Here is a 144,179-nt window from a genome sequence, read left to right on the forward strand (position 1 = left end):
AAACTCACTTTAACAATTTTGCTTGCTACATGATAAATTCCTTTGACCTGCAAATTCAGATCTTCAGCTCAGGAAAGTATTTTCTATTGTGTCTAACTTCTATTTCAGTTTTCCTGTGCTTCTCTCCCCTTTTCATTTGTCTTTTAAATCTGGGAGAGTTGATTCAATCTTTTCCTTTACATGACTAATTCAGTTTTCTACAGTAGTAATTCTATTCTTTATTGATTATAATTTAGTTAAAAATTTTAGTTACAGTAATAGTTTCTTAATATTTTTTCACTATCTACATAGTTCTCTTTCTTTCTTAGTTTGAGACTTTCATCTAATCTTTCTTCTTTGCCTCACAGACGATGTTTTATTGTATTTTATTGTGGAGCACAAAACAAGTGTTATGTGAATTTTATATTTGCTTTGATGCCATATTTTTTTCAGATGGGTGTTCTTTTTCTATTTCTTGATTTCAACTTATCTATGTTGAATTTCCAGAATGTTTTTTTTAAATTAATTATTTTATTTATTTATTTATTTTTGGCTGTGTTGGGTCTTCATTTCCGTGCGAGGGCTTTCTCAAGTTGTGGCGAGCGGGGGCCACTCTTCATCGCGGTGCGCGGGCCTCTCATTATCGCGGCCTCTCCCGTTGTGGAGCACAGGCTCCAGACATGCAGGCTCAGTAGTTGTGGCTCACGGGCCTAGCCGCTCCGCGGCATGTGGGATCTTCCCGGCCCAGGGCACGAACCTGTGTCCCCTGCATTGGCAGGCGGATTCCTAACCACTGCGCCACCAGCGAAGCCCCAGAATGTTTTTTTATAGATTCTGTATTGTTTATCCATTCCTGAACATGAAGAGATTGATTTAGGCCTAGTATTAAGTCCAAAACAGGTGGGCAGGTTCTTTGTGGATCCTCATCATTTGCCTAAACCATGTAAGTATATTCTCTGCAATGTTTAAGTTGGAGGCCCAACTGGTGTAAGTTTCCATGATTAGTTCAGCGATTCCCCTAGCTCCTTGGGAACGCGGAAAGATTTAGGGCTGTGGGTAGATCCAAAGGAACCACTTTATCTCTGAACCATCTCTTCCCTGTTTTTGGTGAGGAAGTGGAACCAGCAGTCACCTTTCTATTTTATCACTTTGCCTAGCTTTCACTCCCTATACTTGAGGTGTCTGTTTCTGGTCTCTTTACTGCTGTTCAGTGTCTTGGAAGAGCTCTACCACATCCAGGAGATGCCAGCCACTCTGGGTTTTTCCTTTAATGGAGTCTTAATTACCCTTAACTTCCCCCAAACAGCTGCTTGGAAAGCTTTCCATCCACGGTAGCAAAGCAGTTGCTAATGGTGAGTTCCTTATTCTTCTTCTTTCTACGTTCGCCTTCAATACCCTCCTACTCTATTCGGGGGTATAGATGGGTCCTGTCTATTTATTTAATAAGCATTTGTTAAATTTAATTGTTGCTGAATTGCCTTCCTACAATTTTACGTAGAAAGACCCCTCCTACCAATAAAAAAAGACCATAGAAAATTCCTAGAAATACAGCTTTTGTAAAATGATACTTCTGATACTCAGTCTAACAACTTTAATATGACATTGCTTAGGAAAATCCGGCATTCTCATCGTGCAGCAGCAAATTTCAGGTGGAATACCATTTACAGTGGTCACTGTGGCAGGTCAGCGGGTAGCCTCCCTGCCCTTAAGGGAGAAGTTACCAATGTAAATGTTAAAAATAGAATATCAGTATCTGATTACAAAGCTTGAGCATTTTAAGAGCATTAGAAATGTTTGGAGTGGTGATGATGCTAAAATTCTAATCATTTCCTGAGAAACCTCTTCTAGTTAGGTCCTAACTGTGTACCCCTGAGATGACACAATGGTCTTCCAAAGCCTTTTCATCAAACCTATAGGTTCTACCCTTTTCCCCATCATTTATTGGTTCTCCTGAGCACCTTATGCCCAGACCAAGAAACTGCTTATGATAACTATTGCACAAATTCTTTAGATTAACCTTTGGTGCTCCAAGAAAGGCCTGAGTATATGAATCTCCATAATTAATCTGAATTAATTGTCAAGGCATGGCGGAGCTTCTAGATGCAACATATGTTTTTAGAAGAAGGATTGGTAAGCAGCCTGGGTAAGAAACTCCTACTAATCAAAAGATAAAGGCAAACAACCATACAGAATAATGGGCAGAAGATACAAGTAGAAATTTCACAGAAAAAGAAGTCCAAATGGTCAATAAGCATATGAAGAGATGCTCAATCTTACTAATATTCAGGGAATTAAAATAACCAGATGATATTTCATAATCATAAAATTGGCAGAATTTAAGAAGTTTGCTAACATCAAGTGTTAGTGGGGAAAAGGAAACTCATAATCAGTGGTAGGGGTGCCAACTGGTGTAACTACTTTGTAAGGTGACTCGGCGATATTCGATATTAAGCACAGTTGAAAATGCCCATGGCCTATTACCCTCCATTCCACTTCTGGGTTTATATCCTAGTGAAACTTTTACACATGTGCAACAGGGAGACACGCCAAAGAATGTTCTTTGCGGCAATGTTTTTAATAACAAAAAATTGGAATTGACTCAAATGTCCATCTGTAAGAGGATGGGGATTAATAAATTGTGATATATTGATAAAGATGGAATGTTGTGCAACAGCTAAAATAAATGAGGAATGTCTTCATATGTCAGCATGGACAGATCTTAAAAACACTGCTGAATGAGAAAAAAGCAAGTTACCTTTTGATGCTGTTTATTTAAATGAAAAATGGTGAGCATGGTAATGCTATACAGCATTTTTGGATATATGTAGACAGACACACAGTAAAAGTTGAAAAGGCTGGGTTAGACAAACTCCATATTTAGGATGAGAGTTGCTTCTGAGATTGGAACAAGGTAAATATGTTTGACACCTGCAGAGTAGGTGTCAGCTTTCTCTGTAATGTGTGTGTGTTTATTCCTTTCAATAAAAAAGATCTTGAAGTAACTATGGCAAAACATTGGTAACTACTCCCTTAAGGGCATTGAGTGGTGGGTGCATCAGTATTTGTTGTATTAACCTCTATAAATGTTTTTTTCATTAAAAGTATTTCAGAGTTTACCCTCCAGGTACTTGTATCCTGTCACTGAATCCCTTGAGGGGCTTTGGGTGCCACAGCACCTGGAAGATGAGCTGGGGCTTCCCTCTCCTGTCTGTACCTTGGAAGCTGTTTGGTTAGACCTTGATTCAGTCTAGACATGGCTTTTCTGGTAGCATTCTACTCAGTGGCACAGACCTTAAAAGACAGTGTCAATCCAGCTGCAGCAGGAGAAACTATTTTAAAATTGCAATCCATCTGTGGTGATTTATTACTTTTTACACTTTAGGATAAATGTTAGAATACTCTCTAAACATAAAACAACTCGAGATTATTTCTGTACTCAGACATTATTCCTATTTGTCTCACCTGCCACTCTAGCTGGAATTCTCAGGAGTGTGCAATTCTCAAAGTAGATTGTGATCTCCCTGTTTTAAAACTCAATGACATGGGAGGTAGACACCCATTTCTCTGACTTTTCACATCTAACAATCCTCCTTTTGCACATCTAAAGCAAGAGACTGAGGGTTATGAAAAATAAAAAAATCCAGGGGAAAGAATTGCACTTCTCTGGATTTCACCAGAATGATTTAGAGTGTTTTGAAATGTTTTAAAGGAAACTCTGTCTTGCCTAGGGCTAGAGTGAGGGCTGAGAGTGGAGTGGATCAATACGGGAGCCATCCCAGGTCTGCCTGAAGAGCTGTGGTAATTAGAGGAAATGGCTTATCAGGTTTTTTACAATCTGGAAAAGAAACCATTTGTAGAATCAATGGATGCCTGGCAGAGCCCATCAACTGTAGTTCAAAGATATATATCTTCATTACTCTCAGATACCTGAGTCAGATGGAACCTAAATTCCACAGCCCAGTGCATCATCCCTGGCTAAATGCATCCCACTGGTTATTCGGTATGGCTATTATATGCAGTGGGAGGCTAGACATTAATTTGTCTCATAGGGAAACAAATGCTGGTTTTACCTTTATTATCTGGACAGCTTAATAGATTCCTTATAAGAAAATTTAAATCCATCACGACTCACTTGCAAGGACCAGCAGAAAAAGTGAAAGGATACCAAATACAGTCACTCTGGCAATGATGTGCGCATTTGCTTCAGCTGCTGGAATACTTTGGGATATTCAGACAAACTCTGGCATGTGAAGTCAAGAAGGAGAGAACTTTTTCCTGATTAGTGCTGTATAGGGAGTATGGAAAAGAGAGTAGAGAAAATGCTCGTAGCCATGTGCTACTGCCTAAGCAGAGCCGACATAAGACTCCCTTTCATTCTGCAAGTTATTTCTGGGCTAGAATGTTTAAATAAGAGCAAGACGGATAGTTCCTCAGGATTTCAGAGCTGGAACAGAGAACCTTTTAGAGGCGGGTGGAACTGGAGAGGCAATCACATTCCAAGGAAAAAGTCCTCAACCAGGGAGGTTTGGCTCAGAAGACAGTGGCCAGGCAGCTGGAGTCCTAAGACATGCACCTTTTAACCAGGAAAGTCTGTATATAGGTCCTTGAAAATGTTGGATCCTTGTGGTCTGGCCTGGCTAGGGAATTGCATCGTCGTATAAATAAGGCATACTGAGCTTGAACATTTTTCTGCTAAGTAATTCAAATAGATCCCAAGATATTTATTGGGACTTTGGGGCCCACATAACTAACAGCTCACTTCCTTCTCTGGGTTCAGATCTCATTGAGAAATATATCACTGGAAATGAGATAGTTCGAGGTTAAAATGCCAGCTTTTACTGAAAGTTGAGCTGGAACAGAGCATGGATCTGCAACCACTAACACTTTTCTCTCTGAATGAAAGAACCCCTCCCACCCGGCCAGGGTGGAGGGGGACAGCTGCCGGCCTCTTGTCGGACAGTCCCCTCAGCACATGTGTGTGGAGGCGTAGCTGCTCCCTATAGAAAGAATGCTGAGCCCCAGGCCCCCACTCACTCAACTGCTCAGAGATGGGGAGGGGGAGGGTAGGAAAGGGGGAGGGAGAGGAGAAGGAGGAGGAGGAGGAGGAGGGAGCGAATGGCCCAAGTGTTTCTCCTACATTTTTCCTGCCTAGGGAAATGTTTCCCTCTATTGAAATACAAAAAGTACTATATTGTCTGTAATTTTCGACTTTTAAATTCTCCATCCTAGACAATGTGATGGATCTATTCATTTTAATCCACATCCTAGAGGTGTGGTTAGTTAATCTAAATAGAAATACACTCTTTAGCATCGCCAGGAGCTCTCAGATCTCACCTCTGGCAAGTTATAAGTTAGTAGCTGTTGAGAATCAACAATACCAGTTCAACCTACTCATTACTTACAGATGCAGAATCAGGGGCCTTGAAAGACCGACTTACTCAGGGTCAGAGTCGGCTAACTGTGAACTAGGAAGAGAATGCAGGGCTCCTTCTCAACGGGCCAGTGGCCTCTTCACTTGGACCTGTGCTTACTTTAGTGTTGGGATATTATTAGTTAACATTTTTGGGGTGCTTATTACATAACAAACACGTTTCAAAGCACAGGTGTTATCCTTACACTCACAGTGCGATTGGTCATATTATTATTCCCATTTAACAGATGAGAAAATTGATGCCTAAAGAAGCACTTATCCAATGGCACTCAGCGAGTGAAGGGTAGAGCAAGGACTCAAACCCAGACACTGGAGTCCAGAGTCCAGCCCACTTCACAGTGTCGGGAGGGGCGAGAAAAGTATTTTTAGAGAAGAACCTACCTAACCCTCCCTTTCCACCACAAGGGAAACAGGTCCAGAAAACAAAGAAAGCATGACTGAATTTACTTTATCAATGTAGCTGATCTTGCCCAAAGATTTTTTCCTGATGGTTTGTTGAGTACTTTCCAAAGAAGTGGATCAATTAGTCTCTTACTCATATTAGTATACAGAGTTGCACATAAGTATTCAATGGATAACACAATAGAGCCTGTGACTTCTCACACTGTTAATGATGACTATCAGACTATTTGGTGGGTTCAGCTAACATACTGTAGTTTCACTCATTGAGATGATTTTCATTTAAAAAATTATTAACCAAGTACTGAGGTAATAAGATAGACCAAATGCCAAAATATGGCATTCTTTAATTACCCGAAGAAGTCTTTGGAACCAAAGATTATGTAAAGTATTTTGATCTTTCTATAATCAACAACTAGTCCTATTGGATTCTACTTACTTACAGGAATGCTTGATATCTGAAACACTAGAGGTGGAAAATACATAGAATATTTTTTTGTTACATAAGATTACTGCAGCCGTAGTAGTGAGCTACAGAGGGGTCTTCCAAAATTTTTGATACGTCTATATAGAGTCAATGAAAAGGACAGTATAGTTTGTTTGATTCATGTGGCTTATCAGGATATGTTGAGCCTCATCTTCTGCCTACTCCCCTCATCCACACACACACAAAGGAGGCTTTGGGGAGTGTAACAGGATTACCTGCAAATAATTAAAGGAAACAAAGACATCCAGGGCATGGGATTCCTGCCATACCACTATCCCAGAGGACCATGGGGGAAATTCATCAATAGAGAACAAGAAAATTAGTCTAGAAAATAGGTACTTTTTACCATACTGACATTTTGGCCCCAGATCCTAACGTTGAACTTGATCAACCCAGCTAGGCTGGGTCAAAGGAAGGATTCTTTTCACTGATCCTAGATTGGTTCAAGTGGTCTAAAACTCAGCAGGCTGAAGCTTCACCTTTTTCTCCAAAACTCAAGGCCCTATTTCCTCAGTTTTACCATTTCCATGTGGAGTTGGCAGGTCTGAAGCACACCTACCAGTAAGAGAGACCTAGGGAAGCAAGGATTTGCCCATTGGAAGCCCATGGACTGTAGCTGGCTCAAAGATATGTTTTATTTAGTTTCAACAGGGTTTAAAATTTCAACTAATTTTAATATAAAGAGATTTTCACATGAAACAATTAGACTTCTAGCTCTCTTAGAAAGTTAGCAGATCTAGGCCAGAATGGCCATCATCAGAAGTCTACAAATAATAAATGCTGGAGAGGATATGGAGAAAAGGGAACCCTCCTAACTGTTGGAAGGAGTGTAAGTTGGTGCAGCCACTATGGAAAACAATATGGAGGTTCCTTAAAAAACTAAAAATAGAGTTACCATATGATCCTGCAATCCCACTCCTGGGCATATATCTGGAAAAGATGAAAGCTCTAATTGGAAAACATACATGCACCCCAGTGTTCACAGTAGTGCTATTTATAATAGCTAAGACGTGGAAATCTAAATGTCCCTCTAAATGTCCATCAAGAGATGAATGGATAAAGAAGATGTGGTATATATACATACATATATATATATATAGAGAGAGAGAGAGAGAGAGAGAGAGAGACAGAGAGAGAGAGAGAGAGAGAGAGAGAGAATGGAATACTATTCAGCCACTGAAAAGAATGAAATAGTGCCATTTGCAGCAACATGGATGGACCTAGAGATTATGAAGTATGTAAGTGAGGTAAGCCAGACAGACAAATGTATGATATCACTTAAATGTGTCATCTAAAAAATGATACAAATGAACTTATTTACAAAACAGAAACAGACTCACAGACACAGAAAACAAACTTATGGTCACCAAAGGGGAAAGGGGGTGGGGGAGGGATAAATTAGGAGTTTGGCACTAACAGATACACAATACTATACATAAAATATATAAGCAAGGTCCCACTGTATAGCACAGGGAACTATATTCAATATCTTGTAATAACCTATAATGGAAAAGAATCTGCAAAAGAATATATATATTCTTTCTCTTTCTCTCTCTCTCTATGTATATATATATAATCACTGCGCTGTACACCTGATCCTAATACAACATTGTAAATCAACTCTGCTCCAATAAAAAAATTAAGTTAGCAGATCTAGCTGACTGGGATGCCCACATGCCTCCAGGAGGCTGAAGCCACACCATGGCTGCCCCTCTGATGAATTATGGACTTTCCAGTTTACACAGAGTTCCCCAGCCCAGTCTGTCCACCTCACTACATGTATTAATTGACTAGCTCTGTAGTATTTGACTTTGTAACTCCTGTCTGATCTAGATTGCTGGAGACTCCGGGGAAGTCAAACCAAGCAAAGAGGCAGACTCCTTCCCGTCTTCACTCTGGCAGTCTGTCCTCAAATCTTGGGTTTTGAGCAGCGTTGTCTTTCCTTTGTGAAGGAAATGAAGTAAAATCTGGCAACTATCTTCATAGGAGGGGGAGGAGGAGGGAAGATTGGAAAGGAGTATTGACCCCACTGGAGGCCAACGTGGTGTCTAGAACAGGTGTGAAAGAAACTTTCTTTGTCCTTGACTACCCAACACCATACCGTCACTCAATCTTGTCAATTCTGCCCAAAATGCAGTCAGTCGAGTCGGTGAAAAGTAGATCAGCCAATCCTACTTTTTTGACCTAACTGACCACTAACCTTCATGCTCACATCTAGTTTAGTGAAAAGGACATCTTTATTTCTGGGATAATTAAGGAAAAGACCTTGCTGGTCTGGTCAATGACTGTAAAATGTAGCTTTCTTGCTACAAAATTGCATCAGGTAAGTGAGATGGGGATGCAGGAACTTCTGTGACACAGAAGAAAGCAGACCAGGGATAGCATGACCCATCATCAGTATTCAGATAGTTAAAAAGCTTGCAAGTAAGTTAACTGCAATTTATTCAGTGTTCCCAGAGTAATTCATTCCCATTTCCTTCGCTTCTGAATAATGAGCTTCATATATTTTTGAGTGGTTACTATTTCTAAAACGACCTGATAATTTATTTCACATTGTCTTCTTATAATAATTCCTTTTTTGTATTAGAGCTCTAGCTACAAGGGAATAAATAAATGGATAAAATCCTTTGCAGCAAATTTCTGTGCTGCAGGATGAGCTCATACATTAAGGAGACCTGGGTCATAGTCTCAACCTTGCCATCAACCACTGGATGATTCAGCAGTCACTTCCCGTCTCTGGGCCCCAATTTTCAGAGCAGTAAAGAGAAGATATGAACTAGATGACCCCTCATATATTTTGCCACTCTTATCTTTTGAGAGGCAAAGACTTGTGGGAAGGGTCCCTAAATTCAAGACAGGCCAGTACCACTGAGTACTAACACTTGATTAGATCTAATTATAGTATGTGGTTCCCCCTTGGTTTCTGTATACAAAGACCTCCTATTCAATTTGATCACTTAATTAAATTGAAAAAATATAGTTAAACCAAAAAATCATAATTAGTGGTATACAGTAGACCCCCTGTATCTGTGGGGGAGGAAGTTGCAGATGCGGAACCCATGGATACCAGAGGGCCGACTGTACTACGTCATTTTATGGGAGGGACTTGAGCATCTGCAGATTTTGTATCTGTGAGGGCTCCTGGAACCAATCCCCTGTGGACACTAAGGGACGACTGTATCCCTTAAGTATTTTAACTTAGCACACAAAAATGTTCATTGATTTCTCCATTTTTCATAGGGCCAAAGCCTTTTCTTTGATTTTCGGTCTGCTGATTTTATCACCCACTAGGAACTCTCTGTGATCTCCAGTTTTGATTTGCTTAAATTGGAACAAGAACTTCAAATCGCTGAGAAGCAATGCAACTTAAAAACTCCTAGAATGTTATAATTTGGTACCATTTTCTGATTGTCTTCTCACACACACCTAATTTATAACAGCATTTTTAAGTTGCTTAACTTTATCAAGGCTCCAAAGAATTCAACTCGTTTTTCACAAGAATAAACACCATTTTTGCCTTTTCATTTCATTAGTTAATGTATATTTAATTACGTTACCAAACTGTAACGATATGCATAATTGCCATGAATAGGATGATGCTTGTTAAGTACAGAACTCAAATGCAGTATGTGGATATCCTAGAGTAGGGCATATTAGATATCAGTGATCAGGGTGCTGAGACGCTAGTTAATCCATGTGGTTAATAAAAAGTCAGTTAAGTGGAGGTTGATCAGTAAGACTGCCCACTGTATGTTTTATCAATTCAGGTTATTTGCAAGTAACCAAAGGCAATTCTAACAAATTTAAGCAAAGAAAGGAGTTTATTGGAAGGATCTGAGATTGAAGGAAAAGCTAAATAGCCAGTTCTCAGAAAGACGGGAACTAGGGATGCACTGGGTATCTTGGGAGCAGGCATGGATGGACAATCTCTTCAGGGTATATCACTGGATGATTGGCTCCAACTGTTTTTTCATCTTTGTGTCATTCTGACTGAGATTCAGATTGCCATGAGAGGGACTCTGTTTGGCCTATGGATCACTTGGACTCTCCTCAACCAAGGAACATCAGACACCAGAAAGGCCCACCCCCAAGACTGCACGCACTGGGGAGGGGTCATTCTGCAAAGGCCGCCAGAAGTGCTTACTAGAGGAGGGGGAACGTGCATGGTGAACCCAGGTCCATAAGTGTGGGCAAGAAGCAACGTTAGCTCTGGGGAAATTTAGAGCCCTAGACGTGAGTCCTGATTCTGTCTAGAAGAAGGTGAAGGACAAGGAAACCTTCAGCTGCTGACTGTTGCTTTATGCCTTGACACCCACTTTCCCAGAAGCTCTGAAGGCTTCTACCTTCTGAAACTCTCACTGAAACACTCCAGTTTCCTCAGCTATCCACATTGTTCCAGCTGAAAGCAGGTGTGGTGTCTGGATCCGGGCCCCAGCTTGTCACTTATTAGCTGCATGATCTTGGGTAGCCATTGCTTCTACAGACCCCAGATTGTCCATATATAGGATAAAGGTTCCTTACAGATATAATGTTTTGTCATTTCTCTATCTGGACACATCCCCTTCCTTCATACATTTGACTATAAATCAGTAAAGCAGATATATCTCTATAATGTTTATTGAAATTATTTTGCAGGCCAGTAAAAATTAAAGTGAAAGTTTTATTTTAGGTTTGAATGGAGATATATAATATGTAAATATGGTGCTTAGAGATAAATTAAAATACCAGTTAAAAGCATTAAAACACATGCTGCCATTCATTCGCACTGTAAACTAGCTAGCTGGCTACTAGATTCCTTATCTCCAGTTGCTTTTCTATTCTTTTATTAAGATAGGTGGACAAGAGATTTCCCCTTCTGCCATGAATTTTTTAAATGGTTCCCCCACCCCTACCATGACAGTGACTTCTAATTTTCCTATTTTACTTTGTTTGCTTGTTTGTTTTTCAGTACTGCTGGGCTTGTTTTTTTTCCTTTCAAAGACTATTTTAATGAGATGCTTAAGATGGTTTCCTGGAGTATTCTAAGGATAGGAGATGCTCTTGGCTTCTTCCAGAAAACCCCTCCGAGACAACCGCTGAGGATCTTATGCCTACTTAAGGCTTTGGCATTGTGATACCCCCAAACTCTTAGGCTCTACCCCAGATAAGGGGGGGGGTATTCTGAATGAAGGTTAGGCTTCTACTACCTGGCAGGATGGGAGCTCAACACTGAAGTTAAATTCAATCATAGACAGAAATATTACTTGTATACTTGAGTTTATGGACTGAGAGATTTATCTTACAGAGATTTGAATTTTATTCAGTCGATGACAGGGAGCTAAGTAAGGCAAATGACAAGTCAAATATTTATTTTAGAGAAGTCACTCTGGCAGCATTGTAGAAGATAAATTGAAAGGGAGAGACAGAGGACGGGGAGACCAGTTAGGAAGCAGTTGGGAAGTTGAGTCAACAGGCTGGGTTGGAGGGAATGCAGGGGAGGCAAGCTAACTCACCCACTGCCTGTTCACCAGACCCATTTCCTTTCCACTGGGACATACAACTAGACTACATTTACCAGCCTCCATTGCTGGGTGGGGCACTGTTACTGAATTTGGACCAGGGGAATGTAGGCAGAACTGAAGCGCACGATGTGTAGCCTCTGATATGAACCTCCATCTGCTCTCCCTTCCTCAGTCCCCCGGCCAGATGTAGATACCAGGGTAACCTGGCAACCATATGTTGATGGCAGAACCTCCATGGGGCTGGGTCCCTGAATGGAGTACACACATGTGCACACGCACACATACACATCCCCTTAACGTGTGTGTAAGAAATACATTTCTATTCTATTAAGATGCCAAAATTTCCAAGTTCATCTGTTAGCTGTTAGGACATCTTCACTGACATAATCCCTGAACCTCTCTGGTTACAGCAGGGCTCAGTCCTTTGTATGCACTGCTGTGTGTCCACTCCGTCCCTATCTACACCCTCATTATAAGAAAAACAGAGAAGTTGAAAGAAGAAAACACATTATCTATCATTTCAACCCTACAGGGATATGCACTCTTAACAATCAGGTATATTTCCTCTCATTCTTTTTTTTTTTTTTTCTATAGCATTAAAGGTTATACTTAGTCTGTTCAGATCTTATATTCCTCACTTCGTGATTTATTTATTCATTCATATTCATTATGTGCCTGTGTGTCAGGCACTGTACTCAATGCTAGGGATAAAAGGACAGACATGACACAGTTCCTGCCCTCAAGGAAACTGCAGCTTCATGAAGGAGAGATGTCTACGCAGGTAATGACTAAGATAATGACACAGAAAATGTGTCAGCGGAGTGACAGAGAAGGGAATTAAGGCAGCAGAAAGGAAGAGTCTCTAACATATTAAAAAAATGTTTATTGAGTGCTTGCTATGTGTCTTCGACTGTTCTAAGCACCTTTCAGATATGAACTAATTTAATTCTCATGACAATCACATGAGATAAACATCACAGTATCTCAATGTTATAGGTGAGAAAACTAAACCACTGAAAGCTTAAGAACTTGCCCCTTGTCCAGGGTCTCACTGATACTTAGTGTTTCAGGATTCAGCTGGTGTGTGTGTGTGTGTGTGTGTGTGTGTGTGTGTGTGTGTGTGTGTGTATTCAGAGTTGGTTTCCTAGAAGAGTTTCAAAAAGGAGGGTAGGAAAGCACAGAGTTACAGGTGAGAAACTACAAATGGTTTCCTGGTTAAGCTGAGACAGAACATATGACTCAGACCTTTGGATCATACTCCATTCCTATTGGAGTCCTGACATGGGAACTTGATGTGAAGATGTATTTAGGCTCATTTGAGGAAGTGAGACCTTAAAGGGTGTCTGGCTCAGCTTATACATTCTGCATAGAAGAAGGAAAGCTATTCATCTGTGTATAACTTTTGAAATCATACTGACCCCACTAGCTAATAAATGTGGCCCAAGTTCTGGAATCTGGAGAGATTTGTAACCCCTCCTCCCTGGAGCCAGGGGCTGGTGGAAATTCAACAGGGAGTTAGAGAAGAGTGAAAGACCTCCTTCCTCTACAATGATGACAGCTCAGGGCTCTACCACATCCAGAGGGGACATGCATTTTTCACAGACCCAAAGCCTAAATGTTGAGTAAGGAATAAGGTGCATATTTCACTGATGAATTAGGGAAAGTGGTGATACTGGGGAGGGGGTGGATCTTCAGCACAGACCTGTGAGCAAACTTGGCCAGAATCCATCCTTAAATCAGCTGTAAGGCAGCCTCGCAACCTTGCTGTCCTCATCTAGAAATCACGGAGATAAAAGATCTTGAAAAATCGCGCTCACCAAGGCAGCCTTCTCTTCCTTTTCTTTCTCATTGCTAAGTTCCACCCCTTGTTTCTTTCACGATTTTCCTGCATAATTCAAATCTGAGCTCTCCCCATCAGAAATTCTCTCCCACTTGTCTGATATTCTTGCCCTTTTTTGTAGGACACCACAAAGGGACCCGCTTTCTGTTCCTGCCCCAAGAATCCTTCTCTAGGGTTAGAATTGCTCCTGTCCCCATACAGACAATGGTTTCCACACATACCAGTGACTCAATGACTATGGTAGAATAAAGTGCACCCCCCCCCCTCAAATATTCACCTCCTAATCCCAGGAACCTGTGAATATATTACCTTACACAGCAAAAGGGACTTTGCGTTTGTGATTAAGGATCTTGAAATGGGGACATTTTTCTGGATTAGCCGGGTGGGCCCAATGTAATCACAAAGATCCTTAAGGAGGGTGGGGGAGGGACGGATTGGGAATTGGGAATAGCGGATGCAAACTATTATATAGAGAGTGGCTAAACAACAACTATATAGCACAGTGAACTATATTCAATATCCTGTGATAAACCATAATGGAAATGAATATGAAAAAGAATGTATATATATATATATATGTATAACTGAATCACTTTGCTGTACAGCAGAAATTAACACAACATTATAAATCAACTATACTTCAATAAAATAAATTTAAGAAAATGATCCTTAAAAGTGGAAGAGGGAGACAGAAGAGAGAGGCAAAGGGAGATGTGACAACAGAAGAGAAGGTCAGAGTGATACAACATGAGGAGGACTCAAGTCACCTTTGCTGGCTTTGAAGAGAAGAGGGCTGTGAGCCAAGGAACACAGGCCATCTCTAGAAGCCAGAAAAGACACCTTCTGAAATCGAGGGCCTACCCTAGAGCCTCCAGAGGGAACACAGCCCTACTGACATCAAGATTTTAGCCTACTGAGACCCACGTTAGATTTCTAACCTTAAAAATTGTGAGATAATACATTTCTCTTGTTTTAAGCAACTAAGTTTGTGGTAAATTGTTACAGCAGTAACAGAAAACCAACACAATGACATATGAAATTTTCTCTCTTTATCAGGCAAGCATATCTCAAATAAATCTTCTGTAGTACTTGCCTCATTTTGCAGCTTCTCAACCTTGGCTAATTTCCTCATTTATGCTGACCTGTGCTATCCCAAGAGTGTTACGACTCTTGCTTTCAAGTCATCTTTTGAAGGGTGCTAGCTTTCTATGCTTGGGGAGACCACTTCCTCTTACAGCAGGAATAAATCCCACTGGCTGACATCATGATTTGATTTTGAATCCATGCACAACATATATATGTGAAGGAAGCCACAGACTGGGAGAAGATTTGGCCATTATAATTTTGTTAGAGCACTGCTCACAGTAATTGCCTTCTCTTGATTCTCTTACTCATTCTCCACTGCTCTTGGAAACTTATTTTCACATTTTACTGTAGATCTTACATTGAAGACAGGCATTTCATCCACCTTGTTTGGGGAAGACCAAAGGGCTGTTAAAATCTGCAGAATTTGGGGTTATGAAGAAACTCTAAGAAGTCATAATCACTCAGGGGCTTAATGGGAACCTGGAAGGGTATCCTGGTTCCTCACTTAAGCAGGGTTGGTCTAGAGTCATTGTTGCATCAAGAGTAAAAGCAAGTCTGTAGATTTCCAGTTTCAGTTCAAAGTTTATTAAATAAAGTCACCTGATAATAGTTTCTATACTCCTACAATGTTTTTCCTGGTCCAGTGTTTCCCAAAGCATAGGGTGGATGTTTACCACCTGCTGATATATGAGATGGTTTAAAGTGATCCATGGACACAGCATTTAATAACATTGAATGAATCACATGAGGCAAAAGTGGTTCCCTTTTGAATTCTCTTTTTTAATCATTCTTTGTGCTTCAAGGTGAAAGTATCCTCTGCTGGTGTGCCTTTAACACCACTCTAACCTGAGCTCATCTGCCTTATATTAAAGAAAGAACAGGCCTCAGGCAACAGAATATTTTTAACAGCTTTATTGAGAAATAATTGACATAAAACAAATTGTATACTTAAAGGGTATAATTTGCAAAGATTTGACAAGCATATGCACTCATGAGACCATTACCACAGTCAAGATAATAAATATTTCCCTCACCCCAAAAGTTTCCTTGTGACCAGTTGTGATCTCTTCCCTTCGAATCTTCTTGTCCACACCTGACCCCCAGGTAAGCACTGACCTTCTTTCTGTCACTAGAGATTAGTTTGCACTTTTGAGAGGTTTATATAAATGAAATAATACAGTGTGTACTGTTTTTGTTTGTTTCTGACTGCTTTCACTTAATATTTATTTTGAGATTCAGCCACATTGTTGTATGTGTCAATAGTTCATTCCTTTTTATAGCTGCATAGTATTCCATTATATGAACATATCACAGTTTGTTTATCTCTTCACCTTTGATGGACAGTTGAGCTGTTTCCAGTTTTGGGCTATTACAAATAAAGCTACTATGAACACTGATGTTCAAGTTTTTGTATAGACATATGCTTTCTTTCTCTTCAGTAAATATCCTGGTGTGGTATCGCTAATCACATGGCAGGTATGTGTTTAAGGTTACTGTCAAAACATTTTTCAAAGTGGTTGTACCATTTTACATTCATACCAGAGAGTATGAGAGTGCTGGTTTTCTCATACCCCGATTAAGACTTCTTATAGCCAGTCTTTTTAATTTTAGCCATTCTGGTAGTATGTAGTCATATCATACTGTATTTTAAATTGCATTTCTTTAATGACTAGTGATGTTGAACATATTTTAATATACTTTAGTTGCCATCTGTTATCTTCTTTGGTGAGATATCTGTTCAAATATTTTGCTAATTTAAAAAATTTGGTTGTTTGTCTTATTACTGAGTTTTCAGAGTTCTTTATCCTGGATGTGAGTACTTTATTCGATAAACGACTTGCAAATATTTTCTCCCAGTCTGTGACTTCTCTTCTCATTACCTTATAGTATTTTTTAAGAGAAAAAATTTTAACTTTGACAATGTCCAGCTTATCAACTGCTTTTTTTAAATGTAATGTAATTTTTGTGTCTTATCTAAGAAATCTTTGCCTGAGTCAAATCACAGAGATTTTCTTCCATGTCTTTTCCTAGAAGTTTTATAACTTTAGGTTTTATATTTAGGTCTATGATCCATTTTGAGTTAATTTTTGTTTATGGTGTAAGGTATGAATTTAAGTGTTTCCCTCCTTTCCTTCCTTCCTCCCGCTCACCCTCCCTCCCTTCCTTCCTTTCCTTCTTGCATATGATGTCCAATTGACCCAGTACTATTGTTGAAAAGATTATACTTTCTCTACTGAATCACCATTACACCTGTGTCGAAAATTCGTTGTCCATATATATATGGGTCTATTTCTGGACCCTGTTCTATTCCAATGATCTATATGTCTATCTTTATACCACTACCACACTCTCTTGATTACTGTAGTCTTATGTTGGTTATTCTAGAGGTTCTTTTCCTTTCCATATAAATTTTAGAATCAGCCTGTCAATTTCAATAAAAAGGCCTGCTGGGATTTTGTTTGGATGCATTGAATCCATAGATCTATTCGAGGAGAATTGACTTCTTAAAAAATATTAAGTCTTCCAACCCATGAGCAGCAGATCTTTCTCAATTTGTTTAGGTCATCATTCCAGTTCCAATGCCCTTCATTCCTTTGCACACAGTTCACCTAGTATTTCTTTTCTTCCTGAAGGACTTCCAATAATATTTCTGGAAGGGCAGGTCTGCTGGTGATAAATTCTTTCAATTTTTGCCTTTATGTTTGAAAATTATTTCCCCTTGTATAGGTTTCTAGGTTAACAATATTTTCAGTACTTTAAAGATGGTTCTCCACTGTCTTCTTGCTTGCAAGGTATCCAATGAGAAAGCTGTTGACATTTTTATTTTGGCTCTTCTCCATGTATCATGTCTTTTTTTTTCTTGGCTGCTTAGAATTTTCTTTTTTAATTATTGGTTTTTAGCAATTTGACTATGATGTCAAATTAGTATAGTTTCCATTGAGTTTTTTAGATCTGTGAATTTTTAGTTTTATCAAATTTGGAAAATTTGGGGCCATTATTTCTTTAAATATATTTTTTCTGTCCTCCCCTGTTTCCTTTATGGACTCCAAACACACAAATATTAGGCTGCTTGCAGTTGTTCCACAGCTCACAGATGCTCTTTTCATTAAAAGAAAATTCTCTTTGCTTCATTTTGTATTGTTTCTATGCTGTGTCTTTAAGTTCATGAATCTTTTTTTTATTCAAAGTCTAATCTGCCATTATGAGGTATTTTTCATCTGAAACATTGTGTTTTTCATTTCTAAAAGCTCAATTTTCAAAAAATTAGGGTATAGTCTTTTTTATATCTTCTTTGACTCCACTTACTTTTTTTGAACATATGGAATATAGTTATAGTAACTGTTTTAAAATCCTTGTTTCCTAATTCAGGGTTGGTTGTAACTGATTGTTTTTTCTCCTCATCATAGGTAGTATTTTCCTGCTTCTTTGCTTGTCTAGAAATTTTTTTTATTCATTGCAAGACATTATGAATTTTCACTTGGGTGCTGAATATTTTTGTATTCCTGTAATTATTGCTGAGTTTTGTTCTGAATCACAAATGTGGAAACAGTTTGATCCTATTGGGTTTTTGCTTTCAGGATTTGTCAGATGACATAAGAGCAGTGATCAGCCTAGAGGTTCACCATTTCTAAGGCAAGATCTTCTGAGTGCTCTACCCAATGAATGATGAATCAGGAGGTTTTCCAATCTAGCTGAAAGGAACAGGCACTATACTTGGCCCTGTGTGAGTCCCAAATACTATTCCTCTAATCCTTTTGGGTGATCCTTTCTCCATCCTCAGGTAGATTCCTCACACACATGTGCCGGCCAGTCCTGTGCTGAGTACTTCTTAAGGGGCAACCTCTGCATATCTCTGGGAAACTCCTTCCATGCAGCTCTCTCCTCTTCTGAATTCTAGCCACCTTGTTCTCCCTGGACTCTCAACAACATCTTGATTCAGGGAGACCCCTGGGCTTTATCCGGGTTCCTCTTCCTGTACTGCTGCTTGGAAGCTCTAGACAGTAAGCTGGCAGAATTATAGGACTCACTTCATGTTTCCTTCTCTCAGAGGTCACTGTCCTTTGTTGTCTGATGCTCACTGCCCACTAGCAACATGGTAACCTTCTCCATTCTCTGAGAAGCAGCTGCTGACTGAGCTAAGATCTGAAGGATGAGTAGGAATTGTCCAGGAGAAGAGTGAAGGGGCTCACCATGAATGCTCACCTCTGCCCCAGGGTTTTTTGGATTTTTACCATTTTATTCAACTATAGAGATTTCATAAAACTCAATATTGCCAAATCCAATATATTGTATGTGTAATTTTTTCTCATGTTGGAAGGGCTACCATCACTGTAGCACCAAGTCAAACAATATGTGTCTGTAACTGTTTTATTTCTATGCTAATCTGTTACATTACTCAAAAGGAAGGGTCCTTTCTCTGTCAAATTTGATAGGAAAACAAAACAAACAAAAGTTCCAGAGTCTTTTTCTTCATGAGAAAACCATCTACGAGAGTTGAGGTTCCTTCCAAAATTCAAGATGGGTGTCCTGAAGTCCTTCTACACCAGAACTACCTGTGCTTTACTCTACAGAACACCACTTATTTCTGAGAAGACCCAAGGAAATATGAAGGAGGCAGCAGTGCCTCCTTAGTGTTCAGGGGAAGTAGAAGAAGTGGATAAAGGTACACATACCTGACTGAGTTGAAACATGCAAGGCTCCACATGATTTGGTGCCTGTCTACCTTCCTGAACTCACCCCTCCCATTCTTTCTCACCCGTACCCCATGCCATCCTTATACACTTGCTAACCGCCTGGCAGCTACTTCAGCCTCCTTTCTGCTCCTCAAACAAGCCAGCACCTCCTGCTTTGGGGCACTTGCTCCATCCTCTGCCTGGCAGGCTCTTCCCCGTGTCATCACATAGCCAGCTTCTCTTCATCCTTCAGTGCAGGATCAAATACTGCCTCTTCATAGAGGCCTTCCCTGGGCATTTAAGGACATGTTCTATTTTGCTAATTTACTTCTCTGTCTTTCTCTCTAGAATGTAAGCCCTATGAGGGCAGGGGTATCACCTCTACTATACTTAGCTGTATACCGAGTGCTAGCACAGTACTTACCATATAGTAGGTGGTAAAACTCAAAAATTATTCTTAAATAAGTGAACTAATATCAGACACCATGCTAAGTAATGGTCAATCATTTATAGGTTAAATAATTCTAAAAAAATTGGGGGAGCTATCTGGTTTGCCACGACATACAAAAAGAAACAGCTGATTGATCTTTAACTTTCTAGTATGATGATAGGTCTCACTAAATAAAACCAGGACTATACACTTTCATTTAAATGGGTGATATACATCAGCTTTTGTTGGCACAAATGCTGTCACAGACATGGCAAGTAAACCCCTTAGAGACTGGTTCCTCTAATTGATGGAAACAAAAATTGCCATTCTGGTTCAATTGGGATTGAACATGTGGATAAGACCTAAATTTACTTCTAGCCTTGATATAAACTCATCTGCCATTTGCCTGGTACAATTGAAAGTAACATTCTCACAGCCAGCCTGCCCTATAATGATTTATCATACTTGCTGTTCCCGATGTTGTCAGAACTACGTCCCCAAAATAATATGCCAATACCAACTTCTGCAGAAGTCAATAATTATGCAGGTTTATCAGCCTAGAAGGTCAGCATATATTATAGAGTAGACAGTTCTGGCTGATTAGAAATCTCAAACACTGATAGCAACTTGAATATCTATTATTGTTTAAAACAAAACAAAAAACCCCAGCAGCTCTCTCTCCTGTGATTTATTCCTTGAGGATACAGTCAGAAAGATGATTGCATCAGATTGTCCAGAATCACAGGCTTGCGGCATCGAGCACTTGCCTACTTGCACTTGGATCTTTCATCAGGAAGCGTAAAGGAACACAAAGACTGTGTGGCAAGACTGGAAAGGCAGAGAAAATAAAGAAGCTTTTCCTTCGAGGTCTGAGAACTAATGGTAAGGCCAAGGCAGAGAGGGCTGTGGAGACACAGAAACTGGGTTTGAATCCGGGCCTGATTACCACTTACTGGCTATGGGACCCAAGGTGGGTTCCCTGACCCCTCCCAGCCTCAGTATTCTGTCTGTAAAATAAGAAAAAATAATATTTACCTCCCAGGTTATTCTGAGGATTAAATAGTATAATGAATGGGTAACTCTTTAAACTAAAATTTACTGTGGAAATACCAGGCATAAGTTACATTCATAGGTATGCCTTTTTAATTTTTTAAATGGACTTTTGGAAAATGGTAGAAACTTCTGGACATTAAAGGCCTTTGTGCTCTTTGAAATGCCCTGAATTGGGAAGACAATACTGTGGCAGGAGAAGTTTAGGCATCCAAACGACCTGGGTTTGAATCCTGCCTCCACTACTGCCTAATGAGGTGACATCAGTAAAAGGATTATTGCAAAATTAAATGACATAAATGAGTTAAGCTACACAGTTACTGGAATTATCTGTTCTTAGCCAGAGAAAAGTAGTTTCGTGAATAATGTTAGTCTCTCAGGCATAGAATCACTAAGGATCTGTAATCATCTGAATTTTATGGAGGAAGCTGTATGCTCACAAGTAAGGATAGTCTGATGGGATAATTTCAAGTATAATTTAATGTCTTTCTATATTAAGGAATTCTCACTGCCCACAGCCATCAAGCTTAAAACTAATTCTGTCCACCAGCCATAATCACTCAACTTATATTATCACCAAGCAAAAAACTTATTTATTGCCTTCATGGAGAAGCAGACCCTTCTGTGTCATCTGTCATCTGTGTGGTCTTTGCAGCCCACACATGTTGAACACAAGAGTAAAAACCTGGCTTGAGGTCCCTTTTCAGCAGGGATAACACAATCACCCATTTCCTAAGCTCACAACTGCTCAAATGGTTCAGCCCCTCTTTTCCTTACAACGTCAGGCAGCTATTAAATTTTCACCCTGCGATCAGCCTCCTGTCTCTTTTCCTGAGGACTGGTATGGGAAATTTTCTCCCTTCCCTGTGAATGGTGCTGGGTTCATTATTAAATTTTGTCTGGTGAATGAGGAAATCAAGGAGACATGAGGTGATTTCAAAAGTACATGTTCCCCATTCTTTTTGGCAGGGCCTAGGGGGAGAAAGAACAATGAGATCGTTTTAGGATTTCGTTTTATTAAGAGACAATTAGTGGTGTCTCTAGAAGTATACATATTTGAAAGAAATCAACTTAATTCAAGTGATTTAAGTAATTAGGAAGTCAGTTTTGTCAACAGTGAAAATATCAGCTGAGACCCTAAGGACCTGGAGTTCGTAACAGGGGGTGAAAGGAGGGAACAGGAAGTTAGGTACCAGGTAGATGGAGCTACACGTCCCTGTAATATATGGCCACTCTATGTCCAATCTTGCAGGAGCAGAAGCAGATTTTCTGCAGGGCCGTGATTCACTTTCAATCCCTCTTGCCCCTTGCAACACAGAGCACACACTGTGCTGCTCCCTTGGCTATTTTCAGATCGAGTCCAGCATGGCAGCTTCCTATCACTATGCTTCAGGCACTGAGCAGAACATTTTACATTCAAAATTCACATAAGCCTCAAAATATCCTTGTGAGGATACACGATTGTTACCCTATTTTACAGAACAAAAATGGAATAGAGGGACATAAAGTAGCATGCTCCCTGTCAACAAGTAGGGAGTGGTGGGGTTGGAATTCAAACCAGGTCTGTGCTCTTTAGCGTTACCACGTGAGGCCTCGCTAGAACCATCCTCTTCCTGCAGCCCTACCCACCCTATGAGGTTCAGCCCGAGTGCTACCTTCTGCAGGAAGTAAATATTTGTTAAACAAATCTCAGATAATTCTCCTTCTTTTAAATAATTGGTAATATGTTACCACCCAACATTCCACAGTATTCCTATTTCCACAGGATCTGTTTTGTATTTAGATCTCTAATCATCTTTTTGGCGCTTTATCTTAATCAGTTTCATACTTTACTACATAAATTTATCCATCCATACATCCTTTCATTCCTTCCACATCCCTTGCTAAATATATAGTGACCACCCATATTCTCTAGGCACTGAGTTACCTATTTGGAATAGGTAATAAACGAAACAGACGTGGTTCCTGTCCTCATCAAGCTTACAGTCTAGCAGAAGAGAAGAGACATGAATTAATCAAATAATCATGTACATATATAACTACAAATTGAGACAAGTCCTATAAATATGGAAGGGCAGGAAGTTATGAATAACAGGTGGTTCTGACATCCTCTGAGGGAACCGGAGAAGGCCTCCCTGGGGAAGTGCTCTGTGAGCTGAGAGCTGGGGATGAATAACGGCCAGTAAATAATACCCATCACTTATGGAGTGTTTAGTATGTGCCGGGCTTTGTTCTAAGACTTTTCATGTAGTAACTCATTGACTCCTCAATACAACCCTACCTATTATTTCCCAGAACCAGTATTCTTAACCACCACCCTACCACTTTCTGGGTTGGAGAAGAAGAGGGGTAAGCATTCCAGAGAGCAGGAGTAACTGTTGCACAGGAGTTGGAGGCTGACGTACAGAAAGCAGAGGAGAGCACGCTGTGATGAAACCCCAGAGGCAGGGAGAGCCGATGCTGAGGTCTTTGGCCTTACTTCTACGAGTTTTGAGAATATTTTTTTCTTAAACTAGGGAAGTGACATAATTAGATTTGAGAGCTCAGAGATCACTTTGGCTGCTGAGTGGACCTTGGAATGCAGGAGGGCAGGGTGGTGTGAGGAGACCCATTGGGAGACCACTGCTGCCCTCTAGAGGAGGGCTTGGACTAGAGTGGCAGCCCTGGAGACGGAGACAAATGGATGGATTCAAGTATATATGGGTAGCTCTGTATTCAACTCCAGTTATATGTGCAAAATTCCCACAGATTCATATGATAAAATATAATCTTTAAATGTATATTCAGCCTGAATTGCTCTGGTCTATGTCCCCAAGTCCCAGAGGTTTATGGAGTTCACTCTTAGTTATCGGTCCTCCTGGTGGGGATAGTTTGAGAGATGCTGTTTCTTATAATCAGATTCCCCAGGGGCTTCAGGGCTTAGGACATATATAATTAACCTGCAGACAGCAGTACTAAGGCCCTTGGCAAATTGGTGGATGTTACTTGACATCCTCGGAGTTGAGAAAACCTAAATTCAGCAAACCCATGACTTTTGTTGGTTCAGTGCTTTAGTTTGCAGATTAAAAACAAACTGTCATTAATTCCATAAGCTCTGAGTGAAGGTTCAAAGGGCAATTTCAAGAGATTTTTCATAACTAGAAACTAGAAGTCCTATTGTGATAACTTACCCATAAACATATGAGAACCACATAGACTTAATATTTATTAAGCTACTCCTGAGGTTTTTAAACTAAATGGAAAAGTGCTAAGGGCCAAACATTCTTGTTTGCAAGTATTCCAGAAATTCAGGATTTTAAAAAATCAGATATAGGAGAAAAATCTCCATGGTTTATACTTATAACTATAGTGTGGGTACTCAAACACATATATAAGATGAAGTAGACAATCAAGGCATTCATCTACCTAATTATTACCCTCCAAACTGTCAAATCAGATACTTGAGGTCAAACATGGTTTTGGTTTTTGGAAGTGTGTCTTGTTTTGTTTAGTTTCAGGGAGGCCATGTCTGAATATGAGTGATTGAGCAGAAGTATCTTAAATCTATTCAGAGTGACTGAATTGTTTGGGGGCTGAAAGAATATTATTAATACAACATGAAGCTGGAAATGGTGTTTCTGGATTTTTACAGTTGCAAATACAAGGCATGGGGAATTTACATAGGATTGAGTTTCTTATTCAGTTCGATCCCTAAAGCCTTGCCAGGTGTGACCACAGTTCCGAAGAGTCCTGCAGAATTGCAGCTTCCCAGGAGGGAAGAGCTTCTGTTAGGTCTACAGGAAAGAGCAAAACCCCACGTGAAACAATGTGTTCATGTGTATAAGTACCTCTGGGAACATGTCTCATTGGATCGTCATAAAGCCCTGTAAGGAGAATAGGGCCAGTAGCGTGAGCTCCATTTTGGGGCTAGAGGATAAGAAAATTCAATGAGCTTTCGAAAGTGGTGAAAGAGATGGAAAATGGTGAGACTGATCTGCAGTCATTTGGCTTGGACCTCAACTCTGGTGGGTATTTCAAGTGGGTTTGCTTACAAGGACCCACCCTCCTCTTCCCTCTCTCTCTCCCTTTATCCCTTCCTTCCTCCCTCAACCTATATTTATGAAATGCTTCTGTGAACAATACTATGGTAGTCACTGCTGAGAAACCAAGGCAATAAGCCAGATAACCCAAGCCAAAATCAAAACAAAACTGTTCCTGGAAAAACGAACAGTATAATTTCTGAGCCAGACTTTCATAACGTCAAGCCAAAATTAAGATAATTGGACTAATTATGATTTGTTTTGTCTATTTGACTTAATTAGCTGACTAATGTCCTTATTTCTAATTATATCTGGAATACTGGAACCCCAAACTGTAAGATATTCATGCCCTGGGTGATTTGGGACAAGTTGCTTTACCTCTCTGATTCTCAATTATAACATTTTTCTCAATTAATAGATATTTTATACATATTATAAAAGTTTCCTCAAGTAAAAAAATTATAAAAGTGCTCTGAAATGAAACCTGGAACTGCTTGGTATATACAGAGCCCTCAGGAAGAACTTGTTATTGTTTTTATTAAGGTGAGACATGAAATGGAACTTACACGAATGCAAGGGAAGGTGGGAAAGGCTTCCAAGGAAATAACATTTGTTAAATGTCTTCTATTTGCCAGTTTATTCACCAAAAAGTGTGTCTTCTTACTCTGTATGTTGGCCATGACACATGTACTTTCCTTGGCCCCAGGGAGTTGGTAGCTCCCTATAACCAGAGAAAAGGGGTTGCTTTTAGCACCCAATTGGAACATACTTTTCCTAGTTACTGACAGTCCTTAGATGAAGCATTAAATCTCCTTGACCCATCGAGTGAGGAAGTGATTCCTTTTAAAATTCTTTTCCAGTGCTGATCTCATCAAGCAGAAAGTCTCAGTTTGGAGTTGTTAAATCTTTAACACATCTTTTACACTTCATAATTTTCATCCTTAACAAGGTCACAAGCTCAGAACCTTAGTCAGAAAACTGTCTAGTTACAGTTTAATTTTTAAAATTACTTTTTACAGTGATTTTATATAATTAAAATAATAATATGAAGTTTTATTTTAAATAACTTTGACTACAAAGGAGAGGTGATTTAAAAGAATAGTAAGTAAATATTAGCCAACTATGATAAAAACATATGAGGATAATATGAGTTGGTTTGCTGATACAGCAAAAATTAAATTAATTAAATTAAAATGACTGAAGTTTGGGAACTACTGCTCTAGCTAAAAGGGAACCCGGACTGTTCTGTTTGGCCTTATGATCTCTTAGCCTTATTTTAAACTATCTAAGGCTCTTTGCCCCAAGAGAATAAAGAGATGATACACTTGGTTGTCTGGATTCACCAAGAGCATGAGAATTGCAGTATTCTTGAATAGAACAGTAAAAGCACATTTATACAGACCATACACAGTCAGCCGGAAAGAAATCTCTAGGCCGATGACACAGCAACCAGGGGGAAGAAGGGGCCTAACCCAACCAGCTCAGACCTCTGTTGGGCCCCTTCCATCTATGTTCCAGAGGACTGGCATATCCAGATCTAGGGTGAACGTGATGGGGCTGCAGAGATGGAATGTCCAAGGAAAACAAGAACAGTAGCCAGATAAGAAGAAACCTTTCCTTGGTATCAGTGTACTTGCTATACTCTTACTGCGTGCTTCTGTGATCAACCTAATAAATTCCCATTTCTCCTGGAAAATAGTTTAAGTACAGTATTTTGTGAAAAAAAAAGGATCATTAGTGAACATATTTCAAGAGGAAAGAAACTAAATAGAAAATTCCTATCAAATGAGAAGGACCCACAAGACCTTTACCTTCATGAACTCAGCTTAGTATATATATACTAACTTAATACTCATACTTCCAAGCAAGTATGATGATGTCATTCCACAGATGGGGAAACAGGCTCAAAAGAGTGAAATAACATCCTAGTTAAACAGTTAGTAAAGATGAAGCCAGAGTCCAAACTTAGATCAAACCTCATTTGTTTTTCACGATATGAACTACATGGAACAGTGTTTTTGTTTTTTATTCAGGGTCTATATATATGACTTAAAGGTTCTGGGTCCTTTTCTTGGAATCGGAGACACCTTTATCTGCAAGCAAGTTTTTAGATGTTCAGTGCAAATTTGGATTCATTTTACTGTTTCGTTTCTTGATGCAGTAGATTATTGATGATGCAATAAATCTATGACCTAGCAGAGAGCTTGGACCCTTTCTATAATGTTTTCCCTGCATACACACAGTTTTTCCACATACTTGCTTTTTGTTTATTGACTGTTCCATTCATTTGACTGTATTTACCAAATATTTGCTTTGTGCTTGGCATTGGCCTTCATCCTCTGCATCTATCTACAAATGAATTTGGAACCATCTGCAACTCACCAACATCATTAACTTTCCTGCATCAGGTGTGTTGCACACACCACCGTTATGTTAAATGTGTTCCCACCATGCTTGATCATTTATTATATCAACGTGGGCAAAAGTTCTCCTCAGGGAAGGTGAGTGAAGATGAGGTAAGAAACAAATGCTTTGATTAGAGAAATGGTTTCTAGAAAACATTTCTTTCTTCCTTTTATCCCCGTTTAAAAGGGGAAAAAAGTGAGAGAGAACAAAACTCACAGGCAAAAGAAATCATTTCTTCAGCATACTGATGTCCTCCAAAAAATCTTCATAAATATCGAAGTGCATTCACATACTCTGTCTCTCAACTACTCCTTCCAACACAGTGTTTAGAACACTCAGGATGTACAGATGGTATGATATAGTTAACCAAAAGTCTCACTGGAGTCTGAAGGAGAAGTTAGTAAAATGAGCTTCCTTCTATTTTGCTTCAGGGCTCCTCAATATAACTTTTTCTTGTAGGTTCTATTTAGAAAGCCAATTCAACTTCCTGTCTTGTTTAACCTAAATGGGCTTTTCAACACCTCCACATTCTTGTCTTTTCAGGTCTTTATCATTCTTGGTTTGAATGTAAACCTTCACCTGTACTTGTTTTTCTTTTCAAGAGTGGCTTGCAAGCCTCTCTGTTTTGATGAGCCTTGGATCCTCATTATTCTGTTCTTTCAAAAGCAAAGACTGATTTTTTTAGAAAAAGTTTTTTTTTTCTTTTTTTCTGATGCCTCCTTGCTTTCTTTGTCCTGAAATACCAAACAGATCTCTGACTCTATAACATAGGTTTTTATTTTAGATAACGTTCAGGAGTAGATCATGCAAGATATTATAAATTGTGTGTGCCCTTTTACTTATTCCCTGGATGAATTTAATGCATTATTCACTGACTAATTTATTAATGTAACATGTTTATTAAATGCCTACTATGTGCAAGACAGTATGCTAAGGTTTGGCGACAAAATGAACAAAGGTACACATTGCATCAGACTCTCTGTTTAACAGAAGAGGGTGATTGTACAATCAAATACCAGTTATCTTCAGGAATCATATATCATTGTTTTCCTCTGCTACAAAAGCATGATTTGGTTATTGATACCAAGCAGGACCCTGGGGGCTCCTGGGCATAAAAGCCTTTCTGTGTCCCCTTGTCTGAGTTCCAAAGGGCAGGTTCAAACAGTTGCTAATCAGGGAAGGAAGGGGATGCAGAGACAAGGGAGGGGCAGCCAAGAAACAATAGAGCAGCCCTGAGGGCAGAGTCCTGGTTCTGCCTCAAGGGAACTTTTGCTCTTCTGCAGAATTAAAACCCCCAGCCAGTGGAAGACCTGATGAAGCACTCTTCATTCCAGAGATCACAGCCCATCCTCACCTGACACCAGATGATCTCTGGATGGAAGGAATGCAGGCACTGCACACCCTGACCCTTAATCAGCAACACACCCACCCCCCAGGCTATAAGACTCCTTACGGGCCACGCCCCCCACCTCGGGGAGGGGGGGGGGACGGGGACGGACACAGGTTTTTGTTTGTTTGTTTGTTTTGGTGTCTTTTTTTTTTAAACGTCTTTATTGAAGTATAATTGCTTTACAATGGTGTGTTAGTTTCTGCTGTATCACAAAGTGAATCAGTTATACATATACATATATCCCCATATCCCCTCCCTCTTGCATCTCCCTCCCACACTCCCTATCACACCCCTCTAGGTGGTCACAAAGCACCGAGCTGATCTCCCTGTGCTATGCGGCTGCTTCCCACTAGCTATCTATTTTACATTTGGTAGTGTATATATGTTTTTTGTTTTAAATGAACTTTATTAGTTTCTTCTCAAAAGTCAATTCAAAAAACATAACAGCAAAAGAAGTATTATCAGTTTTGAGGGCATTAGCCCACTGTGGCCCCCTTTGCCTGGCAAAGCAATAAAGCTATTTTTTTCTACTTCACCCAAAACTCTGTCTCTAAGATTTAATTTGCTGTTGGGATACAGAGGCCAGATTCGGCTTCACTATTACATAAAGTTTGTAGCTGTGGATGTAATATAGCAATATTTAGTAAATCTTTGTTGAATGAATGAATAAAGGAATACAGAGCTAGAGAAGAAAAGTTTCTGGATAAGATCTAGAATTAGGGATTTGGTAAATATATGTGAGAAAATAAGCACTCAGTAAAGAAAGAGCTATTTATAGTTGTGGACCTCTAGAACCAGGTCAATTAAATTGCTCAGTGGACAGAAAGTTATTTTCAGAACAAAAAGAAATAGGAAATAATGCTTTATATACCACTTTGTTGATTATAGCATTTACTCCCCAAGAAGTGATATAAGTTGAAAAAATATAAATTGGTCTATATATTTTAACAGGGAAGAACAAAATCTGACTCCATGTTGGATCTGTTTCTTCTACTTTGACCTTTGCTTTTCCATTGCTTTTGTTCTGTCTATAAGCTATAGGCATACATAACGCCTGCCTCAGGGAACCCTGCCCCTCTGCCTGAATGTTAAACTAAAGTGCCTTTGTTCAGCTCACAGGGAAACACCCTGACCCTGCCCACCTGTGAATGGGGGCAGAAAAGAAGAAATTAACACATCCCCTCTCAGAGGCTGGCCAAAACCAGGAGATATTTTGCAAGACTTACGGCCTTTTTACTTTACATCCTCACCTCGTCCCACTCTCTGTTCTATAAAAGAAACTAGCATCCAGACCCCAATAAGATGGTACTCTAGGACACTAGTCCGTCATCTTCTCAGACGCCCTGCTTTCTGAATAAAGTCACTATTCCTTGCCTCAGCACCTCGTCTCCCGATTATTGGCCGGTCGTGAGGCGAACAGACTGAGCTTGGATTCAGTAACACTATGAGCCATGTTAAGAATGGACCCAAATCAATTTGGTCACTCACAATTATTAGGTTCTTTATAGAACTGGTAGCCTTAAAAAAATGTAGAGATAGGGCTTCCCTGGTGGCGCAGCGGTTGAGAGTCTGCCTGCCAATGCAGGGGACACAGGTTCGAGCCCTGGTCTGGGAAGATCCCACATGCCGCGGAGCAACTAGGCCTGTGAGCCACAATTACTGAGCCTGCGCATCTGGAGCCTGTGCTCCGCAACAAGAGAGGGCGTGATAGTGAGAGGCCCGCGCACCACGATGAAAAGTGGCCCCCGCTTGCCACAACTAGAGAAAGCCCTCGCACAGAAACGAAGACCCAACACAGCCATAAATTAATTAATTAATTAATTTTTAAAAAATGCAGAGATAGTTTACAGTTAAAGATCTCCTCCTCTAGAACTTTGCTACTAGGTTTAAATTTTAAAAAGTCTTAAACTAGAACCTTCCACACATATACAATGTATTAGAAAGCAGGCACCAGACACTCTAGAACCCATCACTTTAATCCCAATTCTGTCCTTTTAGCATCACAATTTACATGAAAGTCTCACTGGACATAAACTGATGATATAGTTCATGTATGGAGCAGGATATAGTTAACTCTTTGCTGGCGTTGTGCAAATGGAGTCCTCCAAATCAGCAACCTAATGGACCCAGCATTTGCTGCCATTTCAAGAGGTACAGATAGGGCCTCCACTTAGAATGGAGCGGTTTATGGCAGCTTAAAACTCCCATCTGAGTGTAACTTAACAAAGCTAGATACAATTAAAAAAAGAAATCTGTTTCAAGGCATCAGAGAGCTGCAAAAACAATGAAGATGAGATGGGCTAAAATTCCAGGTGGGAACCTCCCTGAGGGGTGATCTAAAGAACTTCAGCAGCCTTTTCCCAGGGGGCATTTGCCAGGTCTGGGTGAGACCAAGAGGCTAAACAGCTTAATTTGGCTCCAGCAAAGGCCCCTGGTGGGAGGGAGAAAACAGCAAACTGTGGCAGTTGTGAAGCCCTGGGGTAACCAAAACTGGTGATCTGAATGGTCTCCACACACAGCTATTGTTCAACACAAGACATGTGCTTAATTCTTTGTTGTTCTTGTTGGCAGTGGCTTGCGTGATCCTAGTTCCCCACCAGGGATCGAACCCACACCCTCGGCAGTGAAAGTGCAGAGTCCTAACCACTGGACCGCCAGGGAATTCACTAACATTTGCTGAATTCTGAAGCTGTGCAGCATGAGGCTTAGAAAATAAATTGAAAAATCTCTGAAAAGGAGAGTAGAATTTTCCTTAAGTTCATGCTTTTGAGAAGACTTTGACCTGCTAGGGGACGAACTCTGGTTAACAGGGCCCCGGAGGCAGTGGTGAGCTGACCTGTCCGGGAGCATTTGCCAATTCCAGGTGTGGCCAGAGCTGAGAATCCAGATTGGTCCAGCAGAGGACCACTGCGAGGGGATAGGAAACCAGAAATGTTGACTTTCATGTGAGACTGGAAGGACAAAACTGGAGAGTTGAGGGGCCTCAAATACACAGCTGGTTTCCCCTCAAGAAATGTGTAGAATTCTAAAGCTTCAAGGAGGAGGACACTAAAAATCAAAAGCCTCTGAAAAGCAGAGTAGAATTTTCTGTATTTTGTTAGTACTGAGAAGTCAAGGATTTACAGGGGAATGGAATCCTGGTCAACACGCCAGGCTCTCACTTGAAAGGAGGGTCCCATCCTGGTCAAAGAAGCAAACCCAAGAGAGACCCAGCCCAGTCACAGGTTTGGGGTATTTCCTTCAGCCCCAATCTATCCACCCAGCAGAAGAAAGGTTTGACTTTCTGGTGGAAGATAACATTATCTAGAGCTTCCATAAGTTTTTGTACACAGCTTACGTCATTCAATCAAAATGCAAAGACCACCGAGGTCAGAAGATGCTCAGATTCTGTCATGCAAGGATGGTGTATGTTTCTAGACTATTTTAGCCAGTTGACATCTTGAACACCCTAATTTCACGAATGAATGCCTTTCTAGCATCCATTATGCTAATAAGCAAAAGCTATTGTTGATCAAAGATAAAGAAAGCTGAAACTCTTGTAGCACCCCAGCTTCTGGGGTGTGGCCCTAATGGTTAAATGCTGGTTGACCACCGTGCAGTGTGCATTTCTGATTAGGATGTGGATGAACGCATATGTATCTACAATACATTGTCTATGATGAAGTGTTTTTAAAGTAAATTATAGACCACATAATAGACCAAAAGCTCCTTGAAATCAGGGACTTGTTAAATTCAGCTCTGCGTGCCCAGCTCATTTGGAGCTTAGCACATATCAGGGATCAATGATACTGGTTGAGTGGATTACTAAATAAAATATTTTGGTAAACTTGTAAATGATGGATGACTCTTGACAACATTCCAATGTTGAAGAGAGTCAGAACAAGGGGTTGTTAGCTACTTTGCACCTCTTCTCCCTAAGTCATGACTTTGAAGCCCCTATCATATTCTGTTGTCCCTTTTGCTTCTCATTTCCTGTCTTAGATTGTTAGGCTTTTATCCTGATCTTTTTCCATGCATTCCCAGGAAGACAGCTTAACACAGTGGTTGGGAAACAGCCACTCAGGTGTCAGGCCGCCCTCATCAGGGGCCCTTGAGCTGCACTTTACCACCTGTCAGACCACTGGCAAGTTACTTAGCCTCTGGCTCCCAGTCCTCTACTATCAAATGGGTACAGCAGTAGTAGCTTTCGTACAAAGTTAATGTGAGGATTAAATAAGACAACACGTGTCAAATGTTTACGAGTGTGCCTTGCATTTGGTTACAGTGTAATAAAATATTAGCAATTATCGTTTTCCTCTTCAAGCCTATGCCATACTCAGTTTGGCTTTTTCAATCAAATACCTCTGGCACTTACATGAAGACTGTGCTCCTCTTAACAAAACAAGGACTCAAGAAACATGGGACTTAAAAGTGATTTGGAATGTGTACCTTCAAATTAATATTGCCTCGTTTAAGCAAGTCAACTTGAAAGAGTAACACGCTGGGCTGAAGATATTTAAAAGACAATTTCCCAGTTTGTTAACATTTTTCCAGTCTGTATGGGCTTTCACCAGTTTGGGAGCCCTCCCAAAACCAGCTCATTGCTTTGAGGCCACATCCTTTTTTTCCCCTAAACCAAAATTGGTATTTCCAACAGAATTTTCTTACTTAAACACAAGATTTAGCTCAAAATGACATTTGCTTTTCTGGAAATAAAATCCATCTTTAAGAGATGAGAACTTTGGAGACTCAGAGAGAACAATGGAAGGAGTGTGTTCCAGATTCTAAATGCCACTCCCAAAGAGAAGTTCTTTTAGGTCAGGACTCATTTATTTGGGGAAGGGTAACACATTAGACTGTCTGGCCTCCATTAAATTGAAACCATGGGAGATGTGGACATTTGTTATTGGATCTAACTGTCTCTGCTGTCCAGCTACTGAAAACTATAATGGCTGATACATGCTCAAGGAACATGGCATAAGGGCGATAAGCAAATAGCCAATCCAGTAGGTGTATATGACAGCCTGGATTAAACATCAGTTGGTTTTCTGATTTCTGAAAGACAAAGCTGATCTTAAATCATTTTCAGTGTGTATAGTAAAAGTTACATATAACCCGAATTGCCCTTGACAGTCCCTTAGGAAGATAACGAACTGGACACCTGTAAGCCCAAAACAGTCAGTTTTCCTCCACCGTCCAAAGCCATTCCTGTTTCTTTGGTTTACTTCCAGATGAAGCAGTTGGCTTGTGTTTGGGGGTTGTAGGTTAGGAAATATCTTTATCTTTAAACACTAGTAGCACATACAGGGTAGAGAGATGCCCATGCTATGAGAGGCACATGTGGGAACTGGTGCCCAATGAGAGAAGATCATATTCATTCTTCCCATCTCTCCTGCTCTCCAAGCATATGCTAATTGAGAGAGGTGGTCAGACAGAATCCCCTGCACTATTTACACAATTTATCATATTTTCTTTTCTCTCATCTTTGGCCTGGGCAAACCCTGTGAACTGTATCCGTTGACTCTATTAAATTAGAAGCATGGAGATGTACTCTATACTACAGTCTTTGAAACGACTAATAGCTAAAATCTACTATGTGCCAGGAACTATACTAAATATGCATTATTTCATATACTCTTGTGTAAAGTTTTATTTTTAAATCATACAGTAAAATTGACTTTTTGGTATACAGTTCTATAAATTTTAATGCAGGCATAAACTTATGAAATGCCACCACAAGCATGATACAGAACAGCTCTATCACCCCATAAACCTCTCTACTATCTCCTTGTAGTCACACTTTTCCCCTACCCCTAACCCCAAGCAGATCCATTGTAACCACAGGTCTGTTCTAGGTCACTAGAGTTTTGTCTTTTCAAGAATGTCAAATAGGGACTTCCCTGGTGGTGCAGTGGTTGAGAATCTGTCTGCCAATGCAGGGGACAGGTGTTCGAGCCCTGGTCCAGGAAGATCCCACATGCCGTGGAGCAGCTAAGCCCGTGTGCCACAACTACTGAGCCTGCGCTCTAGAGCCCGTGAGCCACAACTACTGAGCCCGCATGCCACAACTACTGAAGCCTGCACACCTAGAGCTCAAGCTCAGCAACAAGAGAAGCCACTGCAATGAGAAGCCCGCGCACCTTAATGAAGAGTAGCCCCCACTCGCCGCAACTAGAGAAAGCTTGTGCGCAGCCATGAAGACCCAACATCGAAGACCCAATGCAGCCAAAAATAAATAAACAAATAAATAAATTTTTTAAAAAAAAGTCAAATAAATGGAATCATACAATATATAACCTTTGAGACTGGTTTCTTTCACCCAACATAATTCCTTTGAGATTCCTCCAAATGGTTGCATGTATCAATAGTTCATTCCCTTCTATTGCTGAGTAGTATTCCACTGTATGGATATACCACAGCTTATTTATTCATTCACCCACTCTTTTGGGTTATTTCTAGTTTTTGGTGAGTATGGATAAAACTTCTCTAAACATTTGCATGCATTTTTTTTATGTGAAAATAAGTATTAATTTCACTTGGGTAAATATATCCAAGGATGAGATTGTTGGGTCATATGGTAACTTTATATATAAGAAACTACCAAACTATTTCCCAGAATGTCTGCAACATTTTGCACTCCCACCAGCCACAGATGAGAGTCTTAGTTGCTTCACATCCTCATCAGCCCTTGGCATTGTCAGTATTTTTAATTTTAGTTATTTAATAGGTATGTAGCATGTAATCTTTTAATGATGCTATAAAGTAGGTACTATTACTACCTCAGTTTTATGGGTGAAAAAAACAAGGCTCAAAGAGACAAAGTAAATGACAGGAGGCCTCATATTTTATAAGGGTCAGAGACAAGATTTGAACCCAGTCTGTCTAATCCCAGAATTCTAGAAACTTTTCACACTATGGTGCAGAGGCAATGTTTTCGACTAGACATGTGTCTCCACATGTGACTTTTATTCACAAATCATGATGCTTTGTTACACCTTGTTGATGTTTTTCCAAGTTGGGTATATTTCATATAATTGTGACTTTTGTGAAGAAGCTTGAAGATGTCTTCTACTCAAATAGTTTTTCCTTTGGGGAGGTAGTAAGAGAGGGCCCAGGAGACAGATTAAAGACAGTGATTTGAATTTTCTCTTGAGTGAAAAAAAATATTCTGGGCAAAAACAAAAAGAACAACAAACAAGCAAAATATGCTCCCTGTGACCTTTACTTCCTTTCTGCTCTTTCCTCCCACAGGGTAATCAATTTTTTTTTTTTTTCTGGACAAGAAAATGCCAGCTTTTAGAGCCATTTTTATAGACTTGAAAATGGACATTTTTTTCCTGCCCTCTTTTCCTTCTCCCAATTTTTTCTTTTTTCTTATACTTCTTGAACTATGGTCTTAGGACAATTTCACAGCCTCCCAGCAGGTATGATGGAAAGCCTCAGTAGCAGTAAAGCTGCAGAGGAATGAAAGGCTGACCACTGGGTTCATTTACAAAGAAGAAAACTTAAAATAATACATGGCGTTTCTTACAATATGTGTAGATCATAAGCCTGAACATATTAACCATTTGCCTATAATTTGGTTAGATTATTTCCACAGGTTTTTCTTTGTTTGATAGGCACTTGAATTAACCACAGGCAGCCAATAGTAAACTGGAAATAAAAGAATGGTCAAGACTCAGACACCGGGCAGGAATCGGTTACCTTTCCTAAATAGGTGAATTTTCATCTCTGAGAGCGAGAAATGATTGACTTTTCTAACATCCAGGCCATCATTGGCACAATCAGTTCTCAACTCTCTGCTTCTGAATGCGCTGGCTTTTCTCCCTCTTGTAGCTTCCTCTCCCCCCACCCACCCAACTCTCCCTCCCACTTGGGAAAGTCCTTCTGTTGTGTACAAGGTATATATTTAAAGCCATGTACCAGAACGTCAGTGCAGCTGGGGAATTCCTCCTGAAGGTGGCTTTTTTTGTAAGAGAAGAGCATTTAATGCTGGCTTTTTCAGTATTTGATTACACACAACAGACAGAGGGGTGCCTCCTAGGGCAGGTCGGACAGAATCTTTGGATTCTGCTTCTCTGTCCTTTCTGTATGGGTCCCAGATATCTTACTCCCTCCCTCTTTTCCATCTCTCCCACCCTGCATCTTCTGTTTCTTTCAGGCACATTGGTCCAAAGCTCTCACCGTCTCTGGAGAAAAATAAAACTGGATCACTTTCTAACACCATATTTAGAGGTGGACTCCACATGTATTTAAATGTAAAAGATAAAATGATAAATGTAATAGAATAAGATGTAGAAGAATACCTTTTTTTCCTAGGGTGGGAAAATAATTTATTGAACAAAACATTAAAAGCATAAAGCCAAAATACTGGTGAATATGATTACTTCAAAAGTGAGAATTTCTGTTCAATGAAAGGCAAAGTTAATAGGCAGATGACAAAATTGGAGAATATACCAGTCACATCTAAAACTGATAAGGGATTTTTATTTACATGGTATAAGAAACTCTTACACACCATAAAGCAAAAGAAACCGCACTATAAGAATGAACAATGAATATGAACAGGCAATCTGTAGAAGAGTACACTAAAAGGACTCACAAACACTGAAGAGATGCCCAAAATCATCTGTAAACAGATAAATGCAAATTGACATAATAATAATATATCACTTGACTGGAAAAGATTGGATAGCAGGAAAATGCCAGCAGCTGACGGGGATGTGGAGCTGAGAAACCCTTAGGTGTTCTGCTGTTGCTGACGGGGGAACTGTTTTGGGGGTGTAATTTTGGCACTACATTTTATGACCCAGCAATCCTGTTCCAAGTGTGTATACCAAATAAATTCTCACACAGACCCTTAGGGAGCTACGTAGGAGGATGTGAACTATAATCTGTGGTGGCTAGGTGCTAGAGGCAACCTGGCTGGCCATCGTTGAGAAAGCAGGTGGGTACAGTGTGATGGGTGAGACCACATGGCCTTCAGAGGCAAAGGACTAGATGTACATATAGCGACACAGAGGGACCATACATCGCAGTGACGGAGAAAGAAGAAGTGGAATGAGTTATAACGCAGCATCATTTATGTAAATCTAAAGCACATACACAAAATATCATTATATTCATTTTGTAGCTAAAGAAAATTACACACTTTAAATGCATTCAACTAGACTGACTGGGGAGAGGGGTGTGGAAATGGAAAATGGACGTGAATGAGAATAAATCAGTCCAACAAGAGAGGAGCCTCCCACGGATCCACGATGGGACCATGCCACGAACCAAAGGGTATCATTTATTTATTTATTAGGCGTGCGGGCTCAGTAGCTGTGGCTCACGGGCTCTAGAGCGCAGGCTCAGTAGTTGTGGCTCACGGGCTCTAGAGCGCAGGCTCAGTAGCTGTGGCTCACGGGCTCTAGAGCGCAGGCTCAGTAGTTGTGGCTCACGGGCTTAGTTGCTCTGCTGCATGTGGGATCCTCCCAGACCAGGGCTCGAGCCCGTGTCCCCTGCATTGGCAGGCGGATTCTTAACCACTGCGCCACCAGGGCAGTCCCCCAAAGAGTATTATTAACGCAAGCGAGCCTCTGTTTCTGAAAGCCACAGTAAACAAAAACAAAACAAATTTGCTTGGCTGCTATTTCCACACTTTCTCCAGATCAGGCTCTCAAACCTGAGGCACCCTCTCTACCCACAGTAACCACTCCTTCAGTCCTGAAAAACAGTGAACTTGTCCAAGACTGCTAGAAAATTGTTGACGGCGTCCTATTTTTCCCCTCAGTCCTGTTAGTGAATTGTCCATAATATTGTGATTCTCAGTATATTTGCCTCTATGTGATGTAAATCTTTTACTGCCTATATTTGGGTTTCATGATTCTAAGTCCCACATATGGAGGTGTCCATGACAAAATGCCCATATTAAATGATACGTTTTTGCTGCTCCTCTTTTTTTTCTTAATAGTAAATAATTTAGAAACAACCTAAATGTCCATCCATAAGCAACTTGTTAAGTGATTATGGTGAATCCTTTCAACAGATGGACTGTGCAACCACAAAGAGAAACAAAGAAGTTCTTAATGCACCAATATAGAATTATCTTCTAGACATATTTTTAATTGAAAAAAGTAATAATGTGGAAAATACTATGAATAACATGCTACAATTTATGGTAAGAGGCAAAAGAATATGTAAGCATATTTGCTTGTATGTATCAAACATCTGTGAAAGAATGTATAAGAATTGGATAATAGTGGTTGTCATCTGGGATGAGAACCAGTGACTGGTGGACAGAGGTAGAAGGAGATTTTCTGCCTTTTTATATCGTTTGAATTTTTGAATCACATGGGTACATTAACTATTTTAAATTAATATTTGTAATCAATCAATAAAAATTATAAGTGCCAAGGATTATGTTTTCAGATTTTTACTTTATAGGTATGTAGGTAAATACTGAGTAAATATATTAAAATTATGATAAATATGCTCTTTATCAATAGTTACAAAGTTGCTATGGGATGAAAAATGTGGAGCTAAATTTAGAAAATAACCATGTATGTCAGAACTTATGCACCAATGAAGAATAACCCCTTTAGTTGTCACCTTCTGAAGTAATACACTCATTTAAATGTAGCTGCTATTGTTGAGTCTATTTTGAATTCCTCTAATATAGGATTTTAAAATTTGGGGTCCATGGGGTCTATGGATAAAATTCAGGGGACCTATATACCTGCATGGGGGAAAATTATATCTTTATTTTTATTAACCTGTTTATGAAATTTAATATTTCTTTTCATTATGAAAGCATTAGTAATTCCTATGATTTTGTTGCCAATAGAAATTAGATATTAGACCAATTTTTTAGATCTTGTTATTTAATGTGTCAATAAAGTAGCAAATAATATACCACAAGTTTTTATATTTTGATAAGTATATTCAATATTATTGGTTCCTTTGTAATCCCATGAATTTTATTTTATGCTCTTAAAAACTTTGTTCTGTGATGGAGTGCAAAGGCTTCACCACAGTGCCAAAGGCTCCAATTGCACAGAAAGTTAGGTCCTTGCAAATAGGTCTAACCTTAGGGCAAGAAAACAGCCCTAATAATTTATGACCATATGTTCTTCTTCTTCAAAAAAAGTTCTTTAACATTTTGGCTAATTGCAAAAATCAAATGTACTCTCAAAGGATGGAGATATGCCACCACTGGAAATACTTTGAGAAAGTTTGTCGACAGAGATTGAGTTTTATATACAGAATTATCAGGCCTTCTACTATATCTCATCTTCTAACATGTAAGTAAGTCATTCATTTAGCAAATATTTTTTGAGGGTCCATTAGGTACCAGGCACTATTGTAAGCACTGAGCAATGTGTAATAAGCTGGACAGGACACCCATGAAGCTGATGTTACAATGGAGGGAATCACCCACAAAATTGTCAGGAAATATCAACAAATCAGACAACATCAGATATTTATGAGTGCTATGATGAAAATAAAGTGGCGCGATACTCTAAAGAGCAAAAAGAAATAACATGGTGACTAGGAGCTTGGTTCTGGCACCCCACTCCCTTGGTTCAAACCCTGGCTTCATGTCTCACTGGTTCTGTGACCTTGATCTAGCTACACAACCTCTCTAATTCCCAATTTTTGTTATCTGTAAAATGGACATATTAACATTACCAATTTCAAAGTGTTTTTTTTCTTTTTAAGAACCTGGCCATTCCTAACATCTCCCCAAGAGCCAAGCACAGAATCTTGAAGGTTTTAATATTCTTAAATAAGTTTCTTCCTTGGCATTATATAAAAGAGTTATTTAGATTAGAACTTAAGAGTTATTCTGTAATTTTTATCCTAAATCACCCAACAACACTAACTGAAATGAAAATGAGAGAAGAATTAGTTTCAAAGTCACCGTTGTTTGCTACCATATCCTATGAGAACACGGACCTGGGCGGATGAGAAAAATGAATGAGGGTAATTATCCCAGAGCTGATGGAGAAGGATAGGTAGAATTTCTGGCCAGCAGAGATATTTCTAAGTAAAAAATTGTGTAGTTAGGAGATAATCTCAAGAAGAGGGGAGACGGGTCTCATGGCAGAGGGAGGTTCTTTATTCAGCATTTATTGAAAGAATACTACACGCAATGAGGATAAAGAGTGAATAAAACTGACAAGTTCCCTCTCTCACGGAGCCTCCATTCCAGTGGGGAAGAAAAACAATAAACAAGTACAAACACACAGAGCAACTGATGAGTAAATAAAGATCATTTCAGGCAGTACTGATTGCTCTGAAAAGAATACACAGGGTAATGAGATAGACAATGACGGTAAAGGAGTTTGGAGGAATTTAAGTAGAGGAGTGAACAATTGCATCCACATTTTTAAAGGTCGTTTTGGCTTCTGCCTGGGTAACATCTTGAGCAGGGATAAGAACGGAAGCAGGGACACTCTACTAGCAGGAGGCTACTTCTGTGGGCCTTGTGATGGTGGCTTGGACCAAAGTGGTGGGGATGCAGATGAGAGAGGCAGGTGGAGAGATGAGTCAGCTGAAACAGGAAAAGCAGGCACAAAGGCAAACAGAACAAAAGGTAACGGGATGGGAGTTTACAGTGGAAAGAACACTTGGAGATCATTCTGGTCCAACCCCTTATTTTCTGCACATGAGGAAACCACATCCCAAGAGGGTGAAGCCGATTGCCCACCATCTCAGAACCGTGACCAGTCTCTGAGCCTCCTGACCTCACGTCCAGCACTCCTTCTGTATACCATGCTGGCCAAACCAGACCTGGAGGAGGAACACGCATGCAGGGAAGAATAAGGGCAAGAAAAGTGAGGGAGTGAGGAAGCGGGAGAAAAGAGAGGGAAAGGGGCAGCAAAGGGTCAAGATGGAAGGCCATCATGATGGAGCGGGTGAATCAAAGGATGGGAAGAGGCAGGGGAGGGGAGTGAAGTGGAGGAGGGGACCCTGTTGCTGGGATTATTTAGGGCTGATGGTTTCCGGTTGGGGTTTGGTTTAATAGACCATTGCCTGGCCCACCGCAGCTGTCAGGGCACCAGTGGCAGCAGTTGGAACAGCTGCCTGAGGCATCTGAGCCACAGGAACAATGGCAAGGGAAATACAGATGGGTAGGAAGTTGCCCTGGGTCAGAGCCAGGCTCGCCTGGATCACCGTGTTCTTACCCACCTCGTGGGATGTTCAGAGTCTTCCCAAGGCAACCCAGAGACCAGACCATTCTACACCATCACCATCACCACCAGTCAATGCTGTCACCGTGCTACCATTCCTCTGGGTAAGACAATGTGCATAGGCCTTACTTACATTTCTCTCTTTCATCCTCACAAAAACACTTGAGGGAGGGATTAGTTGCCTGGGTTTGCAGATAAAGAAACTAAGGCTTAAGTAACTTGTATGATGCCATCTCAGAGCCAGGCAGTGGCAGAAAGGCCCTGCTATTTTTTTTTTTTTTTTTTAAGGAAACATGAAGTGTTGGACAGACTTTGCAAGAGGTGTTTGTGCTTTCACTCTTTCCACAAATGGAGGACGCTTGGCCTGGGAAGACAGGGCTGATGGGGCCAGATGAAACTTCGTTCCTCCAACCGTCTGTCTGGTCCCGCAGCCACCCCCGCCCTGGATGAATGTTGAGTTCCAGTGATACAGGCAGCTTACAAGATACAAACTGAACCTTCTTTTAGAGTTTTTATGCTGTTTCATTGTTTAAAATGTACAATTATTGACCTTCTCCTTTTCCTTCAAGGCCCTTTCAAATGTCACCCTTTCTATGAAGGTTTAATTTCTCTCCAGGCAAGATAAATCACTCCCTCCTTGGTGCCCTCACAGTCTTGCATTTTGGTTTGAGGCACTTGTTTGCCTCCTTCATCACAGCCTGGGCTTCTTGAGGAAAGGATCTGTGTTTTAATCATTTCTGTATCCTTGGCACCTAGCACAGTGCCTGGCATAGTGGAAGCAGTCAATACATTTTAACTAAACTGAAAAGCAAAACATGGAAATGGAATTTGTTGAGGCCACTATAAATCAGCTGTTTCCAACTATGCTTCCTTAACTCAGAAACTCATATGTGCTCATTCTCATAACCATATCCATAGTTTTTCTAATGGTGAAAGGTTAAAGAGCATATGGGATTCTTTTGGGAGAATAACTAATGAAAGTATTTTATAAGGATGTGAGTTATAAAACTGACCATTTGTTATTTCCAAATTGTCATTTTGTAAGAAAAAAAATAAGTACATGTATATATATACACATATATATGTATATATGTATGTGTATATATATGTGTATATACATATATATATACACATACATACATGTATTCTTTTTTATTTTAAACTTTTTAATTTCAGACTTTTGCTCCACAGGCAATAGAAATAAGATGACCAATTATAATATTGAAGAATATGTACAGATACAACTCATTTTAGAGGCAAATGTCATATGACACATGATACTGACACATTTTTACATGTTACTATGAGTAACATTATTGCAAATTCACTTTATTTCTGATTTGGTCTGTGTAGCTCCTGTTTTATTGTTAACTGAAACTTCATAGACAGTATCATTCTCACTGACATGCACTGAAGACAAAAATAACTATATTTTCCTCATCTATCCTTGCCTTGTTATTTACTAAAATTATAGACACGGACCAAAAAGGAAATGGCGGTAAGCATACTGAAATCACAACTTAGACACATGACAATAATCCATAATCACCACACCTGTCAAGGAATCCTCCATGGTGGGAGCTCACTCAGACTTACAGGACAGGCTGAGGGCTGAGTGTAATTCCCAGCCCAGCCCCTCACATTCTACCCCCTTTTTCCCTGCTCAAGATATTGGAATACAAATATGCAAGGATGATCTCATTATAGGGGCAACTTTCAATCTTCCCTAATTACATTTAAACACTTAAAACATTTAACAAACATTAGTGTAATTAACTATTATCATCAGTATAACCCAAGTCATTTGGTCTCATCTACACGAGGCTACATATAGGGTCATATACATAAAACTTACAATGTCTTTCAGACTCTTACTTTCTCAAAATAGGATTTGCCCTCACTAAAAGAAATCCTCTCAAGTGGTGCTTCATCTATGCCTACAAATCCCTCTGGCTAGTGCTATTACCATGTGGCATCTACCAGGTTTTCTTCTCCTGATCTAGCTCCCATTTTGTTGATGTCTGTTACCTGCTCTCAAACCTTCCTGAAGATCACTCAGCTTTGCAGCATAGATGGTGGCAAAAATGTGAATGTTGTTACTGTCTGCTCCTGATCCCAAAGCTGGCAATTTGCAGGATGCCAGCATGGGGCAGGTTCCATGGACAGAGGGTGACTCTGAACTATACTGTATTAGTTTTCTATGGCTGATATAACAAATTATCACAGTCTTAAAGGTTTAAGCTAACATTATTTATCATCTTACAGTTCTGGAGGTTAAAAGTTCCACAGGGGCCTTACTGAGCCAAAACCAAGGTGTTGGCAGGACCACATTTTTTTTTTTTCCTGGACAGCCTAGAGAAGACTCCATTTCCTTGCCTTCTTCAGCTTCTAGATGTTTCGTGCATTTCTTGGCTCATAGCCCCATCCTCCATCTTTAAAGCCAACCACACTTCATCTCTCTAATCTTTCTTCTGTGGTTATGTATCCCTCTAGCTCACCTAGTTCACTTAAAGGACGCTTGATTACATCAGACCTGCCCAAATAGTCCAAAATAATCCCCCTCTGCTAAAGTCAGTGGATTAGCAATCTTAATTCCATCTGCAACCTTAATCCTCCTTTGCCATGTAACCTAACATAGTCACAGGTTCTGAGGATTATGACATGGACATATTTGAGGGAGTGGGGTTATTCTGCCTACCAAGTATACTTTGTCAATTGAACCCCAAAGTGGGATTTTTCATGTCTAAAGTCTCTCATGTCATTAATCAACAAATTTCTAGTATAATAAGGTCACAGGAAAAAAAATTAATACATAAAAATTAATCATATTTCTATATACTAATAACACACAATTGGAAAATGAACTTAACATAATATTATTTGCAATAGCGTCTAGGAACATCAAATACCCAGAAATATATTAATAAGTGACATACAAAAATTCTACACTGAAAACTATGAAACAGTGCTAAGAGAAATTCAGGAAGACCTTTGAAAAAATGGAGACGTGTATTATGTTTATGGATTAGAAGACTCAGTATTTTTAAGATAGCAATATCCTCAAACTGATCTATAGATTCAATGTGATTCCAATAAAAATACTAGCGAGACTTTTATTAGAAATTGGCAAGCTAATTCTAAAATGTGCAAAGCACTCAAAATAGAACACATTAGTCATTTATGGTCAATATTAATGCAGTTCAGTTGAAAAAAATATTGAGCTTCTTCTATGTTCTAATAGGTATAGTAGAAGAGAGGGCAGCAGCATAATGAAATGACAAGATAGATCTGGGTTCAAATCCCAACTCTGTTACCTACAACTTTCCCATGCTCAGCAGAGCTTCTGGGGAGGGGAAAGGGATGACAGAAGTGTATAATTTAAAAGGGCGCTCAAGGAGGCTTGGATATAACTCACCCTTGCTCCCATCCCCCCACCAACCACCAGGATAGAGAAGCATTGTTCTAAATAAATCATTTAAATGATACTATGCTATTAGATTTGGAAGGGACCTTAGAGAATATTAGATTTACCCAAGCTCCCCACGTTCAAAAGGGAAAACAAAGACACAAATGAGGTAAAGTGTCTTGCTCAAAATCGCACAAGTGTCAAGATAACTGTTATTTATCAAAGTTAGACCAGAGCCCAGCCCAAGCCACCCAAATCTGAATACATATCCCATATCTGCCACCAACTAGCCATGTAACTCAAGAATGAGCGTCTGAAATTCAGATCCCTTACCTGAAAACATGGGGGAAAATAACATCCATTTTTTTAGAGATACTTTGAGGAGTAATAAGATAATAATTTTTAAGGTATCTAGCAAACTGCCTGACACACAGAGGGATCTCAATAAATTTTTTTCTTTCTTCTTTCCTTTTCTGTCCTCTATACCTAGCTGATCTCTCCTTAAATATATACTCTAACATGGGCATTAGTTAGAACTTTTGTTTCAAGTAACAGAATTCTATTCAGGTTAACGTAAGTAAAAGTGGGGTATCTGTTATAAGGATAGAGAGATTATCATGAAAACCCCAAAGTCAAGAACTCAGCCAGGCTTCAGGAAATCACCAGAACCAAAAATGATAAAGACCTCTCTTCTATCTCTTTTCTCTGCTCGCCTTTCTTCATCTGCTTCTCTGTCTGTCTGTCTGTCTCTCTTCTCTATATACATGGTAATAGAAGATGGGAATTTCACAATTCATAACAGATTCCTCCCATTTACCAGCCCAGACTCAATCATATTTTTTAGTCTAAATGCCAAACTTCCTTGGAAAGAGAATCTGGTTGGCCAGTGGTAGAGAGGGCCAGGAGAGACACACAATATAAATTAGTTTCCAGGCACTCACCACTCAAGCTTAAAAGAACAGTTGTGTGGGTCCTTGTAAGTTGGGCAGAGACAACCTAAAAATCTACTACAATGTGCTGGCAACTTGTTGGTAGATAATCTGAGAGGAGTCCCCATCATGTTTGAAATTTTCCAGCTTAACATATAGTTTAGAGAGGTATTGCCACAATGGCAATACCCTATGTATCAGTGTGGGTACATTAAGAATTTAGATTTTATCTATTTCCAAAGCTCCCTGTTGATTTTTTAAATACCCAGAGTCATGACCACAGAACAAATTTTCTCAAATCTCTTTCCTTAACTTAGTCATGAGGAGGGTGGGATTGGATATTCTTGCTCTGAAAACCTGGGCTTATGGAAAAACTGTTCTTAAAAGAATCATCTCATTTTAGATAGGCTTGGCTCTAAAATAAAAGGCCCCTTTCATGCAGTTGCTATGGAAAGCTGCCATGAAATATACTATATCAGGAAAAATACTGGCTTAATGTTTTTCTGCTATTCAATAGTTATTCCCAGTGTCCAGTTATTAGAAACTCTCCAGCTCAGCAGTCTGGTTTTCTGCTTGTATACATAGCTGCCTTTCTAACGAATGAATTACAGGTGAGCTAATTATAGAAAAAAAATTTTTGGTAGGACTTAGCATGGTCTGTTACTGGCAAAACCAATTGCCTCTTCAAGTTTTAGATTTCATAATTTTCTCCTAAATTAAAACCACTGATTTTAGTGGAAAATTAAATGAACAACATGCTTTTCTAATGGATGCAAGTTTATGCTATGCAAATACAGAAGAGTCATATGCATTGCTCCAAGTATGGCCCCAGTTTATCACCGTATAAAACAAAAACAAAAACCAAAAAAACCTTAACACAAGTCTCCTTTACCCCAGATGATGTCAGCTCTGCTTTGGGGTTTTGCTAATAATAAGCAGAAAATATTGCTCAGAAGTTTGAAGCTCAATTCTCAAGTGGCCCATTCTTTCCATAGTCTCTCTTCATGTTTAGATACATCTGAACTGATTAAATTGAAGATTACGTGTATCTATGGCACAGGTCTTCCCCCACTTATGAATGTTGACACTGGTGCGGTCTAGCTGGAAGCCTAGAGTTTTCATGTGGATGCATGAGGGTGATGAGCTGATTGTGAAGAGGAGTTAAATCAAGGAAGCAGGAAACATGCCCGTCGCCTTTGCTCTGTAGAAAAGTCCACGTATGAGCTTGTGTGTCTCTCATTTTTACAAACTGGATCAACCCACTGTGCTCTACAGACTAGCAGCTTCCTTTCCTTTCTGTTAACTCCTCCTCTGAGAGCATCTAGATTCCTATCAAAAAGGGCAGTGACTTCAAGCAAATCCACACTAAGCCGGAGTTACTAGTGGTTGGTAAGCACAGAGCCCTTCTTGCTAACATACTACTGGGAAACAAGCAGTTAAAGCGTTTGTGTAGAGTGATGCGACAGTCAGTACACATCACCTTTTTTTCTCTCCTGTGCCAACCTTTATTTTTAGGAATACAACCTTTAGAAATGTGTCCTAAGGAATGTTTGCTTGAGTATATCAGAGTTTTTATTGTGACACTGTTTTTAAAAGGAAGAAAACTGAAGAACAAAGTTAAGTGCCCATAATTGGGACAACAGTTAAATAAATTATTTAATTTATTTAAATAAATTAAATGTGGTACGTCCACATGATGGAATACTAAGTGGCCAGCGAAAGGAATACCATACAGCCATATATTAGGAATAGGAAAATGTCCATAATACTAGGTTAAATGAAAAAAGCAAAAGAGCACATATATTATGATTTAATTTTTATAAAACAGTATATTTCTATGACCTTGTGTGTGTATGTAATGCACACACACACACACACACACACATACACACAAAGATCCAAAGGATACACAACAAACTGTTCACAGCAAGAAATGGGCCTGTAATGGATGGTAAAAGAACTTACACTTTTTACTCTATACATTGATATCATTGAATTTCCTACTATTATCAGACATTACTTTATAATTAAAAAATAAATATGATAGGGTACAGAATTTCAGTTTAGGATGATCAAAGAGTTCTGGAGATGACTGGTGTTGGTGGTTGCATGACAATGCGAATGTGCGAATGCCACTGAACTGGACACTTAAAAATGGTTGATATGGTAAATTTTATGTTATGTATATTTTACCAGAATAAAAAAATATGGTGTCCTTCACAGGGGCACCTCCATTACATAAGAAATAGGCAGTGGGTGGCCTTAAAGATGAGCCACCTGTTCTCAGGTAAGCTCAGGCAAGTGAGCCTGGACCTATTTGTAATGTGATGCCAGTGAATTGGATAGGGTCCCTGGAGTTACAGATTGCTTATCCTTGACCAATTAGGATAAGATAAAAGTCACCTTCAGCTGTTAGCATCACAGGGGGGTTCCCTTTGGTTAAGTAGATATTTAGGGGCAGGTTCTTCATGATATCTCTTATGTATATCACCATAACCACAATCCCCTTCCCCACTTCAGTAATGACTGTTTTTTCTCTTAAACCTGAGCCTGCCAATAATAATGTAATATGTTACACCTTCGTACACAGCTGCCTAAACTCATTTTATCTTATTAAAGCTGTGCTGGAATTCTTTAGAAGTCCATATTATACTTCCTGACCATTTAATTGTATGGAATTATACCTTTCAAGCTTACACATGTCATATTTGACACAAGAAACAGTTATCAGTATCTGTAAGATAGACAGAAATGAGTCTTTAAATTTAAGTGAACCAATCAATAAATATTTATTAATTACCTACTGTATGAGTTAGGTAGGACATACAAAGAAGCATAATACAAATGTCTAAGCTTAAAGGGCTTACACCTTATAAAGGAAATATCTAATATACAAACATTGGATTGAACTGAATTGAATCGAACTGAATTGGATTGGATTAGACTGAAGTGTGTTCTTTTTGATTTGATACGACAAACATTTAATATCCATAAACATATTGCACTGAGCAAGGTAGCACAGGTTTGAAGAGGAAGATAAAAACACTAATAAAACATGCACAGATTCACAACTCAGGAGAGAGCAGGAATGAAGTAAGTGAAATGCAAGTCATATTACACTAGTGATATAATAGAGATATAAACCCAAATTGTGAAGAGGATCATCATTCTCTATGCGGTGATCGGAGTAGATCACTGGAATAGACCCAAGGTGCAGGGTGGGTGGTATTCAGGCTGAGAGAACAGCTTGAGTAAAGGCCTGGAGGGGGGAATGTGCCAGAATGTTCAGAAAACAGAGTGGCTCATTTCTTCTAGAGCATAGTGTACAGGATGGGGGACAAGACTCTCTGCATGACATAAATTAGGGGAGGGAGATTGGGACCAGAGCCTCGAGGCACTTGTGAAGAATCACACAGTCCAAGGGCCGCAGAGGTTGAAGGGAACTTAGTGTTCATCTAGAAGAGCTTTTATCCACAGGAAGCTGTCACCTCTCACCCAGATTACTGCACCAGCTTTCAACAGTTCTTTCCATTCCCACTCTGGCACTCTCTAATCCGCTCCCCACACAGCAGTCAGTTTGGCCTTTTGGAGACTGCAAATCAAATCATGTTACACTTCTTCCCAGTATCTTTCCTTTGTCTCGCTCTCTCTCTAAGTTCAAAATGTTAACATGACCTCGAGGTCCTGCAGGGTAGAAGCCCAGCTGCCTTCATCTTATAGCAAGACACCCCGTCTCTCCCATAATGCTTCAGTCCACCTGAGCTGCTCCTTCCTGATCCTAGACTGCTTTGCGGTGTCTCTGTGCCAATTGCAATGCTGGAAAAATGGCAAGTGCTCAATACACAGCCGTGGAATAAAGTAGAGCATGCAGGCAGGTATGAATGAATGAATGATGTTGACAAAATTCATCTCAAGTACCATTCACCCTTATCATGGAATGCCTACAGGGGCAAGAGACTCTCTGTTCTGCCTAGAGAGCAAAAGACAAATGGGCACAGATAGAGAAAGATTCTGAGGAAGGACAGGAGGATTTTAGAGCGGAAACAAGGCCATCGCTAAACTGACCTTCCATGGAGTCCAGATTGGGCAAGAGACGTCAGAAAGGGGATACAGTCTGAGAGCATAGCAAAGGCTGACTAGGATCCAAGGGAGTGTGAGAGACACGTGCTCATGAGACTACCATCACAGAAGGATTTGCAAACAGGATTGCAGCAGAGAAGACCTGCTCCAGGTGGCTGGAGTGCAGAAGAAGGTCATAAGAATCAAGGTCAAGACATTGTTGGACAGAGCACTGAGGTCACCAGGGATAACAGCTCACCACTGGACCCTATTTATGGTACATATAACTGCAATTCCACATTTTTTTGTTGGTTTATTTGCTATCGTCTGTTTTTTCTTTTTTTTTACCACCCCAGCTAGATTACAATCCCCTCAAAGGCAAGGACCAGGTATGTTTCAGTGTGATACCTAGTGTCTATCATAATCAGAGATACTTACTATTTGGAGACTAAATGAATGATTGGGTTAGGGTTATTGAGTGTACCTCACTCTCTCATTCATCCTTTTATATTTGAAGGTGACTCTGCTTATAAAAGTCATGTGGTATGAGAGAAAAACATTTGAGAGTTGTGTAGACATAGTTCTACCAAGCTATCAAACTCTGGATTATGTATGTATTTGTATTATTCCTTAGTTGCTTAATTCATTCTTTCCACTCTGAAAGTGTATGCTCTTTGAGGCCAAGAGCCAAATCCTATCTAACACTTCATTTCTATCCCTAGAGCACCCAGCCCAGTGCTAGGACGTAGTACGTAGATGCATAGCAGCCTTGAGGGGAGGTTTTACAGTTAAACAGACTTTTGTAGTTACACAAAACTGCCTTTTCCACTGATTTTCATGTCTTCATGTCAGTTTCCGTATCAGCAAAACAGGGGCAAAAACCAGGATATGAATCCCAGGGTTTATATAAAACTTAAATGAGATAGTGTATATAACCATTTATTAGTGCCGGCTATATAGCATTCCATGCATGGTAGCTAAAGATAATAATAATTTTTTATCTGTTGTTTAGACTGTGTGAGATGCAGTTGCAGTTAGGGTTTGTCATTTTTTCCAGCAATGATACTCTCATGCTCTTCTTGGTACCTTGGTTGAAAGGAACATTTCCTTTCCTGTTTTGCTTTAGCAGCAGTGATTCCACCCCAGCACCACTCCTTCCCAGGATGAGTTTGGTCTGCATGCTCTGGCAGAGGGGAGGGGGGGGTGCTGATGACCTCAGGGGCTGTTCTGGGTGTGCACAGCTCCATGCTGCCCTCTGGTGGTGGTATTTCGGGCTGCCCCTTCTCTGCCTTGGACTTTTCTCAGGGCTGTGCTGACAGAAAGGTCCAAAGATAAACTATAGAAAGAGCACCAATAAGGAGACTCCCTGAAGATTACAGGGTGGTGATGAGGGGTGCACTGCACCAACTGTTCTATTTGCCTCAGTTCCTCTTAACGCCATAGTCCCATCTCTACTCAGGTTACTATGAGGATGTGCAGTCTACACCAATGAAAAAGCCAGTATCTTCAAGAGTTATAAGGTCTTGGAGCTCAGTGGAAGTGGTTCAGAGGCTCTGAGAGGGGCACTATCGAGCCTAAGATCTCACACACACAGCTAAACAAAGACTCTGGCCTCAAGTCCTGAATGATAGCCCACCTGCAGACCACTTTCCTTCTGTAAGGAAAAGTCAAGGTGCTCAGCATAAAATAGAATTTCCTTCAGCATTGTCTCAGCTGAAATTCATCTCAATGGCCATAGTAGACCCAGGAGCCATCTTTATTTCTTCCCTTTCCCTCATGCTTCACATCCAATAAATAGGTAGACTCTGTGTTTCACAGGTCATGTATCTGCTCACTGCTCCACCCCATCTGCTACTAAGTAACACCATTCACTGTTTCTTTTGCTTGGATGACTACAGTGGTCTCCTCATGACTCCCTCTGCTTTCTCTCTCCTCCTATCTCTTTCACAACTCTCCCTCCTCCCAGCAGCTGGAATGAGCTGCTATCAGATCACAGATCGGTCCTGAAAGTAGCATGGACATATATACACTATCAAATGTAAAACCGATAGCTAGTGGGAAGCAGCCGCATAGCACAGGGAGATCAGCTCGGTGCTTTGTGACCACCTAGAGGGGTGGGATAGGGAGGGAGGGAGGGAGATGCAAGAGGGAGGAGATATGGGGATATATGTATATGTATAGCTGATTCACTTTGTTATACAGCAGAAACTAACACACCATTGTAAAGCAATTATACTCCAGTAAAGATGTTAAACAAAACGAAACAAAAACCCCGTCTCATTGTATTTGAAAAAACCAACCCTCCACCACATTCTACACGTCCCTACGTGACTCCAATCTCATCACATACCTGTTCCTTCTCAGTTGTCCACATTCCAACCAACATGACCCCTCTTCTCTGCCGTCAACAAGGCTAGCCTTTGCCTTTGTACTTGCTGTTCTCTCTTTGTGGAATATTCTTTCTCTTCTTATGACTGATTCTGCCTCTTCCTTCAGCTCTTAGAGAGGCCTGCAGTAACCAGGCTACCTGAAGTAGCCTCTCTCCTCACCACACTCTCATTATGCTTGATCATGTTTCCCTATTAATTTCCTTCATAGCAGTAATCACTGCTTGTAATTATGTTCTTTCTTTGCTTAATGACTATCCTCGAGAAGAGGTCTCCCCTTCCCGCTGCTGTATGCTCAATGTCTGGTACATCATAGATGCTCCAAAAGGTGCTTGTTGTGAGGAGAAACAGCCCTGTAGATCTTGTGGAATTGGCTAACTTTCCACCACTTGCAGCTGCTTCCCCCGCCACGTCCAACAACATGACACCGTCTTAATCAGACTGTGCTCTTACGTTGGTTGACTGAGTGAATGAACACGTAGAAGGGATCTCATTTCCTCCATAGCATGCCTTGCGTGCGTGTTTATACATGCACAGACCAAATTTTATATATTTACACAAATCACATTTCTGCCTCCCTGTAACTTACAATAGTTAGTGAATTTGTATTCCTTCTCTTATTCTTCATTGTAAGTCATAGTAACAAGATTTTACACTAAATGCCATCCCAGTACATTAATACAAACTTGATATTATGTTTATTTGGTGATTGTTTCTCCCTAAAACTAGGCATTCAGGAATTATATCCAAGAAAAATAACTGAATGGGGAAAGAGACTGTAGTTGCCATTAAAATTGAAACCAGAAATCACTTTGTGTGTGTTATCCTTCTCTGGTTCCACCTACAGCGATGACTGGAAACAGGACCTTAAGGGTGAGTAATACGAATAAAAGTCATAAGAGTCAGAAATAATGAGCCAGTATCTTTAGACACTACAGCATGTGCCACCAAAGAAAGAAGACTGGGTAGGAAAGTAGGTCCATGTTAAAAACATAAACATCCCAGTAAAGAAATATGCAGAAGCACATTGATATGTACACACAGCGTCATGTCTCCTTTTGAGTCAGCAACAATAATATGGTTACACAAGAGTGATATTTCAGTCAGATCTGGTCCTCAATGTAAAAGGTGCTGAATCACCTGCCCGGGGGAAGCTGCAGACATTTAGCACTTTCACAGACAGCAGCGAGATAATAGAATTAGTCTGGCTCACTAAGCACACGTCACTTGGCTGTGCCAGCCTCTCTTCAGAGCAAACTGCTTTCTCAAATGCAGACCGCAATTTACTCTCCCTGCACCATTTCCCTTGTATCTGTACATCCTTCTCTATGGTACATGCAAAGTGAAAAGAAGGTAAGTTGAGAGGGGGAGGAATGGAATTAATGACAGTCTCCTAGACTTGTTTGTCTAATCCACTCGTTAGCCCACTAATAACACTAGGGTTTTACTTCTTGTATCTTATCTTCGATTTAGAGTAAAAAGCATTTATTTTGGCTTAGGTGATGGTCAAATACTCTTTTTTTTTTTTTGCCTCCAAATAATTTTTACCTTTTCATTTAAATGTCTGCTATTCAATATGTGAGGAATACATGCTTTCTTTTTTTAAGTTTTTAAAATTATAGTTGATTTACAATATCATGTTAATTTCAGGTATACAGCACAGTGATTCAGTTATATATATATATATATATAAAACTGAATATATATATATATATATATATATATATATATATATATATATATATATATATATATTCTTTTTCAGGTTCTTTTCCCTTAGAGATTATTACAGAATATTGACTATAGTTCCCTGTGCTATACAGTAGATCCTTGTTGGTTATCTATTTTATATATAGTAATGTGTATATGTTAATCCCAACCTCCTAAAGAGAAATACATGCTTTCTAATTCAAGATTTGAATGTTTTAGGAAAACTTGTTTCAAAGATACATTTGGGAAGGGACACCAGCGACAATGAAAAGTCAAGGTTAGTAATCCCATGATCTAACATGTTAAGTCTAATTCAGAATTTGAAAGAAGGTTTTTATCAAAAGACACATCAAGTAGGCCACAGACATTTATCTGGTTGACCCAGCTCTCCTCTTCAAGAGTGATTGGTCATAGAAAGTTTATTTGCTGTGGTCTGTGTTTGCTGAAGGGAAGAATCCAAGATGTAAGGGGAGGTTCAGTTTCAGATGACAAAACTCTAGAATGACTTCGGTTGATGGGTAAAGCTCATGAACTCTGGCCTCAGCAGATCTCAGAGAACAGGCCAATGGGTTGATAGACTCAAAAAACACCCATGTATCAACAAGGTTTCATTCTAAGCTAGAGTTCACACAATAGCTTTGTGAATGCCTTAATCCCACAGTTCAACAATCTGATTCAGAAGAGGTTTCAGCAAGGTCAGGAATGATCTGTATAAAAGGCTAAGTCGTGGAAAAGCAGTGTGTGCAGGGAGTCAGATTTCTTAGAGTCTAAACACTCCTCTGCCTCATGTTACCTTGTAACTTTGGGGAAATTCTTGGATCTGGCTAAGCCTCTGGGGGTTTTTTTTATAATAAAATGTGGATAAATGATTCTTGCCTGACCTGTTTCTCCACTTGGTAACTGTGAAGTTCAAGTAAAAATGAAAGTTGTTTGAAAACTATAAAGGACTGAAAAATGTAGGATCCGATGAGTGGGATGATGATGTTGATGATGGCCTGGCAGCTGGTTGGGCATCTAGAGGTACGGATACTCACGTCTCTGCCCAAAACCACATAAAGGAATGGATTGAAGGAGCCAGATACCTCGTAACAGTGGAGAACAGGCAAGGGGCTTTGGCCACAGGTGTAATGCTTAGTAAGTACCCAAGCCCAAGCCCAAAGGAACAGGATCATCTAAGTTTCAACACAGCCATGATGAAATGTTCAGAATGTGATACCAAGCAAATGACTTAGCCCTTCTGGGTATCTTGGGTTTAAAGTCTACTTCTGGCTAGTTGTGTGGCCTTGGACAGGTAGCTTCACGTTTAATTTTTGATTTAAAATTATTTAAAATTAATATACAGTGAAATTGACATTTTGGGGGGTACAGTTCTACAACTTTTGACACATGTATAGATTTATGAAGCCACCTGTGCAATTAAGATGTAGAACAATTCTATCACCCCATAAAACTTCTACAAGTTTTCCCTTTGTAATCATATCCTTCCACCATCCATAATCCACGGTGACCACTGAGCTGTTCTCCATTACTAGAAGTTTGTCTTTTCAAAAGTCATATAAATGAATCAGACATTAAGTAGCATTTTGAAACTAGTTTATTTCAGTCAGCATAATGCCTTTGAGAGTCTCCAAGTTGTTGCCTATGTTAATAGCTTGCTTCTTTTAAATACAATTCCTTCCAAATATTCCCATTGTATGGTCATAACACAATTTCTTTAGCCGTTTATCTGTTGAAGGGCATTTGGGTTGTTTCAAGTTTGGGTGATTATGAATAGAGCTGCTGTAAAAACACTGTGTACAGGTTTTTGGGTGGACATATGTTTTCATTTCTCTAGAGCAGGGGATGGTCTTTTTCTGTATAAGGCCAGACAGTAAATATTTTAACTTTGTGGGCCATGTAGTCTCTGTTGCAACTAGCGTAAAAGCAGCCATAGACAATACATAAAGGAATAAAGATGGCTGCATTCCAGTAAAACCTTATTTACAGAAATAAGCAGAGTACTGGACTTCATGCTCATCACAATATGCCAATCCATGCTCTTTTATAAATAGCCAGGAGTGGGATTCCTGGGTCATATTATAGGTATACTTTTAACTTTGTGATAAGATGCCACACTGTTGTTTCAGAGTGGTTGTACTATTTTGCATTACCATCAGCATGTATAAGAGTTCTAGTTGTTCCACAACCTTGTCAACACTTGGGATTGTCAGTGTCTTTAACTTTAGCCATTCTGATGGGTACTCACTCAGTGGTATTTCATAGCGGCACTAATTTGCATTTCCCTAATGGCTAATGATGTTCAGCATCTTTTCTTATTCTTATTGTCCATCCCTATATTATCTTTGCTGAAGTGTCTGATCAAGTCTTTTGTTCAGTCTTTAATTGGGTAGATTGTTTTCTTCCTGTTGAATTTTGAAATTTCTTTACATATTCTGGACATAAGTCCTTTCTGAATATATTATTTGGAAATATTTTTCCCAGTCTGCGTCTTGTCTTTTCATTCTCTTGACAGTTTCTTTTGCAACTAAAAATTTCTAATTTTGACGAACTGCAAATGTTTTCTTTTATAGATACTGTTTTTGGTGTTAGTTCTAATATCTCTTGGCCTAACGCCAGTTCATGAGGATTTTCTCACAGGTTCTCTTCTAAAAGTGTTGTGTGTCTACATTTCACATGTAGATCTATGTAAGTGGAGCTATGATTCAGTTTAAGTTTTCATATACAGTGTAAGGTTTATTCTTTTATATATGTAAATGCAAGTTGTTTAAGCACCATTTGTTGAAAAGACTATTCTCTTCCCATTTAAGTGCTTTTGCACTTTTGGTAAAAATGAACTGGCCATTTGAATGTTGTATCCTGGATTAGATCCTGGGACACCAGAAGGATCTTAATAGAAAAACGTTTGTGAAATCAAATAAAGTCTAGAGTTTAGTTAATGGTATTGTACCAATGTCAATTTCTTAGTTTTGTAAAATGTACCATGGAAATGTAAGATGTTAACATTAAGGGAAACTGGAAGAGGGGTATATGGGAATTCTGTATTACCTTTGCAACTTTTCTATAAATCTAAAATTATTCCAAAATAAAAAGTTTACTTAAAAAAATCAATTGGCTGTATTTGTGTGGGCCTATTTCTGGACTCTCCTTTCTGTTCCATTGATCTATGTGCCTGTCCCTTTACTAATACTACACTATCTTGATTACGGTGGTGGTTTCACTGTTACTGAACAATTTACAAACGTTATTTTGTTTGTGAATCTCCCCTACAGACTAGAAGCTCTGCAAGGACAGGCATATACGCAGAAGTTGAGTCCTGGTTTACTACTGAATCCCTAGTACCAGGACTAGTATATGGCAAGCAGTGAATCAATTTTTTTGTCAAATGAACTGAAAACTGAATCTTAGTAACTAAGATTTTCCCCTGTCATCAGTTCTTTCTGTCCTATGGGGCTTATAATCTTACTACCAAGGAGTTCCAGGTTAAATAAGGCCAGGAGCTTAACAGGCTCATCAGGGAGATGATACAGGTAAAGCTCTTAGCACAGAACACAAAACATGGTCCATGTTCAGCAAATGGCTGGCTTAACTCCTATTTTTAATCATTAAAAAATAGATGTGAATAGTTTACTTGAACTTCAAATTATTTTATTCATTCATTCATAAAATACTCATCCATTTGACAGGATCTGTAGCCTTTGAACTGCAAGCCATGCATTGTGCTAGGAGCTGGAGACAGAGCAGAGAGCAGTGAAGACATGACCCTGCCTGCAAGAGTAAATTATCTGAATAAGCATTCAAACCATTTACTCCCTGTGTCCAAACCTAATGCACTGCGAAGACCTTACTCCACATGGGTTATGCATTTGCTTTAGAAGTAAAACTCACCTTTATCCATGTTTTAAAAGAAACCCTGTCTGGATTCTGACAAGGTAGATCTGTGCTCATTTTCAATTAGCTTGTGATTTCCAGGTATGTGGGAAATACGAAAGAGGAAAGGGCTAATTCTGGAAGACCTGTTGAGGGGACCAAGGAGAAACGGTAGCCTTCAGAGCTTTTTCAGCTCCAGTATGTGACTGCTGTTTTATTTTTTCCCACTTCAATATAATATGCAGAGTGATTCAGTAATTCTCCCTCTCTCTCTCACACACACGCATCCCTACCAACCATACTTCCTTAATGTAATTAATGATTATGATTTTTATCATTGTCTTTAACTCTCAACCAAAACTGGAAGAAAAAAAAGAATATTCGGTGATTCTCTTACCATCTGGGGAAAATTATTTTCCAGTCCAACTTCAGGTAGCTTAAGGAGGTCCCCTTATTTAAAAATCCTTTCTCATTCTGCATCAAACAAACTTTTCCCTACCTGCATCCTTGCTTGCACACATACATTCCTCAGCTTCTGTAACTGTCATTTAATAACCCAAAGAGGCTCTTCAGGCCCCTCCTTCTGATTGAATTAGGCAACAAGTAAGCACATCTGATTTCTGTCTTGTGTTGTCCCCATTGGCTAGGAAGCAATGGAGTTATGAACTAGAGGAAGCTAATTAGACATTTTCCTCTTTTAAATACTCTTTGCATCTTGAATACTTTGATCTCAGTTAAACTGCATCCTTGGCTAATTAACAGCAAAACAATTAAGAAACTATTGGCTGTTGAAAATAAACAGTTTCCCAGCAAAGCCAACTCATTACACATGGGCAACTACGGTCTTAGAAACCAATTTCCTGCAAAAACTAAGACAAACAGTTTTTTTCTGAATAGCTGCCTCTAAGATGTAACTAATTCTGTTTACAGTGATAAAATCTTCCCAGTGGACTACCCCTCTGATCCTCTAACCTTACAATAAACACAGCAAGCTGACTGATCTACATCATTCCTGTGAACCAAATCAAAATATTTGGCTTCTCTCATCATCTTCAGGATCAGCACATCCAGTAAAATTCGCCATTATCATGGATGTTATACTTCACATAATTCAGATAATTTGAAAAGACATTATGTGTTTTGGGAAGTTTTTTGGGAGCACAGCAATCTTGGCAGCATGGTGCTAATATTTAATAAAGATCTATAGAATAATACTACCAGTTTTGTAGACATTTATCTTCTTTACATCACCCCAGAGAAAAGCCAAACTTTAAGGTAGGTATATTTTTGATATCCATTTTGCAGATGAGGAAATACAGCACAGTAAGTTGCCCAAGGTCACACTACTAGTGAGTGGTGGATCTAGGTTTGAACTTGGGCTGTGTGGCTCTACAGCCCACCACACAAACTGTATTCTGGAGAAGGCAGAACGCCAAGTTCCTGTTCTAGAAGACCTTAACATTGATCTGGGAAGCCAACATTTACTAACACAAGACAAATAGAAGGTATTTTCAGAGTCATGTGTGCAGAACTGTGGTTTGTAGTTTAAAAGTAGTTCTAAAGGGATGCAGTATAAGGTGTGGTTGGGTGGGACAGGGTAGGTCCTGAAAAGTTCCGTAGCTTTACAATCAACAACAAGGGGTACAGGCTTTGGAATCATTTGGGTTCAAGTGCTGCCCTACCACCCACCTCCATCACCTTCACCTCTATGTCACATGTCCCCATCAATAATACAGATGCTGGTACACATCCACTGAGGGTTGTCTGGAAGACCAAACAGAATAATATATGTAAAGCCTGGTACACAGGAAGCACTAAATAGATGTTAGATCTTCTTGAGGTGAAAGGTTTTCACGTGGATCTTAGCAATTTTAATGTGTACAGATTGGCAAAGAAAGGGCAAGAGAGTGGGGACAGATGGGCAATACATACAGAGACTCAGAATTAGAAATAAGTCAGACATTCTCAAATTCAGCCAACTAAGCTCTTTTCCCCTTCCTCATTCTTGGCTCCTCACAATCATTCTGAATGTGCTGGACTCTAAATAACAAAATTAGACACTTTGTGATGATAACACACACACAGAGAAACAGGAATACACCCAAACCTGTACTAGAAGGACTTAGAATTTAATACTGACTAAGGCAGATTGTGTTTTGCCTAAGCTCATCTCTAGCAGGTAGGTAAGCCCTCATGGAAGCTTGTACTGATATAAAGTGAATTTCGGCATGAGTAATGTTCAGTAATCCACTGGCCCATTGTGCTAGTTGGCACCCTCATTTCCAGAAAGAATGGAAACAGATTCCAGTCCAATTAAGCAACCAAACTGAGAGTATTTGTGGAATGTTTACTCCATGCCTAGTACTGTGCTTGGTTCTTTCCTTCTTCCTGGAGAATAGGCAGACATTGTAAGAATCTGGTTAATTGCCTGTGAATGTGCGATGTGGAACGGTTAATACAGCAAATCTTGTCTGGGACCAGTGAAACAGAACACTTGCTCTCTAAGCACTTATTACAACATAGTATAATAGGTGCAATCATACACATATTATAGCCATGCCTTATAAGCAAATGTTTCACCCATGAGCCCTGACTATTTCAAACGGGTAGTATCAATATTTCTTTTTATTTTGTTCTTAAAATATCGTTCACTGGTCTCCAATGCTTAACTTACAGTAGAAGTGGGAGCTTATAATTGCTAGACAAAAAGGATGCAAATATCACCTAACTTAAGAGCGGATATTTAGGAAATATTAATGAGAAACATTTGGGATCTACTTAGGTAGATCTACATGCTTTGGCTGGACTCAAGAGAATTGGGTCAGTTTTCTAATGTATTTTCTAGGATCTGGAGTACACTGTTGGGCTGATACCATGTCACACCAACTCAATCATTTCTCCAATTAACTCCAATTATACAAAAATTACAGTATTTGCTATAAGCAACTCGCACTTTTAAATCCAATTTTTAAAGTTGAGATCTCAAATGGAATTAGTTCATGGGGCATTTCAACAAAGCATTGTCATTGTGGGACACAATGAACAGAAGACAAATTTTAAGTGAAATGGAAAACAAAGCAGAGGCCCTAAGAGTTGGAAGAAATTTTAGAGGGCATCCAGTCCAACCCTTTACAGTAGCTCTTATGCAATGTCTCTTGTCGCACATTATTCAGTTCTTATTGTCAAAAAGCAGGGGGAAAGTTTTGGTCCTTTCATTTAGTCTCAGAAATTTTGTCTTCACTGAGATATACTGAAGAGTATCTTTGTAACAACTTTTGTCAAGTCTCTTTGGAGTCAGCTCTAGATGATGTTGGAGGCCTTCAGAATAAACATAATTACATTGATGTCAAGCGAAACACAAAATAGTGATGATAATAAATAGTGTTTGGTTACAAACACTATGTCAGATCTTGCACATGATGGAAGCCAGGCATGGTTCCTGTTTGGGAGCATCTAATAAAATGTTATGAGTTCTGCCTCAAAGAGCTTGAGAGTGATGCTATACTGTCGACCCTGGAGTTTTCCAAATGCTTTTTTGATTCTGTGTTGCAAAATTTCAAGTAAATATGTTTGTCTTTGGTTGGTTGTTTACTTGAAGTGTTGAACATGGTTGATATTTTTGCCGTGTATAAAACTGAGATGAAGCCACTACCCAGCTTGGTAGCTGTTAGAGTTGCAGTAGGAATGAATGAACACATTTATCCTCAGATTTAAAGTCAAATTAAATTTGAACCATTCCTGTTCAAACACTCTTCAGGTGAAGAACCACTGTGCAGACTGAGGACCCTCCACATTTTCAGGAGAAACCTAGACTGGTTGGCTATAGCAAAGGGCACAATTTCCCTTGCACAGCTCAGAGATACCCACAGATGTCCAAGACAGGGCCATTCGTAATGAGAAAGGCTTTGAGGTCAGACCCATCTGGGGTTAGGGTCCAGTCTCTGGGTGACCTCTCTGAGTCTCATTTTCCTTATCTTTGAGTCACATCTTAGGGAGTAGTGATATCTAAATGCATTCATATATGTGAAGGGTACATAGTAAGCCACAAAGTACAGTTGGTAGGCATGCAGATAGCTGAAGGCACCCAGACCAAGTTTCTATTCTCAGGTCTGCTGCTTACTAGGTTGTCACCTTAAACTCATTTATTAGGTTCTCTGAGGCTCAGTTTCCTCCTCTGGAAAAGGGGGGGTGGGTCACACAATAGTAACTCAAAAGGCTATAGTGAGGATTGAATTGTATTAAGTGGAAAAAGCATGAAAAGTAGGTAAATACTATTTTGTGTGTGCCCAAAGTGCCTTGCCAAGTGCTCAGTACAGAAATACTTCTTCAGTGATGGACTGACATATTGAATATACCAAGATTCTGGGTTGAGAATTTTCATAGATTTCTCTTCTAAATATACTGGAGGAATGCCAGTGGAAAGACATGGCAGAGGGTGGGGGAAGGGTGGGGTGGAGAGATCTTCACTTCTGGGCTTCTTTCTTTTCTTCTTTGAGGGATGACTAGAGGATTCTGGTGTTAGACTGTGGCTTTAGCATCGATGACAGCCCTTAATGTTATGAACATGTAAAACAAGAGACCTGGTGGCCCATTTTAATATCTGTGATTTCCCCAATTCCATTCAGTAATTCCCTCAAGCATCATCGTCCATAGATTAAAAACATCGATTTTTAGGGACTCATTTATTTTCTCTGTATATTTGGGGCAATACTTTAAAAAGGAAATGGGTGAAACTTAGTGATAAGCATCTCCTTGTGGTCCCATGCTTCCATTTTCCAAAGGGATCACCTCACCTTGTGATTTCATCAGGAAAGATAAATGATTAATTTCACAATAGTCAGGGACCAGGCATTATAAGGCAGCTTGTGCTCAAGACTGTGGCTCTACAAATTAGCACGCTTTGGTTTCCAGTCTTAGCCTTGCCACTTCTAGTGTTTGACCGACCTTAGGCTGGTAGCCACTTAACCTCCTTAGCTTCAGTGTCCTAATCTACAAAACGGGGATACCAGAAGCCACCTCCTGGGATTGTTTTGCAGATTCTCTGAGTGGATGCACATAAGGCTTGACATCGTCAACAAATGTCAGTCATCATTATTATTGTAATAATTAGCTACTACCCCAAAGCCGCCTTTCTCTTGAGACTGATGAAGTCAAAGGTGGTTGAATGTTATTGTAATAGGATTCTTGCAACCCAATATTTTCCAGTTCATCTTTCTTAAGAATGATCGTCTGTCAGGTCCATCTGGAGATCATAGTGTATTCATGAGAACACAAGGAGCCATTGCTTCCTGTTATGCCTGAGCAGAAAAAAAACACACCAACCCCATCCTTACCTGAAAACTGCTCTGGACAAACGTTTCCCAAAGGAGACTCAGTGCAGAGCAGAGCAGTAAGAAGCAAGGGTGTGCATTCAGGCAGAAACTCTGCCGTCCACCCCCTGCAGGACTGCACATGAAACTGTCTTACAAGCCCCATCTGGTACTAATCAGCCCATTTCCTGTCTCTTGAGTGCTCATGTACACTACAAGCACTGTATGAATTTATGCTCACATAGTGTTCCTCGCATGGGTCTCTGCCTTTTTAAAAGAGGGCCTCTTTCTTCCTTATACCCTCATGGAGGTGGAGAGCAATGACTTTGGAGTCAATTAGATCTGGCTTCAAATACTCACTCTACCCCTTACCATCTAGGTTACCGAACTTCTTTGAACTTTGTTTTTCTCATTGGTGAAATAGAGAGTTAACATGTGTAAAAGGCTTAATAGAGAGTTGACACATAATAAACATTAACTCTGTCCTGAGACCCTGCTTCCTAAACAGTGGTGGTGGGCAAAGACATGGTTATGAGAACGAATTCTCTTTGGGCTGGAAAAGCTACTGTCAGAGAACACCTCCCCCACTATCCGTAGATATGACTGCACTGTATTAGCATCTATGTAGGATAATCCAATTCTAAAACCCCAAAGCCACTTGAGCTCTTTGGAACAATCTCATAATCTCTTAATTTTATGAAATAAGTTTAACTCTTACTTTTAGACAAAACTGAGGAAAACAACTCCAAGCGGTCCCTCTAGGTAAAAGAATGAAGGAATGGAGGTAAACACTCTTTACCACCAGCAAAAGAAACTCAAAAAAGATACTTTAAAACTTTTTCTGTCAGCAAAATAATTAAGTGAAATAGATGCCTGGGTATTAGATTCCACATTTTCATGTGTCCCCGCCAACACTCTTTTTTTCCCCCTAAAATGAATTCTTTCTAGACTGTGGGAGAAGTAATAAAATTTTTGTGATAGACTTTCCTAGCTGCTGAGAAATTTAGTGCTTTGGAAGAAGGCTAGTTACATTCTCCAATGGATAGCCGTATGGCTTTTCCAAAATGTTTAGAAGTCTTATGTGAGTATGAAGGACATACAATGAAAGGAATTTCAATTAATGTTCAAATGTTTCCTTATCCAGCCTCTTTCTCCTGGGTTCTTTACAGCCAGGCTCAGGTGAGAGAGCGAGTTTTGTGAGTAGAGGTTGTCTGGGAATCACAGAAGCTCTGAGTTCCAAGAGATCTCAGAGTCATCTGGACAACCTCTAACAGCTCTAGTGATTGTTAACACTTGGGGTGTTAGGGATTTCTTCATGAGGCTGAAGGAAACTGTGAAACACCTCCCAGAAACATGCATACATGTATAGGCTCAGACACAGTTTTGCACCAGGTTCCAGGAGAACTCACTGATGTATGTCCAGACTTGTAAGTCACAGAGTCTGCAGATGAGTTCCTGCCTAGGGCTTGGTCTCGTATTGTCCAAAGGCCTGACAATGAGGGCCCTGCCAGGCCTGTACTTTATAAACACCCACTCTGGCTCTTTTCTGGCTTTATTTCCACAATGGGATAAAGAGTCCACAGAGCAAGATGATGTGCTTGCCTGAAGCCCAGGTCGTGTATCCATTTCTAGGACACTCTCTGGAGACCCAACTTTTAGAGCATGTTAGAGGCCTCTTCCCAGAGTTTGCCACCTTCAAGGCACACCACATCACAGAGTGCATAACTCTGGGTGGCTAGTTCCCCTGTGACGGGTTAAGAGCTTGAATGTTTAGGATGGGCGTCCACACATAAGCATAAATCCCCTCACAGTACAGAATGGAGGCAGAAAGGAAGAGGGTGGACTTTGGTCCTGGACCTTCCATTTGCACTCTTGTCCTAGAGCCAGCCAAGGGGCAGGCCTGGTCTTTAAACATCTCTTTACTCCCCTCTCTTGGCTAATTCCTACTCAATCTTTAAGCTACCGCTTGGATGTTCTTTTCCTAGAGAGGCATTCCTGGACACTCAGTCTTAATTCCCTGGTTAATGGAGAGCACCTTCTACTTCCCCTTCATAACACTTATTCAAAGGTTATTTGAGTGATTTTTTGAAGTGTCTGTCATACTTAAAAATTATTTGTGGTTGTTTGTGCACACTCGAGCTTGTTCACTGCTATGTCCTCAGCACCTAGCATCATGCCTGGCACTTAGTTGAGCCTTAGCAAGTGTTTGTAGAATGAATAAATACCACCTCTGGGACCTATGTTCTCCATGTTCTAAGAAATAACCCTGTTCCAGTCTTTGAAAAGCAGGTTTCTTCCTCCCTACGAGGTTTCTTCTTAACCTTGTAGGACCTACAAGCCAAAATGAACACATAATGGCCCTATAATGTGAGTGAACTGGGGAGCCATCTGGCCTGTGGGGCTCTTGGGCCCTGGCTGTGGACTTTGGGGGATGCAGTAAACTATTGGAAAGTGCTGCAGACTAGTGCTAGCAGGGTGCAACAAGCCAGTAAGAGTCGAAGAACTCCCACGTAGCACTGTGTATCCTTTGATTCTTGTGATCACTGGCTAACACTGTGATGTAATAATCACAGGAATCTACTATGTGAGTGCAAATAAAGGCAGTCCAAATCTGGTAGGAAGTGTGAATAACAAGCGGAAACTTCTTACTTCAATATTCCCCTTAAAATGACAGCCTGACCTCGATAAAGTGAATATTCTGATTTCAAGCCATTAGCAATTGGATTATCTCCCAGTGACTCAGCTCCCCTTGTTCAGATTGGGAAAATCATTGTCCGTGAGAACTAATGTTGTCAATATAAGTAAATATTGCCTGGATGTTGTGGTACAAATTAGATTTTCTAAAGATATGGTATTAAGTTCAAGATTTTCTGCTGTGGAATCATGGAGAGAAGGTGAATCACCAAAGTGAATACAGTACATGTGTATTAATAGTCATGGTTAGAATCTATTGAACATTTACTCTGTGCCTGGATCTCTGCTGGGTGTTTTATGCTCATTGTCTCACTTAAGTTGTATAAAACCCTGAGAGGTAAGAATTATCCAATTTTACAAATGAGGGAATAGAAGCTCTGAAACGTTAGGCACTTTGTCTAAGGTCACATAGCTAATAAGTGGCAAAGTCACACTGTAAACCTACATCTTTAGGACGCCAAAGCTTTGTTCTTAACCATTTTACATTCTATCACACAGTATATTAAAATCTCTTTGTAACAGAGATAACTCCCAGGTCAGTTTTAGGAACAGGAGGAAAGGGACAGTCTCAAGGGGGTACCTAATCCTGTTTTGTTTCCCACACCAGCCATCAAGGGAGATGTCACTGCAACACTGCCTTGTCCATCCTCCATTGTGTCAACCTCAAGAGACTAAGACTGTGCTCTATCATCTGTTACTACATAATAAACTACCCCCCAAACACAGTGGCTTAAAACAACCAATTTATTTTGCTAATAGCTTTGTGGATCAGGAATTTGGGAAGAATTTGTTTGGGTGGTTTCTTTCTTTTTTAAAATTAAAAAAAGTTTTTATTTTCTAAATACATTTTTAATTTCCCCCCCAGCTTTACTGAGGTATAATTGACAAATAAAAATTGTATATATTTAAAGAATAAAACATGATGATTTGATATATGTATACATTGTGAAATGATTACCACAATCAAGCTAACACCTCTGTTATCTCACATTGTTAGTATTTTTTTCTTGTGTAATGAGATCACTTAAAATTTATTCTCTTAAGCAACTTTCAAACATACAATACAGTATTATTAACTATGATCACTGTACTGTACATTACTCAGGACTTATTCAACTTATAATTGAAAGTTTGTATCCTTTGACCAACATCTCCCCATTTCCCCCAGCCGCTGGCAACCACAAATCTATGCTCTGCTTCTGTGAGTTCGACTATTTTAGATACCACATATAAGTGATATCAAATGGTATTTGATATCTGTGTCTGGCTTATTTCACCTGGAAGCATAACGGCTTCCAAGTTGACTCAAGTTGTCACAAATGGTAGCATTTCCCTATTATGGCTGCATAATATTCCATTGTGTATGTGTGAGTTTGGGTGTGTGTGTGCGTGTATGTATACATACACACACACACACAATTTTCTTTATCCATTTATTTATTGACAGACACTTAGGTTGTTTCCATATCTTGGCTATTGTGAATAATGCTGCAATGAATATGGCAGTGCAGATATCTCTTCGAAGTACTGATTTCATTTCCTTTGGATATAAACCCAGAAGTGGTATTGCTGGATCATATGGTACTTATATTTTTAAGGAACCTTCATACTATTTTCCACAGTGGCTGCACCAATTTACCTTCCCACCAAGAGTGTACAAGGGTTCCCTTCTCTCCACATCCTCACCAACACTTTTTATCTCTTGTCTTTTTGATGATAGCCATCCTAACGGTGTGAGGTGATACCTCATTGTGGTTTTGATTTGCATTTCCCTGATGATTAGTGATTTTGAACACCTTTTCATACACCTGTTGGCCAGTTGTATGTCTTCTTAGGGAAAAAAAAAATCTATTCAGATCCTTTGCCCATTTTTTAAATTGTTTTTTTTTTTTGGTGTTGAACTGTATGAGCTCCTTATATGTTTTGGGTATTAACCCCTTATCAGATATATGTTCTGCAAATATTTTCTCCATAGGTTGCTATGTCATTCTGTTGTTTCTTTTGCTGCACAGAAAATTTTTAGTTTGATGTAGTCCCACTTGTTTACTTTTGCTTTTGTTGTCTGTGCTTTTTGTGTCATATCCAAAAAATCATTGCCAAATCCAATGTCAAGGAGACTTTCCCCTGTTTTCTTCCAGGGATGTCAAGGTTCCAGGTCTTACAGAGCATCAGTTAGGGTGGCTGGGTATGGAGAAGCCACTTCCAAGATGGGTCTTTACTCACATGAGTGGAGTCACCATGCTCCTTGATGTCTCTGCCTCTCTTCACATGTTTCATTTTGCTTCTTATTTTCCTGGGGTTCTCCATGTGACTTGGGTCTCTCACAACACAGTAATTTTGGAATAGATGAATTTATTACCTGGTGTCAACTTCTCCTAGAGGGATTGTTTCAAGAGACCTGGAGGAAGCTGCAAGTCTTCATAGAACCTCTTCTTGTAAGAAAATGTCACTTCTGCTACATTTTTTTGGTCAAAGAAATCACTAAGGGCTAGCTAGGTTCAGAGGGTTGGGGGAAGAACAGATTTTACATTTAGATGGTACACTGGCATAAAAATATAGGAATACAGAAAAGGATTGATGGTGGCCCTCCTGGAGACAAGTTACCATAGACTGTCTCCTAAGACCATTCCCGCCTTATCAGCCCGAATAAATATTATGAGTCTTTCCCTTTCCCTTGACAGTACAGCTTAGAATAAAGGGCTCTTAGTGGAAATCATAAGCGGTAAATAACACTTAATAATCACTTGCTACATGCCAGACCCTGAGCTAAGTGTTCTACATGTGTGATTTTATCTAATTCTTACGACTCCCGAGGAAGGTCTGATCAGTCACAATATTAGAGAAGTTCAACAATTTACTCAATGGCACACAGTAAGTAGAGGCTTTGAGATTTGAACTCAGGTCTTCTGAACACCAAAGTTTGTACCCTTAGTACACAAAACAGGTAAGAGTTTGTGCGGAAGGTGAGATCACGGTTGGTGTTAGACGAAGTGGCAGGCAAATTTGAGTAAGTGAGCAGGACAGAGACAAAAAGGCAACAACATGAGTGCAGGTATAGAAGTGGGGACCGGCCTCTTGGATCATCAAAAAGTATGAGGACTGGAATTGGACAGATTGGCAGGAGAAAGTTCTGATGGCCACGAAACCCCAGCAGAGGAGCCTGATCCATTGAGACAGGAGTCAGGCAGCCCACTCATTCCAGAGGAAACCCCTATACCTAACTCAAGACCTCAATTGACAGCTTTGCTTTTCTTTTACTAACAAAGTGTCCACTCTTGGGCATATATCTGGAGAAAACCATAATTTGAAAAGATACAGGCACCCCAATGTTCACTGCAGCACTACTTACAATAGCCAAGACATGGAAGCAACCTAAATGTCCATCGACAGATGAATGGATAAAGAAGATGTGGTATATATATACAATGGAATATTACTCAGCCATAAAAAAGAATGAAATAATGCCATTTGTAGCAACATGAATGGACCTAGAGATTATCATCCTAAGCGAAGTAAGCCAGACAGAGAAAGACAAATATCATATGATATCACTTATATGTGGAATCTAAAAAAAATGATACAAATGAACTTATTTTCAAAACAGAAATAGACCCACAGACCTAAAAAACAAACTTATGGTTACCAAAGGGGAAAGAGGAGGAGGGATAAATTAGGAGTTCAGGATTAACATATACACACTACCATATATAAAATAGATAATCAACAAGGACCTACTGTATAGAACAGGGAACTATACTCAATATTTTGTAATAACCTATAAGGGAAAAGAATCTGAAAAAGAATATATATTTAATAACTGAATCACTTTGCCATACACCTGAAACTAACACAACATTGTAAATAACTATACTTCAATGAAAACGAAAGGAATGATAGCTGGAAAAAAACCCAAAGTTTCAGAATTTGCTTCAGTTATCTCAATTCCCAGATATAACTCACATTAAGAGTGGAAGAAAAGTTCACACAAATCAATGAGTAAGGTCAAACAATGGCCCCATTTCCACTCCAGAGAAGGTTTCCCTTGTGTGTGAAAAACTCTGTTCCTCCTTTTTCTTAGTATTGACTATATTTGGGAGAGGAAAGGGAACTGTTAACTGGTGAGGCAATTTCTAAATCAATACTTCAACTTTGATCCAACTGTAAGACTTCATAAGGCAGTATCTTTGGTAAACATTTGGTCAACTGAGTTTTCGTAAAAGTTCAAGATGAAGCAGTCTTGAAACATGACTTTACAACATAAAGTTTCACTCCTTTAGTAAAGTACAGTGTCTAAGAATACTGGCTTCAGAGCCAGACTAAACTGGGTTTGTTTCTAGCTCCACCACTTACTAGCTGGGTAACTTTGGATGAATCACTTACCTCTTGGAGCCTTACTTGACATGTTAAAACTGGAAGAAGCACAATACCTAGAGGAGGCAGTGAAGATTTAATGTGATAATACACAAGGCCTGGCTTGCAGAAAATGCTCAATGCACATTAGTTATCCATGTTAGGTCTTAGGTTCACTGACATTTAGCCTGACTGTCAGGGTCTAGTGCTTGCTCCACTGCTTAAGGCTAGGAATGGGAGTGCTGCAGTGGATGCTATGATTATAGTCATGAGACTTACAGCTGTCCAAAAACTCATTCTCCTCGCTGACCAGAAATGGGGGTGAAGGAGGAAGTTGAGTTAAAATCTTCCCCTGTACTGTATTAACATAATGATTGAAGGTATAACAGTACCTCCCTCATGCGGCTATTTTGAAGCTTAAATTATATAAATCACACAATGCTTGGTAATATTGCCATAGTAAACAGTCCATGTATTATCTATTATTATTATGCATTCAAATATTCATTAAACGGCATCTGTGTGGCAAACACTATCCTTGGAGCTTCTTCAGGACAGATGGGCCTATGCACAGAAGATTGACTCTTGGCAGACATGTAAGACTTGCTGCCATTTCAGCACTTGAATACAATATTGATGAGGCGCATATTGTCTACACTGTGGTCGAGGCAAACCCAGGGAGTGTGGTGTTTCTGAATACCAACATCAATGTCTAAGCTTCCAGAGGCCACTCCAAGCCAGAGAGGATGCTTATTATACAGCATGTCCAAAACATGACATAATCAGGGGAGAGTCTCATTGAGGCTGAAGGAAAAAGCAAAAAGATGAAGCCAGGTCAATAGCGCCAGATGTTATGTAAAAGAGAAGTGAGAAGTGAGGACATATAGGAAGCAAAGCACAAGCTGGGTCAGGTCAGAATGAAGACCATGGTCAATGTGGATATTTGAGGATGACTTTTATGTGATCATGGAAGCACTGTGCAAGAGTGGGTCTTGTACCTTAAAGTGATGGTGCAGGACCATACTCAAAAGATATTTATACATTTCCATAAATTTTGGACCTCCCATTTTTTGGAATGAGGTCCAAGTTCAAGTCTTGGACATTGTAAAAACAGAAGTTTCAAGAAGTAATTGATCACCAAGGTATTTTTATTTTCAACTGCTTCTGTAGAACAACCAGAGTCTAAACTTGCTGACCTTGAAAGCATACTAGTGGTTAAACATGATTTATGCTAAGAAGCAAATCATAGGACATTGGCTGATTTAATTTAGATGCTAATCACAGGTGTGTGTTTTCATTGGCATGTCTCAAGCACTTTATTTGCTGACAGAGACTGTAAATGGACTAATGAGGTAGATATCTTGCATGATACTGAGGCTGTGTAAGAGCAACATGGCTGGTCTGTTGGTTCTGCACATTAAACACTAAGTGGAAAAGGTGAAAATGACTGACTTTGAAATGATCTTGAGTTAAATGCTTTTTGTAAGAAAGCAAAGAAAGGAGTCTTACTTCAGAGGCATTACTAATATAACGAAAATGAAGGCTTCACCTCGAGGTGACTGGGGAAAACCAGTGCCAAATTTTTAGTTAAACAAGTACTGATAGGATTAAGTAAGAAGATAAGTAACTGTTCAAGCCAATCACTGTAGAGAAAAGAAAAATCCAAACCAGGTGCATGGCACTGAGCAGGCAAACCTACCATTTTGTGATCCAAGCTTTTGGCTTGTCAACTGATTAAGGTCAGTCCCTTCATATCTGAGAAAATGTATAGGACATAACATGTTGCTCCTTTCCCCACCCCCTGCCCAAAGCCCCTTCTGGCTTCATTTACCATCTTACTTAGTCTTGATTCCATCATCCATCATTCCCTTCTCCATCTTCTGCTGGAAAAACCTCAGTCCACATGAACATCATCTGCCTTCTTTAAGATTACAGCGGAGCACATGAATGGTACAAGATAAATTCACAAACAGAGTTATTTTCACTTTAATTCCTGTTATACCTCCATGAGGTACTCAATGCACTCCAGTAATCCTACTGCTTCTCCAGTAGGTTGGATTCCCTATTTTCTCAGCAGACTATTTCATGCCTCCTCCTATTTCCTCATATTTCCCACATTCCTTCCTCCACTAATGATGAGCTCCCCTCATGCTGCATCAAGAAATTAGAAGTCACCAGGGAAAACTTCCTCATCTTTCGACAAACAAAGGACCAAACCAATCTATACTTACAATCTTGAATTCTCTCCTACTTCTCTCTAACCACATTGAAGTCAAGACCTTCTTCCTCTCAAAGCCAGCTCCTCCTCTGTGCTCCAGATTTCATCCCCTTCCCTTCCATTTGTTTCTCTCTTTCCTTTGTACTGGTTCACTTTTCTCAGCAAACAAACATGCTCCAAGATCTCTCATCATAAAATCAACAAATCACAAAACGAAACTTTCCCTTAACCCCACATATTCTTCTAGACACAGCCCCATTTCTCTGTTCCCTTTTATATTAAACTACTCAAAAGAGTTGTTTACATATGTGGAATCCACTTTCTAACCTTCAACTCACTCTTATTTATTCACAAGCTGGCTTCTTCCCAGTTACTCCACTGAAACTGCTCTTGTCAAGGTTCCTAGTAACTTCCATTTTGCCAATGCAATGTCCTCATCTTAGTGGCTCTTTAGGCAGGATTCAGCGTAACAGTCTGTCCTTTTGAATACACTATCTCCTCTTAGCTTTCAAAGGATACAGCTCAGAAACAGCCAAATGGAAGAGATGCATAGGGCAAGATATGGGGAGGGAGGATGCAGCTCAGGATCAACTAAATGGAACAGAGGAGGCCGAAGTGCAGAGCTTCCATGCCCTCTCCGGGCATGTCATGCTCCTATCATGTCGATGTGTTCACCAACCCAGAAGCTCACCAACCCTTTCATTCAAGAGTTTTGTCGGGCTTCCCTGGTGGCGCAGTGGTTGAGAATCCGCCTGCCAATGCAGGGGACACGGGTTCGAGCCCTGGTCTGGGAAGATCCCACATGCTGCGGAGCAACTGGGCCCGTGAGCCACAACTACTGAGCCTGCGCGTCTGGAGCCTGTGCTCCCCACAAGAGAGGCCGCGACAGTGAGAGGCCCGCGCACCGTGATGAAGAGTGACCCCCGCTTGCCACAACTAGAGGAAGCCCTTGCACAGAAACGAAGACCCAACACAGCCAAAAAAATAAAAAATAAATAAATAAATAAATAAAGTGCAGTTCCATCACATTTAAAAAAAAAAAAAAGAGTTTTGTCAAAGTTTCTTTACACAGGCACGACTGATTAAATCATTAGTCACTGGGGACTGAACTCAATCTCTAGCCCCCACTCCTTCCCAGAGGTCAAGGTGTGGGGTTGAATGTTCCAGTCCTTTAATCACATGCTTGGTCTTTCTGCTGACCAGCTCCTAACTTGAAGTTATTTAGGGGTCCTGCCTTTAGTCACCTCATTAGCATAAATTCAGGTATGGTCAGAAAGGGGGTTGTTATGAATAACAAAAGACTTCTACCACTTAGGAAATTCCAAGGGTTTTAGGTGCTCTGTGCCAGAAAACAGGGCCAAAGATCAAGTATTATGTTTTTATTATACCACAGTAGCAAAACACTTTTGGAATATACATAGAATATACTGCTGAAGATTGGAAGAAATAACTTCTAGAACAGATGATACATGGTAGGAGTTTTATCCTACAGCTAAGATGAAAGTACAGATATTTCTAAATGTCTTGATGTATGCCATTTGCTGGATTAGGTTTCAATAATAAACAACATGAAGAATTGCCTATTTTTGGTGTGTCACTAAATTAAAGATAACTGAGAAGATATATCTTCTAGAGTAGATAACTTCTATAATTAAAACAATGTTTTATGAAGAAATATTTAAGTGTATTCACTGATAGAGTGGCTTCTCTCGAGACAGGAAGGAAGGAGGCAGGGTACAACCATTAAAAGAATGACATCATCATTAAGAAAAACAGGATACTGAAAAAATAGTAGAACCTACTAGGCCCAAGATGGCAGATGATTTGACTTCCAGTAGACCTTTAGCCTCATTATACGCTCATCGTGAATATTAGCATATGCTACATGACACAGCCACAGGTACCATGACAGTTCTGAGGTCCACCATAAAAGCAAAAAGTACGTGGTGCCCCAGTTCCTAGAAATATCCATCCCTTCTCCAAGATAGTTAGAATATTCCTCCCACTCATTAGCCTGTGAAATTACCCAGCCCATAAAAAACTAACCGCCTCCACACTTGGGGTCTACTCTCACCTTTTGAGATGGACTGCATTCTGTTATGCAGTGTGTATCTCTCTAAATAAACCTGCTTTCACTCTACTATGGCTCACTCTTAAATTCTTTCCTTCGTGAAGTCAAGGACCCTCACTCAGCGCCCCATCCCAGGGACTCACTGGAACATGACCGTCCTCTCATGCCCCAATTTTTCCTACAACACTCTGACTAGAAATTTTTTAAAAAGTTTCCGGGATAATGTTACATACATAGTACTAAAGTTGAAATTCATTCATCATATCATTCATAAGTAAGCTAATACAGTCAAGATGTCAAATTCACAAAAGCACAAATGGCTATACCGATGTGATTAATTTTAAAAATTAAAAACTTTCAAAAATCAAGACTTTTAAATTACAGTAGACTTTATACCTACTTTTGTAAAAGTAGACTTTTACAAAGGAAATTCTTGTTTTGGATAGAGCATTTGGAAAATAGATATTTGGATATATTTCCATTGCTTTCTGATTCTGTAAACACGATCATGTGCCAACTATAAAAAAATCTCCTATCTGTACACTGAAACAAATTAGAAGCAGGATGTGTTTACCATTGCTGTACAACAAATTACCAGAAATTTGGCAGCTTAAAACAACACACACATTTGTTATCTCACAGTTTCCCTGGGTCAGGAGTGTGGGCACTGTTTAGGGTTTACTGCCTAGGGTTTCACATGCTGCAGTTAAGGTGGCAGCTGAACTGTGTTTTTATCTGGAGGTTCAACTGCAGAAGAATCTGCTTCCAAGTTTATTTAGGTTGTTGGCAGAATTCATTTCCTTCTGACTGTTATGACCCAAGATTTTTGCTGGCGGCTAACTAGAGACTGCCTGTAGGTCCTAGAAGCTGTTCACAGGACCTCAGGGTCACCACAGTTTCTTGCCATGTGGGCTTCTCCGGCATGTCTATTCATTTCCTCCAGACCACAAGGAGAGTCTCTCATTTCAGTCTGCTAAGCCAGAATCTAATATAACCAAACATAATCATGAGAGTGACATCAAATCACCACTGTCATATTCTATTGGCTGGAAGCCAGTCGCATGTTACATACATACTCAAGGGAGGGGGATTCTACCAAGGCCTGGACTTCAGGAGGAGGAAACCATGAAGGTTTCTTAGGGCCTGACACACAGAATTTTCCAATGATTTTACAAATCTTCATAGTACAGAGTTTCAGTTGGCTTTGACTCCATTTATTAAAAATGCAAGAATGCAACTAAACGAACCACTGACTGACATCAGGGAAGTGGAAACTTACATGTTAAATTACAGCAAACACTTTTGCATAATTGGTGGATGGGATGAAAACTTAGTATCATGATTTCAAGCACAACCAATAATGCAATTCTTTAATTTAGATCTATTTCTCTTTGGGAGATATCAGGTTTTTTTTTTTCAGTTTTGACAGGCATTAAAATCAAGAATCAAAATAAACTGAACATAGTGACAGATCTTCGGGTTGCTGAATTTAAAGTATTACACATGTTCAATCGAGATTTTCAAAGATAATGAGGCTTATTTTATCACATTGTATTTACTAATAATAGTCATATTAGTGAGATAAAATTTTGAAATTAACAGTAAGTGAAAATTTTTAAGATGTGCCTATGAGGAAAAAAAAATGAACGTATATCCCAGCATATACGTATTTATTTCTTTAGAAATTGCACAAATGGGTTATGTTATAAATATATACATTCTAAAACATACAAAAATACAAATCGGGGCTTCCCTGGTGGCGCAGTGGTTGAGAATCTGCCTGCCAATGCAGGGGACACGGGTTCGAGCCCTGGTCTGGGAAGATCCCACATGCCGCGGAGCAACTAGGCCCGTGAGCCACAACTGCTGAGCCTGCGCGTCTGGAGCCTGTGCTCCGCAACAAGAGAGGCCGCGACAGTGAGAGGCCCGCGCACCGCGATGAAGAGTGGCCCCCGCTTGCCACAACTGGAGAAAGCCCTCGCACCAAAAAAAAAAAAAAACGAAGACCCAACATAGCAATCAATCAATCAATCAATAAAGAAATCTTAAAAAAAAAAAATACAAATCGAATGAGATACAGATTTTTTAAAAAGATGTTTTTTATGTATTTAGAATATACTCCATGTATACAACTTCTAAAGAAATACACATGCACATGTTGAGATGCATGCTCGCTTTTTTCCTAATGGGCATGTATCCTAAAACAAGTTTGGCAGCCCCTGCTCTCTCTCTGTGTTGTGCAGTACAGTAGGCACCAGCCACGTGTGGCTATTAAGCACTTGCAATGAGGCTAGTGCGAGATTTCTAGGGCTCAGCCAAAAAAAACAACTAAAATATCTTTGATTTTTTAATATTAATGACATTAAAATGATCATATTTTAGATATACTGGGTTAAATAAAATGTATCATCAAAATTAATTTCACCTGTTTCTTTTCATTTTTTTTAATTAAAATTACACATGTGGTTCACATTATCTATCAGATAACACTATCCTAGAGAACTTGACAGAGTGTTAGAAAAAAACAGAAGGCTGCTTCGTTGTATTTTCTGCGCTAAGCAGCAATGGGATTAATCTAAGTGACTTGTAGGTTAAGTCTTGGCCTTACCTGAAATAATTTGCTATGCTTCATGCTCTTGTAGCTATTTTTTTCCTCACTCATCAGTAGTGGTTAGTGTGATATTTTAATATCTTTAATGGTTGAAGCAGAGTCTTAAAGAAATGAACTGATTTCCCCTCTGGACTCTACCCTCTGTTCTGTTTGTCATTACCAGATGAACTGATACTATTTCCTCTGATAACACGGCAGTTTAGACTTGCATTTTAGGATTAACAGCTAAGTACCTTCAGGAAAATATCCCAATTGCATGTGTGTGTTTGTAGAAATGTATCCACATCAATGCAGTATAGTGAGGTCTCCTTATTAACTATTAAACTGTGCCAAATACAGACCAAGGTAATAGGAAAATTCTGCCAAGTACTTGAGGTATACATTTTAAAAACTTGCCTTGTAATATGTTTACATTAAACCACAGTTTTAAATAGCCCAGTCTAATCTCTGATCATTTCCTTTGCAAACCGGCTATTCTGTTAAGAAATATACAACCTTCACTTTTCTTCCCTAAATTTCAGAAAGTATCCTTTCTCTAGAGCCTGAGCCTCTTGCAGTAACCATCCTTGAAGGAGAAAATCTTGCCCCCCCATTTCCTTTCTCAAAAAGTCTCATGCTTTGAGCTTTTCTCTGACTGGTCTCTCCTCACAGGTATTTTCCCTGCAACTGGACTCCCTCTGAGCTGTTATTAATCTCTAGGAGCCTGTGATAATGTCCTCCCTGGAGGAATTATAATAAAGTCTGGCTGTTGAAAGTCTTTCTTATGTTGATGCAATGCCTACTTTCCTGTAACTCCCAATTACTGCTGTTAGGTCTACCCTCTAGGGATACACAGAGCACACTCCTTCGACAGTTAATTCTAATATTTCTTCTAAATCTTCTCTCCTCTGGGATACTCAGTTTCTCTAAGTATTCCTCTTACTCGCTAAATAGATATTTATCAGATTATATATTAGTCTACTAGGGTTGCCATAACAAAATATCACAGACTGGGTATCTTAAACAACAGAATTAATTCTCACAATTCTGGAGGCGGGAAGTCCAAGTTCGAGGTGCTGGCAGGGGTGGTTTTTCCTGAGGCCTCTCTTAGTGGCTTGCATACAGCTGCCTTCCTGCCATGTCCTCACATGGCCTTTCTTTGTGTGTCCATGCTCCTGGTGTCTCTTCCTCTTCTTATAAGGACACCATTTCTTCTGGATTAAGGCCCTGTCTTTATGACCTCATTTAACCTTAATTACCTCCTTAAAGGCCCTGTCACAAAATACAGTCACGTTGAGGGTTAGGTCTTCAACATCTGAATTTGGGGGGAAACACCATTCAATCTATAAGAGATGCTTACACAAAACAGCAGAAAATAAAACAAATCTCTGCTACTTTGGACAGGTGACATGGTTTCAAATCTTTTAAAAATGTCTTTAAAGGATGCGGAAGTTAGAACATAATCCAATACTAGATACGGAACCTGATCAACATGGAGGGGGACTATCTCCTCTCTCTTTTTTGGAATTTATGCTCCTATTTATTTAGCCAAGATAACATTCACTCCTGTGATCTGTGGACTTTTTCACATAAAACAGAGCCCAGCTTTATGCATTTCTTTAAAACCATTGTATCTTTGTTGGTGTCTGTGTAACTCTTCCATTTCCAGACAAGATTGAAAGCTGGGTGGAATAGAAGATAATGTCTTCTAAGTCTTTGCATGACTATATTGTGACAAACACTGTGACCTGCATAAAAGGAGGGTGTTGGCTGACCGGGGCTGGCTTCATGGGAGTGTGATCTGTGTACTTGGTTTTATGCCTGGCTGTGGCTGTCTTAAATTTCTTTTTTTAATTAATTAATTAATTTATTTATTTTTGGCTGAGTTGGGTCTTCGTTGCTGTGCGTGAGCTTTCTCTAGTTGAGGCGACAGGGGGCTACTCTTCGTTGCGGTGTGTGGGCTTCTCACTGCAGTGGCTTCTCTTGTTGCGAAGCACCGTCTCTAGGCACGCGGGCTTCAGTAGTTGTGGCTCGCGGGCTCTAGAGCGCAGGCTACATAGTGGTAGCGCACGGGTTTAGTTGCTACGCGGCATGTGGGATCTTCCCGGACAAGGGATCGAACCCGTGTCCCCTGCATTGGCAGGCGGATTCTTAACCACTGCGCCCCCAGGGAAGCCCTGTCTTAAATTTTTGAACAAAGGGATTCACATTTTCCTTTTGCACTGAACCCCACAAATTGTGTGACTGACTTTGAAAAGGGAAACATTTATGAAAGGTCAACTGGACTAGAAGTCAGAAGACCTGGGTTCTGTCGCAGGTTCTGCCACTAACTAGCTAAATACAAAAATCAATGCTCATTTATCTCCCCACCTAAAAGACTCTCTCTTCTGATTCAAAAGTTTTGCAACCCTGCTTTAGCAAAAGGTTTCTATAGAGGACAGCTACTGTTTTTGCCTGCCAAGCATCCAACTCCCCAATTTTCTTCCAGAGCTGTTCCTTCTCCCATTCTGTCTAAGTGATTTCTAGGTTCAGGGGGATGATCCCACTTCTCCCCCAACCCCTGGTCCAGAGTGACCTTGTGGCTCAGTCCTGGCCAATCAGCATGGAACAATCTGAAACTGGTCCAGAAATGGGTCTATGGCCCAACTAGGCCAATGGAATTTGATTATTGGACTTAGGGAGTAGTGGTTCTCTCCTCTGGCACTATCTCTCCAGGTAGGCCTGGAGATGCTGGTAATCACCTTGCTTCCATGAAGGAAACCTGCCTGAGGACAGAGCCAACCCAGAGGAAGGTCAACCAAGAGATGAAGAGAGTGAGACCTAGTCCTGAGCACATGCTGTGGGCCCCTGGATGAGCAGCTGTGCCTGCAACCTGACATAAATGTCATGAGAGCCAATCAGGCCCTGAGCCTACTGATTTGGGTGTCTGTCTCTTGCAATAATGGGATTGTTAACCACTAGATCCCAGGTCCATGGCAGGGCGCTGCCACGTAGACACTAAGTTAATGAATGCAAGAGTGCTTTGTCACAGAAGTCACTACAAGATGCAAATCTAAGTGGTGCAAGATAAAGCATTTCTGAAAATATGCAAACGATTTTCTTTGTTTATAGATCTATTTCAGGTCCCAGAGGTCACTAAGAACTAGGAAACATGGCTCACTGGAAAGTCATTATGCAGAAAATCACTTTTAACGACCACCAAGTCATCCTAATTGAGCTAATGAAAGCAGAATCTATGACAAACTTCCAGAAAATAGCTTCTGAAATTCATAGCCTCTTTTAAGTCTGGGAATTTGGCTTTAATGTGAATATATGTCCTACTTACTAAATTAAACACACCCTTGTGTGATACATAATGAACAACGTAGTAGTCTTTGCAAAATGAACAGTCAGAGCTAAAGGATGCCTGAAACAGTCTGCCTGTACCTTACCTACTATGTAATAGCAGATGTTGATAGGTAATGGAGGAGTTTAATTAAGTTATCTATCTTTAAAATACTATTATTTCTTTGATACTGCACTGTTTTAAATTGTTTCTTTGGTCCCAGCAGAGAAGTAGGTCTGCAAGTCTTCCTCTGGGGCAAGAGCCAACAGCTTTCCCTATGAAGAGGCAGATGACTATATGAAAGAGGCAGGGAGCAGAGTCTGTTTCAGTATGAAGGAAACAGGGTAACTGCTACAGCCATGTAATAGTGGAAATAGACATATCAGAAAGGAACTCTTTATCCTTAGAGACATTCTAATTGATGATGTGTGATCTCTGCACAGAACACTGGAGAAAGGTAATAGGTAGCTGATGACTGGTTACATCTCTAATTCTGCAAATCTTGGGAGAAGTCACAGGAAATTCTTTTTTTTTAAATAAATTTTAAAAATTGAAGTATAGTTGATTTACAATGTCATGTTAGTTTCAGGTGTATAGCAAAGTGATTCAGTCATTTATATATTCTTTTTCAGATTCTTTTCCCTTACATGATATTACAAAATATTGAGTATTGTTCCCTGTGCTATACAGTAGGTCCTTGTTGGTTATCTGTTTTATATATCATAGTGTGTATATGTTAATCCCATACTCCTAATTTATCCCTCCCCCACCTTCCCAATGAATGAAAATGAAAACATGATCATCCAAAACCTATGGAATGCAGCTAAAGCATTTCTAAGAGGGAAGTTTATAGTAATACAAGCTTACCTCAGAAAACTAGAGAAATCTCAAGTAAACAACCTACTCTTACACCTAAAGCAACTAGAGAAAGAACAAACAAAACCCAAAGTTAGTAGAAGGAAAGAAATCATAAAGATCAGAGCAGAAATAAATGAAATAGAGACTAAAAAAAAAACCCAACAGAAAAGATCAATGAAACTAAAAGCGGATTCTCTGAAAAGATAAACAAAATTGATAAACCTTTAGCTGGACTCAACAAGAAAAAAAGGGAGAGGACCCAAATCAATAAAATTAGATATGAAAAAGAAGAAGTTACAATCAACACCACAGAAATACAAAGGACCATAACATACTACTATAGGCAACTATATGCCAATAAAATGGACAACCTGGAAGAAATGGACAAATTCTTAGAAAGGTACAATGTCCCAAGACTGAACCAGGAAGAAACAGAAAATATGAACAGACCAGTCACAAGTACTGAAATTGAAACTGTGATTTAAAAACTCCCAGCAATAAAAGTGCAGGACCAGATGGCTTCACAGGAAATTCTGATACACTAAGTTCACAGTTAGATCTACATGCATCATCCTGGGGGCAAACAAAAGAGAGGAGAAATCTGACCCATCAGCAACACTGAGTCCCTCCCAGAGATTCTAGTTATTGATCTATCTGTCCAACAACACGTCCATGTCAGCTCTCCTCTTCCCCTCCAGCACCCAGTGGAGCTCTTGGCACCAAGTGAGCACACAATAACTACTTGTTCGATGATTGAAAAAATTAGATAAATAAATGAATATATCCCTCAGAAGTTATCAGCTCATTTTTTCCTGCATTTAGTTTGCTCCATACCTTTTTCATTTAAAAATTAATCACGGGCTTCCCTGGTGGCGCAGTGGTTGAGAATCTGCCTGCCAATGCAGGGGACACGGGTTCGAGCCCTGGTCTGGGAAGATCCCACATGCCGCGGAGCAACTGGGCCCGTGAGCCACAACTACTGAGCCTGCGCGTCTGGAGCTTGTGCTCCGCAACAAGAGAGGCCGCGACGGTGAGAGGCCCGCGCACCACGATGAAGTGTGGCCCCCGCTCGCCGCAACTAGAGAAGGCCCTCGCACAGAAACGAAGACCCAACACAGCCAAAAATAATAATAATAAATAAATAAATAAAAATTAAAAAAAAATTAATCACATAACTCCCTGTGGCATATCACATTTTCACCTTGTACTGTATTATTTCACCTCTCATATGTTTATGTCTTACATTCTAAGATGGATCATGAGTCCTCTGAAGCAGATCTTGTATTCCTTTATAAGCCTCTCAGTATTCAAATGCTCAAAGCAAGTTAACATTGTTCAGCAGACTACAAATAGCTCGTGCAAGTTTATCTGCCTCCCCTCCATGAAGGTTCCAAAGCCCCACTGGGGGAAATTATATAGTTCCTCCTCTAAAGCCCAGGATAACAAAAATTCCCCAATTCAGTTGCCCTCTATTCTGTTTCTCAATGTACAGGATCATTGCCAATATGGCAGACTTTAAAATCAACGCAAATACAGAGGAGTTAGCAGATCATTGGAAGTAAAAGTGATGTTGAAGAACTCAGGGATGGTCCAAGTCAACTCCCTCATTTTGGCCATGTGTTCCATGGCCAACCCCCAGAGTGAAAATGTTTGCTTAAGATCACAGAGCAAAAAAAAAAAAAAAAAAAAAAAGACCACAGAACAACTGCAGGAACTCAGAGATCTTAACTAATGGAACACTGTTCCTTGTGGATGAAGGATATTGCTTCAGTAATGACTTTACTTTTTATTAACTAGATTTAAAATTGTCAAACACTCCTCTTTCAATGCCGCCATCAGGAAACACAAAAGAAGAGGGATTGCTTTGAGTACAAAATGGTCAGGGGATTATGCTTCCCCTTTTGCACAAATCAAAGAGATGAAAGATTGGGTGTCACGACTTGTACCACACAAGCCTTTTCTGAAGGAACTGAAAGATTTTATTGTGCTCTATGAAAGTTAGTGATTGCATTTCAAAAAGAAAATAAAAATGACGAACATTTCCCCTTGAATTCAAAGACTCCAGCTAAGTTTACTCTTTCATGCTAAACTCCTGATGTTAGATTATAAACTCGGTACAGATCGGAACACCATTTACCAGCTGGATCCCAGAGGCTCCAGGAGCCTATACTCAGTATTTGGAACTCATCCTTCAATGACTGCCTTGAATCATAACTAGTGCTGTGGTTTGTCAGCTCCTTGAGGGCAGCAGCTGTGCTTTATTCTTACTTGCTTTCTAAGCATGTAAATCCCTTCAGGTATTTCTTGTACTAACAGCCCTCCAATGACTTTAAAAGTGAACTTAAAATAAATTCAAGTTCCTTACCATGGCCTCCAAGGCACTAAAATAATCTAGCCCAGCCACCCCTTTGGCTTAAGCTTACACTGTTCTTTCGTTACTCAGCTCCAGTCACTGTGGCCTTCTCCCTGGTCCTTGAACATGCCAGGCTTGTTTGGTGTCCGTGGATGCTGTATACCAGGGAAGCTCTGCTCCAAGATCTTCAAATAATGACCTTTTCTCACCATTAAGGTCTCAGTTCAAATATGTCCTCTGAGAGGTCTTCAAAGCACACTCTATCACCTCCACCCAAATTTACTTCTTTTTTTTTCCTTAAGGACAATTCACATTTGTTTGCTGATAACTCTAACTAAATGTACTTCAAATATACAAGAAGTTAAAGAGTCTGTCAGGTAAAGCCATCCCTTGCCAACAGTTAAATGTGGTCCCTGAAGCGTAACTTGAACATCGTCTTCAAGCTGAGATGGCTCTGACCCTCACTCTAAATTTAGCAGAAGTTAAGGCGTCTGTCAGGTGAAGCCATTTGTTGCTAATGGCTAGGGATGGTCTGTGAAGAGTAACAAACAGCGGCTGGTGGTTTATTTCTTCTACAGCACATTTCAATAACTGAAGTTATCTTGTATATTTCTGTTTTTATTTGGTTATTGTCTGTCTTGCTCCTCTGGAATGTAAGCTCTCTGAGAACAGAGATCTCATCTTGTTCACCACTATATCCCCAACTCCTAAAAGGAGGCCTGGCATTCCGTAGGTATTCAACAAGCAGTCAATTAACGCACCTCCCACCTTGCCTTATCCCACAGTGTCACAGGCAGAGAAGCTGAAATCATATGGGAAAGAGAGAGGATGGCCATCTAGTTTACAGTTAAGATTCTACAAACATGATGGCATCTAATACACGGCTGATGGAAAGACAGGTTATTTAAACAGTTATCTGTCAAGCACAGATAACTGTCTGAAGGACAGATATCTGGTCCTTAAGCACCATTGCTGTCTTGAAAATGATGGTCGAACAATTATATGCAGAACTTGAAGAATTTCCTTTTCAAAAGGTTTTTTTCCCTTTATATTTAGATGTTTCATTGGTTTGAAATAGAAAGAGCACTGGACTAGTTAGAAATAGCAACTAGGTTTATATCATGTGGATCAAGTTGAACTGATAGATTATAGCTGTCTGGAGGACTAAGGTAGAGGTATTCCAAGAATAAATCCAAATTCACAATGTCTGCTCTGCTGTTGGGGAAACGGCTGTGTGAATGACACTGAGTTTCAAGGTTTTCCTGTTCTGATTGATGGACTGCCTTCTGTCACCAAAAAAAAAAAAAAAAAAAGCAAAGTGCTGTAGACAGGGGCTCTGGGAAACTGGTTTAATTCAATTATACAACTATCCAGGCAAATTAAATCCAACAGGATTTTCACTTTCTCCTTATAGTAAATAAATCATAAAGAAATTGACATGGGGGCTTCCCTGGTGGCACAGTGGTTAAGAATCCGCCGGCCAATGCAGGGGACACGGGTTCGAGCCCTGGTCTGGAAAGATCCCACATGCCGCGGAGCAACTAAGCCCGTGCGCCACAACTACTGAGCTTGCGCTCTAGAGCCCATGAGCCACAACTACTGAGCCTGTGTGTCACAACTACTGAAGCCCACGCGCCTAGAGCCTGTGCTCTGCAACAAGAGAAGCCACCACAATGAGAAGCCCATGCACCACAATGAAGAGTAGCCCCTGCTCGCTGCAACTAGAGAAAGCCCGTGCACAGCAACGAAGACCCAGTGCAGCCATAAATAAATAAATAAATAAATAAATAAATAAATAAATAAATAAATAAATAAATAAAATTTATTTTTAAAAAAAGAGAAATTGACATGACTCCACCATATTAGCATGTGACTCTGGACAGCTCATAACCTCTCTAAGCTTCAGTTCTCTCTGCTCTAAATTAGCTCAAATAATTTCAACCTATGTAAGTCATTAAGAGAACTAATAAAAAATATCAAGTCAAAACCTACATAATTACATAATTATCCTATATAAATGTATAGTTATCTGTGGGAATCTGGAAACCTCCAGGCCATATTTGCTTCCTCTGTGAACTAAATTTTCTTAGCTTTACCCTCTGGCAAATTTGGGGTGCTGCCATATGGCCCCTTATCTCCCCCAGCAAGCACCCATGTCATTTTTTTAATAAATTTATTTATTTTTGGCTGCGTTGGGTTTTTGTTGCTGTGCGCGGGCTTTCTCTAGTTGCTGCGAGTGGGGGCTTCTCATTGTGGTGGCTTCTTTTGTTGCGGAGCACAGGCTCTAGGCATGCGGGCTCAGTAGTTGTGGCTCACGGGCTCAGTAGTTGTGGCGCACGGGCTTAGTTGCTCTGCAGCATGTGGGATCTTCCCAGACCGGGGCTCGAACCCATGTCCCCTGCACTGGCAGGCAGATTCTTAACCACTGAACCACCAGGGAAGTCCCACCCATGTCATTTTAAAGTGGGCTGTAAGCTTTGATGTGCACATAAGCCAAAAGCTCTCAGATGCCTCTTGATACCACCCAGGCAGTAGATTCCAGGCCTTACTTGGCAAATATCTTGCCTCATCTAGGAATTTGTTTCGGACTACAAATTATTATCTGGGAAGCTGGTAGATTTATTAGCTTAATTAATTCTGGGAAAGTAAACAATAGTTTCTTAGGGATTAAAGTTTTAGGCTCGAGACTCTAGTTTGGCGGTGGGTGGGGCGGGGGAGTGGGTCAGATGGGGACTGCGTGTATTTTTCTGTTCCCAAGTTTGTGTGCCTTTCATCTTCTGGCCAGTGTTCAGACTTGTTGCCAGTTTTTGATAAAACATTCAGAAGGAAAATGAGAAGGAAGGCACCAGGGAAACAACAGAACAAAATGGTAAGAAATTCTTTAAGAAGTCCAGGAGCAGAGAGGGAGCAGGAGGCAGAAGGCTGTGCTGACTGACAAGAGATGGAAAATCACCGAACCATATTAGACCTCACTTGTATTGACATGTGCTAACTGAAGTGAACAGCTGAGGTAAAGTTACTGAGCATCTTATTTTGGATTTTGGCAGGGGACCGAACTCTTTGCAAAGCAGACAGCTATGACAGGATTTAACAGGTCTAGTGCAAAGCAAAAATGGTGTCAGCTCAGCCCAGCAACTGAAGTATTGCAATGGGTCATTACTTTGGTGAGACACTCTGCTTTTATGCAAGGGACACCCACAGGCTCTCCTTTAATATCACTGTATTTAAAGTAACGTGAGCCTGCCTCTCGATTCCCTTCGCTGCAGTCAGGATGGTAATTTAGCAGCTTGTTTGTGCAGGTGATAGGCTACATCTGATGCTTTGCCTGCAGAACCGGATCAACAACACAGAAAAGAAGAATTTACACAGCAATGCTCCTCCTGAAAACTCACATGAACTGAAAGCTTATTCCGCATCAATCACTGTGCTAAATCCTTTTGTATGGCTTACCTCACAGTAACCCCATGTGGTTAGTACTATTATTATCTTAGTTTTGCAGGTGGGGACAGAGGTTTGGAGACATGAAGTCATCTGCCCCTAGGCAGAGTTAGTGGCAGAGACAGAAGTGCACCCAAATGTGTCTGACACTCAAGCCTGGGCTATTCCCCATGAGATCCTACTGTTACCGTTATCTCCACACACCAGTGTCACATGTGGGAATCCCTGGATCTGCTTCTGCTCTGGATGTTTCACTCTTTGCCTCAGTGTTTAACATCTATCGCGTTCACATTTGTCTCCAAACGTTTTCCTATGATCTTGATGCAGCCCACAGGTTTTTATCAGCTGGTGCTGGGTTTTTAAGTGAGTCTCCCCTCAGTGGGGGGGCGGGGGGGAAACAACTGTTGGCAGTAGGGAAAGAGGGAGGGCTGATTCCCACTCCACGTCCTTAGGAGGACAAGTGGACCTGGGCGCCCGAAGGAAAGGCTGGGTTGACGGGGGCTTTGTGCCACACTCCAGCTCTATAAGGAAGTCCCACTGTTTCTGGAGGGAGCATTGACCTCTCTAATTCTGGAGTCCTGTGAATGCAGATGGAAAAAAGATTATACCTTGTTTTCACTTGCCTTACTGCAGTTTAGCATGCCATTCAATTATAGATGCAGACGACAAGTTACAGTAGTATAAGCAGTACCTATGATTCTGTCACCAACAGAGTTTAGGTATTTTCATAGCACACTGCAGATGTTGTAGATAGTGCAGAATATCACTTATGCTGAAACAGTGAATCCAATATTTATTGAGTGCCCATTGTGTGGATTCTTTACTGCCAGCTCAGTATCATTCTCTTCCCTGTCTGTGCTCCCTGTATCCCATGGAAAAAGCAGGGGAATAATACATTCTCCCAAATCCCTTTAAAGGAGGATTCTAGGTAAGATCCTGCTAAAAGGAGGCACAGTATGAGATTTGGAAGGTGAACAAGAGGGCAAGCTATTGTCTCCTTGTGATGGCTGTTGGCTGACTTGAGGTTTGCATCAGCTTTGGGGCAGTCTAATGTGATTCATCCACTTAGATGCTGCTGGGAGTTTTGGCTGCTGTTTTGTGAAATTTCTGTAGCACCCTGATCTTAGGAAAGCTAGCAAGGATTTTTCCAGACCTTCCTTCCCAAGTTCTTCTAAAGATTCTGCAAATCACTACGTTGAATCCCTTCTAGTTTGAAATACCCAGAGGGGTTTCTGTCCTGGCTGACCTATACATGTGCTATGGGCTGGGAAGAAATTAGTTAATAGCAGGAGATAAATAATAGTATATCAGTTAAGATTCTAAAGAAACAGATGGGGTAATGGAAGAGCGTTTAACAAAGGGACTGTTTACAAAGATATGAGAGAGTTTAAGGGAAACCAAGAATGAATAATAACAGGCTAGGATGAGCAGGAACAGGCTCTTATCCCCTAACAGCCAGACGGGGTAAGGGGAGGAAGCAGTTACAGGAGCACAGAGAGCGGTGCAGCTGTAGTGAAAGAGATGTTCTTTTCCACAGGCATTGTGGCCCATGCAGGGAAGGAACCAGGGGACAAAACACCCCAGCATTTTTCAGTCTTCCAACTCTTTTATCTCCTGCTAATACCCACCGTCTTAGCCAACTGCATCCGAGGGCAAGGGAGTCTGGCTGCTGCGGTGAACAGGGGTTTATTTTCTGGGGGCACAGAGTGGGGAAAGGGTAGAAGGGGATGTGGAAGGGAAAGCAGAGACTATCTTGCAAAGTGATGAGAACAGACATCACTATAGGGAAACCTTTTTCATGGTTCAGGTTAAAGGAAGAGGAGAAATAAACTTGGATTACGTCATAATGCCATAAATGAACTTTTCCTAGGGTGACCAAAGTTATTCAACTCTTAGTCATATTTCAATTTGTTAATAAAGTAGCTTTATCAGTAAGAAATGAAGCAGAAGAACTTGAAGATTTTGAACCAGCTCATGAAACTGTGCTGCTTGCTTGATGTACGTTTTCCCTCTGATGAGTTCTCAATTTCACCCAAATAGACATTAGGGACATTGACTAGCTCTGTGATCTGTGAAATAAGGAGTTGTCCAAAGATATTCTCAAAGGATGTTTCAGACTCAAACATGCCATCACTCTATGTGTTCTAGAGCTGGTTGCACATGGCTTTATGTGAAGTTCATTGTGATGACCAGTATCCAGTTATTCATATTTTCCTATAGGAAATCAAACACTTTATCTGGTGGCTGTCCTGTTAATGACTGAGGTCCAAAACATTTGGATTTTCTGACTAAGACTGAATACAATTAGACTAGAGGGGCACTGGAAATAGTCAGGTACTGTATTAAATGAAATATATATATATTTTATTCTCTACCCAGATTCATGAATTCTCTTTGTAGGAGTATCTTTCCACTGACTTTATCTAGAAAAGAGCAGGGAATTATAACATCTTGCCAGTTCTTTTAAAGAAGCCATTGGATGCACTATAATTGACCCTAATCAATTTTTTTCCAAAACAATCCTACTTACTCTCCCACCCATCAATCTCATCCTTGTTTGCTTCCAAGATCCCTAGTCCTTAATTTATGCAATGCTATAAAGAGACATCACAAGAGGTTTCTGGGGAGAAATTATGTGTAGGAAAAAGAGAACTATCAGTGCTACCTCCTTCAGCCCTCAGAGCATGCTGTTCCTGTCCACCGAAGACCCCAGATCCAGGACCTGTCTTATCCTTTAGGTCTCTGCTTAAAAGCCTTTTCCTCAGAGGGGCCATTTTTGACCACAGTTTAAAGTAACCCCCAGGCACTGTTTAATCCTAATCTTGTTCCATTTTCTTTATAACACTATTTCTTGTGTCACTGGGAATTTGAGTATTATTGCTGTCACCCTGCAGTAGAAAATATACACAATAAGAACAAACAGATCATTTGACTTGTAGCCCCACAGCCTAGAATAGTGCCTGGCACAGTCGAATGGATAAATGAATGGTGGGGAAAATCAAGTCAAGGAGGGGAAAGTTGCAAGCTAAAACAGTGTTATACTTGTTAATCTGCTTCTTCTAGAATGCTGAGTCTAAGCTCTTTGAGAAGATATTCTAAGTCCAAAGGATATCTTAGTACATGCACATATCTCATTAAATCATGGAGCAACAATGTTCCTTGAGATACAACGGCTATTTTATGTGAAATGAAAATGCTCAGGAGACACAGGATTTGAGGTTTTGGTCTCACTCCCTGTTACACATCTCCAGAAACCAAAGAAAGAAATCAAGCCATTTTCCTTCTTCTGTGGTTTCACATCTTTCCCTTCTTATCCTTTTTACTGGCCTTTAAATATGTAGATGATTTTCAAATAAATTTACTAAAATAAACTAAAACACTCTCAAATATATATAAAACCCCACATTCTGAATTTATTTTCCTGCTAACTCATACACTAAGATTCTTAAGTATTAATTTGGTTTCATTTCTCCCTTTTTGTTTCTTCTCTTTTTTATGACTCTTTGGTATGTATCCTGGTTGTAAAACTGCAGCAGTGAAATTATACAGGTGGGAAGGACGATGAAGAGAGGGGACGCTATGATGGATGAGGATGTGAGTGAACACATCCCCAAAGAAGAAGTTACTACCCATAAGCAATGTATTGACTTAGCAATTCTTAAAAGCCCAAGTCCAATAGATCTGCACTTGAAATCGAAATCTACCATTACTAGCTATGCAAATTACTTAATCTTGCTGTGCCTCAGATAACTCGTAGTCAAATGGCAATAATAATGCCTAGCAAGGTTGTTGTGAGGATTAAGTATTATGTCAAGCTCTTAGGACAGAGACTGGTATATAATGAATGTTTAAAGAAAATCCTCAAATTCGAAAATAAGCACAACATAGAGCTTGGGGTCTCCATTCAGAAAAATGTGGGTATATCTACAGGGTTGCATGTAGACTGGAAAGACAGAGTGAAACCAAGGGAAGCCTCGATTAATCTGAGTAAGAAGAACACAGGGGAGGATATTTGTCTTTCATCCTGAGATGGAGGCAGGTTGGAGTCCAAACTGGTGAATTGAAGAATATTTTAAGAGCAGCTGCTTATAGTTCTATAACATCAACATAGTTCACTTCTTGCCTTCATATCTTTGGCTACACACACAAAAGTCTTAGTGAACTTTCTGTGTGCATGCCTGTGCAAATCCAGACATGGAGTCTAGCTCCATGTCTAGATTGTCTAGCTGGGGTCAGCACTACGGGAAAATGAAAAGCTCTTGCACAGCAAAGGAAACAAAATGAAAAGACAACCCACAGAATGGGAGAAGATATTTGTAAATGATGGGACTGACAAGGGATTAATCTCCAAAATTTACAAACAGCTCATGCAGCTCAATATTAAAAAAACAAACAACCCAATCCAAAAATGGGCAGAAGACCTAAATAGACATTTCTCCAAAGAAGACGTACAGATGGCCAAGAGGCACACGAAAAGATGCTCAACATCACTAATTATTAGAAAAATGCAAATCAAAACTACAATGAGATACCACCTCACACCAGTCAGAATGGCCATCACCAAAAAGTCTACAAACAATAAATGCTGGAGAGGGTGTGGAGAAAAGGGAACCCTCCTACACTGTTGGTGGGAATGTAAATTGGTAGAGCCACTATGGAGAATAGTATGGAGGTTCTTCAAGAAACTAAAAATAGAGCTACCATATGATCTAGCAATCCCACTCCTGGGCATATACCAGGAGAAAACCATGGTTCGAAAGGATACATGCACCTCAATGTTCATTGCAGTGCTGTTTACAATAGCCAAGACATGGAAGCAACCTAATGTCCATCGACAGATGAATGGTTAAAGAAGATGTGGTCATATATACAATGGAATATTACTCAACCATTAAAAAGAATGAAATAATACCATTTGCAGCAACATGGATAGACATGGAGATTGTCATATTAAGTGAAGTCAGACAGAGAAAGACGTATCATATGATATCACTTATACGTGGAATCTAAAAAAAAATAGTATAAATGAACTTATTTACAAAACAGAAACAGACTTACAGACACAGAAAACAAACTTATGATTACCAAAGGGGAAAGGTGGATGGCGGAGGGATAAATTGGGAGTTTGGGATTGACATATACACACTCTATATTTAAAATAGATAACCAGCAAGGACCTGCTGTATAGCATAGGGAACTCTACTCAATAGTCTGTAATAACCTAAATGGGAAAAGAATTTGAAAAAGAATAGATATAGGTATATGTATAACTGAATCACTTTGCTGTACATCTGAAACTAATAAAACATTGTAAATCAACTATAGTCCAATATAAAGTAAAAATTTTAAAAAAAAGAAATGAAAAAGTTTTGGTTGGAATGCAGCTTTGTATGGTTCTAGAGCTCAGGTTCTTAACTCCTAAACTCTGCTGCTTCACTTCCAGCCATGGCCCCTAAAGTCCTAGTTGTAAATTTGCCTCTTTGTAGGATATGATCCTTTCTGGTAAGCCAAAGTCATATGTGATCAGAGTTAACTTATTAACACCTGAGAATGTAGAGCCAGTTTATCTAAATAATGTTTCTGGCATCTTTGAATTTAAAGGAAAAGGATTATTTCCAAAGAAACCCACCTCAGTACCAAAAAAGGTTAACATCAAAGCTCCCCCCCCACCCCCCCCAAAGGAGTGAACAGTTTCATCCTTGTTCAGGGCCAACATCATGCAACAGGACTTGTCTGTTGCATAGGGTCCCACACTAAGAAGGACCCACTTGGTTTAAAACTCTGCTGTCAGTTTTGCAATTCTTAATAACTTAATCTTCGAATTTGTGTTTTGTAAGTGAAGGTCAATGAGACAATTGAGTGTTATTGTGAGCAGAGGAGATAAGTGCAATATGCATGTCCACAATTCATTTTGCACTGGGTCCCGCAAATTTTGTAGCTTGTTCTACACTTTCCCACAATGAAAGGTAGGCTTTCATAAAAAAGAATGAAATCATGCCATTTGCAGCAACATGGATGGACCTAGAGATTATCATACTAACTGAAGTCAGAAAGAGAAAGACAAATACCATATATCACTTATATGTGGAATCTAAAATATGACACAAATGAACTTATCTACGAAACAGAAACAGACTCACAGACATAAAGAACAGACTTGTGGTTGCCAAGGATGGGGGTAGGTGGGGAAGGGATGGATTAGGAGTTTGGGATTAGCAAGTGCAAACTATTATATATAGGATGGATAAACAACAAGGTCGTACTGCACAGCATAGGCAACTATATTCAGTATCCTGGGATAAACCATATTAGAAAAGAATATGAAAAAGAATGTATATATATATATATATAAAACTGAATCACTTTGCTGAACAGCAGAAATTAACACATCATTGTAAATCAACTATACTTCAATAAAATAAATTTTAAAAAGGTAGGCTTTAATGCATAACTAGCAACTAAGCATTCTTCTATCCACCTACCCAACTAATTAAAATGGTTTTCCCTCAACCAGGAACCAGAGAACCCTCTTTTACCAGTATGTGATATGCTGTGGTTAACTGAATATAATGCAAGGCCCTGTAGCCCATGTTCCAGAGGTTCTTTAAAACATGGATGATATGTCTTTGGCTCTGGGACAATGTCCTAATTTTTAATATTTGATATAGTTCAACTCAATAAGTGTTTATGGTTTTGGCTTCCAAGCCTGTTGGGAAAAAAAAAAAAGAATTAGATTTGAATGACCCTTAGGCCAGTGGATGCTCCTACAAAGTTGCTGACCCTTCAGACCTCAAGGACAGGAATGGCAAAGACCACAGTTATCCTTGGCTAGTGATGATTTATACCTTGCTCTGGTTATGTGTGATTCCTTTCTAGTGCTTGTACCAACATTTGCATTTGTCTACAAGGGACAGTTTTAATGATCTGGACTGGACTGGACATTTAAGGGCATGTTTTTTAATTCCTAGTATCTGCAATTAAAATGATAATCACTGAAAAGGAGAGAAAGCTGAGCTCAAAAATTGAACATATGTAGATGTTTGGGCTACAGGGAATCAATCTCCCATTAGGATGCTAATAAATGCAGAATATCCCCATCCTTAATTAATTAGTTAACTAAACAGAAAGGCTTGGGTGAAAGAGAAGCATGATTATTTAACATGGAAAATCAAGAAGCCTGGATGAATAACAATTACATAATTAACGAATAATAAAGAACATTTGAGTTACAATTAATCCTTATTGGCAGCTCAGTGACATCCACCAGAATCTGTTTCATTTCATTGCGAACTGGACCTTTCAAGTTTAAACAATTTTAACACTTGGTCTCTAATATAAATCTACTTATTAAAAATGTTCAAGATTAACATGATACATTTAGCTACAAGAGCAAGGCCAATTAAGAAACTAATTTGGTCAAGTAAAGATGTATTATTCTCCATGCTTGAATATAAAGGATTCTATTGCTTGAATTCAGTATGTTACTTTGTAAAAATAGTTATTCTACTCATAAGTTATAATGAAGAAGACAGATGCAGCTGAAGATTAGGGAGGCTGTAGTCCTGGTAAAAGTAGGTAAGAAGCTTGATAATGAGACTGTATTACTTAGGGTTCTTCAGAGAAACAGGACCAATAGGATGTACATATATATACATACGTACAGATAGACAGTATATGAGTATAGGTGTGTGTGTGTGTGTGTGTGTGTGTGTGTATGGTGTGTCTATATGTATCTATCTATCTATCTATATCTATCTATCTATCTATATATATAGAGATTGGTTTTAAGGAATTGGCCCATATGATTATGGGGGCTGTCTGAATTCTGCAGGCCAGCAGGTTGGAGAGTCAGGGAGGAGTTGGTATTGCCACTGCAGTCTGGAGGCAGAATCCCTTCTTCCTTGAGGGACCTCAGCCTTTTTTCTTAAAGGCCTCCAACTGATTGAATAAGGCCCACTCACATTATGGAGAGTAATCTGCTTTACTTAAAGTCTACTGATTTACACGTTACTCACATCTAAAAAACACCTTCACAACAACAACTATACTAGTGTTTCACCAAAAACTGAATATCGTGGCCTAGACAAGTCTACACACTGTGTAGAGACTGAATTGAAATCCCCAGTCCCTGGGGTTCTGATGTAATTGGCCTGGGATCAGACTAGGCATCAGAAACTCTCAACCACCCTCCCCAACTACTCTCCTCCACCTCCCTCCCCACTCTATGCCTACCTGTGATTCTAATATATATCAAAGTTTCAAAACCAAGAAGTCCGACAGAGATCCTAAAATTAGGTTTCCTAAAATTAGGTTTCCTAAAATTAGGAGAGGGAAAAGGAAAGGCAATTATAGAGAATTTTATAAAGTCAAAATAGAGAATTTTAGGGCAAAACTAAACAAAACCCTAGAATTGAAAACAAACAGGGACTTCCCTGGGGGTGCAGTGGTTAAGAAACTGCCTGCCAATGCAGGGGACATGGGTTCGAGCTCTGGCACAGGAAGATCCCACATGCCACGGAGCAACTAAGCCCATGTGCCACAACTACTGAGCCTGCGTTCTAGAGCCCACGAGCCACAACTACTGAGCCCGCGTGCCAAAAATACTGAAGCCTGCGCACCTAGAGCCCATGCTCTGCAACAAGAGAAGCCACCGCAATGAGAAGCCTGCACACCACAGCAAAGAATAGCCCCCGCTCACCACAATTACAGAAAGCCTGTGTGCAGCAATGAAGACCCAATGCAGCCAAAAATAAATAAATAAATTTATAAAAAAAAAAAGAAAAAAAGAAAATGAACCAAAAAAATGTCCTACCTAAGCTGAGTCTGGAATTTAACTCCAAATCCAATGTTTTTTTTTCATAATCTTCCTAGATCTAGCTAGATTTTAAATTCTAACGTGCCTGAACCCCCAAAATTAAGTGTCTCTGTGCATCACATAGGGAGATCTAATTACTAGATTTTAAAGAAATTAAACTTTCAAAATGTCATTTGGTAAGATTCCACATTATGGTGACTGAAAAGAAATCTTATGACCTGTGTGCTGGTTCTCCACAAACTTGGAGGGAATGTTGCAGAAGCAATTCTGGAAGGCAACACTTTGGCCAACGTTTTCCAGAGTGGATTCTGTAGAACATCAGTCCTTGAAGAGTTGCACTTTGAAGGGGGTTTCTTGGCCAATTATGTTTGAAAACATTGCACATTAGAGACTCCAATCCCTGGAGAATCATAATTTATATTTGAAAATAAAATCTTCAATAAATCCTACTGGAGAGAAACCTGTTCAACTGTGTTTGATTTAGCATTTCTCAAATCCAACATGTACTTCTATTTCACCCCAAGCAATGCATATTAATATCCCCAAAAGAACAATTTAGAAAGCACATTTAAACAATTAAAGATCAAACCCAAATATCTTTAGAATCAAGAAAAATAACTGCATGATTTGCATTGCATTTAGAGAACTGAATAGAACAGTCACGGTTGGATGATTCCTTAAAGAAGCCTGGGCACATTCCCAACTTGCTGGGTCACTGAGCTAAATCCCTAGTGCTGAGGTCATTACTGCTCCCTTCATCCCACCCCTGGAATGGCACAAATAGGTCATGTAGGTGAACCCACAAACCAAAAGACAAATTGTTCGCTGCCTTTGCTAAAGCAGAAATGGTTTCTTTGGTAAAATTATCACTGGAAAACAATGCTGAGAAGATAACACTTTAACCCTTATACAAAACACTTAACTGGGACTGATTTAAATGTGTTGAAAGAGTGAGGCTTTGAATCCGTGCCCACATGCGCCATCATCGTGGAAGAGAGTGCTTGGTTTCCCGAGGCACCCCTTTCCCCTTTGCAAGTGGAGCCCAGGTACAGAATGTCACCATCCTTTGCCTGATTTCATCAAACAAGCCTTCTGACAGGTCTCCCATCCTCTAGCTTTCTCCTGGCTTCAGTCCATCTTCTCCAGGTTGACCCAGCCATGTGGCTGACAGGGTCTTGGTGCTCTGGCCAGATGTCAGGCCTGTGCCTCCGAGGTGGGACAGCTGAGTTCAGGACATTGGTCCACCAGAGACCTCCTGGCCCCTCGTAATATCAATCAGCGAGAGCTCTCCCAGAGATCTCCATCTCAACGCTAAGACCTGGCTCCATTCAACGACCAGCAAGCTCCAGTGCTGGACACCCCATGCCAAAAACTAGCAAGACAGGAACACAATCCCACCCATTAGCAGAGAAGCTGCCTAAAATCATACTAAGTTCACAGACATGTCAAAACACACCACCAGATGTGGTCCTGCCACCAGAAAGACAAGATCCAGCTTCATCAGTCACAACACAGGCACCAGTCCCCTCCAACAGGAAGCCTAAGCAACCCACTGAACCAACCTTATCCACTGGGGGCATACACCAAAAACAATGGGAACTATGAAACTGCAGGCTGTGAAAAGGAGACCCCAAACACAGTAAGTTAAGCAAAATGAGAAGACACAGAAACACACAGAAGATGAAGGAGCAAGGTAAAAACCCACCAGACCAAACAAATGAAGAGGAAATAGGCAGTCTACCTGAAAAAGAATTCAGAATAATGATAGTAAAGATGATCCAAAACCTTGGAAATAGAATGGAGAAAATATAAGAAAGTTTTAACAAGGACCTAGAAGAACTAAAGAAGAAACAAACAATGATGAACAACACAATAAATGAAATTTAAAATTCTCTAGAAGGAATCAGCAGCAGAATAACTGAGGCAGAAGAACAGATAAGTGACCTGGAAGATAAAATAGTGGAAATAACTACCGCAGAGCAGAATAAAGAAAAAAGAATGAAAAGAATTGAGGACAGTCTCAGAGACCTCTGGGACAACATTAAATACAACAACATTTGAATTATAGGGGTCCCAGAAGAAGAAGAGAAAAAGAAAGGGACTGAGAAAATATTTGAAGAGAGTATAGTTGAAAACTTCCATAACATGGGAAAGGAAATAATCAATCAAGTCCAGGAAGTGCAGAGTCCCATACAGGATAAATCCAAGGAGAAACAACATGACAAGACACATATTAATCAAACAATCAAAAATTAAATACAAAGAAAAAATATTAAAAGCAGCAAGGGAAAAGCAACAAATAACATACAAGGGAACCCCATAATGTTAACAGCTGATCTTTCGGCAGAAACTTTGCAAGCCAGAAGGGTGTGGCAGGACATATTTAAAGTGATGAAAGGGAAAAACCTACAACCAAGATTACTCTACCCAGCAAGGATCTCATTCAGATTCGATGGAGAAATTAAAACCTTTACAGACAAGCAAAAGCTAAGAGAATTCAGCACCACCAAACCAGCCTTACAACAAGTGCTAAAGGAACTTCTCTAGGCAGGAAACAGAAGAGAAGGAAAAGACATACAATAACAAACCCAAAACAATTAAGAAAATGGTAATAGTAACATACATATCAATAATTACCCTCAATGTAAATGGATTAAATACTTGAGCCAAAAGACATAGACTGGCTGAATGGATACAAAAACAAGATCCATATATATGCTGCCTACAAGAGACCCACTTCAGACCTACGACACATACAGACTGAAAGTGAGGTGATGGAGAAATATTCCATGCAAGTGGAAATCAAAAGAAAGCTGGAGTAGCAATTCTCATATAAGACAGAATAGACTTTAAAATAAAGACTATTACAAGAGACAAAGAAGGACACTACATAATGATCAAGGGATCAATCCAAGAAGAAGATATAACGATTGTAAATATTTATACACCCAACATAGGAGCACCTCAATACATAAGGCAAATGCTAACAGCCATAAAAGGGGAAATTGACAGTAACACAATCATAGTAGGGGAATTTAACACCCCACTTTCACCGATGGACAGATCATCCAAAATGAAAATAAATAAGGAAACATAAGCTTTAAATGACACATTAAACAAGATGGACTTAACTGATATTTATAGGACATTCCATCCAAAAACAACAGAATACACTTTCTTCTCAAGTGCTCATGGAATATTCTCCAGGGTAGATCATATCTTGGGTCACAAATCAAGCCTTGGTAAATTAAAGATAATTGAAACCGTATCAAGTATCTTTCCCGACCACAAGGCTATAAGACTAGATATCAATTACAGGAAAAACACTGTAAAGTATACAAACACATGGAGGCTAAACAATACACTACTAAATAACCAAGAGATCACTGAAGAAATCAAAGAGGAAATCAAAAAATACTTAGAAACAAATGACAATGAAAACAAGATGACCCAAAACCAATGGGATGCATAAAAGCAGTTCTAAGAGGGAAGTTTATAGCAATACAATCCTACCTCAAGAAACAAGAAAAATCTCAAATAAATAACCTAACCTTACACCTAAAGCAATTAGAGAAAGAAGAAGAAGAACAACAACAAAAACCCAAAGTTAGCAGAAGGAAAGAAATCATAAAGATCAGATCAGAAATAAATGAAAAAGAAATGAAGGAAACGATAGCAAAGATCAATAAAACTAAAAGTTGGTTCTTTGAGAAGATAAACAAAATTTATAAACCATTAGCCAGACTCATTAAGAGAAAAAGGGAAAAGACTCAAATCAATAGAATTAGAAATGAAAAAGGAGAAGTAACAACTGACACTGCAGAAATACAAAGAGGATAATGAGAGATTACTACAAGCAACTATATGCCAATAAAATGGACAACCTGGAAGAAATGGACAAATTCTTAGAAAAACACAACCTTCTAAGACTGAACCAAGAAGAAATAGAAAATATAAACAGACCAATCACAAGCACTGAAATTGAAACTGTGATTTTAAAACTTTCCAACAAACAAAAGCCCAGGAACAGATGGCTTCACAGGCGAATTCTATCCAACATTTAGAGAAGAGCTAACACCTATTCTTCTCAAACTCTTCCAAAATATAGCAGACGGAGGAACACTCCCAAGTTCATTCTACGAGGCCACCATCACCCTGATACCAAAACCAGACAAAGATGTCACAAAAAAAGAAAACTACAGGCCAATATCACTGATGAACATAGATGCAAAAATCCTCAACAAAATACTAGCAAACAGAATCCAACAGCACATTAAAAGGATCATACACCATAATCAAGGGGGATTTATCCCAGGAATGGAAGGATCCTTCAATACATGCACATCAATCAATGTGATACACCATATTAACAAATTGAAGGATAAAAACCATATGATCATCTCAATAGATGCAGAAAAAGCTTTCGACAAAATTCAACACCGATTTATGATAATAACTGTCCAGAAAGTGGGCACAGAGGGAACCTACCTCAACATAATAAAATCCATATATGAGAAACCCACAGCCAACATTGTTCTCAATGGTGAAAAACTGAAACCATTTCCTCTAAGGTCAGGAACAAGAAAAGGTTGCCCACTCTCACCACTATTATTCAACATAGTTTTGGAAGTTTTAGCCACAGCAATCAGAGAAGAAAAAGAAATAAAAGGATTCCAAATTGGAAAAGAAGAAGTAAAACTGTCACTGTATGCAGATGACATGATACTATACATAGAGAATCCAAAAGATGCTACCAGAAAACTACTAGAGCTAATCAAAGAATTTGGTAAAGTAGGAGGACACAATATTAATGCACAGAAATCTCTTGCATTCCTATATACTAATGATGAAATATCTGAGAGAGAAATTAAGGAAACACTCCCATTTACCACTGCAACAAAAATAATAAAATTCCTAGGAATAAACCTACCTAAGGAGACAAAAGACCTGTATGCAGAACATTGTAAGACACTGATGAAAGAAATGAAAGACAATACAAACAGATGGAGAGTTATACCATGTTCTTGGATTGGAAGAATCAACATTGTGAAAATGACTATACTCCCCAAAGCAATCTACAGATTCAGTGCAATCCCTATCTAACTACCAATGGCATTTTTCACAGAACTAGAACAAAAAATTTCACAGTTTGTATGGAAACACAAAAGACACCAAATAGCCAAAGCAATCTTGAGAAAGAAAAACGGAGCTGGAGGAATCAGGCTCCCTGGCTTCAAACTACACTACAAAGCTACAGTAATCAAGACAGTATGGTACTGGCACAAAAACAGAAATACAGATCAATGGAACAGGATAGAAAGCCCAGAGATAAACCCACGCACATATGGGCACCTAATTTATGACAAAGGAGGCAAGAACATACAATGGAAAAAAGACAGCCTCTTCAATAAGTGGTGCTGGGAAAACTGGACAGCTACATGTAAAAGAATGAAATTAGAGCACTCCCTCATACCATACACAGAAATAAACTCATTATGGATTAAAGAGCTAAATGTAAGGCCAGACACTATAAAACTCTTAGAGGAAAACACAGGCAGAACACTATGACATAAATCACAGCAAGATCCTTTTTGACCCACCTCCTAGAGAAATGGAAATAAAAACAAAAATAAACAAATGGGACCTAATGAAACTTAAAAGCTTTTGCACAGTAAAGGAAACCATAAACAAGACAAAAAGACAACCCTCAGAATGGGAGAAAATATTTGCAAATGAAGCAACTGACAAAGGATTAATCTCCAAAATTTACAAGCATCACATGCAGCTCAGTATCAACAAAACAAACAACCTAATCCAAAAATGGGCAGAAGACCTAAATAGACATTTCTCCAAAGAAGATATACAGATTGCCAACAAACACATGAAAGTATGCTCAACATCACCAATCGTTAGAGAAATGCAAATCAAAAGTACAATGAGGTATCACCTCACACCAGTCAGAATGGACATCATCAAAAAGTCTACAAACAATAAATGCTGGAATGGGTGCGCAGAAAAGGGAACCTTCTTGCACTGTTGGAATGTAAATTGATACAGCTACTATGGAGAACAGTATGGAGGTTCCTTAAAAAACTAAAAATAGAACTACCATATGACCCAGCAATCCCACTACTGGGCATATACCCTGAGAAAACCGTAATTCAAAAATAGTCATGTACCACAATGTTCATTGCAGCTCTATTTACAATAGCCAGGACATGGAAGCAACCTAAGTGTCCATCGACAGATGAATGGATAAAGAAGATGTGGCACATATATACAATGGAATGTTACTCGGCCATAAAATGAAACGAAACTGAGTTATTTGTAGTGAGGTGCATGGAGCTAGAGTCAGTCATACAGAGTGAAGTAAGTCAGAAAGAGAAATACAAATACTGTATTCTAACACATATATATGGAATCTAAAAATAAAAGTGATTCTGAAGAACCTAGGGGCAGGACAGGAATAAAGACGCAGACGTAGAGAATAGACTTGAGGACACAGGGAGAGGGAAGGGTAAGCTGGGACGAAGTGAGAGAGTGGCATGGACATATATACACTACCAAATGTAAAATAGATAGCTAGTGGGAAGCAGCCGCATAGCACAGGGAGATCAGCTTGTGCTTTGTGACCACCTAGAGGGGTGGGATAGGGAGTGTGGGAGGGAGATGCAAGAGGGAGGGGATATGGGGATATATGTATATGTATAACTGATTCACTTTGTGATACAGCAGAAACTAACACACCATTGTAAAGCAATTATACTCCAATAAAGATGTTAAAAACAACCAAAACAAAACAGTGAGGCTTCTTAGTGGTGAACTAGTTCAATCTTTTGGACTATCTGAATTAGAAACTGGAATAGAAAAGCCAGTTTAGAGATCACTGTTTTTGGCTATTTCCATGAATCAAGGTGAGCTTTGCACTGGGAGTTCAAGAAATCAGGGGCAGGCTGGCACATTGCCATCTGCTAGCACTTTGGGTAGCCTTTGTGCAAACTGCAAAAATGTACTCCTTCTGAAAACACAAATTAGAAAAATGCATCCCTTCCTCTGGGTTCTCAGCAACCTTCTGCCAGACCTAGGGCTTGAGACTGATTTCCCTCTCATGGGCCCCCTGGCTGGGTGCCTTTCTGTGGAGCAGAGTAATGTACCAGTATATGTGAGGGTTAGGGGGTGGGGGTGAGTCTAAGCAGAGAGATAAGATATTCAAGACAGAGAAGAAGAGTGTGAAATGTAGCTCAAGCTGGGACGTTCAAACTTGTTTCAGATCTCAAAGGCTTTTGTACAGTGTGGTATACACATGACTAGTAGCAGGTATGGAGACCTTATGGCATGTTTTTTTGAGCTTAAGATAATTCTGGACTTCAGTTTTCCCTGAAAATGGGAAAATATTTCTATTATTTTATTTTAGTAGCAGAATGACTAGGACCAAAAGCCACTGTTGCATGAGCAAATAGATTTTAGGACATTCATTTATTCATTCACTTACCCAGTATTAAACAAATTGAGCAGCTTCGATGAATAGAATGCTGTTCCAGTCCCAGAAGATACTGTGGAAAACAAGTTAAATATTTTTCTTGTCCTTTCTGAGCTTATTCTCTAGCAGAGGAGATGAGAATTAAATAATGACCATAAATGTGGGAGAGTCATGGCAGAGGGAACACGTGGAGGTGAGTAGGGAGACATCTCTCTCCACCCTGATTTGACTTCTTACAGTGAACAGGAGGTACCCTGAAAAAAGAGACCCCAAGGACCAATCATAAGCAAAAAAGTAGAGAGAAAAGCTATAGAGAGCTTAGAGAATCCCAGAACAGGGAGAACTACTAAATCATGTGATTGTTGAATAGGAGGCATATATTAAGGATAGATACTTGGACAAAGTAAAACATTTTAAAGGGCTTTTAAAGTTACACTATGGGTTGCGGTGTGATGAATTAGCCAGGAGCAAGACTGGAAACAAGAGAACTGTGATAGTGGTAATAAGGGTGGAGAGAAGTGACTGGATTGGAGTTCTATTTAGCAGGTAGAGGCAGCTGGGTTGAATGGACATCTATTAAGAAGGAAGAATTAGGATAGAAGAAATTGAAGGGAAAGTTTTCAAGGGTGATTTTCAAGTTTCTGGACAAGGGAACTTGGGGAACAACGGTGCCATTCAATGAGATATGGAAGCAATTCTGGAAGAGAAGCTTCTTCAATTAGAGTTCAGTTTGGTCATATTGGGTCTAAACAGTCCATGAGACATTCCAGTGGATATGAACAGTAGGTAGGAACATCTATGTCTGGAGCCATTGGAATGGATGATGAGACCAGCCAGAGAGAGGGCACACAGAGAAAGAAGTCAAGGGGCTGCAATGGGCTTGAAAGAAGAGAAGAAATCTACATAGGAACTACGAGCTGTCAGAGGGAAAAGAGTCAAAACAGGGTTTTGATGGTGCAGAATCCAAAGAAGGGCAGTCTTTCAAGGGGGAATTATGATTGGAGTCTAAGGTCATAGAGATACTAATAAGGACTGAGAAATGTCCATCATATTTGGCAATTAGGGGATCATTGATGACTTGAGCAAATAGTGTGTTCAGTGAACATTAGTAGAATTCAGAGATAACTGAATAGGCAGGGGGAACTAGAGAAGTGAGAAGACAACCCAAAAAGAGTCTGGCAATGAAAAGAAGAATAGGGAGAAAGTTTGGAAGTGTAGCATGGTCAGACCATTTCTTGGTTGGACAAAGGAAAAAAGAGTTGGAGAAAATGAATATGTTGGGGGACTTCCCTGGTGGTCCAATGGTTAAGACTCCACGCTTCCGCTGCAGGAGGCACATGTTCGATCCCTGGTCATGGAACTAAGATCCCACATGCTGCGTGGTGCAGCCAAAAATTAAAAAAAAAAAAAGAAAGAAAGAAAGAAAGAAAGTGAATATGTTGGCATTGAATAGAAGAAAAAAAAAGGAGGCTAGAAATACAGGAGAATAGAGGAAACAGAGATGGGGCAAAGTCCTTGAAGAAGCCAGAATGGAGTGGACCAAGGAGTTAGCCTTGAATAGAAGGATGGCATCTCTTCCCATGGGGCAGAGGGTAAAGAACAAAGTCTGGGTGCACGTATGAATTGAGACATACTAGTTAGGAAAGCTAAGGTAGTTCATCCTTGACAGCTTTTATTTTTTCTATCAACAGGCAGAAGGATAATCAGCTAAGAGGGATGGGCTTATATAGTTATTCACTGTACTTAATCTATACTCTTTACTATTCTTTCTTATCCTGATTCTCATTTGTTGTATTGGTTATTGTTTTTTTTTAATTTACTTATTTTATTTTATTTTTGGCTGCGTTGGGTCTTCATTGCCTCGTGTGGGCTTTCTCTAGTTGCGGCAAGAGGGGGTTACTCTTCGTTGTGGTGCGTGGGCTTCTCATTGCAATGGCTTCTCTTGCAGAGTACAGGCTCTAGGTGCATGGGCTTCAGTAGTTATGGCACGTGGGCTCAGTAGTTGTGGCGCACGGGCTTAGTTGCTCCGCGGCATGTGGGATCTTCCCGGACCAGGGCTCAAACCCTTGTCCCCTGCACTGGCAGGCAGGTTCTTAACCACTGCGCCACCAGGGAAGGCCCCAGTTATTGCTTCAATGTGTCCTCACTTTGAAAGCTAGAAATTTCAGCCAAAGTATGTGTGGCCTTGATGATTGGAGGAAAGTTTTCTATGGAAAAGAGGTATTTTAGATGATGTGATGCACTGTTGTGACCAGAAAGGATATTTTACCTCATGTTATACAGAATAAAATTTTAGAAAAAATATTTTCAAGCATTTCACTAAAAGAATATGAGAAAATTCCACTGCTAAGTGACTGAGCTTTCCTCCCACCACCTCCCCACACCTTTGTTTTTGTCTCATTCTTTTCAAAGTTCCAGCAGTTGCCAAGTTTGCAATACTGTCTTTCATTCCTGAGCTCAAAAGGTTTTTCTGCTTGTTTTTTCCCTTTTTTTCCTCCAAACACACTTATACACAGTAAAACATGTTTTCCCAGTAGTCTTAGGATATTGACAAAATGCCAACTGTTTTATTTTTTTAACTATGCCAAAAACCTTTTTAAAACATGGCTTAAGATAGTAGTTTCTTTCTGCTCATCTTTACATCTTCTTTCCCCAGTTAGGTTTATGGATGATGTCCAATATTGGGCCCGAGTGTGAGATCCCAGCTCATTCAGAGTTAAAGCCTTAAAGCTTCTTGAAGCTATAGAGGGCAGTTAGAAAGAGTGGTTAAGGAGAGGCTTCGGGCTTACCTCTGTACCACTCTCTTCGGAGGTGTCCCTCATTAAGATTACATGTAGGGGCTGCACGATAATACAAAACCAACTTAGATTAGAGTTCCAAATCCCACACCTGAAATGACACTTTGGCGTGGAGAAATCTATAAGTAGTACAAATGCAGCCTCCAGAATGACTTTCGTCAACGGAAGGCGTTTATTATATATCAGGTCCTATTTTCTCTTTTCACCCTGCTCTTTCTTCTTTCCTGTCAGTGAAAAGACTTTGGGAGGAGGGCTATGGTTGTGGAATGGTAAAATTTGAGTGAAATGTGAATAATTAAAAGATTTTTTTCACTTCGGCTCCTTTTGTTTGACCACAAAATCTTGTGTCCAACGTTTATACTTACTAGACAAACTTCTTGGAAGTACAGCTTATAATTGCTGTCTTTACTTTTTCATTTCTCATTCATTCTTTGATCTGGATCTTTAAAAATTACAAAACGAATACAGGGTCAAGTAATAAATAAGTTTTTTAAAAAAATTAATATTCTCTACTGCCTTCTTCTCCGGTACTCTCTTCCCGCCACCAAGGGAGCCGATAATAATATTTTGGGGTGTTTCTCTCCATACCTTTCTCTACTCTCACGTCTAATCACTCTTCAGACTACTTATTGGTCACTAAAATCAAATATTCATATCTTTTCAGTCCTTATATTATTTGACGTCTAAAGAACATTGGACATTGCTCATTAATCTTTCTCAAGACCCTCTCTTTTCTCGTTTTTCATGACCTTATACTTTTCTCATTTCTCTCCTAATTTTCTGGTCATTCCTTCCCAATATTTGTTACTAGCTCTTATTCCTCTGCCTGCCTATCAATTTTAGTGTTCTATTCCATACAGGAATACCATTTCTCAGGAAACTCCATGCATGGAACTAAAGAAAATTTTGGACAAAACAAGAATCCATCCTATGTCTTCATTTTATTGATAAGGGAACGAAGGCAGAGAGAGGAAAGAAGTAACATATCTAAGGTCATTTCAGAGCCTGAAACTCAAACAATAGCTTGCTGACTTAAAATCCAGATCTTGAAAAAGGTCGGCAACCTACCAGTTTCCTAGTATATTTCTTTTACTTCCTCTTCTTTCTTTCCCCTGCATGGTCATAGCAGAATTGCAAGGTAAACCTAATCTTGAAAGATGGCCTTTTATGATGGCAGCCATAGTATACTACATAGGAATTCATCTGGGGAAGCCAACAGAAAGAACTAAAGAGAACAGTTTGATTTGCTTTATTATCCTGAGAACAAAAAGGGGTAAACATGCTCCTGTAAAGACTGGGATAAATTATAATTGGCACAGAAAGAGAGCTGACGTTACCTGTAATGAGGCTCCTCTCAGAAGCATTTAGGAAGCTGTAGGCACTGGGAGCAGCCATAGTCAAACTCACCTAACAACTCAATTATAGCTTCTAAGGTAAAAGCCACTGAGTCAGCACCAAGGGTTTCAGGGTACCATTTATGTGCCCAGACTTATGCTAAGCCCTCTGTTTACAGTGACCCTATTTTCCAAACTCTAAACCAGGGCATATCAAATGATCACAGAAAAGATCATTTGAAATTTGAGAGTTTCATAACTGTTATGCCATGGAGTATTATAGGATACAAATCATGGCCTTTACCACCCAAATACTGCAATCCATTTAGTGTAACAAGTTACTGTGTGTAGCTGGATGGTAACATGGAACTCTGTGCATCAGTTTTTAGCTGAGGACCCAAAATCTAAAACAAAAATTATAAATTCACCAAAGTTTTAATTAAAGCCCTTCCACAGAGCAGGCTGAGAAATTCTAAAACCAACTCTAACAATCTTAGTGATCCCTCTCCTCTGGCTCTGAAAGCAGTTGAGGTAGGAGAGGCTGGTGGAAGGAAAGAGAATTTCTCTGAGTTGGTCTCAGCTGCAGAGAACGACCCCATCCAAGGATACCCCTTCCTGGGGCCTATATCCAATGGCTCACTGAGGTGGGGAATGAAGGATGGGCCATCTTTGGATGACTCTGGGGGCTGTTAGAGCTCTAGAGCTCCCTGTGGGCTAGGCTGAGGATGCCTCTGGGCCCCATACTTGTTCTACTCCTCTGCTGTGCACCTGCTTCCATCTCTTCCCCACCACAGGTATTGATCCCACAAGCACTTCTTAAGAATCAACCTACATACTAAATTCTATCTCAGAGTCAACTTTCAGAAAATCTAGACCATGACAGGAAATGGGTGGGTGCTTCCCTCTCCCCTTAAGCCCAGACACTGGTGCTCGAGAGGACCACTGGAGAGCTTGATATGTGTTTCCTGGATTTAGGAAACAGAATGGACTCACGACCCTCAGGCCAGAGAAAGCGAAGAACTAGAGGCAGCAATGCTGAGAGAGAGAAAGGGATAAAGGAGGAGAGGGGCTGTTCTGGAATGAGTTGCCTCATGCTGAGGATAGGGCAAGTATAGGAGGAAGACAGATATCAAATGGCATACAGAGCAATGAGGCCCTGCAAGCAATAGGCCAGGGATTGAGAACAAGACTCAATTCGATGCCAACTCCAGGTAGTTGATAATGAATGCTTGAATATTAGGGTTGAGAGAACAGGTTTAGTCTGCATCTGAATTTAGCGAGAAAGATGTTAAAACTGATTAGCAATATCTCTCATGGCTTCAGGAAGAGGGGGAATTGTAGTGTATATATGCCATCTCTAGGATAAATTAATAAAGAAGAGAAGCTATATAAATTATTAATTATTTGACATAGAAAATAAGTATAATGTGACTTGCCATCCGTCATGCTAGAGCCAAAAGTAAATTTTCAGAAATACAGACCTGCTCAAATCACCCCTCTGATAGAAAGCCTTTAATGGCTCCACGCTTAAGAATGAATGATTCAGAGGCCCTACATGTTTTGCCTCCTATCAAGCTTGCCCTGTGCTCCCTGTACTAGGTCCTCTCCAGCCACTTGGAGCTCCCTTTTCACACTTCTTTTATATCTCAACGACTTTGCACATGGTGGTCCCTCTGTCTAGAATTCCTGACCCTCACCATTCCTACTTGTTCCTCAAATCCCAGGCTCAGGTATCTTCTCTTCTGAGAAGCCTTCCTGAAACACACCTCCCTGTCCAAAGTTGATCCCACTCCCATTTTGGGGTATTACTTTATCTTGATTTGCAAAGCATTATCATACTGTGTTGTAATACCCGTCTTTCACTTAAACTGCAAGTTCCTTGAAGGTAGGTATTCTTCATCTTTGTTTCCTTAGCTCTCAGCACTGTGGCTGGCACACAACATGCACCTGATGTTTTTAAATAAATGAAAGATGAATAGAATCATTAAGGGACCCTTCACAGAGTGGGCCAGAATTAAATACGATGTTGAAACTCTTGGGTCAAGTGACAGAGAGGAATGTCCATTGTTTCCCATGAAAACTCAGAATCCGAATACCCAGAAGATCCTGAATGGATTTCACTATAACTCAGCCTTTCCATAGCTGAGAACTCTTCTAGCATAGACACTAATCCACCGCACGTGGAATTCTTGCTATTTGAAGAAGGAAATCTCACCTGACAGATGGATTAATGTTCAGGCAAACTGTATTTGCACAGCTGCAGAGTCTTTCTCAAATAAGATGTTTGAGCTCTCCTCTCTTTATGTAGGAAATTTGATGACCAGGTGAAAATATTAAACCATTTAGACAGAGCCTGGGGAACTGTGGGAAGCACCATGTCCATTAAGGAACATTATTTTTAAAAATTCCTTGAAAGGTTTCCCTCTTCTTTCTGGTGTGTGTGTGTGTGTGTGTGTGTGTGTGTGTGTGTGTGTGTGTGTGTGAAAGTTTCTTTGGGTTATAAATAAAGACCTTCAGAACTGACCATGAATCAGGGAAAAATGGCAGCTTGGATGGCCAGGCATCTAGACAACCCATGAGAAGCCTGACCATATGACGGACTCCATGGCAGCTCTTAAGCTGTCAAAACACTGTCTGGTGGGGTTTGTCCTGGAGTTGTTACTTCAGTTCAGCTTCTCTTTGCCTGCAACCACTTTTCTGAGTGAAGAACTGCAATAATTCAGGAGAGCCTGATATGTGTGAAATTCAGGAGAAATAAATTTTGGCCACAACTGCCTAGAGTGCTTATTCAACACAGTGCTCATAGAGGAAATGAATTCACATGCGTAAGTCAGCCAGGGCCATGTGTGACCACAGGATAGACACCAGAAGTCTTCCCTATAAGTGGAAAGGAGCTACATAATTTATAGAGGTCACCTTACATCCAAGTGAGATTTCTGGGGGCAGCTCTACTGGTTAAGCCTATGGCTTTGAGGCTTTGGGGTTGTAGATCCCTCCCTTTGTAGATTCACATGGGAAGGTTCTTAGCTCCTTCAATTACTAAATATGAACTCTTTGAGGTTTAGGATAGTGGGGGAGAGGTCTTGAATGGGCAGGAAAACAGGGCTTTGGGAATTGATGGCACATTAAATTCATACCATCAAACATGCAAGGAGAGTGGAGGTAGCTATGGTGACAGCTAAGGGGTTCCAGTCTTGGGGTTGAAGCTATTTTAAATAACAATTACAATGGAAGGGTAAGTGGGGGAAAAAAGGTTAAGCTGTGCTGTACAGTTCTACTTTTAAGGCTTTCCATGGTGTCTAGCACCCTTCTCTGGAACAAATGAGCTGGTTGAAAAATCAAAGTCAACTGTTAACAAGTAAAATAAAAAGAACAAAAGGTTGGGCACATGGAGAAAAACTGAAAACATGTCCAAATATTCTGGACAAAAAGTCCATGTGTCCCAGGATCTTTGGGTCTGGTTAAGAGAACGATCTTTGCTTCTAGGTAAACATACTGTCACATCTGTATTCAGTGGCAGAGAGAGAGAGAGAGAGAGAGATCAAACTCCAGGTCAGAGACCCCAGTGCTCAACATCTGAATAATCCACTGCTATTACCCTTCGGTAGAAATATCCCAAGAGTTCCAAATTGGTGCAGCTTTAAGAACAAAAAGCAGTACACTGAAGAGTCCAAATCACACACAGTCCCTGCTATTCTAGGTACAAAGGAAACCTCTTCCTAAAATATTTTTCTCCAAAGTACCTTTTCATTGTATCACTATAAAACTGTCTATGAAAATCAAGAACAAGAAGCAATATAAGAATGTAATAAAAGGCTTGGAATTCTAAAAAATGGGGAATGAAATAGCTTTAAAAGTCAAAAGAATTCAATCCATAATGAGAGTGACTGCAGATCCATGGTTGAGTTGATTGATCTGGAAATACTGGTTTTGCAGAAATCACCCCTTTCCCCTTCTATCTCCTTACCTTCTTCTCTCTGCTTCCTTCTTCCTTTAGAAAGCACTGTAGTGGATAAAAGTTTTTCTTGGCTCATCATTTTTTTGTGGAACCACCTCTTCCCAACTCTCAGTTCATTCAGTTTGAGTATCATAGATCTTACCCAATGGCTTTCAGGCTATGCCCAGCCAGACATGACCAGTCAGAACACTCCATCCCCCTAGTCAATGGTCATGTGCCCAAGCCAAGGCAATGAAAATATCCTGGCAACTTCTGCAGGAACTACTGGCAAAAAAGTAACTCTCTTCGGGGGTTGCTAATCTGAAGAGCCTGCTTTTGAAGAAAAAAGCCAACGGGGAGAAAAGCTGAACTGAACAGTGAGGAGGGAGGGTGAACACGTGGTTGTCTAGTTGGAGGCCCCAGATCTACCTTAAACTAGAAACATCCTCGGATTTCCAATTAAGTGGGACAATCAATTCCCTTTTTTGCTTAATGTAGTTTGAGTAGGGTTCTGCCACTTGCCAAAAGAAGTCTTACCTAATACAGAAGTACAGAACAGAGCTGGAAGTTCTCAGCTTGGAATTCAGACAACCCTAGCTAAGTTAAATGTCAGAAAACAAGGAATACCTGGGACACTGCAGCTACAGTTGACAAAAGGGAAGAACATGATATCAACGATCTGATCAAAGCCCCTTCCAAACAACCCTCAAACTTTTTACAGTGTCACCTTTCATGTCTGCAGGCCTCTGGGTTCTGTCAAGACAGCATGGTGGCTTAGTAGATCGATAACCAGCAGCTTTACCCAGTTTTCTCCTTTGCTTCCTCTGAGCCTCATGCCATTCCCTCAGGCACAGGCCACTGCTCCCATCTTTCTTACTTGGCTTCTCCTTTTTGCTTGCCTTTCTCTAGTGTAATATCCAGGACATTTTCATAGCTTGATGCTTCCTAACCCATCTATCCCACCAGACAGACTGCTCCCCCAGACAGCTGGGACTGCCCATATTCATGTGTAAATTCCTGGAACCCGGTACGGAGCCTGCCATACTAAGCGTTGCATTGAACTGAATTTGAGGCTCAACTCAGACTTGTTCAGTGCCCAGCCTCTGCCTCCTTAAAACCCTTAGAGACTTTCCCGCCTGTAATCACAGTCTGATACTGTTTCCTGCTTGACCTTGTCAATTATAAAAACTCATGTCTATAAACACACTTATTTATTTATTGAACACTAACCAAATAAGCACTTTATGTACTTTAAGCTATTCAATCTTCACCACAGACAGGTCTGAGAGGTTAAGTGACTTGCCCAAGGTCACCCAGCTAGTAAGTGGAGTGGCCGGGGATTCAAAACAAGCAGCATGTTTTGAACTGGGGTATTACCAGCTCCTTACAGGCCAAACGTGCTTCATTTATATTGTCAAATTAGCCTCACAACAACCCTATTTGCTATGATTATTAACCCCATTTTCCAGAGAAGACAATTGAGGCTCAGTGAGGTTAAGTTATTTGCCCAAGGTCGCCTGGCTGCTAAGTAGGAAAGCTGAGATTACATCGCAGGGTGTCCAGAACCCACATCCAATAAGCATTGTGCCCAACAGCTGTCTATTAACTGATTGTTGATTGTATCAGAAGAAGTTACCAGGTCATCTAAACTTTAATTAGCATTTCTTATTATTATTATTGTTTAATAGGTATGACAATATCTACTCTATAAAATTGTCATACGCTTCATAAAATTGTCATACGCCCTTCAATCTATGTTTGTAAGGTTCCAAGAATGTTTGGCATATAGTAAGTGCTCAACAAATGGTAGTTATCATTATTGTTTACTGAGTGCTTCTTGCGCCAGACACTGTACTGAGCACTTTACTTGTAGTATTGTATTTAATTCTACATCAACCTCATGAGGTAGGTACCAATATGATGCTCATTTTATAGATGCGGAAACTGAAATGGAAATTTCTCCTTGTGTTTCCTCACGCTCGGCACAATGATCAAAAGATAAGTAGCCTATTTCCTTAAATTTCACTTTAGAAAAATGTTAAGTTGCAAATTACCTCACTCAGTATTGGCTGGCAAGGATACTAAGGAGTATGTTTGTTCATTTACAGATAGGTATATAGGTATATTGTAGTCCTGCAATTCAATTTAATTCTGACACTACTCAGAATTAGCACAAACCCCACAGGTTAAGGGCTTAGTCCACAAGACTGCTTTAGACTTCGGCCACAAATAGAGTCCCCAGGCTACCTGCATTCTGCTTGGCTGCCTACAAATTTGAAGGTTCCCATGACCCCCCTAAGATTTCATAATTCACTAGAATGGCTCATAGAACTCAGAAAAACATTTAACTTACACTTGCCATTTTTATCATAAAGGATACAACTCAGAAACAGCCAAATGAAAGAGATGCATAAGGCAAGGTATGGGGTGGGTGGATAGAACTCAGGATCAACCAAATGGAAGAGATGGGGGCGGGATGCAGAGCTCCCAGGCCCTCTCCAGGCATGCCACCCTCCTAGCATGGTGATGCGTTCACCAACCCAGAAGCTCTCAGCTTGTTGGTACCCAAGGCTGTACAATTAGTTAGCTGTTTGATAGAGTAGCATGGTACTAGCTGTGACTCTCTTACTTACAAAGTTTGGTGAAGAGATCGAGAGCCCAATGATCACCGGGTGGACTGGCCTCTTCCTGGATTCCATTAGCTCCTGGTCTTTTGCTGGTTCCTGAGCCATGGGCCTCAGCTTCGTAAATGAAGAGCTTGCACCTCTACCACTCTGTGGAGTCAAAGGAGAAAGAAAACATATGCTTATGGAGCTTCTACAGTTATCTGGACACCAAGGGCTGGACACATGAAAAAGCTATCCCATCTGACACTGCTCTGCACCTGGCTAGCTGAACTGCTCAACAGCTAAAGGCGCAAACCTCTTCCTTGTTCCTGTTCTTCCTGATGCTACTCACGGGGGTGAACTGGCACAAAATGAAGAAAGAGCTGGAAATTTCCTTGTTAATTTCAGCCTTGTAAATTATTCAGATTGCAAAAAAAAAAAAAAACAATCTACATTGGGTCTAAAAGTATATGGACCAGTTGTCTTCAGAGATTAAATTATCTAGATGGCTGTGTGAGTTACTACAGCAGAAAAGAAAGTGGTCTCATCATAGATAGAGCCGATCCAGAAAGTTCAGGGGACAATAGATTTCTTGACCTTGCATGACCCGATTTCTTTGCTTCTTCATTTGGCTGGCTTAATTTTACTGTGCAATCTGCCAAATCTTCACTTTGCTTGGGCTATTTAAATAGTCACAATGTTGCCTTTTTATATAAAAGATTAACAAATAAACAACCAAAATTTGATGGAGGAGAATGACATGTGGAATAAAGGATTAATCAGTTCTGTCACTCTCACTTGGGCAGCAAAATCAAGCCTCTTGTTTGGGGAAACACTGCTGGATGGGATAATTTCCACATTGCCAGGCTGTTTTTCTTTTTAATATCACAGTTGATTTGCTGTGGCAGAGCCTGCTACAACCAGCTGGCACCGTCACTGGTTACAAAACGTGTCTGCCAAACCACTCAGGAGGGTAGAGGGAACCGCACTGTATTCTTTGATGGTGGGCTTCTTTGCCAGGGAAAAGACCTGCACAGAAAGGGCCTCATTCATCTTCTCCCCTGCACCTCCTCATGGCCTGAACAAAGTGAATGTATCAGATTGTCTGTGTGGAAAACATTGGTAGGAATTTCTATGCTCCTCTCCATCCAATATTGCTGTTGGAAACTTTCAGCAGATGTTTCAGCCATCAGCTTCCTTGTCCCTTGGTGCACATGGCAGCAGAACCTCGGGAAAATGCAGATGGCTCACCTCTTCCACCAACGTGTTTGAGAAACACAAATGACAGCAGGTACCAAGTGCTTTTGAATCCATCATTCATGGTCAAACACTCCTGCCAGTTCTCTTCTCAGTAGGAAAAATGTAAAATCAGAAGGACCTAGACAAAGTTATAAACTGTAATCCTAGCTCTCCCCTGAAAAATCTCAGATCAGTTTACTCTACTCGGCAGGAGATGATTATACTATCTTTTTTTTTTCCTGTCTCCATTCATAGATGTCAATACATGGTGAGTGGTTTCCAGAAATTTACTTCATTTTCAACTGAAAACAAGAGGGGGAAGCGGCCCGGCCACATTCGCATGCTGACAGCTCAGCACAGCTCCATGCCAGTGGACTCCTGGGTGCCAAGGCAAGAAAGCAAGGGCACATGATTCAAGGACACATTTTAAAACAAGAATTAAACTGTCACAGTACTTACGTCCTGTCTCTTTCTAAATCCTACTTCAAAGAATCAATCTCTCCCGTTAGGTGAAATAGACAGTGATTCAGAGTTAAAGGTGAATGAAAATGGAATATTTTAATTCACTTCAGACTTGTTTGGGGACTGACATTTTGTTGAGTGTAAAAAAAGAAGAATTTCCTTCTCAAAACTGGCTACTGACATTAGTGAATAACCAGATCAGAAAGAAGGAACTAAGAGTGGGCTGAGTGCTACAGCCGTCATACATTTTCACTCTCAGTTCTGCAAGTAATTTGGCTCCACTTGTCATTCATTCACATGTGCATTCAATGCTGAGAATTCACAGTGGCCTCAGAAATCCTAGGGAATTTTTATTGTGCTCTTATCATGAACCAGATACTCTTCAAAATGCTTTACTTGAATTAACGTATTAAATCCTCACTAAATGCTATAAGATAGGTACTGTTCTTAACCCCATTTTACAGAGAGAAAATGGAAACATTGAGAGGTTAAGAAATTTGCCCTGGGTAACACAGCTGGTCAGGATGGAGCAAGGGTATGGACTTAGTCTAATTTCAGAGCTGACATTCTAAACAGCCCTCTACTTCACAGCTAGTTGGTGGGCTAGTGTTAGAACAGGACTTCAGATCAGCCAGGCAGCTGCCCAGTGAGCCATTTCTGCTTCTGAAGGGTTTATTTTTATACCCTACTGCCTTCTTTACAGGGAAGTTTTGGGAATGAACACGGGAAGTGTCCTACTGGCAAGAAGAAACAGACGACTCATGTTGAACAGGGAGGAGGGGGAAAAAATGCTTTTGAGCCATAAGGATACCATTTTTCACACTGGAGGAGGTCACTGAATGCATCGCAGTAGAGAAATGGATTTTGAGAGGTCACATGGATAACGGTCCCACCTTTGGGGAGGACACTCTTCTGCCAGAAAGATGATCTAAAAGAATTCTTGCTGCAGCAAAGGGATTGGGCTACTTGTGTTGAACTGTGCCCAGGAGCATAGGCTTTATAAAGTTGATCAGATGTCCTGTTTGGTCAGGCCTTTCCAGGTATTTTAATGGCCCTGAAGAGTGTACTAGAAAATCACCTGGAGCAGGCAGATGTAGTTCCGGGTCCCCTGTTGACAAGCTGTAAAGGGCTTTAGCTTACCTTGTGTGTTACCAGTTTGTAAACTGTCCAGGTTGCCAAGTAAGTCAGAAGGCTTGACAGCCTGGCAATAACTCAAAGTTCTATATTCTGTCCTACATTTATTTATTCCAACAATTTTTCCTGAGTGTTTCTTTGGGCCAGTCATTAAGGGTACCCGCACAAACAAAGCATGATCCCTTGCCTCGAGGAGATCACGTTGAGGAAATTGAAGCCCCATGAGCTCTGAGAGAGAGCTTCCGGTCCTCTGCTCCTTGCCACTCAGGCTGGGCATCATGTGGAGTAAATAGGTTTTCACTTTTCTCTTTCTCTGATGCTTTGTCTCCCAGGTCTCATCCCTCCCTCCTACTTGACTGGTTGATGACTTCATACAAAATAATAATAGCTCACACTATAAAAGCTCTGCATGTGGCACACATTTCATCCTGTTGCAATCCTTTGAAGTAGTTTCTGTTATTGTCCTTATTTTCTACATAAGAGAATTGAGGCACAAGAAGCTAAAAAATGAGCCCAAAGTTAAAATGTTAATCAGTAGTAGAACCAGGCAGTTTCCCTTCCAAGCACATCGTAACAACCACTGCTGTACACTGTCTGTTTGATAATACTGCCGTTAAAAAGAATCTTGCAAGAAGAGATAAGAAAGAAGCTGATGCAGAGATGGGGAAAAGAGGCTAAGTGAAAAATCATAGCAATAGTCAGCACTCAGTGAGTGTATAGAGATGATCTTGAATCCCCAGAGCCTCACTGCTGGATGGATATTATTTTACACATGAGAAAATGGATATGGCAGAACCAGGATTTGAATCCAGATCAGCTTTCCCTCCCTGTGCTCCTTTTACTGCACCATCCTGCTTCCTGGTGATAAGCAGAATTGCACAGAGCATGAAGACAAATTCTGTCTCCAAATGAGAGACCATTGCTGAGATTCATAAGATGAAACTAAAATTTCCTGGAGAATATCAGAATTAGACAATCTTAGAGATCACTCAGCATAACCATTTGCCTGATAATTTATCCTCCGGCAACATTCCCATAAAGAAGGTGGAGACAAATTTGGGAATTAGAATGTCTGATGCCCTCCCTGCCCCATGAAGAAAACACAGCTAGAGAAAATTTTGCTTGAAAGCCTAGATGTTGATCCAAGCATTGGAAAGACTCTAGAGTATAGAGATGTCATATGCTTCTTCATTCAATGAGGCCTCTGCCTAGGAAATCACTTTGCTGGCTCGACACTGGCATTTTGCATTTTTTGCCCATGTCAATCAGATCATAATTTGTTCCATGAGGGGAAATTTCTCAGACTCTTGGACCCAGAACTAGTATTGCTGGATCTTGATACCTCCTTGGTGATGCAAGCTTGTCAAAGTTGTCATTTATTGTCAGAGAGCTAGCTGTGGTTAGTAGAAAATAATTTTTCTGGTTATACAGACACACACAGAGACACAAACGCACATGCTGTGTGGGGAAACCACAACCTCTGCTCTTATTCTGAGGGTGTTCTATCTGTTCTAAATCTTGCACGGACCTGCCACCACCCTTACATATCATTATTTGCATTGCTCAGTGTATCTCTTCACTTGTCAGTGAGTTTTTGTCATCCATAATTTTCTTTTTCATTTCTTTTGTGAAAAGTCTTGCCTTAAGAGGATCTGAATGCCTCCAGCTCATTCCTTAAAGGCAAGGAAACAAAAGAATAAGAATAGATAATAATAACAATTGATCGCACACTCCGGCAGACACTGAGCTAAATACTTTGCATGTATTAGCTCATTTAATCCACACAGAAACGCTAATGAGGTAGTTACTATTATTAACCCCATATTATAGGTGATGAAAGGCTTAGGTTATGCAACTTGCCCAAAGCAAAGGGATTCAGCTGCGATCAAACTATAGCCTAATGGACCTCAGCTTGCATCACTGTCTCCCTCTGCATCTTCAAATTATGCCAGGCTCTGTTTAGTGGAGGGTAAATGCTTTTAATTCCCTTTGAGTTTAGTTATTTTGGAATGGATAAAGAAGGAAATATTTGGTATAATCCTTATTTCCCTATAATTGTAGCATGAGAATTTTGCAATATGATTTAATTTTCCCAGTTACTTAAATATCAGGTTCATAACCTGCCACTCACATTGCTTTGTGTACTTAAGGGGAACATTTTCTTTAGAAAAGTGTATGTGTAAAAAGAAATGTAGGCTTGAACAGAAGCAAGAAGAACTGCAATCCTGCAGCCTGTGGAATGAAAACCACATTCACGGAAAGATAAGACAAAATGAAAAGGCAGAGGACTATGCACCAGATGAAGGAAAAAGATAAAACCCCAGAAAAACAACTAAATGAAGTGGAGATAGGCAACCTTCCAGAAAAAGAATTCAGAATAATGACAGTGAAGATGATCCAGGACCTCGGAAAAAAGAATGGAGGCAAAGATCGAGAAGATGCAAGAAATGTTTAACAAAGACCTAGAAGAATTAAAGAACAAACAAACAGAGATGAACAATACAATAACTGAAATGAAAAATACACTAGAAGGAATCAATAGCAGAATAACTGAGGCAGAAGAACGGATAAATGACCTGGAAGACAGAATGGTGGAATTCACTGCCGCAGAACAGAATAAAGAAAAAAGAATGAAAAGAAATGAAGACAGCCTGAGACCTCTGGGACAACATTAAACACAACAATATTCGCATTATAGGGGTCCCAGAAAGAGAAGAGAGAGAGAAAGGACCCGGGAAAATATTTGAAGAGATTACAGTCAAAAACTTCCCTAGCATGGGAAAGGAAATAGCCACCCAAGTCCAGAAAGCACACAGAATCCCAGGCAGGATAAACCCAAGGAGAAACACACCGAGACACATAGTAATCAAATTGACAAAAATTAAAGACAAAAAAAAATTATTAAAAGCAGCAAGGGAAAAAATGACAAATAACATACAAGGGAACTCCTGTAAGGTTAACAGCTGATTTCTCAGCAGAAACTCTACAAGCCAGAAGGGAGTGGCAGGATATATCTAAAGTGATGAAAGGGAAAAACCTACAACCAAGATTACTCTACCTGGCAAGGATCTTATTCAGATTCGATGGAGAAATCAAAAGCTTTACAGACAAGCAAAAGCTAAGAGAATTCAGCACCACCAAACCAGCTCTACAACAAATGCTAAAGGAACTTCTCTAAGTAGGAAACAAAAGAGAAGTAAAGGACCTACAAAAACAAACCTAGAACAATTAAGAAAATGGTAATAGGAACATACATATCGATAATTACCTTAAATGTGAAAGGATTAAATGCCTCAACCAAAAGACGAAGGCTTGCTGAATGGATACAAAAACAAGACCCATATATATGCTGTCTACAAGAGACCCACTTCAGACCTAGGGACACGTACAGACTGAAAGTGAAGGGATGGAAAAAGATATTCCATGCAAATAGAAATCAAAAGAAAGCTTGAGTAGCAATACTCATGTCAGATAAAATAGACTTTAAAATAAAGACTGTTACAAGAGACAAGGAAGGTCACTACATAATGATCAAAGGATCAGTCCAAGAAGAAGATATAACAATTATAAATATATATGCACCCAACATAGGAGCACCTCAATACATAAGGCAAATGCTAACAGCTATAAAAGAGAAAATCGACAATAATACAGTAATAGTGGGGGACTTTAACACCTCACTTACACCAATGGACAGATCATCCAGACAGAAAATTAATAAGGAAACACAAGCTTTAAATGACACAATAGACCAAATAGATTTAATTGATATTTATAGGACATTCCATCCAAAAACAGCAGACTACACTTTCTTCTCAAGTGCACATGGAACATTCTCCAGGATAGATCACATCTTGGGTCACAAATCAAGCCTCGGTAAATTTTTTTTTAAATAGATCTTTATTGGAGTATAATTGCTTCACAATACTGTGTTAGTTTCTGTTGTATAACAAAGTGAATCAGTCATAAGCATACACATATCTCCATATCCCCTCACTCTTAAGCCCCCCTCCCACCCTCCCTATCCCACCACTCTAAGTCATCACAAAGCACTGAGCTGAATTCCCTGTGCTTTGCTGCTGCTTTCCACTAGCTAACTATTTTACATTCGGTAGTGTATATGAGTCAATGCTACTCTCACTTCGCTCCAGCTCCCCATCCCCTCCGCTCCATGTCCTCAAGTCCATTCTCTATGTCTGCTCCTTTACTCCTGCCCTGCCACTAGGTTCTTCAGTATCATTTTTTCTTTCTTAAGATTCCATATGTATGTGTTAGCATACAGTATTTGTTTTTCTCTTTCTGACTTAATTCACTCTGTATGACAGAATCTAGGTCCATCCACCTCACTAAAAATAGTTCAATTTCGTTTCTTTTTATGGCTGAGTAATATTCCATTGTATATATGTGCCACATCTTCTCTATCCATTCATCTGTCGATGGACATTTAGGTTGCTTCCATGTCCTGGCTATTGTAAATAGTGCTGCAATGAACATTGGGGTGCTGTATGTGTCTTTTTGAATTATGGTTTTCTAAGGGTATATGCCCAGTAGTGGGATTGCTGGGCCATATGGTAGTTCTATTTTTAGTTTTTTAAGGAACCTCCATACTGTTCTCCATAGTGGTTGTATCAATTTACATTCCCACCAACAGTGCAGGAGGGTTCCTTTTTCACCACACCCTTTCCAGCATTTACTGTTTCTAGATTTTTTGATAATGGCCATTCTGACCAGTGTGAGGTGATACCTCATTGTAGTTTTGATTTGCATTTCTCTAATAATTAGTGATGTCCAGCATCTTTTCATGTGCCTCTATGTCTTCTTTGTTGAAATGTCTATTTAGGTCTTCTGCCCGTTTTTAACTGAATTGTTTGTTTTTTGATATTGAGCTCCATGAGCTCTTTGTATATTTTGGAGATTAATCCTTTGTCCGTTGTTTCATTGGCAAATATTTTCTGCCATCCTGAGGGTTGTCTTTTCGACTTGTTCATGGTTTCCTTTGCTGTGCAAAAGTTTTGAAGTTTAATTAGGTCCTATTTGTTTTTGTTTTTATTTCCATTACTCTAGGAGGTGGGTCAAAAAAGATCTTGCTGTGGTTTATGCCAAAGAGTGTTTTTCCTATGTTTTCCTCTAAGGGTTTTATAGTGTCTGGTCTTACATTTAGCTCTTTGATCCATTTTGAGTTTATTTTTGTGTATGGTGTTAGGGAGTGTTCTAATTTCATTCTTTTAAACGTAGCTGTTCAGTTTTCCCAGCACCATTTATTGAAGAGGAGGTCTTTTCTCCATTATATGTTCTTGCCTCCATTGTTGTAAATTAGGTGACCATATGGGTGTGGATTTATCTCTGGGCTTTCTATCCTGTTCCATTGATCTCTATTTCTGTTTTTGTGCCAGTACCATGCTGTCTTGATTACTGTAGCTTTGTAGTATAGTTTGAAGTCAGGGAGCCTGATTCCTCCAGCTCTGTTTTTCTTTCTCAAGATTGTTTTGGCTATTCGGGGTTTTTTGTGTGTCCATATGAATTGTAAAATTTTTTGTTCTAATTCTGTAAAGAATGCCATTGGTAGTTTGAAAGGGATTGCGTTGAATCTGTAGATTGCTTTGGGTAGTATAGTCATTTCCACAATATTGATTCTTCCAATCCAAGAACATGGTATATTTTTCCATCTGTTTATGTCATCTTTGATTTCTTTCATCAGTGTCTTATAGCTTTCTGAGTATAAGTCTTCTGCCCCATTAGGTAGGTTTATTCCTAGGTATTTTATGCTTTTTGTTGCAATGGTAAATGGGATTGTTTCCTTAATTTCTCTTTCAGATTTTTCACCATTAGTGTATACAAATGCAAGAGATTTCTGTGCATTAATTTTGTATCCTGTTACTCTACCAAAGTCATTGATTAGTTCTAGTAGTTTTCTGGTGGCATCTTTAGGATTTTCTATGTATAGTATCATGTCATCTTCAAGCAGTGACAGTTTTACATCTCATTTTCTGATTTGGATTCCTTTAATTTCTTTTTCTTCTCTGATTGCTGTAGCTAATACTTCCAAAACTATGTTGAATAAGAGTGGCAAGAGTGGACATCCTTGTCATCTTCCTGATCTTAGGGGAAACGCTTTCAGTTTTTCACCACTGAGAATGATGTCTGCTGTGGGTTTGTCATATATGGCCTTTATTATGTTGAGGCAGGTTCCCTCTATGCCCATTTTCTGTAGAGGTATTATGATAAATTGGTGTTGAATTTTGTGAAAAGTTTTTTCTGCCTTTATTGAGATGATCATATGGTTTTTATTCCTTAATTTGTTGGTTGGTGTATCATATTGATTTGCGTATACTGAAGAATCCTTGCATCCCTGGGATAAATCCCACTAGATCATGGTGTATGATCCTTTTTGTATGTTGTTGGATTCTGTTTGCTAGTATTTTGTTCAGGATTTTTGCATCTTGTTCATCAGTGGTATTAGTCCATTTGTTTCTTTTTTAATGATATCTTTTTCTGGTTTTGGTATCAGGGTGATGGTGGCTTCATAGAATGAATTTGGGAGTGTTCCTCCCTCTGCAATTTTTTGGAAGAGTTTGAGAAGGATCAGTGTTAGCTCTTCTCTAAATATTTGAGAGAATTCGCCTGTGAAGCCACCTGATCCTGGACTTTTGTTTGTTGGAATATTTTTAATCACAGTTTCAATTTCATTACTTGTGATAGGTCTGTTTATATTTTCTAATTCTTCCTGGTTCAGTCTTGGAAAATTGTACCTTTCCAAGAATTTGTCCATTACTTCATGGTTGTCCATTTTATTGGCATATAGTTGTTTGTAGTAGTCTCTTATAATCCTTTGTATTTCTGCAGTGTCAGTTGCGATTTCTCCTTTTTCATTTCTAATTTTATTGATTTGCATCATCTCCCTTTTTTTCTTGATGAGTCTGGCTAAGGGTTTATCAATTTTGTTTATCTTCTCAAAGAACCAGCTTTTAGTTTTATTGATATATGCTATTGTTTTCTTCATTTCTATTTCATGTATTTCTGCTCTGATCTTTATGTTTTCTTTCCTTCTACTGACTTTGGGTTTTGTTTGTTCTGCTTTCTCTAGTTGCTTAAGTGTAGGGTTAGATGGTTTATTTGAGATTTTTCTTGTTTCTTGAAGTGAGATTGAATTGATATAAACTTCCCTCTTAGAACTGCTTTTGCTGCATCCCATAGTCTTCGGGTTGTTGTGTTTTTGTTGTCATTTGTTTCTATGTATTTTTTAATTTCTTCTTTGATTTCTTCAGTGATCTCTTGGTTATTTAGTAGTACACTGTCTAGTTTCCATGTATTTGTGGTTTTTACAGTTTATTTTCTGTAATTGATTTCCAATCTCATAGCATTTTGGTCAGAAAAGATGCTTGATATGATTTCAATTTTCTTAAATTTTCTGAGACTTGATTTGTGACCCAAGATGTGATATATCCTGGAGAATGTTCCATGTGCACTTGAGAAGAAAGTGTATTCTGCCAGTTTTCGGTGGAATGATCTCTATCTGGTCAGTTGTGTCATGTAATGCTTGTGTTTCCTTATTTATTTTCTCTTTGGATGATGTGTCCATTGGTGTAAGTGGGGTGTTAAAGTCCCCTACAATTATTGTGTTACTGTCAATTTCCCCTTTCATGGTTGTTAGCATTTGCCTTATGTATTGAGGTGCTCATATGTTGGGTGCATAAACATTTATAATTGATATATCTTCTCCTTGGATTGATCCCTTGATTGTTATGTAGTATCCTTCCTTGTCTCTTGTAACATTTTTTATTTTAAAGTCTATATTATCTGATACAAGTATTGCTACTCTAGCTTTCTTTTGATTTCCATCTGCATGGAATATGTTTTTCCATCCCTTCACTTTCAGTCTGCATGTCTCACTAGGTCTGCAGTGGGTCTCTTGTAGACAGTATACATGTGGGTCTTGTTTTTGTATCAATTCAGCCAGTCTGTGTCTTTTGGTTGGGGCACTTAATCCATTTACATTCAAGATTATTATTGATATGTATGTTCCTATTACCATTTTCTTAATTGTTTTGGGTTTGGTTTTGTGGGTCTTTTTCTTCTCTTGTGTTTCCCACCTAGAGAAGTTTCTTTTGCATTTGTTGTAGAGCTGGTTTGGTGGTGCTGAATTCTCTTAGCTTTTGCTTGTCTGAAAAGCTTTTGATTTCTCCATCAAATCTGAATGAGATACTTGCTGGGTAGAATAATTTTGGTCGTAGGTTTCTCTCTTTCATCACTTTAAGTATATCCTGCCACTCACTTCTGGCCTGCAGAGTTTCTGCTGAAAAATCAGGTGATAACCTTATGGGGATTCCTTTTATGTTATTTTTTGTTTTTCTCTTGCTGCTTTTAATATTTTTTCTTTGAATTTAATTTTTGTTAGTTTGATTAATATGTGTCTTGGTGTGTTTCTCTTAGGGTTTATCTTGTATGGGACTGTCTGTGCTTCCTGGACTTGGGTGACTATTTCTTTTCCCATGTTAGGGAAGTTTTCCTCTATACTCTCTTCAAATATTTTCTCAGACCCTTTCTTTTTCTCTTCTTCTTCTGGGACCCTTATAATTCGAATGTTGGTGCATTTAGTGTTGTCCCAGAGGTCTCTGAGATTGTCTTCAATTCTTTTCATTCTTTTTTCTTTATTCTGCTCCTCGGCAGATATTTCCACCATTTTGTCTTCCAGCCTACTTATTCATTCTTCTGCCTCAGTTATTCTGTTATTGTTTCCTTCTAGTGTATTTTTCATTTCAGTTGTTGGGCTGTTCATCTCTGTTTGTTTGTTCTTTACTTCTTCCAGATCTTTGTTAAACATTTCTTGTATTTTCTCAATCCGTGCCTCCACTGTATTTTCGAGATTCTGGATCATCTTTACTATCATTACTCTGAATTCTTTTTCAGGTAGATTGCCTATTTCCTCTTCATTTATTTGGTCTTGTAGGTTTTTACCTTCCTCCTTCAACTGTGACATATTTGTTTGCCATCTCATTTTTTTTTCTTTTTTTATGAGTGGTATTGTGTACCTGTCTTACTGGTTGTTTGGCCTGAGGCTTCCAACACTGCAGTTTGTAGGCTGTTGTGTAGGGCTGGGTCTTGGTGATGAAATGAGGACCTCTGAGAGACCTCACTCTGATGAATATTCCTTGGGGTCTGAGGTTCTCTGTTAGTCCAGTGGTTTGGACTTGGAGCTCCCACTGCAGGAGCTTCAGCCCAACCCCCAGCTCATGAACCAAGACCCTGCAAGCCACACGGGGTGGCAAAAATTTAAAAAAGGAGTACAATAACAAAGTAAAAAATAAAATTAGACTAGGAAACTAACAGCTATGTTAGAAAAAAAATAAAAGTAAAAATATAGATGAAACAACAACTGGAAGGTAAAACAGAACCACAATAGAAAAAAAGAGGAAGAGAAGAAAAAAAAAGGTGGAAAAGACCTTGGCTGTGGATGGCAGGGCGTAAGCAGGGGTAAGGTTGGGCAGTGGGCAGGGCTTATGCTTAGTACCCACAGAGCTGGAAAAGGTGGGGGGATGGGGGTGTGGGGGGTGGAGTTTAGGCTCAACAGAACAGAAGGGGCCCCGGCGTGCCTCCCACCTCTGGTTTCAGAGAGTAGGGCACACCACGTGGGAGCCCAGCAGGCTTCCCTTGGCTCAAGTGAGTGGGCAAATGCCCTCCAACCCTCTCCTGCTCCTCCTGTCCTAGACAGACCCTCCCGCCTGCCTCTCCTGATCTCCCCAGCCTCCCTCCTATGCCCCCAGCACACACAAGGCCCAGAGGGGGCTTTGGATGGCTTTGGAGCTCAGCAGGCTCCCCAAGCCCGAGTGGGCAGGGCAAACGCCCTCAGCTCTTCTCCCACTCCTCTGGTCCCAGTGGGCCCCTCCCGCTTGCCTCTCCTGATCTCCCTGGTCTCCATCCTATATCCCCAGGACCCATGCAGCCTGGAGTGGGCTTTGGAGGGCGGAAGATCCACCTGGGAGCTCAGCAGGCTCCCTGGTCCCCAGTGGGCAGGGCAAATGCCCTCTGCTCCTTTCCAGCTCCTCTGGTCCTGAAGGTCCCCTCCCACCTGCCTCTCCTGTTCTCTCCCAGCCTCCCTTCTATGCCCCCAGGACCAACCCAGCCTGAAGGGGACCTCTGAGGGCATAGTCCCTGGCCCGAGAGCCAGGCAGACTTCCCTGGCTAATTGGGCAGGGGAGACGCTGGGCTCACTCCCCCTGATCCGAGCCCTCGAGGGTCCCTCCAGGTGTGAGAAACCCTCCCCCCTCTCAGCCACCCCTCAGGGGTGCCTCTCCTGTCTGGCACCCACTTCTCCTCACACTCATTCCCCCCACATCCTACCGGTTTGCTTAGGGGTTCTTTCCAATCTCCAAAATTCACACCCACTTATGATAAAAACTCTCCAGAGAGTGGGCATAGAGGGAACCTACCTCAACATAATAAAGGCCATGTACAACAAACCCACAGCAGACATCATTCTCAATGGTGAAAAACTGAAACCATTTCCTCTAAGATCAGGAACAAGACAAGGATGTCCACTCTCACCAGTATTATTCAACATAGTTTTGGAAGTCCTAGCCATGGCAATCAGAGAAGAAAAAGAAATAAAAGGAATCCAAATAGGAAAAGAAGAAGTATAATTGTCACTGTTTGCAGATGTTTACTATACATAGATAATCCTAAAGATGCCACCAAAAACTACTAGAGCCAATCAATGAACTTGGTAAAGTTGGATTGGAAGAATCAATGTTGTGAAAATGACTATTCTACCCAAAGCAATCTACAGATTCAATGCAATCCCTATCAAATTACCAATGGCATTTTTTTTACAGGACTAGAACAAAAAAATCTTAAACTTTATATGGAGACAAAAAAGACCCAGAATAGCCAAAGCAATCTTGAGAGAAAAAAACAGAGCTGGAGGAATCAGACTCCCTGACTTCAGACTATACTACAAAGCTACAGTAATCAAGACAGTATGGTACTAGCACAAAAACAGAAATATAGATCAATGGAACAGGATAGAAAGCCCAGAGGTAAACCCACACACCTATGATCAACTAATCTATGACAAAGGAGGCAAGGATACACAATGGAGAAAAGACAGTCTCTTCAATAAGTGATGCTGGGAAAACTGGACAGCTACAGGTAAAAGAATGAAATTAGAACACTTCCTAACAGCATACATAAGAATAAACTCAAAATGGATTAAAGACCTAAATGTAAGACTGGACACTATGAAACTCTTAGAGGAAAACATAGGAAGAACACTCCAACATAAATCACAGCAAGATCTTTTTTGACCCACCTCCTAGAGTAATGGAAATAAAAACAAAAATAAACAAATGGAACCTAGTTAAACAAAAGCTTTTGCACAGCAAAGGAAACTATAAACAAGTTGAAAGAAAACCCTCAGAATGGGAGAAAATATTTGCAAATGAATCAACGGACAAAGGGCTAATCTCCCAAATATATAAACAGCTCACGCAGCTCAATATTAAAAAAACAAAAAACAATCTAAAAATGGGCAGAAGACCTAAATAGACATTTCTCCAAAGAAGACATACAGAGGGCCAAGAGGTATATGAAAAGCTGCTCAATATCACTAATTATTAGAGAAATGCAAATCAAAACTACAATGAGGTATCACCTCACACTGGTTAGAATGGGCATCATCAGAAAATCTACAAACACCAAATGCTGGAGAGGGTGTGGAGAAAAGGGAACCCTCTTGCACTGTTTGGGGGAATGTAAATTGATACAGCCATTACGGAGAACAGTATGGAGGTTCCTTAAAAAACTAAAAATAGAATTATCATATGACCCAGCAATCCCACTACTGGGCATATACCCTGAGAAAACCATAATTTGAAAAGACACATGCAGCACCCCAGTGTTTATTGCAGCACTATGTACAATAGCCAGGTCATGGAAGCAACCTAAATGCCCATTGACAGACGAATGGATAAAGAAGATGTGGTACATACATACAATGGAATATTACTCAGCCATAAAAAGGAAGGAAATTGGGTCATTTGTAGAGATGTGGATGGACCTAGAGACTGTCATATAGAGTGAAGTAAGTCAGAAAGAGAAAAACAAATAACATATATTAACGCATATATGTGGAATCTAGAAAAATGCTACAGATGAACCAGTTTGCAAAGCAGAAATAGAGACACAGATGTAGAGAACAAATGTATGGACACCAAGGGGGGACAGCTGGTGGGGTGGGATGAATTGGGACATTGAGATTGATATATATACACTATATGTATAAAATAGATAACTAATAAGAACCTGCTGTATTTAAGAAAAAAAAACAGAAAAAAGAAATGCAGGCTCTGTGAGAGAGGGGTATTAACTACTATATCCTCAGAACCAAGAACATGTGTCTGCTCCATGGCAAGTGGTCAGTAAATATTTATTGATTAAATGGATGAATAAGAGGTTTAAAGAGTCACAAAGGTGTCTGTCTCCCTAAAAAGATCACAATAAACTACTTGAGGTCACCACCGCTGAAATCTGGGAATAGTGTTATATTTATTGAAAGGTCCCCTGACCTTTGGCTGAGAGAAAGTCACATGTGTTTGTGCTTCTGTGTGAAGTATCTATGTCTCTTTGGAAATAATTAGAGGGTCTGATAGAGAGGAAAGGAGGGGTAGACAGGCAATATTATTTACAGTTGTAACCCTATTAAAGCCATGGTCCATGTGGTTCAGTCCATGAGAAACTTGAAATTCAAAGTGCTATCATTCAAATAGGAGTCCTAATAAGGTGTGCATCTTTCAAGCAACATAAATGGGACTAGTATGAAAATCCTCTGTTCTCTCCTATGGACTCAGAAATCTCTGGAACATCTCTTCCTCTCTCCAGAGCCATCTCCCTCATCACCTACTCCACTCAGCCTCTGTAATCCCTCTTGATTGACAACTCTTCCTCATCTCCATGCTTTGCCTTCCCACATAAAGGACTCCCAGTAGGTTATTTCCCTACTGCTTAGGGTTCTCTACAGAATGAGACGTCCTCTGTGCTTTTTTGCTTTTTTCCTTCATCTAGTCTCCTAATTCAGCATCACCAGTGGAAGAGCCCTCTGTGGAGGACGAGGGAGGGGAAGAGTAGGCAAAGTCCAAACTGTTTTGCACACAGAGAGGAGGGGAAAGGCTGTGGACATGTATAGAAAGACACTTTCATCCTTTCAGTCATAACTTGACTGTCGTGCCTAACTAGAGCATTGCTCCCAATTCTACAGGAGTTTTAAGAGTCCACTAAAATCCTATTTTTCAAATAGCATATATCTATCTACAAAAGAACTTTTACTTTTTAGAGAGGAATGGCATTTATAAATCCATAGGCCAAGATTAGAGCAATGTTTCATCACAGCTCTTAGCTTTCTACATTATTTTTTAGCTTATTTTCTAATTCAAACCAGCATTTAGTCATTTTGTGCAAAATAGATTTAGGATCTAAATCCTTATCTCCAAATAGATTTAGGATCTATGGTCCTTTTTTTCCAGCACAGCCTAATTGGCTGGTACTATATTAAACTGAAAATGCTCACTTGCTGTAGCCACCCTCCTTGTGCACATCAAAACTTCGCATTGTCACACTTCTGCCCAGATATTAATAACATGAGTGGGAAGGAGAATAAATGCACCAAGTGCTGCTGCTCAGTCTTTTTAAGCCTGTGGAGCTTTCCTCTTCTGCTTTGGCTGAAGATGAGGTGAAGATTAGGCACAGTGGGAGCCCAGCTGTCTTAGGGAAAAACCCTAAAGGGAGAATCCATCAATTGAAACAAGTTTTTGGATCCCAAGATGGAAACCTAGATGGAACCAATTTTTACGCTACAGCGCTGCCATCAGGACTGGGTACATCAGGATAACAAGAGGCAGATGGTTTTCAGCAAAATGAAAAATTCGAGGGCACCACACATACAGTCACAGTTTCCAAACTTTGAAGGAATTCTGCCCCTGAAAGTATATCTGTTTAATCTCTCCCAAGGCAAAAGGCAAGGAACCCTCAAGGGCGTCATATATTTCTTTTAATAAAAAGTTGGCCCTTGGACTTTGTAGATGCAAACATTTATCAGTCTTACGGCCAGAGCAGTGGAAGTTTGCTCCCGGGAAGAGAGTGTTCAGGGAATGATGTTCCATTTATTGAAGGAAGAGGAAGAATGCAGATCCAAAACATGATAGTCCTGGAAATAGATATTCGCAGAGATGACCTAAGGAGACATTGGAACTGCAGTAGTCCGAGGGCTAAGGGCATGTGCTCTAGATCAGAGGTGGCATCAGAGAGGCTGGGACGACCCTCAGCCCACAGATATGATTATTGGGTACTTGAAATGTTTAAAGAAACACATTTGAAATAAATGGATGCTGACATTTTAAAATTAGGAGATTTCACGTAAAAAATATTCAGATTACTGACTTGAAAAAAAATCAGAAGTCACACACTTCTGCACAGCCTCAAAAGGGTGGACCTGAGTAGCCACCCCTGCATGTGCTCTGGCATTTGCCATGACCCCTTCGTGGCTTGTTTTACTCATTTGTGTTACCTTCCTTGCCTACAAAGCCATGAACCCCTTTTTCCTGGCCCAGTTCTGGTTTGGCCACTTAAAGTTGTGAGTCTCTGGTCATATCACTTAAGGCTTTTGAATCTTTATCTACTTATCTTTACAGTAGAGATAATACTTTACCACAGTGTTGGGAAAGTTAAATAAGATATTGTATGTAAAGTGCTTAGCTCAAGGCCTGGCACATATGTACTTCATATATATTAACCACTATTATCGTGAATGTTGTTCTTATTGAACAAGCCTGTCCGAACCCTTTTATCACTTCTCTTTTTAATATAAATGAGGAAATATGAAAGCGATGGCCATAGATATAAGCCTCCTATTGCTCAAGTCTTTGGGGTCACTAGAAGTACTCTGAACAATTAGATTATGTAATTTGCCTAAAGCCATGTATAAACTGGGCAACTGTCTATTTCAATTAATCATCATAGGGAGACAGAGCTGAAAACTAAGGGTTCCATGGAGAAGTGTCATGGTGTGGGGCAGGCCAGAAGTGATGCAGAGGTCCACGGCCCCATCTGTTAGTTAGGTAAGGACACCCACTAATCACCCCTGAGAGTGTAGTATAGTGAAAGGACGTAACAGCTGGGAGACATTCAAATCACATCTCTATCACCACTAGGTCACTTTGGTCATAGAACTACTCTGAGTTTTGAGTTTCATTTTATAATTTGTAAAATGGAGATGGTGACAACCTATCTTGTAGAATTATTGTGAATGTTAATTAAAATAATGAGCATTTAAATGCTTAGCATACAGTAGCTCAAAACATAGTAATTATAAATAAGAGCCAAATTAAATTATAATAGGTCATCTATTGAAAATAGTTAAAATCTTTATTGAAAAATAACAACCTTCAAGAGTTTAAGAAAATTAAGTGGTGAACTATTGCAAAATGTGATACACACAACCTCAAATTAGTGTCATGTACTTTTTGAGCCCATCGTAATTACCATTATTTACTGATCACTATTTCCATTAAAGCCTCATTACTGCCAATGACATTCCTGATAATGCTTCAGGGGGTTTGTTTGTTTGGTTTGTATTTAAAATTTGTCTCTTCCTAGTATGTGTAGTATTATACCTCCTTTTAATTTTAATTTGGATATAAAAATTCTGCTTTAGCCCTCTTTTCTACTTCAGTCTAGTCTTAGCTGATTAGAACTGAGAGTTATGAATTCTATGTGTACACTCTATTAAAAATACTCTGGCACTCTGATGCTTTGAAGTGACTTGGTCACTGGTTGCGAATGAGTGTGTCTTGGTCCTCAAAGTGGCCAGTGTGTTTGCTCAATCCAGTCTCTTTTCTCTTGAGCAGTCTTATTTCTAACGCCTCTCTCTCTTTTTAACTTTTGCTATAATGGTGGCTTAGGATAGCATTTTATCCACCTGGAATACTACCTGTAGTAACATAATCAGACAGTGACTCTCCAGCATCACACGATGGCAGTGAGAAAGTGAACTAACTCATGCAAGGCTGACATTTATATATTTGTATAATGAAGGTGGCAGGGGTCAAATTGCAAGTGTGATTCCCCACACAACCAATTACGTCTGTGATGAAAACATCCTCCTCTAGTGATCTATGTCATGAATGAGTTCCCTTCATCCTGGGAAGTTGGGTTGGCTATTTCTCTGCTCCTCAGAAAACAGCTCTGAGAATCCTGCTTGTGAGGCTGGTGACTCACCGGTGTCATCTTTGCATACAAAGGCTCAGCTTTTCCTTTCCTGTACCATGCCCCAGTGTGACTAAGAACACTGTTTAAATGAAAATGATGTATTAAGATAAAGACAAAACTGCTTCAACATTGCGGGGAGGGGTGGTGGTGGAAATGGAAGTCTTTAAAAAGAGAAAAGAAAAACTCAAGAAGGAAAATGTAAACCTTGGACACAAAAGAATCATACTCTACTATTTCATGGACTGATTTGTTTTTTCTCCTTAAATGTAAGTTGGTCAAAGCTTAATAAGAAGGGGAAAACATGTAACATGTTCTCCTCTTGCCTGTCTGAGCTCTTGTAATTTTTATTAGGTTCCTGAAAGATTGAAGAGAATATATTTTAACTGCTTGTTAAAGCCCAAGTCCCTCTGACGTTTCTTCCCATATCCATAAAGTTTTATGAGATTCCTTATTTTGAAGCCCTGCAAAGTAAGAATACTTGTCTTAAAACAAGACAGAGCTTTTTATTGCTCCTCTGCAGAGCAAGAACTCCCCAAGGACACTGCCCTACAGACCTCAGGCTTCATTCTCCAGTTTCCTGCAAGGCTGCCAATCAGTCAGACTTAGCCCTGGGCTCCTTTCTGTTGCCTCTTCTCCCCATCCTTCATTTATTCCTTCCTTCCTACTTCCCCTTTCCCTTGCTCTTGGTGAATTCCCAAACCCTCTCTTCTTCAGGGATAATAATACAGCTGGAGTGGGTATCTTTTGATTTTGCTTGTCTATCCTCTCCGTGCTCTGGTAGCAGAACCCCTTTTGTTCCATTTGGTGATCCATCCATGTGATTTTGGTAAAGCTATCAATCAAATGGAAGTGGAGACATGACCCAATCAGGACACCCATGCTTTGGACCCAATAACAGTTCCAGGAGTGGTCACTGATGGAGGCAGGACCAATAGGGACCTGGGGAAAGAGTTTCAAGCTATTTGGAATCACTAGCTATGGAGATTCATGTGCTTGCTGGGGAAGCAAGCTCACCTCTTTCACTGGAAACTCGCTGTGAGAATGATAAAACCAAAGTTGCTATGACCCTATTTACGGTCAGAGTCAAAGTTGCGAGAGGGAAACCTCACTTCATTTGAGTTCTGGACTCAGCCATGTCTGGGGCCAACTGCTCATCTTCAACTTCCATGTTCTGGGAACCAACAAAATATCTTTTAGTGTAAGCTTGTTTGAGTTGAGTTTCTGTTACTTACAACCAGAAGAGCCCAGATTCTTTTACTGCTTTAAGAATTTAGCCATCTAGTAAGGAAATGCATCACTACAGAGAAAGGCAGACTGTGAAAAGTGAATGGGAGGGACCTGCAGAAATCACGCAGGGGGCATACAACTCAGAGGATTAATTCCGACTGAGGACACTGAGGAAAGCTGCAGTGAAGGAAGAGGTAGATTGGAGCTGGCCATTGTAGAGCAAGTAGAATTTCCAGTGGTGGCGAGGAGGTGAGCGTGGAAGGAAATTTGTTTTAAATTAAATTTAATTTAAATTAAATTTTTAATTTAATTTTAGTAGTGAGAAAGGGCATCATGCTCAGAAGGGACAGTGTGAGTAAAGGCCTGGCATGTTAGAGGATTGATGAGTGGTTTGATGGAGCAGGACCTAATGTATGTGGATGTACGTCTGGACAGGTAGTCAGTAGGCTGGAGTCAGGTATTGGTGCCCTTTGGAAACCATTCTAAGGAGTAGAGCTATTATTCTATAAGCAGGGAGGAGCTGCTGATGCTTTCCATAATAGGATTAACATGATCAGATCTATGTTTCAAGAAGAAAACTCTGCCTCCTTCCCTGGGCTCAGTCATAATTTTCTGGAGGATGGCCTCCCTGGCCTCCCTGATTCAATTTATTGCCTCTATTAAGTGTTCCTGGCATCCCCTCCCACTCATGCAAAAGGTGCAAAACCTGAGCAATGAATTTCTGAAACAATTCTGAGACTTAATCAGAGGATAAGGTTAGGGAAGGTGGCATACCCTGGTCATCAAGTTTAAGGGCATTGGCACCAGCTGCGTGACTTAGGCACATCACTTGACGTAGGGGGCCCTGTTGATGCCTCACCCAGATTCCCTATCCCAGGTAGGTGCATGCATTCCCCCGCTAATGTTGATGAGAATGATGCGGATGATGTTGATGATACTGATGATGACTCCTGGCTGCTACAGCTCACAGCTGCCCTTTTACCAGAGAACTGCCTGAACCCCAACCCCTGCCTGCAACCAATGACTGACTGATGTAGAGTATCAATGTCAAGCCCCCACGCCTTATATCAGTTAAAGCTGTGGTATTTATTATTCATGCTCTAGGATTCTCCCAAGATTCCTTGCTTCTATCACTTCCACAGTAAATCACTTGCACAAGAAAACCCATCTCAGGCTCTGCTTCTAGGGAACCTGACCTAAGACATTTGACCTGATTTGAAAAATGGGGTTGTTGTAAGGCTTAAACGTTAATGTAAGTAACAAATAAGTAAAAATCAGCTGATATAATTAAGTAAGTAAAATTGAATACGTGTTAATATAAGTGAAACACTTAAAATAGTGCCTGACATTTAGCAGGTGTTAAGTATTTGTTTTTATTAATGTTATAATAATACTTCTCCAAATATCTCATGAATCTCTTTGCTCCTCTTTGATCCCACCACTATTGCTCTAGGCTAGACTTTCGTTACTTGTTATTTTGATTACAATAGAGCTCTTACCAGATTTCTCCTCCCTCCCTCCCTCCCTCCCTCTTTTCTTCTCTTCTACAAATATTTGAGTGTTTACTGTATACCAGGCACTGTTCTAGGGATAAATTTGGACAAGTTACTGAACTGAGCCTCAGTTTACTCATTTGTAAAATAGGGATACTGTAAATCTACTACACAGGGTAGTGGTGGAATTGAATGAGAAAATGTTCATAAAGCACTTAGCTCATGCCTAGTAAGCACTCTATAACCTTTCTCTTTTTGCTTGTTTCCTGCTTATCATTTTCTGGCATGTAGACAGCAGAGACACCAAGAGGGGTATTATTTACTGGTTGTGGACTCTATTTGACAGATATGTTATTCCTCTATTTAAAGGACCAGTAATAGAACTTCTCTAATAATGATAACCTTGCTTTTCCCAATTAAAGCACTGTGATCCCTGCATATATTATTGTAACGTGCATGCTGCAATATATGCCTTGTCAAACCACGAATTGATGTTAAGTGCCATGCTGTGAATTTCCATCAAGGGGTCATCTTGAGCAGGTTAGTGGTCTCCTGCATGTCAGAAGTCCACACTTGGCCCTCTGCAGGCACCGCTCACAGTAATGAGAACGTGGTAATGATGAAAGCCTGCATGCTGAAAGCAAGCCCAGATAGCAGGGGTGAACTTGAGAGTAAAGCAGAATTTGAACCCTATTATGTAAATGGTGCTTTCAGTTCCCTTGATCTTTGTGAAAAACTGTTTTTTTCATTCTGCCTCTTTCAGTACAAGTTCAGGGTTTCACAGTCTCCTGGGCTCCTTTTGAGGTCTGCCATAACTTAAGTGAATAAAACAGAAAAGGAGCGGAATTTCTCCTGGATTCCAGCAGAAAGCAGACAGAAATTAGCACAGCACTGGGTGAATTTGATGTGTTGAGGTTGGGGATCGTATCTTACCCATGGTGAGAGCAGTGTGTGTGTGTGTGTGTGTGTGTGTGAACTCACACTGAATCACTTCTACACTTTCATTTTATTTTTGCATTTTTCCCCCTCCACATTTAGTTCATTTTATTACTCTTCACTTTGGAAAATGACCATATAGGAGTTATGCCCTATAACATATGTCCTATGACATTTTTTTAAATGTCAAATACAAGATAGTCAATGGAGTCTAAAATGCACTGTTTTTTTTTCTTTTTTAGCCATGACTTTTCACAGTGATATGTTAAGACAGCATGTATTTCTTTTGATTTATACAATTCCAAGTAAATGCTGTCTATCATCACAGTTATTATGGTGTTTAAATAGTTGGGACATAAATATGTTTTAACCTGAATTTCTTTCTTAATATTAGAGCTTCTAGCAGTTTTTGATTCTTTCATGTAATTAGGTGGCTTAGTTGAGAACAGGATGCCACTAACTGAACTGAAAAATAAATATGAATACAAGATAGAATGGTTAGAAATTAATAAGGAATTGTCTTGAAATTGTAATAAGTTTTGAAATGTATATTTAATTACTTACAGTATTTGCTCTAAGAACCTGTATCTGAGGAGAGTTGAAAGAAAGATCCTAATACTCATTATAATCATGTTTTTATATATTGTCCCTTTCTTCCCAAGCACTACATGTGCTTCAGAGACATTGTAGCTGAATCAATAGGAGGAAAGGAGTGGGTCTGTTTAATGCCTGACTTGAAAGGAAAAAGGGTTAACAGGTTAGTAATGGGGACACAAAAACATGAATAGCACAGGGCCAAGAGGGTGAATTTCTATTATAGCCTTTACAGAAAAACAACTGTCTGTGTATTTTATTACATGTTCATTAAACATTTTATATATTCATTAAACATACTGTAGCATCTGATATGTGCAAATCTCTGAGCTAGGTGCAACGGAGGAAAAAAAATCAGAATCTTTCATGATCCTTGGTCTTGGGGAGATGAGGGTCTCGTGGTGCTCACACACATCAGACCACAGCTGAGGGCGTGGATGAGCTCTGTGAGAAAAGCTCTGAGGGTGTCTGAATGTGAAATTACCAGCTTCCAGGCTCCACCTGTAACTGCTACATCACAATGCAAACTTAGCCCAGTAACCAAGTCCATGTAAGAGAGTCCTACCTGCTGAGTCTTGATCTGGGAGAGCAGACAAAGGCTCCTCTCAGTAGACATTGTTCATCCTTCCATCCCTTCACTAATTCACACGTCCACTTAGCAAATTCTTGTTGGGCATGGTGAGAGGTCGAGCATTGGGTGTTGAACTAAATAGGAGTTGTGCGAGGAGCTGAGAACAGAGCAGTGGACCAGAAAGAGTCATGACACTTACATTCTCATGGGGGAAATGGACATTTAGCAACTATCACACAACTCATAAACTGTATCTGTGATAAGGAAGAACAAATCTGAATGCATATTAGATCTGTTCCTTTTACTTGAACCTTCGTGCTTTGTTGCCTGTGCTTAGTCATGCTGGCTCTGTACTTTTGTAAAAGAATGTTGCCTACAGCCTGAAATATACAGGATAGCCTATTCACAGGGCTCTGACCTTTCAGAGTCCATTCGTATAGGGATAAAAAGTTGCAGAACAGAGAATAACATTTGTCTTGTTAGAGGTTTACAGGAACATCGTGACCTGACCTACCTGGACGGCTACAAGAACAAAGAATTCCAAAACCAAGAAGTCTGCAACAACTAACCACGACCCTACCTCACCTTGCCTTTAAAAATGCTTTGCTGAAACCCTTCGGGGAGTTGGAGGTTTTTTGGCCATGAGCCACCTTTCTCCTTGCATGGCCCTGCAATAAACCTGTCTCTGCTCTAGACCCTGACATTTCCGTCTGTTTGTGCATCGGGCACACTAACTTGCATTCAGTAACAGTACCTGTGATAAGAGCTTCAAAGAGGAAATATAGATTACAAAGGGGATCGGGGGGAGAACACTGAATCCAGTCTGAGAGAATCATGAAAACTTTAAAAGGAAGTAAAAATGGCCAAATTGAGGCCAGTAGGAGCTAGCTAGTGAAGAAAAAGCTGAGGTTCAGGGAAGTGGAGGGGATGGACTGTTGAATGCCCTGATGGGGTTTAAGGACCAAAAATATGGGCAGTGTGCCTGTGCCATGTGGGTGAGTGGAGACTCTAGGTGGGAAGGCCTCAGATGAGGAAGGGTCTGGAGGGCCACTTGTGGGACTTTCAACTTGATCCTTAGAGTAATAAGAGGCCCCTGAGGGGTTTTAAGCCAGGAAATGATTGGATACTATTTGCATTTTAAATGCTCCCGTGGGCTGCAGTGTGGAGAATGGATAGAAGGGGTCTGGATCAGGGAGGTGATGGAGATGTAGAGAAGAGGCCTTAGGACACAGACCTGGGAGAGGTTTAGAAAGTAGGATTGCTGGCAGCAGTGAGCACTGCCTTCCCCTCCCTTCTCCCACTGTTAGGACGGAGTTCCTGTGCTGCTCTCAGGAACCACTGGCTCTAAGAGGGAGGCAGGGGAGAAAGCCGTTGTGCTTGGGTCCACCCAGCAAAGAAGGTACCCAAACCCCTGGACCAGTTTTGGGGATGCAGAAGCTGGTGTTATTATTACTTATATTTCCATGTAGTGTGTGACCCAGCCATTAAACCGACTTCCTCCCAGATACTCCAAACCAAGAGTCAGGAATAAGTTCATGCATTACATAGTGTGGTTACAATCCGTGATGTAGGGATGGATGCATTTTGATGGCGGTTTGATATAGACCACAGAATTGATAAATCCCCCAAAATTTGAGAATGGAATATAAACCCAGTGTATTTTAGATACCCAGACTGGTCTGTCAAAAGCAGAGGCAGAAAAGATGAGTTTCTACTTCAGGTATCACATAAAATAAAATATTGTGTGATCTTTTTCAGTCTAGGACTTCAGGACTGCTGAGACAAAGTTTATTGTTTAAGTTCAGTTCCAAACTTGGTTTTGAAGTGAAATCACCATTTGGATGATCAAATTCACCAATCTGAGTAGCTGTTTTGGTGCTATATTGACACAAGTTCTCTAACATTTAAAGACTCATGGGGTTTTCTTTATTTAAAGACAAGATTCAAAATGGTACAGGGTAGAAGGGGAAAATCTGGATAAATGATTAACTGACTGGTTTGGTGACCTTGAAATGTGCCCTTGGATCATGGAATTGCATCCTATATTCTGTAACTAAGGAGATTTTGGAAGGTTTGGAGTCTGTGGCATAATAAAAATAATAGCTACCATGGACTGAAGACAGACACTATGCCAAGTACTTTATAAGATCCAACTTATTTAATCTTTATATAAAATTCATAACACAAATGCTTTTATTACACTAATTTTACCAAGACAAAATGAGAACTAAAAAGAATAATTGATTTGCCTAAGATCACAGCTAATAATTGGCAGGGTCAGGATTTGGCCTCAGGTCTAGGTCCAGGGTCTGCATCTAAATCACTACCTTTGCCCTGTGCATCTGTGAAAGGCAAAACAAAAATCCCACAAATCATTCCTTAGTATTACCGCCAGAAGTTTTCCTCATTAGTAAAGTGGGGCCAGTTACAGGTAGCAGCTCATATTATCATTTAATTTTTTCCCTTTTATTATACCACTGGATTTCTGAATGATTTTTTAATTTTAAAAATTTTATCTTTTTTAGTTTGCACACTCATCTTAGGTTAAATAAAAGGTATTTAAATGCACTTGGCTTAGTTAAGGACTAACATGTTCTCATAACCATTATGATACAAACAGAAGATACTTGGAGATAGCCTTAACGAAACCCAGAGCCTTTGAGAGCCATTAACATGCATCATGTTAGTAGAAGAAATGGGAGAATTAAAAATTCCGGAGAAATATGTCAATTTAGATGATGCTCTAAAAAGCTCAATTTTCCATTGAAAATTTTAATAAATTATTATTTTACCCCAAATGTTTCTATTATGCCTGAAAAAAAAAGTGACAGGAATAAAAGGAAGAGGAAGCTGATTGACAGGTTCCCTGGAAACAAGTAGAAGGTGTATGTAGGGAGGGAGGGTGACATGCTGAGGAGAGAGAGGTTGACATATTGGAAAAGGCATAGACTTTGGAAGTGACTTAGGTCCCAGATCAAATCTCAGCTCAGCCACTTAAGAACCTTTATCTTGGGCAAGTTTCTTACACTCTCCAAGCTTTAATCTTCTCATGTGTAAAATGGGAAAACGATACCTATTTAATAGGACACATGTGAAGGCTTTATGAGATAGCAGTAACATTATTGCTATTTGGTGATATTTTATTATGTACCAGTTATTACTTATATCAATCATAAAATAAAATGAAAACTGTAAAGTATCATTATCCCCATTCTATAGATGAGTGAAATGAGGCTTAAAGAGGCTACGTTATTTGTTTAAGGTCACAGAGCTACTGAAGAAGGGACCTGTGGTTCACCTGTGTCTGTCATGACTGCCAAGGCCAGGCTCCTCAATACTGTATGATAAATTGCTTCAGTGTCACAGTCTGAGCTACCATTTAACAAATATTTTGTATGAGCCTGAGCTGAATGCTCTATGCACATTATTTCCATTAATGACAACTTGACAAGATAGGTTTTATCATCCCCACTTCACAGATTAGTCAATTTTGAGGCTAGGAAACTTCAGTCATTTGCCCAAGGTCACAGTGGTAGGTGGTGAACCTGAGCCTGAATCCAGACTTGTCTGATTTTAAAACTATGCCATTCTGTCTTCCATGACATGTCATTTAGAGCTAGGTAACTGTGGCCATATTGTAGGTGGTACTGGCGGTTTTTATTGAAATTCTTTTGTTATCTCATCAACTTCCAACTCTACAGAATAGCTTGACACTAGTTGCAGTAGAACTGAGAAGGTGAGAAGATTCCTCTGGCTATTCTAGGCCAAAATATCTCAGTTCTATCCTTCATTCTTTAGACCCAAAGATTTTCCTTCTGTATCCTTTAAAGGTAGCCCAGCGTTAGGATTAGAATATCTGATTATAAAGAAGCATAAAATGCTGAAAAATCTGGTCAACATTTAGCATTCACAAAGTGTGGAATGAGTGTCAATTTATACATTTTATGATTCTAGGCCCTTGTGGTGGAACCCAAAGGGAAGACCTGATCCTTGCCTTGAAGAAACTTACATGCAGTATATTTATCGTCTGCTTGGGCATTCTCCAAAAGGATCACCTACACTGGTACAGGAAAACATTATTTTCAATAGGATTGATGTGCTAAAGGCCAGGGAGTGACTGTTGTAGAGGTATTTTGATACTTTATATTATATCATAAAGATGATCTTCTGTTCTGCTGGCTCATTGTATGGGCCTTCATAGGCACCAGGGGTTTAGGAAAGAAAAGCTCCACAGTATGTCATATGCTAAGGGCCATTGTCCTTACCAGGTCACTGTGAAGTGGAAGATGTGTTGGATTGAGAGAGTGGACGATTGGGTCTTAGTCCCAGCCTGTCTCTAACCAGCTATGGGAACCTGGACAAATCACTTCCTCTCCTTGGGCTTTTGTTTTGCTGACAGCAAAATGAACTGATGACCCAGATGACTTCTAAGGTCACTTCAGAACTAATAAGGAATGTGAACTTGCTCCTTTCTTTTGTGAAGAGGCTCTTCCTGCCATTCATGTAAGGTTGGATCCCTGCAGAGAGTTGATCGTGAAAATGTTCACATAACCTGAATCTCCTAGCTCTTCCCTCCTACCCAAGCATACCCTCAGTTATTGTCTGCACCAACGTCAATGTGAGTAGGACTCTGCCTGATGTACTTAGTCACATGGGCAGCCTGCTTCAAAAGCAAAGTATATTTGTCTGAGTTAAAGTTTATCGGAAATTATGTTCATCCTCTTTTTCACATAAGGGTCATTGCTCATTTGTGACAAGCAGCAATTGCAAATAGAAGTGAATTTAAAAAGAGAATCGAAGTAGGAATAAGAAAAGTAAAATAACGGAAGCTCTTCTGTATTATCTCTCAAATGAAACCAATATTTTAGAGGTGAGGTAACACAAGCTTATTTAAAATATTACTCAGAAAGAACAGGGAGAGTATAGCAAATCAAAAGCAAAATGAGAATCTTTGGCATTCATAATAATCAAGCTTTGAGTAGGGGAAACAAAAGCCATTCAACAATTTTAAAAGAAGCATTAAAAACAGTTTCTTATCACTGAAACATCTTTTTCATAACTCAAAATAATTATAAATACTTTGTATTTTTGACAAATTGTTTCCTAAAATCATTTTGATTATCGGTGCCTAACAGGTGGAGGTTCACTGCTGGTCAGGCTCTTTGTCCTGTCATCAGACCCAGCATTCCTTCCATGCAGTATTCCCCATGCTTAATTATTTCTCAAGGACTAATCTACAAAGAGGTCAGACTCCCAACACAAAGGCTCATTTTATTCCCCATTTCCTAGTACTTGTGTCTGGGTTTTGAAATTATGTCATTTCAGCACAGATAGTGTCTATAAGCACTCTATGAGTGGAGTTTGATTTGACCAGCCCACTTAATTGAGAGCATCTTAATAGTTGCTGATGACCACAGGCTTTGATAGATTCAATAATGGATGGATTGATTATACCATGTTAGAGTTTGTTCAAATTGCCCTAGATAAGAATATACCACCAATTCAAGCAGCTGAGAGATGTTCAGCAGATCCTGGTGGGTGACTTGGTTCTGATTCTGCCACTATTGTAAATGATTTGTAGAGAAGAATCAACATCTGTTTAAAAAGCCTACAGACACTGTATTGTTAAGATGTCATCAATACTACTGAAGTGAGAGAATAAAATAAAACATGATTTGGAGAGATTGAGAGTACTATTGAAACTAAATAAGATTCACCATAGAAAGAAAATGAAAGCTCATAAGCTTGTGGATAAGAATCACAAACATAGGGCTTCCCTGGTGGCGCAGTGGTTGAGAGTCTGCCTGCCAATGCAGGGGACACGGGTTCGAGCCCTGGTCTGGGAAGATCCCACATGCCATGGAGCTACTGGGCCCGTGAGCCACAA

The sequence above is a fragment of the Balaenoptera acutorostrata genome, chromosome 2 (assembly GCF_949987535.1).
Source record: "Balaenoptera acutorostrata chromosome 2, mBalAcu1.1, whole genome shotgun sequence".
Lineage (NCBI taxonomy): Eukaryota > Metazoa > Chordata > Mammalia > Artiodactyla > Balaenopteridae > Balaenoptera > Balaenoptera acutorostrata.